We start from the raw sequence: 128,917 nt of genomic DNA, 5'->3' as shown, positions 1-128,917 counted from the left end.
GGCTATGGGTAACCCTAGGTAATTTCTCAGGTAGGGACATGTTTGGCACAGCTTTGTGGGCCGAAGGGCCTGCATTGTGCTGTAGGTTTTCCATGTTTCTATGAATTTTTAAGTACATGATTTTTAAAAGGTCATGATGTAGGTATAGGAAACGTCTAGAAAAGCTAAAAGAATGTTACTGCTTTTAGCAAAGAACTAATTACCAAAATAGGAAAATAAGACCTCAGTTACATGGGACGTTGGTGAGACTAAACCAGGACCACACTGTACAGTATTGTTCTCCTAACTAGGAAGAATTTTCATTCATTGGAAAAAGTTAAAGTAAGTTTACTTAACAAAACAACACACACAAGATGCTGGAGGAACTCAGCAGACCAGGAAATAACTATGGAAAAGAGTAAGCAGTTGATGCTTTGAGAGAGGGTCTTGGCCTGAAATGTCGACTGTTGATTCTTTTCTATAGATGCTGCTTGGGCCTGCTGAGTTCCTCCAGCATTTTGTGTGTGATACTTGATTTTCTGGCGTCTGCAGATTTTCTCTTGTTTACTTAACTAAAGTCTGGGATGGGTGGGTCGCTGTATATTGAGAAGTCAGACAGGCTAGGCTGAAGTTTATAACTGTGAGAAGGACATGACTGAAATATAGATGATCCAGTGAGGTCTTGGAAGGATAGGTGTAAAGAGGATGTTTCCTGTTATTGTAGTGAGCTCTTCAGGCAAATAAACCCAGATGTGGAGTAAATGAGAGACTCAAAGATTGACAAGGATTAATTTGAAGAACTAAACAGAGGAATAACAAATGACTCAGAGCATACTTACTTGAGAGAGCTAGAGTACACAGAATATTTGTTCTCTCAGGTCATAAATTTAGATTTCAGTGATGAAAACTAATTGTGACGAGCCTCAATCGTGTATATAGTATGGAAAGTTTATTTACATTATAAATACCCACCTTTCTTCTTGTGATCTATAGTAATTTTTTTCTGTCATAAGGTACTCTTTCTTTTATATTATATATGTAAAATGGGATAGATGTTCAGGATATTTGCTGTCCTATTGCTCTAATTCCATGTTTAAAGATCATACAGTATCTCACAGGATCTGTTTATATATCTCACAGACTCTAGTTTCATAATTGATAATGTTAGTTACCATAATGATATTGTAAATGGGGAAAAATAAATGGCAGAGTTCCTGTTTTAATTGCATTTGAGTCTCTGATGATGATTTCAAAACTGGGTGAATTGTGTTCACATGCTACAACACGCAAGCTCTGCGGAAAATCTGAGAGCAAGCATTTTGACTTCCTGCTCTGTCAAAGTATCCTACATTAATATAATATTCAGAGCCAAAGTCTTTCAGTTCTGCCAAGATCTTGGGATGTGAGAATGCATGTTTCAGGAAGTCAGTTTTATTTTAAATTATGGAAGTCCAATTTTAAGTTGCATTAAATAAGAAGTCTTCAGCAGCAAAGCAGCTAAGTATTTCCACATCCCCTGAGCACTTGGTGTGCCGTAATAAGAATAACCTCAACAGGAAATGGTTAGTATAAGGACATGACTTGAAGGATATTCCATGCGTCAGACACTTGATGGTACATGTAAATCTATCTGTGCACCAGGGCAGCTTCCAACTCAAGGCTTATTCACAAATTTCCCAGGAAATTTATTAGCGAACAGATGTGGAGATTGTTTCCCATTGTCTTCTAGCTTTTTGATGAGCTAAAAAGTGTCTTCAACCCTGCACAGTGCACAATCATTGATCCCATTATTGTGCCTTCTGGGCACAAATTTGGAATTCAAGGTCAGCTGTTTATTTCTGTTTACTAAGGCAGGCAGAGGTGGGATCCTAATCTAATCCTGCTCAGAGAACAAAATTCTACCATTGAGCTGCTGTTCCCTTACACATGTGTCATGCCCTACCAACATTCAGAGAACATATTGTATACTCACTTGTAGTTTGAGATTAAGGTTTAGTAGAATTTAGATTTGGAAGTAGTTGAGTCAGATATAGGGAATGTATTTATTTACATTCGATTTGATTTTGAGTTCAGGAAGATAAAAGTAATGTTGATGTGCACCTCTGGGATTGTGATTTCATTAATGTGGCATCTCCTCCATTTGGCCTTTCCTCCATCTCCGTCACTTCAGGATTTGATCACAAAGTGTGCTGCAATACTTGTACCTTTTCCAAATAAAACTGATTGCCATGTTCTTTAAGGCGCTGTTTTGTAAATCAAAATGACCCAACCATGAGAGGCAGGCAGTTGGTTTAAACATGCTTACACATGTCACTCTTACAGTAAGGATCCAGTCTGAAGTTATTGCTACCTCTTGACACAAGGTGATACAAATTCAAATTGACAAGAGTAACTCCATTTTCTGTAAGTCCTACTTCATTCTCAACTCTGACTAATTAATTAATAATTGATACAGCAACAGAAACTCAGCAGTTTAAAGTATACTGAGAGTTTCCTAATGGCTCTACACTAATATTCACCTTATTACCCCATTGCGTTTTGTAGAGTTTCCAATTGGCATATCTGCCGAAACATTCTTCTTAGCAATGTTGTTTGGTTGATTTCATACATAGAGCTAAGGACAATTTTCTGCAGCGTAGGTGAGCAAAGGTCAAAGAGATATAACAGCACAATGAGGTCCTCCGTTGGTCAGGGTTGACCATGGTTGTTGTGCCCTAGCTGTCCACGTGCTACACAAGCCGGGGCAGTATAATATGTAGAGCAAGCTCTTGCCCATGTAGCAGGCAGACCCTCTCCATGTAGCTGATGAATGAGGCCAATACAGTTTGGCACCAGTGGTGTTGCAGGAGTCGCCAGTCAGCGTTGAACGCAACGTAGAACTGCCTTAGGGACTCCAGCACCAGATTCTTCCTTAGGGTTTACTCCCAAAGCCCTCCCCGTGAGTAGAAAGTAGCCACAAGGCAGCAGAGGTTTGAGATCAGAGTTTTCCTTCTCCTAAATGAGCTGCCAACCACAGATGATGAGCCCCCTCTCCCCAACATTACTGGATTTAAGGCGCCAGTAACCCAATTTTGCCCTTTCTCCTGTCAGTAGAAACAGTTCTGCCGGCCTTAGTATCTAAGCCATATGTGATGGCCAGTAGCTGGATTTGGTTGTCAGAGGCTATTTGAGATGCACGCCACTGGGAGCATTTAATAGGTAGTGGGAGCTTAACCTCACTGCTCCCCCCCTCCAGCTTTGACAACCCTAAGGAACCATAGTTGTATAAACTTTTCATGTGTGGTCTTGAACTCTTGTGTAACACACCTATAATTCTGGAGGAACTCAGCAGGCCAGGCAGCGTCTATGAAAAAGAGTACAGTCGACATTTCAGGCCGAGATCCCTTTGGCAGGACTGGAGAAAAAAAGCTGAGGAGTGAATTTAAAAGGTGGGGAGGGATGAAATAAAGAGCTGAGAAATTGATTGGTGAAGTTGATACAGGGCTGGAGAAGGGGAAGTCTGACAGAAGATGGCAGAGGGACATGGGAAAAAGAGAAGGGGGAGGAGCACCAGAGGGTGCCATGGGTGGGCAAGGAGATAAGGTGAGAGAGGGAAAAGGGGATGGGAAATGGTGGAGGACTGATGAGGGGGAGACATTAATGAAGTACAAATCGATGTTCATGCCATCAGGTTGGAGGCTACCCAGACGGAATATAAGGTGTTGTTCTTCCAACCTGAGTATGGCCTCATCACGACAGTAGAGGGACATAATGTAATGGGAATGGGATGTGGAATTAAAATGTGTGGCCACTGGAAGATCCTGCTTTTTCTGGCAGATGAAACGTAGGTGCACGCGAATCGGTCTCCCAATCTACGTCAGGTCTTACTGATATACAGGAGGCCACACTGGGAGCACCGGACACAGTGTATGACCCCAACAGGCTCACCTGGAAGGACTGTTTGGGGCCATGAATGGTAGTGGGGGTGGAGGTGTAGGGGCAGGTGTAGCACTTGTTCCGCTTGCCAAGGAGAAGTGCCAGGAGGGAGATCAGCGGGGAGGGACAAATGAACAAGGAAGTTGCATAGGGAGCGATCTCTGTGGAAAGCAGAAGGTGGGGGGTGGGGGAGGTTAGGGAAAGATTTGCTTGGTGATGGGTTCCTGTTGGAGGTAGCAGAAGTTGTGGAGAATTCTGTGTGTGTGTTTGGAGGTTATAGGTTGCCAATGGTGACTTGTGGTGGGGTTGGGATGGGAGGGGTTGGATCATGTGGAAACTCATGTGAGTGTCTCTGGTGAGTGTTTTTCTGGATAAGTGTTCATAGAAGGGGGAACGTTTTAAGTTGTCAGCCACTTACCTTGTCACCTTGAATTGTGATTTTTTTTGCAATACTGCTCCAATAAGGATAAATGCCCCTCCTGGAGAAGACAAGACAAGCCAGCTCCTGCCAACCTTTTCCCAAATGGCTCCAGAGGTCTCATTCCCCATCTGGTGCACAAGACCTTCCACTTGGCTCTTAGTGTGCATCTCCCACTTTGCCCTGGAATGTGTGTCACTGTTCCTGGTTGGCATGGGTGGTGTGCCTTCTAGGGTTGACGCCAGTGTCTGTAGCTACATTGAATGTAGAGCGAAAGTTGCTGGAGAAACTTAGCCAGTCAAGCAGCAACTGTGGAAGGAAAGGAATTGTCAATGTTTCCAGTCAAAACCCCACTTCAGTCCAGATTCCAGCAAATGGAGTTTGTTGTGTCTGTATTGAATTTAGGCTGCTTGAATTGAGAGGATGATAGACTATGTTTGGGCACTTCAGTTATGTCTGGAAATTTAGACCTTAAGAAATAGGCCGCTAAGCCCATCAAGACTCCTTCCCCATTCTGTAATGGCTGGTTTATTATTACTCTCAATCCCATTCTCCTAGCTACACCCAATAACCTTTGACATCCTGACTAACCAAGCACCTATTAACCTCTGTTTTAAATATGCTCAATTACTTGGTCTCCACAGCTGTCCATGGCAATGAATTCCATAGACTCACCACCCTCTGGCTAAGGAAATTCCTTCTTATCTCTGTTCTAAAGGGATGTTCCTTTATTCTGAGGCCGTTCCCTCTAGTGCTAGGCACATCCTCTATAAGAAATATCCTCTCCACATCCACTCTGTCTAGGCCTTTAGATATTAAATAGGTTTCAATGAGATCCCCCTCTCAAACTGCTGGGTGAATTCTATCATATTATGATCACTGTCTCCTGCGTGTTCCTTTACCTTAAACTCATAATCAAATCTGGTTCATTAAACAACACCCAATCCAGAAATGCCCTTCCTCTATTGGACTCAACCAAAAGCTACTCTAAAAAGCCATCTCATAGCAATTCTATACATTTCCTCTCTTGGGACCCAGCATCAATCTGATTTTCACAATCCCCCTAGATTCTTGTAACATTGCTCTTATTACATGCCTTTTCTATTTCCTGTTAACATTTATATCCCACATCAAGCATCTGTTCGGGGTCCTGTATATAATTCCCATCAGGGCAATTTCTTAATTCTACCCAGAAGAATTCTACATCTTTGAATCCCATGTCGCCTCTTTCTAAGGATTTATTTCTTTTTTTTACCAATAGAGCCACTCCACCCCATCAACCTACCTACCTGTGCTTTTGATAGAAGGTCTATCTTTAGATTTTAAGCTCCCAACTATGACACTGTTGTACATTTGTTAATCAGTTTCTAAACGGGCTAAACCTGCATGCAACTAGATCTTAACATGCTGAAAATAGGTTCAATCCAATTTCCAGCCTTACCAAGTTTAGAGCGAGGTAACTAAGCTGAAAAAAACCCAACAACATTAATACCAAAATGGTAAGCGGCACACACAATGCATTTCTGGCATTTACTCATCTGCGAATCCCTCACAGTGCCCTTTCTATGTGGATCTTCAGTTCCTACAAGAGTTTGACAATAATGTAGTAATTATGGAAGGTAGTTGCAGAATATTATGTGAAGGCTATTTTTGGCAATCTTTTTGGTAAATATTATTATGAACAATGGCAATTTATCTAGCACATGTAGCAAACCAAAAGTTTCTCCAGATCCATAACATGGCCACTATCAAACAAAAACAGATCAACATTAAGCCATGGAAGAAGATAACTAAAGGTGTTTATTTAAAGAGTTGTACTTAAAGGAAGGGAGTATACAGGGATTGACAGATGGAGAATTTAGGAAATTCCAGAGTTTAGGATTTAGGTCTCTGAAGCCAGGGCCACTAATCATGGAGCAAATTGGGCTGGAAAAGATCGCAGAGATGAGGAGGGATGTGACTGTTCAGAAATTTTGAAGTGAGTTTGATATATTTAAATTTTAGCCTGGGAGCTTTTATAAATCAGCAAGCACCAGTGTGATCAGTGAAGAAGAACACAGCCAGGAGTGTTTTGGATGACTTCAAAGTTTAAGCTGAAAAGGAACAGTCATGTTTGGAGATGACAGATGACTTGACCATACTCTTCAACAGCAGATAATCAGATTTAAGGCAGGAGTCAGACAAGGTTATGGAAGTGAAATAAGCAGTCCTAGAGATTGCAAGGATTTTAAATCCCAAAACTCAGTTCTGTGTTAAATATATCACCAAGGTTTCAAAAATACTGATTTAATTTTAGATAATTGACAGGAAAAAGGATGGAGTCTGTGTCTAGGGAATGGTGTATGTGACCCAATATTTACCACCAGTGATGTATTTGGAATATCATTGTTTTTGTACATGTACTTCGGTCCTGCAGATATAGTAATGATTCTGACTGTCACTTCCTCTTCCTTTCTGTTCACCACTGTATTCCACTGGAGCACCAACAACGGAAGTCGTCCTTGCACCTGTTCGGTCATCATAAAGTGGGCGTTCTGTCACTCCACCCTTGTGTAATGATCTATTTCCTCCCTCAATATTTATTCTTCCAGCCCAGGAAGTCCTTGAAAAGGCTGAGAATTTTTCCTTAATCTGCCCATGGTAAACTTTAATTACAGCCTTATTGGACGGATTCCAACCTCTACAACCATCACCTGCATCAAATTCTCACTGCCTGTTCTAAAAAGGATTAGGTCAAAATTAAATTGCTAACTATGGATCTGCTTTTCCTTTGTTACCAAAAGGCAGGAGTGTGTTTTTAAGGCTAATATTAAGCAGCTGAGCAATAAGTGGCATTATATGTTTCACCCTACATAAGAAGCATTAAGCTTCCCATTGGAAATTATTTTAAGCATGACTACCACCAGAAAGGCTGAAAGTCTTCTGTTATTTTTAATGATAAAATAGTCTCAGTGCATTTGAAACTACTGTAAAAGCACATTTTCATCTCCCTGAGTAACAAATATGTTTTGTAATGTTCTAGTGATTTTTTTCTCCTTATGTTAGGAGGTTAAAAGTTCCCTTGAGAACAACAAAATGAGTTAGGAAATATTACTCTAAATATTCACAGGAAGTGACAACCCAAGTTAGGTGAGGTAAATTCTAAAATATTGTATGCATAGATTTCCAAATGTTATCTGGTGTAATAAAATACAAAAGATTGGTAGTTAAACTCTAAGTATGGATATGAACTTAATTTCCTAATGACAAATAAATAGATTCTCTGAAGAGGAGATAATATTCAGATGAGGTAAACTAATGAATCACGTGCTCAGTGTGACCAGAACATCTTTTACATTGTTCAGATAATTTTGATCCAAGATTTAAGTACTTAGTCTGTTTTCAGTTGATATTATGATTCCAGATTGCTTCCTTAAGTTAACCCGCTTAGCACAACACTATGTGTCAGAGTTCAGAGTTCAATTCCGACATAGGAGTTGGGACATTGTGTTGCAGTTGTACAGGTCACTGGTGAAGCCATGCTTGGAGTACTGTGTACATTTATGATCATCCTTTTATAGGAAAACTGTGGTTACACTGGAAAGAGTGCAGAAAAAATTTACAAGGATGTCAGGATTAGAGAGCCTGAGTTACAGGGAGAGGTTGGTCAGACTGTCTTTATTCCTTGGACCATTGAGGAATTAGAGTTGTAGCACAGAAACAGCTCTTTGAACCATTTAGTCCATGCAGAATTATTATTCCGCCTAATTCCATCATCTTGCATCAGGACCACAGCCCTCCACATCCTTCCCATCCATGTACCTATCCAAATATCTCTTAAATGTTGAAATTGAACCCACATCCAACGCTTCCGCTGGCAACTCATTCCACACTCCCACCACCCTCAGAGTGAAGAGGTTCCCCCTCATATTCCTCATATTTCAACTTTCACCCTTCACCTATGAACACGTAATCTCACTCAACCTCAGTGGAAAAAGCTTGCTAGCACTTACCTTATCTATACCCCTCATAAGTTTGTTTACCTCTATCAAATCCCTGCTCATTCTCCTACACTCCAGGGAATAAAGTCTTAACCTATTCAACCTTTCCCTATAACCCAGGTCCTGGTAACATCCTCATAAATGATATATGTTTTAAAAATTATGAGAGGCATAGATAAGGTGGACAGCAATAGCCTTTTCTCTAGGAGAGATTTAGAACAGGGCCGAGGGGTAGCTTTTCCACACAGAAGGTGTTATGTGGAACTTGATATATGGAGCAATGTGCCAGAGGAAGTGGTTGAGACAGGTAAAACAGTATTATATCAGAAGGACTTGGATAGGCACAAGGAGGAGAGAGGCCTGGAAAAGATATGGGCAAAACACAGAAAATAAGGAACATGGCCAGCATGAACTTGTTAGGCTGAATGGCCTGTACTGCTCTTGTGTTGGCATCCTTCTGTCTCGCAAGACAGTGGGTAGCACCTGGGAGAAGTCAGCTTGTGGTGGTGCATTTCCAAGAGTGGCTGAAGAGCCCCACTCTGGAGTGACAGTCTCTTCCACACTGGCTGCAGGTGAAGGAAGTCGGGCATCCAGTTGGAGTGGCCCTCTCCTTCTACCGAGCCCCCTTAGCAGCCAGCTTGCTGCTGCGACTGTTTCCAGCTCTTTGCACGGCTTTTCGAGCTGCCAGACTCCAGACAGCCCGGTCATCTGCTATGTCTTCCCAGATGTTCACATCAGTGTTGGCTAGCTTCAGATCCTTTTTGCAGGCGTCCTTGAAGCAAAGCTGTGGATGACCAGCTGGGCGTGTGATGCACCATCAATAACTCACACTGAGACGTAAGGCGAGATATCGGCTTTTATTGACTGGAAGAAGGAACCAGGAGTGAGTGTCCATCATACTATGTCCTGGAGACTGAGGCCGAGCGTCAGGCCTCAGATCGCCTTTATACAGGGGCCTGTGGGAGGAGCCACAGGAGCAGTCAGCAGGGGGCGTGTCCAGACAGGCACATAGTTCACCACAGCGTGCACCCTCTGCCCATACAACAGGTCTTTCAGGATTCAACTAGAGCCATGATACCATATAACCATATAACTATTACAGCATGGAAACAGGCCATCTCAGCCCTTCTAGTCCGTGCCGAAGGACAGACTAGAACCATCTGAACCATCTGAGCTGTCTCTGATGGAGCAGGGCAAACATGCTGGGGATAGCTGCATGTTTTAGTGGCTCTGTCTTGCCAAGTTACGTACAGGATCTGTTTGAGGAAGTGCCGGTGAAAGCTGTTCATTTTCGTCTCTTGGCTAGCATAGATTGTCCAGGTTTCACTGCAGTAGAGGAGAGTGCCAAGAATACAAGCCTGTTATACGTGCCACTTGGCATCCACAGGCAGATGGCTTTTGCTACACACTCTTCTGGACAGCTGCAGCCTTGGCTTCTGTTGCTCAGCATCAAGAGATAGAGCGTTTGTGATGGTTGATCCAGGATAGGTGAAGGACTGAACCACTTCTAGATTGTGATGGATAGGAGGGAGTCAGAGTCCTGGACCATGACATTTGTCTTCTTCAAGCCAATGGCCAGCCTGAAATTCTTGCAGGCATGTGACAGATGGTTGATGAGATGCTGCAGGTGGGCTTCTGAATGGGAAGTCGGTGCAGCATGGTCAGAAAACAACAACCTGCGAAGAAGAACTCTTGGATCTTGATGTTGGAGTGAAGGTGAGCAATGTGAAGAGTTTGCTCTGCTCTGGTATGTAGGTAGGCATCCTCGGCACATTCTCCAAAAGCAGAATGGAGAAGAAAATGCCAAAGAGTTTGGTACTAGAATGCAGCCTTGCTGTACTCTGCTTCTCATTGGGAAGTCTTCCAAAGTTGCACTGTTAAAGCAGATGGTACTGTGCATGTCTTCATGGAAGGAAGTGATCATGCCCAGCAGTTTTGGAGGACAGCGTATCTTCTGCAGCAATCTAAAGAGCCCACTTCTGCTGACCAGTTTGAACGGCTTTGTCAAGACAATGAATATGATGAAGAGTATTTTTTGCAGCTCTTGTCATTTCTCCTGCAGCTGACATAGTGAGAAGGTCATATCCACAATGGATCTGCCCACTCTAAAACCATACTGCGAATTTGGTTAGATACATTGGGCAAGGTGCTGCAACTGTGCCAAAATCCCTTGGGCAAATGCCTTTCCCACGATGCCGAAGAGGGAGATGCTGCAGTAGTTGTTACAGTCACTGCAATCACCCTTGATCTTGTACAAGGTGATAATGTTGGTGTCTAGCACATCTTGAGGTATGTAGCCTTTCTCTCGGCAGAGGCAGAAGCTCGAGTAGATGGTGCAACAATGCTAGTTTGCCATTCTTCAAAACCTCCGGAGGGATACAGGGGGCTTTCTGTAAGCAAGATATTCAATGGCTTTGCTGAGTTCTTCTCATGCTGGCAGTGCATCTAGCTCCTCCATGACTAGGATAGCCTCAAGTGCAGTGCTTGTGACTACATTCTGGGCTGAATACAACTCTACGTAGTGCTCGAACCAGTGTCGAAGCTGCTTGCCATGATCAGATATGACTTCTCCAGCCTTAGACTTAAGAGGGGAGTCTTGGTGATAGAAGGACTTATGGCCCTCTTGATGCCTTCATACCTGCCTTGTGTACCCCCTGTGTCCACAACAGTCTGGATACTACTGCACAAGTTCAGCCAGTAGCTGTTGGCACAGTGACAAGCAATTTTCTGCGGGCTTAAGAACATCTCGGGTGCTGGGGCTGGGTTCATTCTTGTAGGCAAGGATGGCTGTTCTTTTGGCTTCAGTCCCTTGTGGCTAAGCTGTAGATGGCATCACGGAGACAGAACCACTTGCTCTTGATTGAGTTGATGCCACTGGTGGAGGCTGTCACAGCATCTTCAAAGCAGTCAATGAACACCTGCGCTTGTACAGCAGTGAATGCTCTAAAACCGCAATGTGACCCTGTGCAGCCTAACCTGCAGCAAACTGAGGAGCCCACTTCATGTTCTCATTGCTTATTTATTTATTATTATTTCTCCCCTTTTTGTATTTCCACAGTTTATGTCTTTTGCACACTGGTTGAATGGCAAGTTGGTGTCGTCTTTCATTTATTCTGTTATTTATTATTCTATAGATTTAGTGAGTATGCCCACAAGAAAATTAATCCCAGTGATGTCCAAAGTTGGCTGGACGGATAGCCTTAGCAGAAAACACAGTGGAACAGCAATGGCAGGTATTCTTGGGAATAATGCACAAGGTGCAAAATCAGTTCATCCCCCAGAGAAGGAAGGATTCAAAGGGGGGAAAGGGGCCACAGTGGTTGACAAAGGAAGTCAGAGATTGCGTAGCATTAAAAAAAAGGAAATACAATAGAGCTAAGGTGAGTGGGAGGACAGCTGATTGGGAAGTTTTTAAGGAACAACAGAACTTAACTAAAAAGACAATACGGGGAGAAAAAATGAGGTACGAATGCAAGCTAGCCAGGAATATAAAGGAAGATAGCAAAAGCATTTTTTAGGTATGTGAAGAGAAAGAAGATAGTTAAGAACAATGTTGGGCCCTTGAAGAATGAATTGGGTGAAATTATTATGGGAAACAGAGAAATGGCAGAAGAATTTAATGAACTTTAGATCTGTTTTCATTAAGGAAGACACAAGCAATCTCCCAGATGTATGGATGGGCCAAGGACATAGGGTAGCAGAGGAAATGAAACAGATTGACATTTGGAAGGAAACGGTGATGAGAAGACTGATGGGACTGAAGGCTGACAAATCCCCAGGTCCAGATGGTCTGCACCCTAGGGTACTAAAGGAGGTGGCCCTGGAAATTGCGGATGCATTGGTAATCATTTTCCAATGTTCCTTAGATTCAGGATCAGTTCCTGAGGATTGGAGAATGGCTAATGTTATCCCACTTTTTAAAAAAGGAGGGAGGGAGAAAACAGAGAACTATTGACCTGTCAGCCTGACATCGGTGGTGGGAAAGATGCTAGAGTCCATTATTAAGGATGAAATAGTGGCATATTTAGATAGCAGTGATAGGATTGGGCCGAGCCAGCATGGATTTACCAAGGATAAATCATGCTTGACTAATCTGTTGGAGTTTTTCGAGGATGTAACCAGGAAGTTAGACGGGATCCAGTGGATGTAGTGTACCTCGATTTTCAGAAGGCATTTGATAAGGTTCCACATAGAAGATTGATGGGTAAAATCAAAGCTCAGGGCATCAGGGGGAAGGCATTAACATGGATAGAAAACTGGTTGGCAGATAGAAAGCAAAAGGTAGTGGTGAATGGGTGTTTCTCGGATTGGCAGATGGTGACTAGTGGGGTGGAACAGGGCTCGGTATTGGGATCATAGCTGTTTACCATTTACGTTAACAATTTGGATGAAGGCATAAAAATAACATCAGCAAGTTGCTGATGATACTAAGCTGGGTGGTAGTGTGACATGTGATGAGGATGTTAGGAGAATTCAGGGTGACTTGGATAGGCTGGGTGAGTGGGCAGATACTTGGCAGATGGCATTTAATGTGAATAAGTGTGAGCTTATCCACTTTGGGAGTAAGAACAGGAAGGCAGATTATTATCTGAATGGTGTAGAGTTGGGTAAGAGAGAAATACAAAGAGATCTCGGAGTCCTTGATCATCAGTCACTGAAGGTGAATGAGCAAGTGCAGCAGGCAGTGAAGAAGGCTAACGGAATGTTGGCCTTTATTACAAAGGGAATTGAGTACAAGAGCAAGGAAATCCTCTTGCATTTGAACAGAGCCCTGGTGAGACCACACCTAGAGTATTGTGTACAGTTTTGGTCTCCAGGGTTAAGGAAGGACATCCTGGCTAAAGAGGAAGTGCAGCGTAGATTCACGAGGTTAATTCCTGGGATGTCTAGACTGTCTTATGCAGAGAGGTTAGAGAGACTGGGCTTGTACATGCTGGAATTAAGGAGATTGAGAGGGGATCTGATTGAAACATATAAGATTATTAAGGGATTGGACAAGATAGAGACAGGAAATATGTTCCAGATGCTGGGAGAGTCCAGTACCTGAGGGCATGGTTTGAGAATAAGGGGTAGGTCATTTAGGACAGAGTTAAGGAAAAACTTCTTCTCCCAGAGAGTTGTGGGGGTCTGGAATGCACTGCCTCGGAAGGTATTGGAGGCCAATTCTCTGGATGCTTTCAAGAAGGAGCTAGATAGGTATCTTATGGATAGGGGAATCAAGGGATATGGGGACAAGGCAGGAACCGGGTATTGATAATAATTGATCAGCCATGATCTCAAAATGGCTGTTCAGGCTCGAGGGGCTGAATGGTCTACTTCTGCACCTATTGTCTATTGATGTATATGGTGATATGTATGTACTTAGATCAGGGGTCAGCAACCTTTACCACTGAAAGAGCCACTTGGACCCGTTTCCCACAGAAAAGAAAACACTGGGAGCCGCAAAACCCGTTTGACATTTAAAATGAAGTAACACTGCATACAACGTTTTGTTTTGCCTTTATGCTATGTATAAACAAACTATAATGTGTTGCATTTATGAAATTGATGAACTCCTGCAGAGAAAACGAAATTACATTTCTGCATGCAACAAAAACATTTTGACCTCCGAAAAAAAGACGTTGGGTTGAAGGTTACTTTTAAGTAAAATACTCGACGTCTATTTGAGTCCTTCTTGTATTTATGAAAAACGCCAAACTTAAATTTGCCGCCAGCAGCAAACCAAAAATAACGTCAGCCAGCTGTCAACCTGAAAAATAAAAGGACTATTTCACTGAACAATGAAAACATATGAATATACGTTAATAGGCAATTAAAATATTTATCATCCTTGTTCAGGTTGACTCACACCTGACAATGCAGTCGTATTCAGTAGGGATGGATCGATGCTTAGGGAAGGATAATGAACTCTCTGAACTCACAGAAGCGTTTCCCAAACGATGTTTGCATTGCGATGATTGCAGAATGTAAATACTCCGAATTTATCATGTTGTGACCTTGTTTGAACTCTCTCAAATTGGGGAAGTGAGACAATGTGCCTTTCTGTAAATCTCTGGCAAGCACTGTCAACTTGCGCTCGAATGCCAAAACATCCTCCAACATGTGCAGGGCTGTACGTCCTTACCCCGTTGAAGAGCTGTGTTCAGCGTGTTCAGGTGCGCTGTCATGTCTACCATGAAGTGTAGCTTTTCCAGCCACTCTGGCTGTTCCAGCTCAGGAAAGGTGAGCCCTTTGCTGCCCAGGAATGTTTTCACTTCTTCCAGACACGCGACAAAGCGTTTCAGCACCTCTGCTCTGGACAGCCAGCGATAAAAACACGTTGTAGCGGTGTGCTACAAGCAGTCAGTAAACTGCAGTCAAAGATAGCTTTATTTGAACTAAACAGCCTTGCTTTTAAGCCTCCCTCAACCCGCCCCCCATGGGCGCGGATGCTGCAAAAGACACGTACTCACAAACCCCCGTAGGCTATCTCCCTTAGCCTGAACGCTGGCTAATTGTGAGCCGGTTCGGATGTGTCAGGAAATGGGTCGCCCGCCACAACGTCTTATTTAGATTGTACAAGATCACAATAATCTTCAAATTTAGATTTACATTTCAAAAACTAACAAACTAACATAAAATACATTTTAATTAAATACTGACCATGTAGCGGTGTGCTACACGCAGCGCTAAAATTACGACACGGAGTCGGTAACTGCAGTCGAAGGAAAAAACTTTATTCGAAATCTTCAGCCTCACTTTTAAGCCTCCCTCAACCTGCCTCCCATGGCGCAGAGGCTCCAAAGCTCTGTGCTCGCAAACCCCCGTAGGCTATCTAATTGTGAGTCGGTTCGGATGTGCCAGGAAAAGGGTCGCCACAACCAATTATTTCCCAAAGCAACAGGGAGCCACAGCACAGACGTAAAAGAGCCACATGTGGCTCCGGAGCCGCGGGTTGCCGACCCCCGACTTAGATAATAAATTAACTTTGGACTTCATTATCGGCAAGGGTATTGCTGGGCTAGAATCTGTTTTGATGCATTTTCAACTCTATAGCCTTTCCATTCGTTCCCCATGCCCCTTAATGTCTTCATAGTTTGCATGTCAGACCGTGTGGATAAATTGTAAAGAACACGATCTGGGCAGCGAGTGAATGGGACAGACAGGGGTTCTTCCAACTCTTCCCACATGGATTCCAACTGAAATTCCAATTTTCACAATGCAGACCCATCCAGGATCACAGGTTTGTGTTAACTACCAAGATAACAAAACCTTAGACAGCATCTCATCCTCTTCCAGCATCCCTGCTCTCACACCCCTCAGTTTTGGTCCATAACCATGATAGAGTTCTCTGGTCCTCAACTTCCACCCCACCAGCCATCACATTCAACAAATCATTCTCTGCACTTTCTGCCACCTTCAAATAGATTCCACCAACAGTCACGTCTTTTACCCACCCTTCCCCTTTCAGCAATTTGTAGCGACAATTCTCTTCAAGATTTCCTGGTCCTCGCTTCTGTCCTTCCATTCCATCCAACCACCTGATTGCTTATGATAATTACCCTTCCAACCGCAGGAGATGTAATACTTGCTCCCTTTCCACATCCATAGACCAAGCTGTCCTTCAATGTGAAGCAGAGATGCACTTGCACTTCTTCCACTCTAGAGCTCTGTACTCAGAGTTTACACTTCGGAATCTTCTACACTGGAGAAAGATTAAGTGCCTACTTTGCTGGAAATTATTAGACTGTCACGGCAGATTCAAGATACAAATAGAACTAGAACAGTACAATACTGCTGTAATTGAACATACAGTAGAACCAAAGAACAGTGCAGACCATTTGGCCTTTTAACCTACTTTCAGATCAATCTAACCCTTCCCTCCCACAGAGCCCTCCATTTTTCTATCATCCATGTGCCTATCTGAAATGTCTCTAATGTACCTGCCTCTACCAGCACTACCTGGCAGGTGTTCCACACATCTACTACCCCCTGTGTAAAAAAAACCTAACTCTGACATCCACCCCCCCCCATACTTTCCTCCACTCACCTTAAAATTATGCCCCCTTGGGTTAGCAAGATAGCGTCATTTTCTAGGTGGGTAAACTGCAGGTGAGGTTCACCAAGAACACACATCTGCGTAACCAATGTGCTTTCCATTTCCTGGGCAGTATTTGTGCACTTACTGTGTATCAGTTGTTGCTTGCTCAATGCTTTCTGCCCTCAAGAAAAGCCTCATGGCTCTCGTTACACAATAACCAATTTCCACGCACAGCATGGAAATTTCCTGGCTAACATGGAATACATTCTTGGCATTTTATCATTTGTTCTAAATTCACAATGTTCCAAGTAATTGGTTCGAACAAAGGCTGTTGGATATAGGCATTGCCAGGTATCATCTGGCAGATCTCAGTTTTATTTCTTATTCTGCCTGAAGTACTTGTTCAGAAACATGGAATACAAGAAGACCAACAGACTTTCACAAGCCTCGCAAAAGCTCGGGCATTTTAATAGATGACAAAGCTGGGAAGTGCATTTGCCCTATGTCTCAGCAACACCAGAGCAGGTGGTCTTGGCACCTATTAAGTGTTTTTTAGAAGTAAATATGGCCTTTTATGTCTGACCCAGGTCAGAGTGGGGCAATGGTGAATCCAGGCAGTGAAAAATCCAGGCTAATCAGTTCTTATACCTGAAAGAGAATTGGAAAAGAATGATACAGTTGAATGAAAAAAAGATCTCCAGCCTCTCCCAAATTCATTTTTTCTACATCTGGCATTTTTCACCCACACGCACAACAATGAGTCAGCAGTCCCATCACGCAAGGCATGTACTTATAAAGAACTGTGCTTTTCCTCTTGGCCTTTTAGACTTCCACTCATTTAAAACACATGTTTGAGATTCACTTTTTGGATGCGTTAATGTAATAGTGTACAGAAAAATGCCATCAATGTAACTTGTTTGCATTCACATATGGTATTTTTCCTCTGTAGAGAGTCTCTGCAATTTGCATTCATAAAACATGATTCACTTTTAAAGCAAACACGAGGAAATCTCCAGATGCTGGAAATTCAAGCAACGCACACAAAATGCTGGTGTAACACAGCAGGCCAGGCAGCATCTATAAGGAGAAGCGCTGTTGACGAAGGGTCTCGGTCCGAAACATCGACGGTTCTTCTCCTTATAGATGCTGCCTGGCCTGCTGTGTTCCACCAGCATTTTGTGTGTTCACTTTTAAAGGTTACTTTATATGCACAGAATATAAACTCCAAAGATAATGCCTGTACATCGATTTCTCCAACTTCTGGTAATTTTTCCCCCTCTTCTTCCATTCCTCACTCTGACTTTCCTCTTACCCTCTTTTCTTCACCTCACCTGCCCATCACCTCCCCCAGTGCCCCTACTCCTTCCCTCTCTCCCATTGTCCACTCTCCTCTCCTATCAGATCCCTTCTTCTCCAGCCTGTTACCTTTTCCACCCATCACCTTCTTACTTCATCCCTTCCCCATCCACCCAGTTCCACTTGTCATCTTTGAGCTTGCTCTCCTACCCACCCCACCCCCCCATCTTATTCTGACTTCTCCCCTTTCCTTTCTGGTCCGATTGAAAGGTCTTGACCTGGGACGTTGATTGTTCATTCATTTCCATAGATGCTTCTGCAGCTTTTTGTAAGTTTAATATTTTTCTACATTCAATGCCCCCCATCTTACCAGCGATTGAGTTCCATCAGACTGGCCAGATGAGATTAACTACAAGATCCAGCGACCAAGGAAGTGGTGCTACAACACTTCACGGAGAGTAAAGGGTATGACAAGGCACAGAAGGTGTCATAGCCATCCACTGTGGCCGATTTTTCACACCCTTTGGCCAAGATTATTGAGGCCAAGAGAGTGGAACTGCCCCAGTGCAACAGCCTTTTCACTATAAAACTCCTCCCGCGCAGGTTACATCATTGTTTGAAATGACGGACAGCCAACACGTTAAATGCACACAGTTGTTTTTCTTCCTCATGCATTTTCTCCTGTATGGGATTACAGCTTGTTTCGACATACCATATCTCATTCCTACCAAAATGTTCATATTTATTAATCACTTTATTGAATTCAATGGAAATTAGAAACTGAAGTGGGTCATTTGACTCAAATGTTAGTGTTTCAGTTTTAACCCAACCTAAGCCAGTATTTAAATCTTTCATCCCTGTATAGTAGTAAACTCAACATTTAACAGTGCACTCTTACACACAGCATTTTGTTCACAAGCTCCAAACATTGTTGGAGTACATTACCATCCCTCCGCAGACTGCATTTTCTTTTTTTAAATTTCAGATGTCTAACATCTGCAGTATTTGATTTGTACATGATGTAATTGCTGTACAATTAAGTATGGTATAAGAAACATTCCCAATCCTTAAAATAATCAGGTGGTCTGTGCATTCATTTCCATTCACTGACTTCTGGAGTCTTGTTTATTCCGCAAGTTCACATGCATTACTGTTGTCAGTGAAATGTAATGAGACATATTTCAATATTTCATTGTACTTTCCATTAAACACTTATTTTTTGTTATTTAATCTTCAGTTCCTCTGCCTCTCCTGAACTTTGTTTCCACATGTAGCATTTCTTTTTCCATGGAAAGTCCAAGTTAATAGTGCACCATCTTAAATGTGACAGTGGAGGCAGCCTGTTGGATCAGCGCTCTGGTGTATGTGCTGCCACATTCTCGGGTATGGCCTTTCATTTTTGGGGTGTACATTGATATTTTCCATTTCCACTCCACACTAGTTGACAAAAACAATACAATTACCAAATACAGTGGATTCTTGTTAACTGGGCCATTGATTAATCAGGGCAGCTACTTGCTTAGGCCAACTCTTAATGAACAAAAAATAATTGAAAAGGATTCCCTTTGTTTATTTGGGAGACCATGCTGCTTAATTGGGGCAGGAGACTCTTACCAAAGTTTTCACCAAGCATCAGCCACAGGCACTTGTGTGGCCAGTAAACACATACACCATGCTTAGAGTGAACAATTTTAAGATAGTGTTGTTTCATTTATTTGTCTTCAAAAAGCAGTGATTTTTGTCACTAACAGTTGGCGAGAATTAAGTAGTAAAGTAATTCGGAACTATTTTGGTCACTGCCGTTTCAAGCATTCAGGCTTGGAGATGCCACAAAGGGCCTGAAGTGAAAATGAACAATTTCGCTACAAGAAGATGGGGATGATGAAGAATTTGAAGGTATTGGCAATCATCTTGAATGTTACAATGAAAATGAAGATTTGGAGGATGCAATCATCGGAAGCATTGTAATGAAGGCAGTCCATTATCTGCACTAGGTGTCTGCTCTGACTTTTTCACAGTCAATCAAAATAACATGAAAGTGTACACTGGGTGAATTCCTCCATCAATAACTATTAGGAGTAACAGTTTTACAGTACTGTAATCGTGTTGGTAGCATTCTACTTTGTTCTGTAGTTTATTTGAATATCTAATTTGTTACTCAGTTAAATGGTAGTAGTCTTTTTTTTATACTTTTTGACTATTTCCATGAAGCTTTGGATAATAGGGACAGCTATTTAATCGGGCCAAAATATACTGGTCCCAATCCACTGTATAGAGACTGTGACCCCAAAATTACAAGTTGTCATCTCACCTTTTATACTTACTCGTACATAATCCATAAATAAACATAATGATCCAACATGAGTGGTTTTAACCAGCATGCAGTGAACTGTGAGGTTTTTTTTCTCATTTAAAAGGTTGAAGAATGATGTGATGGTCAACCTCCTGGAAGCTGTATTCTACAATTACAATTCTTTTTTGTACATTGGCGTATTAATCTGCACTAAAGATTCTCTCAAAGATGCTCCCTAATACTGCCCCCCCCCACCTTGGCTTTGTTAGAGCAATCAGAAAATAGACAATAGACAGTAGGTGCAGGAGCAGGCCATTCGGCCCTTCTAGCCAGCACCACCATTCACTGTGATCATGGCTGATCATACACAATCAGTACCCCGTTCCTGCTGTCTCCCCATATCCCTTGACCCCGCTATCTATAAGAGCTCTATCTAACTCTCTCTTGAATGCATCCAGAGACTTGGCCTCCACTGCCTTCTGGGACAGAGCATTCCACATATCCACCACTTTCTGGGTGAAAAAGTATTTCCGCATCTCTGTTCTAAATGGCCTACCCCTTATTCTTAAACTGTGGCCTCTAGTTCTGGACTCACCCATCAGCAGGAACATGCTTCCTGCCTCCAGTGTGTCCAATCCCTTAATAATTTTATATGTTTCAATCAGATCCCCTCTCATCCTCCTAAACACGTAGATTGCCCTGGGTTCCTCTGGTACATATTCACAGAATTATGGAGAATATTGGATGCAGAGTTAGGTGAGTGACAATGCTTGAAGGGGAAGAAAAATATTTCATCAGGTTAGGGGATCATTGATCTACACAATATTTTGCATTCTACTGCTGATAATTGTGTCAGTTTGATCATGCCAGTTATATCAAACTACGTTAAATTTAAATCTGTACAAATTGACATAAACAGACCATGATATTGTTTACAGAAAAGCTTCCCATTTTCACTGACTGAAGTTGCTCCCTGAGCCACTGCCGTAGAACAAAACACTCATTCCATCCCTATTATTCCATGATCTGTCCATAACCCTATAACCCAACCCCTGCAAGTAAGTGCTTCTTAAATTATATTATTGTTCCTGCTTCAACCATTTCCTCTGGGAGCTCATTGCCCTCTGCATCAAACAATTCCCCTCTCACCCTAAATCCATTCCCTTTGGACTTGGGCATCCCTGCTCTGGGGAAAAGACTGCTATAATCTACCTTATCTATGCCCATCATGATCTTATCAGCCTCTATAAGGTCACCACTTATTCTCCTACACCCCAAAGAATAAAGATCTGTCTGGCCAGCCTCTTCCTTTAACTCAAGCCCTCTAATCCAGTTTAATGCACTCTTTCCAGTTTAACTTGGTCCTTCCTATAACAGAGTGACCAAAACTGATGTTGCCGGTTCCATCACCCTGTCAAACTGTGACACTGCTTCCAATAAAATGTGTACTTGTACAAACATATTATGTTATTTAGGGGATTAGCTTTTCTGGGAGTTTGCTGAACACGATTTGCCTCTTGTATTTGCCTGTACAAAAATGACTACTACATATTTGAAATAATTCATCATGTTTTAAGTAAATCTGAGGCTATCATATGAAAAGTAGATGCAGTAGTTTGACCTCAACTTCCTCTTACTCAGCTGTTTAGTAATGTCATAGCTGATCTCATCATGACCTTGACTTCACTTTCCTGCTAGATCCCCACAACCTTTGATTGTAGTCCAACAGTCTATCGACCTGAGATAACTGAAGATAAAAAAAAACTGCAGATGCTGAAAATCTATAATCACAAAATGCTGGAAACATTCAAGAGGTAGGCAGCTTCTGTTGGAAAGTGTGCTAACAAGTCAGTGGTAGATTGAAGAGAGTATGGAGAAGGACGGTTAGGAAAAATGGCGAAACCAGAGTTGCCCAGGTGATTTCAATATTTACTGAATTATCTTGTTCTAGATTAATCATTGTAGATAGAAGATAGAGATGGCAAATGAACAAAGGAGCAATGTTAAAGTTGTGTAACGTAGATGTCAGATGTTACTGAAGCCCAAAACCAAATGGAGAATACCCACGGGGGAGTGGGGGGGAGAGGGAGAGGGAGAGAAAATAAATTAACATTAATTTTTGGATTATTTGTGGATAATTTTTCCACAGACTGACCAGTTCTGATACAGAACAGGAAATGTGAGTTATATGGAATTGATGAATTCGATATTGAGTCTAAAAGGTGACAACATGTCAGAGGAGGTGCTGTTGATCAAGTCTGTGTTGATGGCACAGGGAACAGAGTTGGACTGGGATGGGAAAATAAGAAAATGGAAGCTCACCTTTGCTCTTGCAGACTGAGTGAAGGTGTCACCCAATCTACAGAGGAGGACAGATCGGTAGAATCCATTAAGTTGACTATTTCACCTGGAATGACTGTTTCAGTGCCCAGTTGGGACAAAGGGACAAGATAAAGGAGGTGTCTCATCCTGTGTGGTTGAATGGGAAGGTGCCTTGATTGTTGAAGAGTCGATCAGTGAGTCACAAAGGGTCTTTTGGAAATTGCTGAAAGGTCCTGACCAAGGGTCTCAGCCCATAACATTGACTGCTCATTTCCACAGATGCTGCCTGACCTGCTGAGTTCCTCCAGCTTGTTTGTACGTGTTGATTTGATCACAGCATCTGCAGAGTATTTTGTGTTTACTGAAAGGGGATGATGTGCATGTCTAATGGATCATTTTTGTGATTTACTTTGTTGCAGAGAAAGAAATGACGAAGAATCAGGCTGGTTGGGTGGAAGGTGAGGACGAGGGAACCTCACTCCTTTTTGTTGGGAGGAGTGGGGATGAAAGCAAAGGTGCAGGAAACAGATGAGACTCAGTCAAGGGCTGTTCCCACTGTGGCAGAGGGAAGTCAGAGCTAAGAATAAAGGCACATTTACAGAAAATCTCATCATTTGAACAGACACAGCATAGTGAGAGGGACTGTGATAATGAATGAAGTCTTTACAGGAAATAGGATAGGAAAAGAGTCAAAGAGTGGGAATAAAGGGGCCCCTGTCTGGTTGGCTTCTGGTGACTGGTAGTACCGGAACTGTAGGATCGTTGTAGGAACTGCTTCTTTTCATGTTGTATGTCAATGATTTGGATGATGGAATTGATGGATTTGTGGCCACGTTTGTGAATGATTCAAAGATAAGTCAAGGGGCAGGTAGTGTTGAGGAAGCAGAGAGTCTGCATAAGGACTTAAACAGATTAAGAGAATGGGCAAAAAAGTGGCAGATGGAATATGGTGTCGGGAAGCAAATGGTCATGCAATTTGGTAGAAGGAATAATGTTGTAGACTACTTCCTAAATGGGGAGAAAATTCAAAAATCAGAGGTGCAAAAGGACTTGTGAGACCTTGTGCAGGACTCCCTAAAGGTTGGCTTACAGGTTCTGCTGGTAGTAAGGAAGGCGAATGCAACGTTACCATTCATTTTAAGAGGACTAGAATATAAAAGCACAGACTGATTGCTGAGATTTTATAAGACGCTGGTCAGACCACACTTGGCGTATTGTGAGCAGTTTTAGGTTCTTATCTAAGAAAAGATGTGGTGACATTGGAGAAGGTCCAGAGGAGGTTCATGAGAATGATTCCGGGAATGAAAGGGTAACATCTGAGGAGCACTTGATGGCTTTGGGCCTGTCTTTGCTTGAGTTTAGAAGAAGGAGGGGGATCACATTGAAACGTACTGAATATTGAAATGCCTGGATAAAGTGGATGTGGTGATGTTGTTTCATATAGTGGGCACTCTAGGACTAGAGGCACAGTCTCAGAATAGAGGAACATGTATTTGGAACAGAGATGAGCATTTTGTTTAGCCAATGAAATTCATTGCTACAGACAGTTGTGGAGGCCAAAGCACTGGGTATATTTAGAGTGGAGGTTGATAGGTTCTTGATTAGTCAGGGTGTCAAAGGTTGCATGGTGAAGGCAGAAAAATGGAGTTGAGGGACATAATAAATCAGAATGATGGAATGGCAGAACAGACTTGAGGGGCCGAATGGCTAATTCTTCTCCCATGTCTTATGATTGTAATATAAGTCAGTTGCTAATCTGTCCCCAAGATGGAGGCAGAAAAATTCATACAACGTAGAGAGATGGATTTCGTAAAACTGCGAGCAGGGAGGGAAGTAACTGCAATGTAATGAAACTTTCAAGTTCTGTTTGCCACAAATAGGAAGCTATCTATTTCAGCCATGAATGCTCCTCATGACTCAGCATCCATATCGCTCCAAGATAAGGGATTACATCATGTGTTGCTCTGAAACCAGTAATGAAAACATAATTTTAACTGTGTAAAAATAATGAAATATTAGATGCATGCTGACTAAGTTAATCTGAAGAGACATTTGTTAACATTTCGGCAACAACTTTCATAATTTTTTTGTAGTTTCTTGCAGAACAGTTTTAATGCGTGCTTGCATTGGTCCATTATGTTTTAGTTATTTACAATCATCACAGATGACTGGAATAAAAAAACTGCAATCCTTTGTAAATGGAAATGCTTACAATTGCATATATTTAACTGCACAGAATAAAACAGAATATCATACTTATTGATCCCTATGCCAGCTCTTTCACATTGAACATATCTTTACAAGGTTATCAGTTTAAAATAGAGTATTTTACACAAACAAACCATGAGCCAAAAGTAGAATTTTAGTACACGTGACACAATTAGAAACACTTAAAACACTGCATGTAACAGTTGTACATTTAAAAATCCACTGCTCCAGTTCTGTCAACTTCATGCATGCACTTTTAATTTTCATCCATACTAGAGGCAAGCTGCTTTTCTGAAAAATACTCTCAGTGGCCATGCTGTGCATGGGCTTTTGCTGCTGGACCCCATTCAGTTCAAGGTTCAACGTGTTGTACTCTTCTACACACCACTGTTGTAATGCATGGTTATTTGAGTTACTGTCACCTTCCCCAGTCTGGCCATTCTCCTCTCAACTCTCTTGTTAACAAGGCATTTTTGTCCACAGAATTCCTGCTCACCAGACTTTTTGATTTGGGTTTTTCATCCCATTCTTTGCAAACTCTAGAGAATGTTGTACATGAAAATTCCAGGTGATTGGCAACTTCTGAGATATTCAAACCATCCCATCTGGCACCAACAACCATTGTCACTTAAATCACATTTCTTCCCCATTCTGATATTTGGTCTGAACAACCTCTTGACCATGTCTGTGTGCTTTTATGCTTTAAGTTGTTGCCACATGATTGGCTGATTCGATATTTGCATCAACATGCTAGAGTACAGATGTATCTGCCAAAGTAGCCACGAGCGCAGGGATAAAATTTAATTAACCTTAAATGAGAAGTGAAATGCGATTACACAGTATATCATAGTGGCTGAGGTAAAGCAGGTGACCTCGTCACAACTGATCAATCCTTTGCCACTCAGTGTGAGACCATACCTGGAACAGTGGTGTGTTGTGGTGAAATACTGAGAAGGGAATGGAGCGAAGTGTCAGCACTGAAAGAATTAGAGAAAGCTCAAGTAGAGTATAATTAGAATTTGAACAAGATTACTTGGAGATGTTATGGCACAACACTATTTTTAGCACAATGCGATCCTAAATTGCAATAACATGGGGATAAATCGAGTGAGCAGTTAGTAAAATAATGTCAATTATTAAAGTGGAATAAACATTTCTAGTCACAGTCCTCATTACAGCTTCCAATATTTTCCCAGTGTAGATATACACTTCATGACATTAATCACCATGCAACCTCTTCCAACATATGAGGGGTGATTGATAAGTTTGTGGCCTAAGGTAGAAGGAGTCAATTTTAGAAAACTTAGCACATCTATTTTTCAACATAGTCCCCTCCTACATTTACACACTTAGTCCAGCAGTCGTGGAGCATACGGATCTTGGACCTCCAGAAAGTGTCCACAGCAGGGGGATTGATAACTTCGTGGCAACTCTTTGAGTGACTATGCTGAAAGTTTGAAGTTAATACCTCATCTCCTTCTACCTTAGGCCACAAATTTATCAATCACCCCATTATGAGTCATTAACTTCAAACTTTCTGCATTTTCACTCAAAGAGTGGAACTGCATGTGCATGTAACGAGAGCTGTATAACTCATCTCCTTCTACTTTAGGCCACAAACTTATCAATCACCCCTGCTGTGGACCACCTGGAGGTCTAAGACGCACTAAGTTAGGCTAAGGTAGGAGATGAGTTATACAGCTCTCGTTACATGCACCTGCAGTTCAACTCTTTGAGTGATTATACAGAAAGTTTGAAGTTAATAACTCATCTCCGTCTACCTTAGGCCATGAACTTATCAATCACACCGGTATATGAGAACTGACACCAGAAAGGTGTGCAATCAAATGTGGTGGAAATAGGGTGAACCAAGGCTTTTAAAGGAGGAATGGATTCATACCCCACAGAAATGGGACTGAATGGATTAAATGGCATTGTGCCATGTTCCTCTAAAAGTATTGGTAAGAACAGGTTTGAACAGGAACAAAATTTAGGATGTATATGTGTCATGTGAAGAGTTCATATGTTTAAGTATTTCTGTTTGAGTTGTGCATACTGAAATTCTGCTTTCGGCCTTTGGTCTTGACCAGAGAAGGGTGGCCTCGTGCTTCCATGGACATGTGTAGCTTGGGTACCTATGAAAGGAAATTGCAAGAAACATCATGACTGAGTAGGCAGATTTCCATCATTTTGCTGATGATTGGAAGTAAATTGACTGAGCCATACTTTGCCGGATTTGGGTTGACCTGTTTGTCGTGAGCAGGATGTACCTGGCCAGTTTATCACATTGTCAGGTGGATGCCAGTAACAATGCTAAAGCAGCTTGATCAGAGATGCAACTGGTTCTGCAGCACAGGACTCCAGTACCCCAGGCAGGGTATTCTCCAGTCTAGTAGACACTGCTTTGTCCAGTGCTATTAGCTGTTTCTTGACATTAGCTGAAGAAATCATATTGGTTGAGGACTAGCTTTTGTGATATTAGAAACTTCAAGGCAAGTTAACATATGCCACCACCTCTTGCAGGCCAATATTCCTAGATACACTGAGATAAAACCAAGTTTTTCCACATGTCTGGCCCAGGCACTCAAAAAAAAGTCATTATTTCTGACATCTATCATGGCAAGAAATGACAAGACACACATGTCAAATTAGTCAAAGCTGCTTCTAAAGTCTGAATGAAAATATGTGGTGTCTCCACCAACTTGTGAGAATTCCTGGACATGACCTCTCAAATGATTTCCCATTTGGAAAACTCAAGTCTACACTGGGAACTCACAGAAGCTTAGTGGAAATGTAGAAGCAAAGCTTCAACTCTCAGACTACCTAGCCACTTACACAGCAAACACCTCCTGATGCACCAAGTTCACCAAAGAATAAAACAAACTCAATCTCATGTAGTTTGTGTAATGCCTATAAAAAACAAGTGTATGCAGCCCAGTACATCATGGGCAAAGCCCACCCACCATTCAGCCCATCTATAAGGAGCATTGTTGCAAAAAAAAAGCACAGCATCCATCATCAAGGAACCACCATCCATGCCATGCTTTCTTCCCACTGCTGTCATCAGTAAGGTCATCATCAGGAACCTCAGGACCCAAAGCCCCATTTTCAGGAATAGTTATTACCCCTCAACCATCAGGCTCCCGAACCAGGTATCTTCACTCAGCCCAACACTGAACTGTTTCCATAACCTATGGACTCACTTTAAAGGGCTCATGTTCTCAATATTTATTTATAATTATTTAGCTTGTTTTTCTTTATTTTGTATTTGTACAGTTTGCTGTCTTTTGTCCATCTAGTTCTGTGCAGCTTTTCATTGTCTCTATTGTGTTTCTATAAATCTACCACGATTGCCTGCAAGAACATAAATCTCCGGATGGTAAATGGTGAAATATAGGTACTCTGATAATAAATTTACTTTGAACTTTGCAAGGCTCAATTTGCTGTTGTTGTAAAGTAAGCCAATTAAAAATATAAAGTAAAATGTTTGCAATGTATTAAATGCAAACCTGCCCTATTGAATTATAGTGCATTAACTCAATAAAGTAATTAGGGACAATGGATATTGCAACACTTTATTACTATTACTACTACATTATTTGGTGAACATTACAATTTTGTGCAACTTCATTCAACAATTAAAAAACCTTGACCGCCACTCTGAGCAGCTTGCTTGCTGAGAGGGGACATCGCCTGAGTTGACTAATCGCTATTTTTATAATATGTTTAGGATATATTCAGAACAAGATACATGCTGGATAAAAATTTTTAATAAGTAAATGCTATATTATAAAACTTTTAAAAATAACTTTAAATATCCATACTAAAGAAAGGTTTTTTTTCAATGTGGTAATGCTAATCTTGATTAGTTCAGCAATGCGCTCTATTATGTAACACACCCATTCTGGCTCCAGTACAGTAACTAAAGCTGGTGACAGACACAGAGTTAAACTCATTGGAATTTTGTTTTGCTCTTCTCCCCCAAACAAAACATGAAATGCACAATATTATTATTATTACTCCAATTCACGTATACCAATTTCACGCTCTTCATTCTTCAAATCGTGCTGTTTATAATCTCTATCTTCACTCACGATATTAATCGTGTTTTTCAGTCTCACAACTTCTTCGTCTTTTCACTCTGGCTTCCTCGGCATGAATAAATCTACCAAAACCAAAACAAATCCTTAATTTCTATTAGGGTATAAGAGAATGTGTTATGAATAAGCTGTAGCACATGCACAGTGGACAGCTTTGAAACGAGCTGGGCTTTTGCTCACGCTAATTATTAGTGGTCACAATTGTTATCCTTATTAAGTATTAACACCAGAACTCAAGTTAATTAAAATGTGAAAAATCATTACTGGTGAAATTTTCCTCAGTCGTATTTTTCACATATTAGCTACCAAATTCTGCAGTACAGTTTTGTTAAATATCAAATAGAAGTTTGACACCAACATACCAATCAATAAAAAAAGTTAGCAGAATTTTAAACTTACATTATTTGTGTTGTTATTAATTATTGCACAGTTCCCAATTACACAACAAATATTGATGCAGTTTATGGACTGGAAGTACAAATGCCAACTTCCATATCAGGATACAAATTCCATATCAGGAACCTTGGTGTTGAATGCCCAAGGATTCCTGAAGGCAGCAGCATAGGTAGATGAGGTGGTTAAGAAGGTATACTGCCCATGTGCCTTCATTAACCTTCCTAGCTCACAGAAAACCTTTTCATGATTTGTGTATTTATAGAAAAAGCACAAAGAATGGCTGTGAAGACAAACATACAAGTGCAATTGGTCTCTTAATGAAGTTGGCTGGCATTCTCACTCCACGTCCATTGTGTAATATCTTGCTATGGAATTAATCTACATATTATGTTTATTTTGTAATGCTTTAAAAGAAATCAACAATCACAACAAAATCCACAATTAAGTATGAATAGTTTTCCAATGATGAGAGTAAAATACATGCTGTATAAAATAAATTGATTTTTTAACAAAATATCTAAAATCAACTCTTTGCACTTTTCCTAATGTGCTAAGCTTACATTACGGAAGTACTCCTGCACTTGGATGTAAATACCGTGGGTAAAACAGAGACCGGGTAAAGCAAGTTGCTAATTTTTCAGTTTCAATTCCCCAAAGATTTTCCATGATTAATAAGGCTCAAATCATGAGTATGACAGAACCTTCTCCAACTGATTGGACAGACTGGCCACTGAAAATTGCCTCTGAACTGTAGAAAGATAGAATCTGAAGGGACAATGGAAATGTAGGGACGATAAAGCAGGTTAATGTAATTAAGGATAGTGTGGACTCTATTGGTTGAAAGGCCTGTTTTCACGCTGTAAGACTAAAACTGTAGTAACTCTCAAGAAACTAAGAACCATCCAGATAAAGTATCTTGCTGGACTGGTTCCCACCTTAAGCATTCATTCCCCTCCAAAACTGCACAAGTTGGCTGCAATTTACAAACTTACAAAATGCACTTCAGCAACTTACAAAGGTTTCCAAACATGTGACTTCTAACAACAAGGATTGGTGCACGGGATCACTATCGCTTGCAAATTCCCCTTCAAGTTATTCACTATCTAGAATGGAAATCAATCACTATCTCGTGCTTGATTTAAATCCAGTTCAGTCTGCTCCATAAAGAACATTCACTACAAATAGATATTAAATGATTCTGATCATCTGTATGGTGCCATAGTACAAATAACAAAGAGGATTGTGTTCAAAGGGATCCCAGTTGAATCAATATTTGCATGCAGCTGGATAAAGTTGAAATGATTCAGTGTTAATTTAAGGGTAGAAATAAATTAACAGGCTGAAACAGGAAGTAGTGTATTTCATCCCATTGACTCCAAATTTAAGCAGAGTCTGATACTCAAAAAATGTCAGATACTCAAAATCACTATTGGATCATCTATTGGACCACACATTCTGTGCATCAAACTATGATTAGATCTCCATATTGCATCACACAAGCCTTCCAGAAGAGAGTGGCCAATATTCAACAACAAAGCTAAACAAGGCTGAACTGTCCTCAGGGATTTAGACTGAAATAAAGAAAAAACTTCTTTAAGGAACATTCACAAGGCAACCTTACAGTTGGCAGAAAAAAAACAGCTGAAAAACTTTTCAAATCTGTCGTTACCTTGGGGCCACAGAGTACGATAGGAACATCCTTACCCCGAAACCTGGCAGGTTGCCAGCCACAGCAACCAAGAGACTGCAAATCTGACCTTGTCAGCTGCTGACTCTGTTCTACAATTGTGGGCATCAACACAGACTGCTTTCACAAAGCTATCAAAAAATGCTGATTATTTAGCTATAAATCAATGGCATAGGCAGAATAGCCAGTACAGGAAGATCATTAAACATTTTAAAAAAAGTTTTAGCTTATTTCCTTACTACATCTCTATAAATCAGTTTGTTCTGTGTTTTTGAACTAATGGTCAACAAGCAGTTGAACCACAAAGTATGCGATATGGATAAAAACTCAAAATGACGTCAAAAATTGGCATAGAAAAAAAATGAAAAATGCAGCATAAGGTTGAATTGCTTGAATGAGGAAATAGACACTAGAGAGTCCAGCATTAAGTGATCACTCAGATATTTACCACTTCTTATTGCTACAGATAAATGGCAAAACATTATTATTGGTACTGGAAAGTGCTTCTATCAATACAAAATGGTGGTGGCCTGAAAGAACTACAATCTTCTTTTCTCACCTGCCTGCCACCTTGCCTGGTGCCCCTCCTCCTTCCCTGTCTCCCACAGTCCACTCTCCTCTCCTAACAGATTCCTTCCTCTGCAGCCCTTTACCTTTCCCACCAGAGTTCACCTATATCTTCTAGCTATCCTCTTTCCCCTTGTTGGCCAGAAAGGACTACATTCAGTGGCCATTTGTGGGACTGTCCTTGCAGTTGCCATTTTGTGAACTGTTTGATGAACTGATTGTAAACACAAAGTATACTGCAGATGCTGTGGTCAAATCAAGACATACAAAAAAGCTGGATGAACTCAGCAGGTCGGGCAGCATCCGTTGAAAGAAGCAGTCAACATTTTGGGTCGAGACCCTTCGTCAGGACTCAGATGAACTGATTCTTGCTCTTAATCAGAGCAACTGAATGTGGATACAAAGAGTTTCTGCTAATGGTCTGCTAAACCTGAGAGCATTCTCAGACAAGAAGCTATTTATTGTTAAAATGGCAGGTAATGTTGCCATCTGGGCCCAGTGTCAGTTTGACTGGTTTGAACCAGTCAGAGTTAAATAGAACAAAAGAAGTCAACTAAACATGAAGTTGAAGGCAAAGGCCATAAAACAGTAACGTTTGTAGCCCTGGGCTATGTCCAATGGGAATCTGATGCAGGTCAGCAGGTGACCTGGAGCCAATGAATCTGAAAACCAATGAGGAAAAGTATAAAAATAGAGGATTTTGGGATCTCAGGCAGTGACAGCTGATGTGGAGGACTCTACATTGGACACATGGAGATCACATCAGGACCACGAGGGATACTTGGCCAGCATAAACATTTCCGGGGTATTACCTTTTTCTATTCTTTGACTCTCTATGGAGCATCAGGGAAGCTTAGTAGGTGTGTATACAGGTATTTGGTTGTATAAATTCATGTGCTTGTGAACCAAGCCAAACAATAAAAGTTTTCTCTGTGTTCAACTGATTATTATTACCAAGAGGCAATCCTTGTAACAAGACCCAGTAAGAGTATGGAAATTCTCTTGTAGAGGTATTTAATAAATTTTCAACGTTGAAGCCCCATCTTTAAATGTGGGGCCCATGTCCTTTATCTAATTTCTGAAATCAGAATCAAATTCAGGGAGGAAAACCATGCCAATTATTTTTGAGCCCAAGTTTAAAATAACCTAAACTACATGGTTAATCTGGGACTGGGACTTTTGTCAGTACTGCAACTTTTACATTTCTGATATTAGTCATATCATACCTCTGTTGAAGGTAATGTGTAAGAGAGCCCAAAGGGGATAATCATCAGTTTCAGGAGATGATCACGGAAAGGCATCAGCAGGCACTTCTACTGACATGCCTAGAAACTGTTTGGCATCTATAAAGGCCTATCAACCAAGTGGGTTGTAAGTGAGTCTTTTTAATATAATAGCTGTACCTTATTGTAATTATGCACATAACAATAAAGTTGACTTCTTTGTGATGATCAATAAACCATCTGTTCAAGAGCCATTTGCTGGGAAATTTCAGCTGTGGTAAGGCGCAGAAAAGTGAATGCTCCTGAATGGTCTCAAGTTTTTCCGATGGCTCACTTCACCTTAAAAGTTATAAAGTAAGGTAAGAGGGTTGGCTGCTGTGGGTTGGTTTGATTAGAAGTCAGAACATAATGACTAGAGGGTAATATTGGTGATGGTTGGCTGGGGAGAACTGATAACGGAGGTATCAGTGAGTGGCTAGGGGGCTAGTAAGAAGGACAGGTATCTGGTTGAGGATTCAGGGTATGAGTTCTTAGTCCCCCCTTTTCAATTACATCTCTACTACTAATGTCTTAGCCTGTTTCCTATAAACTAGCATGATTACATTGATAACCTTTGATTGTCAAACTTATTTAGTTATATAACCAAGTTTAAGCCCTAAATACTAAAAAGCAAGCTTTCTTCCTTGGTTTAAATCTCTAGTAATTACTGAAAGAGCTACCTGAATACCAGGAGATGGGATGAACAGTTACGCACAAAGTTTCACTATCTGAAATATGCTTTTCCTTCTAATATTGAAAATAGTTGTCTTGTTAACATTTTGAGCAGGGGTTCCCAACCTGTGGTCCACGGGCCCCTCAGTTAACGATAAGAGATTCATGGCATTAAAAAAGGTTGGGAACCCCTGCTTTAGAGAAAGTTTATTTTTTTTCCCTCTTCTCTTAGTAGATACGTTGGGTATATTGCCATTGTGAGATGAGGTATAGTGCTGGTGGTGACTATGGCTGATTTTCCCTCACTCACAGTATTCTGCTGTACATGAATGCTGCAAACTGATATCCAATCACAAGAGTTCCAAGGTATCCATGGAAAGAGCAATAACTCCTACAGTTTTTGCTAATCTGTTCACATCCTCCATTTTCTGGAAACATACTGAAATCCAAAGACTAACACTACTCTCAATGCTGAGATTACATCCCTGATTGCGAGATGCATCAGTAGTTTACAGGCAAAAAGTTTTTTTTGTTATTCCACGCTATTATTATTCCTCACACTAAAAAGATATTAATGAGAAAAGTGCATCAATTTAAGCAGGATATTATATGAAACTCGGGTCCCATGTCGCAGAAATTTTGCATTCCTTAATGGCTTAGTTTCTCTGATGGATCAAGGTGTGTTTGTTACTGGAGTACTGTCTTCGCAGTTTCAGATTAACACTTGCCCTGGTGTTGGCTCAGGCTTTAGTTATTCGGTATGCTCACAGGAGGGAACTCAGTCTCATCGTCCAGATGCAATGGTCCAGCAGCAAACTCGTGCTCGGGGATGATCTCACCACGCATAGCACCACCTTCTTCAGAGTATCCTAGAGAAGATTAAATATTGGTGTGGTCAGATGACATGTATATTCATTTACAGCAAAGCCTGACAAAACACGGTCCAACTCCCTATACTGTAACACTGAAGAAATTCTGAAAACTAGCACAGAGATTTTCTCGTTGTTAAGACAACATACGTTTCTTTTCTCCTATTTTCTGAGACAATATGCACTCATGTCCTATTGTTTTATGTGACAACAGCTGATTTCTTTAGTAATGAAATTAGCTCACCGTTATGAGAGTTTCATTCCTGAGGTTGTCATAGCTGGGGGGGTGGTAGTGGGGATAAGCTCCCACTACCTATAAAGTGCTCCAAATGGCGTGTGACTCTAACAGCCTCTGACAACCAAGTCCAACCCTTGGTCTTCACATGTGGCTTAGCTGTTTCTACTGACAAGAGAAGAGGCAGAGGCGGACCACTGGCGCCTCAAAACCAGTTGCTTCGGGCAGGTGGGGCTCGTCAGCCTTGGACGGCAGCCCGACTAGGCAGAGGGAAACTCTGATTTTAAACCTCTGCTGCCTTGCAGCCATACCTGCCCACGGGAAAGGCTTCGGGAGTAAACCCCGAGGAAGAAATCCAGAGCCAGGGTCCTTAAGGCAGTTCGATGTTGCTTACAACTTCACTCTGGCAACCTCTGCGACAACACTGGTGCCAAGCTGTATCAGCACTTGCCCTTCCCTGGGACTACATCAGTGACGTGGAGAGGGGGAGCCTTCTGCATGAGCAACAGCCGGTTCTTCAAATCTTCCTGCCCAGGCCCAGGAGAGGACACAGTCTACCAGAGGTGCAAACTCATGATCCCCTGGGATCAACGGCTGCCTGCTATGAGAGTTTATTTATTAATAAAAGCAATAAATGCTGGAAATACTTAACAGATCAGGCAGCCTCCAAAGAAAGTCAAAAAGAGGTAATGTTCAAGTCAGTGAACAGTCATCAGTAAGGGAACACTTAAAAATTAAACATGCTTTAAATAGCTGAGAAAGGACGCAGAACAAGAGACTCTCTATGACTTCAGTGGTTCATGATGTTATCTCCAGGGTGATGAACTACAGCCTGTCTGTCTGGTGAGGTGTAAACAGAAAATGAATGAGAACTGAGAAGAGAGTAAAACAAAACCTCTTCCAGAACTGTGAGAGACAAGACAGTTAAACGTAATGACAAGTTCTGGTACAAATGCAAAGGACTGATTAACTGAAATCATTGAATTCAACGTTGAGTCCTACGTGCTGATTCAGACAATCCAGATCTCTGAGATTAAACTTTGCTTCCTTGCAACAGAATAAGGGGTCAAAAGCACAAAATCTGAATCAGGCTTATATCACTGATGTATGAAATTTGTTTTGTGTCAGTAGTATAGTGCAAAGCATAAACCTTATTATAAACTACAATAATAAAAAAAAATAAAATTGGATAGGTGGATGGATGCAGCAGAAGGGGAATAGCAGGGCAGTGTTCATAAACCATTGAGACACCCAATGGTGAAGCTGGTCGTAAAACATTGAGTGTGGATCTTCAGGCTTTTGCATCTCCTCTCTTACAGTAGTAATGACAAGAAGGCATATCCTCTGTGGTGAAGATCTTTCATGATGGATGTTATCTTCCTGAGGCATTGCCTTTTGAAGATGTCAAAGTGGACAAAGTGGGTGTAGAGTGGAGATTTTGAATGACAGGGTCAAACAATGGAGGTGATCTGCAGCGATCACCCGATTTGTGTTTAGTTTGGAGGAAACCACAGGGCGCACTGCAAATGCAGTCACTGTACGGGAAGGCTGCATCTGCACGGAGTTAATGAGTTCCTGGGTGGTGGGAAGGGATGTGATGAAAAGGCCACGGGCTGCATCTCGCATTGTTCCATGCAAAGGTGATATCAGCAGGGGAATGAGTGGAGAGAAGCGTATACAAAGCTGCATAGACCCTTTGCAACAAGGAAATGAGAAGTGAGGATATGTCTGTGGTGTCATGAAGTTGAAGATGGCAGAAGTTATAGGAGATAATCTGTGACACATAAAGGCTGGTGGGGCAGAAGTGACTGGAGGGTCCTGTCCCTTCAGCTGGGTGGTCAAACAGGGGGAACGGCACAAGTGGAGGTAGCAGATGGTGTTGGAGAGCTTTGTCAGTTAAGGTACTTTAATTCTCCTTCGTCCTCCCACTCTGACCTCTCCCCCTCTGAGCTCATACACTGTTCCAGTTTTGACTTGCACAAGCTTAAGGAACAGCACCCCACCTTCAAGACACTTGACAGCCCTCAGAACTCAACACGAGTTTAAAGTTCAAAATTCAAAGTAAATTTATTATCCAAGTACATAGATGTTACCGTTTACCACTTTGAGAATTATTTCTTGCAGGTACTTACAGGAAAAATACAAATACAATTTTTCAGAAAATATATACATAAACAAAGACGGACAAGCAATCAATGTGTAAAAGAAGACCAAATGTGCAAATAAAAATACCAAAAAAAAATCACTGAACTGATTCTTCAACCTGCAGAATCACCTTCAGTTGAAGTTACCCATGCTAGGTCAGGAGTCCGATAACTGTTTCTGAACCTGGAGGTGTGGGACCTAGATGTTCTGTACCTCCTGCCAAATGGTAGCAAGGAAAAGGACGGCGGGCATCTGTGACGATCGATGCTGCTTTCTTGTGGCCGTGCTCCACATCAATGTACTTTATGGTGGGGAGGGCTTTGCTTGTGATGGACAGGACCGTATCCACCACTTTCTATAGCCTTTTCTGTTCCTGGGCATTGGCATTTCAATACCAGGATGTGATACAACCTGTCTGTTCAACTCTAGATACCCAATCTTTAGAATTTCAAACTGAAATAGCTAGTTCTGATGAAAGATCACTAACCTGTAACATTAAGCCTAGCTTTCTCCCTTCACAAATGTTGACTGAGCTACGGAACTTCTTAACATTCTCTTTTATTTCAGATTTTCAACAACTGCAGCATTTTATATTTTACAATTCCTGCACTTTTCTGTCTCTCTGCCATAATTTTCCTCCATTTACACTTCCTCTACATAGCTAAACTGGGATTAATAGGCCAACAGGACCTTCTCACAGCTAAAACCACCATTTTGTGGCCAATTACTAGCTATCTTCCCATTCTCTACAACTTAAAACTTGTTTGACTTCTCCAATTCAGATAGAAATCACTGGCCTGAAATATTAACTGAGCATTTCCAATTCATTCTGTTTACACTTCAGATGCCCAGCATCTGCAGGGTTAGTTTTTTCCTTTAGCTTGTCTATGTTATTCACCTCATAGTGTTCGGAATTCTCTTGTGTGATGTAAAGTCTTGAGAATTCTCTGCATTGCACAGCTGTACAGATTTCTGTGTACCAGCTCCCCTTATATGGAACTCCCTATGTATATTTCTATTTAGCACAATAATCTGGTCATTCAGTGAGAGGCAACACAAATGGGCAAAATTAATTCGATACCTGATGCCGTTGATGCTGAAGGCAATGGGCTGGTTTTGGCAACGGTCGCTGCATACGTTGGAGAGATGGAGGGTGCCGAGTCAGATTTATCAGTGTTACAGCTGTCATGTTCATTGTGTAGCCTAGACCAGTACAAATAAAATAAGAGCTGCATTGAGCATCCTCACAGTAGATGCTATTATTTTATAGTGCTGCATAGGAAACAGATCTTGAACAGACCCTTCATTGGTATGAAACATCAACATTATTACCCTCCACGGACACAGCTTAACCTGCAAGGTTCCTCCAACATTTTCTGTACGTTGCTGAAAACTTCCAGCATTTGCAGAATCTCTTATGTTTATCTAGAACATTAGAAATTATTAGAAATTTAGAAAATATTTTCATAATTTACTGGGTAGTTTTCACTGATGTGGTGTGAAGAGTTAAGCAAAAGAGCATACCATGCCGCATTTTACACCGTGAACTTTGTTCCATTTAATTCAGATCATCCCGTTCATTCTGGCTCCCATCACACCCAGTCCCTTACTTCCCCCAGCACTCTACAACATTCTCTCTCACTAAGCCCATCAACTCCCCTTTGGCCACTTATCCACACAAAGTGGTAGTCAATTAACCTATGGGGTATGGGAGGAAAAGAGAGCACTCTGTGGGAAGTAATTCCATGATAGGGAGAACGTGCAAAACAGCACAGCAACCAGGGTCAGAATCGAACTTGGATCCCTGGAGATGTGAGGCAGTGGTACCAACCGTTGTACTGCGCCTCAGAGTCGGTAAGCCAACTCAGCCTCACCACAAATAGCTCAAATTTTGCTCTAAGTACTGATTTTTAAAGGTAAAGATCAACTCTACTTGTCACAAATGCATCGAAATATACACTGAATTGCATCATTTGTAATGTGCTGGGGGCAGTCCGCAGATGTTGCAATGCACCATAGCATGCTCACTTCTTACTAATCCAACCTGTTTGCCTTTGGAAACCAGAGTATCTGGAGGAAACCCACACAGTCACGGGGAGAACTTGCAACTCCTTACAGACAGTGGTGGGAATTGAGAGGTGATATTCCAATCACTGGCATTGTAATAGTGTTACACTAACCACTACACTACATTTGCTCCTTCATTTTGGTTTCCATGATAATAATCAACAGTACTGGCTTCTTTACAGCATTTCAGTCCTAAGGAAGGAAGGTTAGGTCCTAGAACTGTTCCAGAAGGCCAAGATTAGATGCATCATGCACTGGCTTGGAAGACAAGCTGAAGATAAGCAAGGCGCAAGAAACAACAAGGTAATGGTGAGATGGCAAATGGGCACTTCAGATTTGCTCGCAGCCTTCCTAGAAAGAATAACTCCAAGATACATTTTTGAATTAGGATATGATTCAGGGTAGAACATAACAGAGAGATCTGCAATCTACTCTATTTAAAATACTGATTACAGATTGCCTGAGAGAGTCATTTTGTGCATTAAGCTCTACTGCAGGGTAAAGTTAAGATATTATGTTCTCATTTATGTTGTTGTTGATTATAACTATGTGCACTGTTCTAACAATATCTCAAAAAAAAAACATGTCTGTCCTTAGAGCCTGTCATTAGCTTAGGGAAATTAGAATGCATGCTAGCAGATGCCTCCCTTTACAATGTTTACAATTAAGTACAATTAGAACACAATCCCCTTTAAGTTGATTAACAGTATAAGTGTGTACAAATGTCAGGCTCTTTTGCTTGGTTCTCCATTAAAAAAAAATCAGTGAATTATGAAAACTTAAGTTTCCAGTAAATATTTGCTACATTTTATAATTGTTCTTCCTCCATTTGAGTGATATGGCAATATTTCTTTCCTTGACAGAGGAATTTCTGATGGCTCTCAGAACAAGCTCATCAATCCTATTCCCCCATTTATTTCTCTGTAGCCTACTCTCTCTCACATGTCCATGAACTCTAACTTTATTGGTTTAGTACCCATCTACACCAGGGGTAATTTACAGTAGCAAATTAATCTGCAAACCACAACCTATCTTTAAAGAGAATTCTTCTTGTACAATCCCTACTTTCCACACCCAACTGGAACTGGGTCTGTACATGGTGAGCAGGGGAGGGGCAAGGTCCTGTGCAGGGTATCCCCTTCATGACTTAAATGTTACTGTGATGTCAAGAATGAGGGATTTCTTTTTAATGCAGGATACAAGAAGCTACGTAGAGCCCAATTCTTCCTTCAAGCACCAGTAATTCACAACCAACAAAATAATGACTATAAATTAACTGGGCCAAATTGTGGGAAAAGAGCAGGATGTACAAAGACAGATTATATTTTTTGTGCAATTTGCAATGTCTGCTCATAAATGGAAGTAGCACTTCCTGGATAATGATTGATTACATTAGCTGGTCCAAAAGACCAAATTTTGTTCCCTTTACCACTAGTGCTCACTTGAACAACTTCTCTGCAGGTTCTAGGTATTACCTAACAGGAAGAAGACAAGATGAAAGGGAGTTGAGAGTACTAAGGAAACGTTGAAAAGACTGGAACAGAAAGCCGCGTATCTTATCATCTAACTTTGTTGGGCTGGTCAAAAGCGTGTAGAATTCTGAGCTTATTATAGGCAGAGTGTTCTAAAAAATAAGCAAGGAAGGGACACAAAATACATCCTTAGACATCAGGGACTGTGCCCCTACGTTACAAGAACTTATAGCCTATACTAACAGTGCAGAGGAGACTTACTGGAATGGCACCAGCAATGTAGCAGAATTAGAAAAGCTGGTCTCACGTAAAATTTGCCTGGTCAGGGAAAATGAGGAGGTGATAGAGAGGAGCAATAGGCAAGTATATACACTGGGGCCTCGGGAGACAGATAAGTGGGTAACAGTCAGGAGAGGGAAAGGCAAGAGTCAGATACTAGAGGGTACCCCTGTGACTGTCCCCCTTAACAATAAGTACTCCTGTTTGATTACTGTTGGGGAGGGGACGATCTACCTGGGGGAAGCAACAGTGGCCGTGCCTCTGGCACAGAGTCTAGCCCTGTGGCTCAGAAGGATATAGAAAGAAAGAGGATGGCAGCAGTGATAGGGGACTCTATAATTAGGGGGACAGACAGGCAATTATGTGGAAAGAAGCATGGATGGTAGTTTGCCTCTCAGGTGCCGGGGTCCGGGATATTTCTAATCGCGTCCAGGATATCCTGAAGTGGGAAGGTGAATAGCCAGAGGTCGTGGTACACATTGGTACCAACAACATAGGTAAGAAAAGGGAAGAGGTCCTGATAATATACTACAGGGAGTTAGGAAAGAAGCTGAGAAGCAGGACCTCAAAGGCAGTAATCTCGGGATTACTGCCTGCGCCATGCAACAGTGAGTATAGGAATAGAGTGAGGTGGACGATAAATGCTTGGCTGAAGGATTGGAGCGGGGGCAGGGATTCAGATTTCTGGATCATTGGGACCTCTTTTGGGGCAGGCGTGACCTGAACAAAAAGGACGGGTTGCACTTGAATCCAAGGGGCACCAATATCCTGACACTGGTTTGCTAAGAGTTTAAACTACTTTGGGGCACCAATATCTTTGGGGAATCCAAGGGGCACCAATATCCGGAGGTTTGCTAAGAGTTTAAACTACTTTGTAGAATTGCTAGAGGGTGGGAACTGAACTGAAGAGGTGGAGGAAAGGGCAGTTGGCTCACAAATGGAGAAACCTTGTAGGTAGTGTGTGAGGGAGAAAAGGCAGGTGATAGAGAAGGGATGCATTCAGACTGATGGTTTGAGATGTGACTATTTTAATGCAAGAAGCATCATGAACAAAGTGGATGAGCTTAGAGCGTGGATCTGTACTTGGACCTATGATGTTGTGGCCATTACAGAGACTTGGATGGCTCAGGGGCAGGAATGGCTACTTGTGCCAGGCTTTAGATGTTTCAGAAAGGACAAGGAGGGAGGCAAAAGAGGTGGGGGCGTGGCATCGTTGATCAGAGATAGTGCCACAGCTGCAGAAAAGGAGGAAGTCATGGAGGGATTGCCTACGGAGTCTCTGTGGGTGGAAGTTAGGAACAGGAAGGGGTCAATAACTCTACTGTGTGTTTTTTATAGGCCATTCAATAGTAACAGGGACATCGAGGAGCAGATAGGGAGACAGATTCTGTAAAAATGTAATAATACCTGGGCTGTTGTAGAGGGAAATTTTAATTTCCTAAATATTGATTGGCATCTTCCTAGAGCAAGGGGTTTAGATGGTAATAGGTATCTAATAGGTAGATAAGCCTACAAGAGGAGAGGCTGTACTTGATCTGGTATTGGGAAATGAACCTGGTCAGGTGTCAGGTCCCTTACTGGAAGAGCTTTTGGAGATGGTGATCATAATTCTATCTCTGTTGCCATAGCACTGGAGAGGGACAGGAACAGACAAGTTAGGAAAGTGTTTAATTGGAGTAAGGGGAAATATGAAGCTATCAGGCAGGAACTTGGAAGTATAAATTGGGAACAGATGTTCTCAGGGACATGCACGGAAGATGTTCAGGGGATATTTGTGTGACGTTCTGCATAGGTATGTTCCAATGAGACGGGGGAAGGATGGTAGGATACAGGAACAGTGGTGTACAAAGGCTGTTGAAAAGCTTATGAAAGGTTCAAAAAACTAGGTAATGATAGAGATCTAGAAAATGATAAGGCTAGCTGGAAGGAGCTTAAGAATGAAATTATGAGAGTCAGAAGGGGCCATGAGAAGGCATTGGCAGACAAGATTAAGGAAAACCCCAAGGCTTTCTAGAAGTATGTGAACAGCAAGAGGGTAAGACGTGAGTGAATAGGACCAATCAAGTGTGATAGTGGAAAAGTGTGTATGGAACCAGAGGAGATAGTGGAGGTACTTAATGAATACCTTGCTTCAGTATTCAGTAAGGAAAAGGACCTTGATGACTGTAGTGATGACTTACAGCAAACTGAAAAGTTTGAGCATATAGACATTAAGAAAGAGGATGTGCTGGAGTTTTTGGAAAGCATCAAGTTGGATAAGTCACCGGGACTGGATGAAATATACCCTAGGCTTCTATGGGAGGCGAGGGTGGAGATTGCTGAGCCTCTGGCTATGATCTTTGCATCAACACTGGGGACATGAGAGGTTCCAGAAGATTGGAAGGTTGCAGATGTTGTTCCCTTATTCAAGAAAGGGAGTAGAGATAGCCCAGGAAATTATAGACTAGTGAGTCTTATTTCAGTGGTTAATAAGTTGATGGAGAAAATTCTGAGAGGCAGGAGTTATGAACATTTGTAAAGGCATAATATGATTCCAAATAGTCAGCATGGCTCTGTCAAAGTTGTGCCTCGTGAGCCTGACTGAATTTTCTGAGGATGTGCCTAAACACATTAATGAAGGTAGAGCAGTAGATGTAGTGTATATGGATTTCAGCAAGGCATTTGATAAGGTACCCCATGCCAGGCTTATTGAGAAAGTAAGGAGGCTTGGGATCCAAGGGGACCTTGCTTTGTGGATCTAGAATTGGCTTGTCCACAAAGGCAAAGAGTGGTTGTAGATGGGGAATATTCTGCATGGAGGCTGGTGACCAGTGGTGTGCCTCAGTGATCTATTCTGGGGCCCCTTTGCAATTTTTATAAATGACTTGGATGAGGAAGTGGAGGGATGGGTTAGTAATTTACTGATGACACAAAAGTTGGGGATGTTGTGGATAGTGTGGAGGTCTGTCAGAGGTTACAGCAGGACATTGATAGGATGCAAAACTGGGCTGAGAAGTGGCAGATGGAGTTCAACCCAGGTAAGCGTGAAGTGGTTCATTTTGGTAGGTCAAGTATGATTACAGAATATAGTATTAATAGTAAGACTCTTGGCAGTGTGGAGGATCAGAGGGATCTTAGGGTCAGAGACACTCAAAGCTGCTGCATAGGTTGACTGTATGGTTAAGAAGGCGTATGGTACATTGGCCTTCATGGCCTAAGGTAGAAGGAGTCAATTTTAGAAAACCTAGCACATTTATTTTTCCTACATTTACACACCTAGTCCAGTGAGCGTGGAGCATACGGATCCCTTCTTTGTAGAAGTCGCCGTCTTGGACCTACAGAAGTGGTCCACAGCATGGGGCGATTGATAAGTTCGTGGCCTAAGGTAGAAGGAGATGAGTTATTAACTTCACACTTTCTGCATTTTCACTCAAAGAGTTGAACTGCATGTGCATGTAATGAGAGCTGTATAACTCATCTCTTTCTATCTTAGGCCACAAATTTATCAATCACCCCTGCTGTGGACCACCTGGAGGTCCAAGACACTCTTGTTACATGCACGTGCAGCTCAACTCTTTGAGTGATTATGCAGAAAGTTTGAAGTTAATAACTCAAACTTAGGCCATGAGTTCTACCTTAGGCCACGAACTCATCAATCACCCCTGCAGTGGACCACTTCTACAAAGAAGGGATCTGTATGTTCCATAACTGTTGGACTAATTGTGCACACGTAGGAGGGGACTATGTTGAAAAATCTGCTAGGTTTTTAAAAATTTACTCCTTCTACCTTAGGCCATGAACTTATCAATCAGCCCTTGTACACGTTTGGCACAGCATCATGGGCCGAAGGGCCTGTATTGTGCTGTAGGATTTCTATGTTTTAATGGGAGATATAATAAAACATATACAAACTAATGGAACAAATTTTCTTAAAAAGTAAATAAACCGTTTCCATTCATGGGACAGGTGGTAACCCAAGAAATCATTTGAGGAAGTTTTATTAAGCAGTAACTTCTGATAAGAAATGAAATGCCGAAATGATGAGGGGAAACAGTAAATAGTAACTTTCAAAAAGGTACTGGATATAAGCTTGACAAGAAAATCTTTGAGAAATAAATGGGATGAGTCATCACATACATTATGAGATGAATGATCTTATTTTGTCATTGAGTATAAATTAGACTATGGTGGATCTGTAGCCTTTGTTTCCTACAGCCACCACCCACACACCCAAAGTGGGTCGATACATTAATGAGGAAGAAGACAAATGGGCCTGGAAATTCAACCATGCTATGCCAATGTTGCCAGGCGGGGTGGTTGGGAGTATTTTGCTGTTAGTTTCTTCAGATATTCAACAGCCTGCCTACAGAATTATGTTCAATCAGCAAATGTGGAAGAAACGTCACCTGTGTTTCTTTACGAGAACACACTCTCCACCATCATGAGGGTCCAGGTTATAAATGTAGAGGAAACCATCTGATGCAGCAACAAGCAGTCGAGGCAACTTCTGAATTCTGTTGAGAAAAGCATCATATTCGTAAATCATCCAGCAATAAACATCAATAGAAACATAGAAAACCTACAGCACAATACAGGCCCTTCAGCCCACAAAGCTGTGCCGGACATGTCCTTGCCTAAGAACTACCTAGGCTTTACCCATAGCCCTCTATTTTACCAAGCTCCAAGTATCCATCTAGAAGTCTCTTAAAAGACCTTATTGTTTCTGCCTCCACTACCATTGCCAGCAGCCCATTCCACGCACTCACCACTCTGCGTACAAAAACGTACCCCTAATCTCCTCTTTACCCACTTCTAAGCACCTTAAAAGTATGTCCTCTCAAGCTAGCCATTTCAGCCCTGGAAAAAGCCTCTGACTACCCACATAATCAATGCCCCTCATTATCTTGTACACCTCTATCAGGTCACCTGATCCTCCGTCACTCCAAGGAGAAAAGGCTGAGTTCACATGCTCCCCAATCCAAGCTACATCCTTGTAAATCTCCTTTACATCCTTTCTATCCAGGCTACATCCTTGTAAATCTCCTTTACACCCTTTCTATGGTTTCCATGTCCTTCCTGTAGTGAGGCAACCAGAATTGAACACAGTACTCCAAATGGGGTCTGACCAGGGTCCAATATAACTGCAACATTACCTCTTGGCTCTTAAACTCAATCCCACAAGTGATGAAGGCACGACCTGCCTTTGACAAAGCCATGCTGACTATTCCTAATCATATTATGCCTCTCCAAATGTTCATAAATCCTGCCTCTCAGGATCTTCTCCATCAATTTACCAACCACTGAAGTAAGACTCACTGGTCTATAATTTCCTGGGCTATCCCTCCTCACTTTCTTGAATAAGGGAACAACATCCACAACCCTTCAATCTTCTGGAACCTCTTCTGTCCTCATTGATGATGCAAAGATCATCGCCAAAGGCTCAGCAATCTTCTCCCTTGCTTCCCACAGTAGCCTGGGGTACATCCCATCCAGTCCCGGTGACTTATCCAACTTGATGCTTTCCAAAAGCTCCAGCACATCCTCTTTCTTAATATCTACATGCTCAAGCTTTTCAGTCCGCTTTAAGTCATCCCTACAATCACGAAGATCCTTTTCCATGGTGAATACTGAAGTAAAGTATTCATTAAGTACCTCTGCTATCTCCTCTGGTTGATTGGTCCTATTCTCTCAAGTCTGATCCTCTTGCTCTTCACATACTTGTAGAGTGCCTTGGGGTTTTCCTTAATCCTGTCCACCAAGGCCTTCTCATGCCCACTTCTGGCTCTCCTAATTTCATTCTAAAGCTCCTTCCTGCTAGCCTTATAATCTTCAAGATCTCTATCATTAACTAGTTTTTTTGAACCTTTCATAAGCTCTTCTTTTCTTCTTGACTAGATTTACAACAGCCTTTGTACACCATGGTTCCTGTACCCTACCATACTTTCTGTCTCATTGGAACGTATCTACGCAGAACACAGCACAAATATCCCCCGAATATTTGCCACATTTCTTCCGTACTTTTCCCTGAAAACATCTGTTTCCAATTTATGCTTCCAAGTTCCTGCCTGATAGCTTCATATTTCCTCTTACTCCAATTAAATGTTTCCCTAACTTGTCTATTCCTATCCTTCTCCAATGCTAATGGTAAAGGAGATAGAATTGTGATCACTATCTTCAAAATGCTCTCCCACTGAGAGACCTGACAACTTACCAGGTTCATTTCTCAATACCAAATCAAGTACAGACTCTCCTCTTGTAAGCTTATCTACATATTGTGTCAAAAAACCTTTCTGAACACACCTAACAAACTCCACCCCTTCTAAAACCATCACTCTAGAGAAATGCCAACTGATATTTGGGAAATTAAAATCTCCCACTACAACAGCCCTGTTATTATTACACCTTTCCAGAACCTCTCTCCCTATCTGCTCCTCGATGTCCCTGTTACTATTGGGTGCTCTATAAAAAAATCACCCAGTAGAGTTATTGACCCCTTCCTGTTTTCAACTTCCACCCACAGAAACTCAGTAGACAACCCCTTCATGACGTCCTCCTTTTCTGCAGCCGTGACACTATCTCTGATCAACAGTGCCACCCCCCCACCTCTTTTGCCTCCCTCCCTGTCCCTTCTGAAACATCTGGCACTTGAAGTAGCCATTCCTGCCCCTTCACCATCCAAGTCTCTGTTTAAAGTAACAACCATGGTCTTAAAAACAACATAAGGAGGTTTGCTGCACACTCTACTTCTAAGCACCTTCTGGAGAACATGCTCACAAAGCAATGAAGAAAAATCCATATGTGGAAAAAAAATGAAACATTAAATTATTTAGTATGCTCCATGCTTTGGGAATGTTCCAGTTTGGCTAATGTGGCACTTATTTTCATGAAGTTTTATTAAGTAAATTAAATAAATATTCTAATCACAAAGCTACTGTATGTTTGACTATGAAGAGAAAATAAAAACATATACTTACTATATATTATAAGGCCAGAATGAATTGAATTGAATGGTCTTTATTGTCATTATACATAGGTACAATGAAACTCTGTTTGGCTTCCTTTCAGGCAATCAAACAAAGCATGGCTGGAAATCTCTTCAGGGAACTTCTGTTGCCTTTATTTGGCCAGAGGTGTTGGAAAAATTAACTGAAGTGCAAAAGCTATAAAAGATTAACTTGGGTGTGGGAGGTTTTTTCTTAGCAGGTAGATCAATTGATGGTAGGATTAGATGGAAATTTAACAAATATATTTCACCCAAAGAATGACAGGGAAACAAACATCTATATTTCTGATGTGGGAGAACATGAAGTGAAATGAGTCTGTTAAACACTTGCCCCTAGGATTGATGAAACTACTTGTAGTAAATACCTCCGACATAAAAAGCTAATAGGTTGCAACCTGTTTAGCTGGTCACAATCTAATGACTATATTTATGCAGCAACCCTGCCTACTTACATAGTAAGCATACAGATGCACTTTTGTCCAGAGAAGTTGAGACGCACAGTGGCAAATGCTCGATCCTGGTTCATGATGTCTGATACCTGGGCAGGGAGGTAGTTGGAAGCTGCCATAAACATCTTCCCCATATATCCACTCCATGTTGGAGACTCTTTCTGGGGCCTGGAAGGATTAAAATGCATTTTAGAGATTAGACATTTAACAATAAATGATATGTGCCCCAGAGATTTAGCTTTCAACTGAATGCAAAAGAATACATTTTGTATACAAAATAATGAGAGGGTATAAGTAAGAAAGTGTCTCTTTGCCTTACTGAGGGTGTCTAAAAAAAGGCAGCAAAGACACAAGGAGGTGGGAAATTCAGAGGGGATCTGAGAAGAAGGTTTTTCTACACAAGAGATTAAGTAGAATTTAGAAATTACTGCCTGAGTGGGTGATAGCAGTAGGTATTCACACAACATTTAAGTAGCATCTAGACAAACACTTGAACCACCAAGGTTACAGACCAAATATGGACAAAGAGGAGTAGTAAGGGCTTTTCTCTTTGGAGAGAAGGAGGATGAGGGGAGACATGATAGAGATGTACAAGATATCAAGAGGAACAGACAGAGTGGACAGCCAGCAACTCTTCCCCAGGGCACCAATGCTCAGTACAAGAGGACATGGCTTTAAGGTAAAGGGAGGAAAGTTCAAGGGGAATATTAGAGGAAGGTTTTTTACTCAGAGAGTGGTTGGTGCATGGAGTGCACTGCCTGAGTCAGTGGTGGAAGCAGATACACTAGTGAAATTTAAAAGGCTACTAGACAGGTATTTGGAGGAATTTAGGGTGGGGGGGGGGTTATATGGGAGGCAGGGTTTAAAGTCAGCACAACATTGTGGGCCGAAGGGCCTGTACTGTACTATTCTATGTATAAATAAGTGCAAGGGTTAGTATGGATGGAGTGGATTGAATGGCCTATTTCTGTGCTGTATAACTATGATAAGATCAAGCCTTTTTCAGGGATTGTGACAGGACACCTCTATTAGCAAAGCACCAATGAATTAATACTATTTGACAATGAAATTGTAAAGTAAGGGTATATCATAACTCCAATATGAGTCAAGGTCATTACTAAGCAATGGGATTAAATGCTCACTTTCTTGTGTCTGCTTTTCCTTTTGCCAGTCCAAAAATTCTGCAGTGTTTAGTCAGAATTGTATCATCAGAATTTAAAGAGCAGCTTGGAACAGAGGAAGGTGGTTAAATGCAGGCCAGTGTAGCTAAAAGACTAGACAGTGAACCTATTCAGTGACTGTCTGATCTCGGTTCATTTGAAGCTGAGATTTCAAACTTTGATTATATCGTGTCACCAGTCCAACAGTGTAGCTAGAATGCTGCCAGGCAACCATCTGATAAACAGATGTTCATATTTCCTTTGAGATTAGAGTTTACCTGTGTTGCCTCAATTTTCCTGATTTCTTTTTTCTTAGCCCTAAAAGCCAAATGTCAATCGATCTGTTCATCTCAACATTTACAGCAAAGAGAATTTTATGCTAAAGACTCAGCACTGTTGAAGGATGTGTTATCACATCTTGTTGTTATTGGCCCATGTTTTACATGTGTAGCACTCTTGATGAAGTAGAAGGTTATGTGGTGTCTCTAAGTGGTGGAAAAATGCACTGCAGCAAAAAAATGGTCCAAGACTTTGTTCAGGGAAACTCCAACTCATATCGTAAACACTGCTATTTTCAGATAAAATTTTACTTGGAACCTCACAAGATAGAAACTGTACTCAGCCAACACCAAATATTCCTGCTGTTACTTGGTAGATTACATCATTGGATTATTCTTATGCATTTATACAATTTTTTAACAGTTTTATATCCTTCAGTTCTGATAGGCATTGGTGGGTGTGAGCTGGCAGAGGAGAGAATCTCCCTCATGTCCCCAAATCCCCCTTCTCCAAAGTGGATGGGATTTTAAAATAATGGGAGCTTCGAACCTGAATTCAATTTGCCTCAAAATCCAAATACTTCTGGTTTTAATCAAGGCAGGGCAAGACTGGTGGCAGCCGATTTGTTCCCTGAAAGCAAACCTCTCATTTATTTATGGTACTGAGGTCCTGAGCTTTGTATTTAGATGAAATCCTGGTCACGATCTCAGAAAACCCAGTAGTTACAAAGAACTACTTGACGCAGCAGAAGTGTTTGTCTCTGACTGTTGAATTCTCAGGCTAACTTGTTGCCCACCACATCTGTAATCAGTCCTTTCATATCCCCTACCTCCAGCTCTGTGGTCCTGGCTGTTTGCCCCAGCATTCCATCTTTACACGTAACCCAGCCTTTCCGATCAGGTTTAACAACTAATTATAAAAAGATCGGGCTATATTCTTAACATAAAAAAGCAGATCAGGCAAGAAAAACTAGTTTGGCAGAATTTTCAAAAAGGCAGAAATAGCCTAGGTTCAAACATAAGGAAATCTGCAGATGCTGGAAATTCAAACAACACACACAAAATGCTGGTGAAACACAGCAGGCCAGGCAGCATCTATGTGTCCTGACGAAGGGTCTCGGCCTGAAACATCGACAGTCCTTCTCCTTATAGATGCTGCCTGGCCTGCTGTGTTTCACCAGCATTCTGTGTGTGTTGTTTGAATAGCCTAGGTTTCTTCCTCTGTAACAAGATACATTTACTCCTTTACCCTGAAGATAGGGTAGTGTGTTGACTAGTTTTCTGCTGTCATGCTCGAGTCATTCAGAAGCCCAGAAAATGAGGGTTAATTGCCTTTATTATTATTGATCTTATATGAACATACCATTTCCATTCAATGATCACATCTCTTATCAGTGCAAGGTGTACAATCATTAGGAGTATGCCAATAATGTAATAATTTGGTGCTTTGTCACTTTGTGCTGGATAAGTATCTCCAATCACTTACAGAGACATCATTGGATCAATAATCAATTGATCACTGGATCAATAATTAAGATGGTAGCGTGATATTAATACGCAGCAGCCTCTCCGGACTCTGGATTTGGGGACTGGCAAACATTATGTGGATTTTCTGGTGTAGTCTGTTTTGTCATATGCTTTTGTAATATCATTCTGGAGGAACGTTGTCTCATTTTTTAACTGCATTGCATTTGTGGTTTCTAAATGACAATAAACTGAAATTCAATTCAATAATCATGTAAAAAGAACAACTTGTGATAAAGGTGGTCAGCTTTAGATGGCTGGCTGGCTAACATTGAACAGATCTACCTGAGCTAGGTTGTTACAGTTGGGAAATTTATTCAACATAAACTTTCAATACTTAACCATTTTCACACTTACATGCTCAAAGTCAGAATAAATCAGACTGAGATGATGTTACCAAAAATTTGAGTTTGCTTAATCTTCCTAATAAATTAATGCCATATTAATTCTCTGAAAAATTACTGCAGCGTTTTCTTGGTTAAAATTGGTCAGATACTCAGACAGAGTATTTATATAGTCTGATAAAATTAAGCTTAAACTAAAATTATGAGATAGGAAAAGTTACTCAAACATCCAGTCATAGTATAAACAAGATGACAAAGAAATGAGTAAGTCATATGGAAAATATCTGACCTCGTGTGGTGTAGCTTTTGCTGAAAGAATAACAACTTTAGCACTTTGTACTTAGCCCTCCCTGTCTGGGGAAAAAAAACCGGGAACGACTGAATGTCTGTTACACCTCTAGTGGGCAATGTTCTGCGGAACTACTGTACCTTTGGCTGGACTGTTCAAGTTTGAAGACATGAATAGTTTCAGTGTTACTGGAAGCTGACAGGAACTGGGAGTCCTTGCTGAATGCCAGTGAGCCGATATTTACATACCTATTGCAGAAAAAGAAATGACATGCATCTGAAGCAGGGCAACAAAGATAAAGAGCATGGGATTGGGCAAGTGTGAAATTAACTGCCCTTATCCCTAACACAATTACCAGCCTCCAGTCATTATGCCTTAAAAAATGCATCAAAATAACCTGCTTCCAAAATTCTAGAACTAGAAGAAGAAATAAAATAAGACACATATCTTTCTTATGAACATCCATCTGATTAGGGCACAATTGTCACTGCTTAACCTGCTTCCTCCGTGGGACGAGGGTTGAGTCTGCATAGATTGCTGTACTCCCGTGGGAAATCTGACCCACCTTACTCTGAGAATGCCTCAGCAGAACCACCAGCAGGTGGAAGCTGGTCCAGGAGCGCCAATGATTAAGATGATAAAAGCTCAAGACACTTTAGAAGTGCCCCAATTTGCTCTTATTGCTGTTAATGGCTTTCTGTGCCATGCCTCAATGGTCCACTATTACCCAGTCCAACATCTGCCAGATGTTACAACTGCAACTTAACTGAAGATGGAAGGTTAGAGGAGTAGGGATGCAGTGCATCACCAGTCTGGTCAGAGCTGCACCAGGGTGTAGCAATTGGTGTCAACTGCCTCAAAGCTGTGGGATTATACAAGATCCACTTTCCTCTCACATGCTAAAGTTGCAATGGCTAGTATAACTTATCACTTCATTGCAAAAAAAAATTGAAGGGAAGTTGATGGGTTTGCTTGAGCAAGAATAACTTTCAGGACAGGGTAACAAGGATGGGATAGCATGGATCTGATGGACTGAGTCATAAGTATAAACTATTAAAAAAGCCAAGAGCCCTGATGAATTTACTAGCACTGGGGTTGCTGTATATGTATATGTCACTCCCTGGCTGTCACCTTAACATAGTTTTGGTTAATTTACATAAACAGAGGATCTAATCCTCTGTTTTACTGGTCCATATGGCACAGTCCCTGAACAGATAAATATTCTGAGCCACTGAAGGAGCCAGGCCCAACTTACTGCAGGCACAAGAGGCACCAATAAGGATGACTAGCTTATTTCAGGCAACTTCAATCTTCTTGCCCAGAATTGGACATGGGCTTAAACAGCATTCAGATTTACTAATTTCTTCAGCATTCAATACTGTACACACGTCAAAAAATGCAGAAGAATGCACTGCAGCTTGTTCAGAGCAAGCAAGTCACCTGCCTGGGGCAGCTGTGCGTCTGCACTGCAGCTGAACAAGTGATGCATGCTGCACAGAGATAACCCAGAAACAGGACTTGTGAACAGGACAAAAACCACAGGAGTGAAGTAAATTCAGATATGGAGATAGGTTACACACATTTACCTTTTCATTCCTCTCCTGAATTCATAAAGCTTCTGTCCCTCAGGGGTAGAAAAGACACGAATAACTGTACCCTGCAGATGGTTCAGAGGAAACAAATGAAGCTTTCCAAAAGAGCACAGATTAATTATCTCATTCAGGCGCACTGCAGTCAATGAACCTAAATCTGATGTAATTACGCTCTGCCCCTGCCACTCAGTCAGCCCCAGAGGTCAGGAATTAACCTATATCACTGTAGCTGTGAGACTGCAAACACTGTGCCTTGAACACATCTCCAAACCCAGTGACCTCTATCACCATGGGGACATGGGTGCACGCGAGAGTGTGGAACAAGCTGCCAGTGCAAGTGGTGCATGCCAACTCAATTTCAATGTTCAGGAAAAGATCGGGTAGGTACATGAATGGTCGGGGTAGGGAGGCTATGGTTCTGGTGCAGGTTGATGGGAGTAGGCAGTTTAAGTGGTTTGTTATGGTCTAGATGGGCAAAGGGCCTCTTTCTGTGCTGTTCTTTTCCACGATGTTAGAATCTGTAGCTTTTCTTCAAGAAACGCACCATCCTTCTTCATTGTGGCTAGACCAAATCCACCCTTGACAATGCTCTGGGACCACGTACATCACAAGGACTGTGCTAGTTCGAGAAAGCAGCTCCCCACCACCTCTACCAAGTGCGGCCCTTACCATCAATGCCCAAATCCTGAAAGATAAGTAAATAAACAGCACACACAAAAGGATGGAGGAACTCAGCAGTCAGGCAGCACCAGTGGAGGGAGATAAACAGTTAATATTTCAGACCGAGACCACATCATTAGGCTTGGAAGGGAAGGGATCAGAAGCTAGAATAAGGAAAGGTGGGGGGGGGGGCCCCGGAGGAAGAAGAGGAGGAGTACAAGCTGGCAAGTGATTGGTGAGACCAGGTGAGAGGGAGGAGCGAGGATGATTTGAGAAGCGATAGTAGAGGAGGTAAAGGGCTGAAAGGGAATCTTATAGGCGAGGACAAGGGAATAAAGGAGTGGTGAGAAACCAAGGGTGTGATGGGCAGCTCATGAGGACGGGTAAGAAGAAAAGAACCGAGAGGGCCGCCAAAATGGGGAGGAAGAGACAAATACCGTGAAGGGGGTTGGAAACAGAGGGTGTGGTGCCTGTGAGTAAGAGAAATTGATGTTCATGCCGTCGGGTTGGGGACTACTAAGATGAAATACGAGGTGTTCCTCCTCTAACGTGAGTGCGGCCTCATCGTGGCAGTAGAAGAGATCGTGGACTGACATGTCAGAATGGAAATGGGAAATGGAATTGGAATGTGTGGCCACTAGGAGATGCTGCCTTTTGTGGCGGACAGAGCGAAGGTACTCGACAAAACGTTTCCTCAATCTGCGTCAGGTCTCACCGACGTAGAGGAGGCTTCACCAGGAGCACCAGATATATGACTCCGAAGAACTCTCAAGTGAAACGACGCCTCATGTGGAAGGACTGTTTAGATTCCTGAAATGTAGTGATGGGGAGGAGTAGCAGGGTCCTCGAACCCTCTTATTCTGGCTTCTGTCCTTCTTTTTCAGATGAACGCTCTTGGACTGAAAAGTCGACAGTTCACTTCCTTCCATAGATGCTGCCTGACCTGCTGAGTTCCTCCAGCATTTTGTGTGGGTTGCTCAAGATTTACATCATCTGCAGAATCTCGCGTCTAAATTAAATAAAAAAGCACCTTTCATAAATCTTCGAGAGCATTTTCTCTGTGAATCCTTCCCACAATCTCCAACACAATTTTGCTGAAGGAAAAATTCTCTCACTGGGAGAACAAATCCCATTTACCCATTGGGTTGGTTTCTGAGGGTTTCGAAGCTTCACCCACTTAAGACATTAAAAGGTGAAATGAATCTTGGAAGGAAAGATGGAAATCATATTTCTTAAAACTTCTTCAGGGCCATGAAGATTTTTTCTTAAACAAAAAGTGGATGTGAGATAGAGAAATTTATTTTTAATCAATTAGGAAAAGAATACGAGGGAAAAATAGAATCTGACTTAAAGATCAGATAATTTCAAAAGGAAATGGCAAAATACTAGGAATACCTTTTCCGAAGCACTTGCCAGCTTGGAACCTGTGGAGTTGAATGTTAATGCAGCAAGTGGACCGTCATGTGCAGGGATTACGGAAACACTGTCCTAATAAGAGAAAAGATTCAAAAGATGCCATATAAAACAATGTCAATAAACCTTGACCGACAATTGTTTATTAAAATAAAAACATTAGTATTGCATGCACCTTTAACAACAAACTTAGTAAAGTTACTGATTCAGATTAGTTTTATTTGGAACAGCAAAAAGCAGCGCCCAGAAACTCAAGATGCAGGAAATACATTGAGGCAGCTTTTTTGATGTACTTATCCTACTTCCAGAATATATTACTATGATTCCATCACTACTGATAACCCTGCACACAGAATTTATATGATGATACGAGAATATCGTTTTGAGGTACTTGGAGGCCCTAGTCAGCGTGGTTTCCTCAAGGAAAAATCTTGCTTGACAAATCTGTTGGAATTCTTTGAAGAAGTAGCAAGCAGGATAGACAAAGGAGAATTGGTGCAAGTAGCGTACTTGGATTTTGACAAAGTGCCACACAAGGCTGCTTAACAGGTTAAAAGCCTATGGTAGTACAGGAAAGATACCAGCATGGATAAAGCAGTGGCTGATTGGCAAGAGGCAAAGAGTGAGAATAAAGGGATCCTTTTCTGGTTGGCTGCCAGTGATGTTCCACGGGGGTCTGTGTTGGGATCACTTCTTTTTACGTTATATATCAATGATGTAGAAAATGGTATTGACGGCTTTGTTGCAAAGTTTGCTGACAATACAAAGATAGGAGGAGGAGTAGGTAGTTTTGAAGAAATAGAGAGACTACAGAAGGACTTAGACAGATTAGGAGAAAGGGCAAAGAAGTGGCAATTGGAATATACTCAGGAAGTGTTTGGTCATGAACTTTGGTAGAAGAAATAAAAGGGTAGACTATTTTCTAAATGGAGAGAAAATTCAAAACACTGAGGTGCAAAGGGATTTGGGATCCCCTAAGATTAATTTGTAGGTCGAGTTAGTGGTGAGGAAGGCAAATGCAATGAAAGCATTCATTTAAAAAGGACTAGAGCAAGGATGTAATGTTGAGGCTTTTATAAAGCATTGGTGAGGTCTCAGTTGGAGTATTGTGAGCAGTTTTGGGCCCCTTATCTGAGAAAGAATGCGCTGAATCTGGAGAGGTTTCAAAGGAGGTTCAGAAAAATGATTCCAGGATTGGACGGCTTGTCATATGAAGGGAGCTTGATGGCTTTGGGCCTGAGTTCACTAGAATTCAGAAGAATGAGAGGTGATCTAATTGAAACCTATCAAATTTTGAAAGCCTTGATAGAGTGGATGTGCAGAGGATGTTTCCTATGGTGGGACAGTGTAGGACCAGAGGACACAGCCTCAGAATAGAGGGGCATCCTTTTAGAGTGGAGATGAGGAGGAATTTTTTTTAGCTAGAGAGTGGTGTATCTGTGGAATCTGTGGAGGCCAGGTCTTTACATATATTTAAATCAGAGGTTGGTAAATTCTTGATTGGTCACAGTATGAAGGGATACAGGGAGAAGGCAGGTAATTGAGGCTGAGAGGGAAAATAGATCAGTCGAGATAAAATGACCGAATAGACTCAATGGGCCGAATGTCCTAAATCTGCTCCTGTATCTTATGGTCTTATGTTACTATAGCAAAATGCCCTGATTCAATTAAATAAAATTTGACACTGAGACACAAACTAGGATAGACCAGGTGTTCCCAACCTTTATTTAAATGTCATGGACCCTTACCATTATCTGAGGAGTGGAGGATCATCAGTTATATAAGCCCCAGGGAAGAACTCAGTGGGTCATGTATTATCATGTGGGGAAAGGAACCGTCAACAGTTTGGCTCAAAATCCTACGTCAGGACTAGTTTAGTAGATTGGGGAAGATCGTTCCCTAAATTACAGAACTTTTATCCAGACCTTGTGTCTGCCCTTATCTATGCTGGCCTAAGCCTTCATTAGAATCATCCACTGCGCTGCAGAGGCTCCTGGCTGCTTCTGGGCTATACGGGCGGACTCCTCATGGTGTTCAACAGGGAGGCACAGGTTTCCAAGTTCTCCATAAGACGATAGACATAGGAGCAGAATTAGGCCATTCAGTCTATCAAGCCCGCTCTGCCATTCCATCATGGCTGATCCCGGATCCCACTCAACCCCATACACCTGCCTTCTCACCATAACCTTTGATGCCCTGACCGATCAGGAAACTATTAACTTCTGCCTTAAATATACCCATGGACTTGGCCTCCACTGTAGTCTGTGCAAAGCATTCCACAAATTCACTACTTTCTGACTAAAAAATTCCTCCTTACCTCTGTTCTAGAAGGTTGCCCCTCAATTTTGAGGCTGTGCCCTCTGGTTCTGGATTTGTCAGGAAAGTTTCCCATACAGAAACCATGCTGACTTATTTTATCATTCGTCTCCATGTACCCTGAAACCTCATCCTTAATAATAGACTCCAAAACTTTCCCAACCACTGAGATTAGGCTAGCTGGCCCATAACTTCCTTTCTTTTGCCTTCCTCCCTTCTTAAAGAGTGGAATGACATTTGCAACCTTCCAGTTCTCTGGGACCATGCCAGAATCAAGTGATTCTTGATAGATCATGACCAATGCAGCTGTTATCTCTTCAGCAACCTCTCCCAGTACTCTGAGATGTAATCCGTCTGGTCCAGGTAACTTATCCACCTTAAGACCTTTGAGTTTGCCTAGCACTTTTCCCTTTGTAATAGCAATGGCACTCACTCCTGCTCCCTGACACTCACAGACCTCTGGCACACTGCTAGTGTTTTCCACAATGAAGACAGAGACAAAATATCCATTAAGTTCATCTGCCATTTCTTTGTCCTCCATTACTACCTCACCAGCATCACTTTCCAGTGGTCCAATATCAACTCTCACCTTCCTTTTACACTTTATATAACTGAAAAACTTTTGGTACCCTGCTTTATATTATTGGCCAGCTTTCCCTTATATTTCATCTTTTCCCTTCTTATAGCTTTCTCAGTTGCCTTTTGTAGGATTTTGAAAGCTTCCCAATCATCCAATTTCCCACTCAGTTTTGCTGAGTATATGCCCTTTCCTTGGCTTTTATGTGGTCTTCAACTTCCCTTGTCAGCTACGGTTGCCTACCTCTACCATTTGAGAACTACTTCTTCTGTGGGGCACATCTATCCTGTGCCTTGTGAACTATTCCCAGAAACTTCAGCCACCTCTACTCTGCCATCATTCCTGCCAGTATCCTCCTTCAATCCACTTCTCTCTCACACCTCTAATTCCCTTTATCCATTGTGATACTGGTACATATACCCTGTGCTTCTCTCGCTCTCTCTCCAATTGCAGTATGAATTCAATCATATTATGATCACTGCCTTCTAAGGGTTCCTTTACATTAAGCTCCCTAATAAGATCAGGATTATTACACTACACCCAATCTAAGATAGTCTTTCCCAGAATAGGCTCAAGCACAAGCTGTCTAAAAAGCCATCTCATAGACGCTCAACAAATTCCCTCTCTTGCGATCTGATACCAACCTGATTTTTCCAATCCCCTTGCATACTGAAGTCCCCCATTATAATTGTATCTTTACTCTTATTACAAGCCTTTTCCACCTCCCTTTGCAATCTCAACCCCACATCTTGGCTACTATTTGGAGGCTGACATATGATTCCCATAATGTTTCTTTTACCCTTGTAGTTTCTTAACTCCACCCACAAAGATTCAACATTCTCTGACCCTAGGACTAAAGATCTAATTCCATCTCTTACCAGCAGAACCACACCACCGCCTATGCCTTCGTGCCTGTCCTTTCGATACAGAGTATATCCTTTGATGCTAAGCTCCCTACTGATGGTCTTCTTTCAGCCACGAGTCAGTGATGCCAACAACATCATACCGACCAATCTCTAATTGTGACATGAGTCCTCAGCCTGGGAAATCTTCCCAAAGAGCCTCTACCAGGTTAGACCTTCTACAAGTACAAGTGGGAAATAATGCTGAGAGAAAAAATAGTAGACCTTTTGTTTTATTCAATTCCATTAGTTTAATTGTTCTAAGTGTGTGCATGAGAAGACGACTCCATCCGGACCCAAAGATGGAGGCTAGTGATGCCAGGGTCAGTGGAAAATTTATCTAATTGAACTCTCATTCAAAAGTCCTGGATTTAAAACTTTAGTTCAAATGTTTCTTATTGACCTACATCCAATGTGCAAAACTCAGATATTCCTTGCCATTGCTAAACCATCACAGTGGTCATGTTACAGTATCAGTCGTAACTCGGTATCAAAATCACTTCCATCATCAAGGACCCCCACTGTACAGGCCATGATCTCTTCTCTCTCCTGCCATCCGGAAGGACATACAGCAGCCTTAGATTTCAAATACCAGATTCATGAATAGTTATTGCCCTACAGGCATATGACTGCTAAAGCAGCACGGGTAACTTCGCTCTCCTCAACGCTGAACTGATTCCACAACCTATAAACTCTTTTACAAGGACTCTACAACTCATTTGCTCAGTATTATTTATTTATTATTATTTGTTGCATTTTATGTCTGCACAATTTGTCTTCTTTTACACATTGGTTATTTGTCAGTCTTTGTGTGTAGTTTTCCACTGACTCGATTGTATTTCTTTGTTCTACTGTAAATGCCTGCAAGAAAGTGAATTTCAGGGTAGTATATGGTGACATATATGTCCTTTGATAAGAAATTTACTTTGAATTTTGAAATTAATTCATGATGAAAGTTGGTTGCAATGGTGGTAGAAGAATTTTCTCTCTCTCTGACTTTCTTCCATATTCAAAATAGTCCAATTAAATTGCAATGCCAGTGTAAACTGCAAACTACTGCTGTATTCTACTTCAGTAAAAACTCACCAGGTTATTTGCATCATAAATCACTATCTCCCCTATTGTGGCATTGCCAGGATATGCCAAGTATGAGTTGGAATGATTGATGGAAAGTGCACAGAGACCTGAATAAAGCAGATAAAACTAGATGTTAGAATGTTAGACCAGGACAATGGTACACTCACAGTGAAATGAAAAACAAAAGCAAAGAGAACTACACCAGACCACATCGGCCTCACCTAAAATGGTATAAAAGTAACCACTAAATTGCATTGATCGGGAAGGATAGACATCACAATTGTGAAAATATAATTTCGCAACACTAATGCAATACAGGTAAGCTTATAATAACAAAGCCGATTTGGGATGTGGCATGATTAATCATATTGTGAGAATGAGATGTATCTGAGCAAAGGAGAACCTGCGAGAATTACAGTCCACCCTCCTTATCCACGAGGGATTGTTTCCGGGACCCCTCGCAGATACCAAAAAACATGGATGCTCAAGTCTCTTATTCAACCTGTCTCAATATGGTGGACCTTAGGACCCAGCAGAACCCCAGACCTTATTTAACCAGTGTGGTGGACATTAGGACCCAGCAGTTGCGCTCTGAATCCGCAGTATTTCTGTTCACAAAAATAATCACGATCGTGATTGAAAATAAAGTGGAAATAATAAAGTGATCGGAAAGAGGTGAAACGCCATCAGTCATTGGAAAAGCGTTAGACTACAGTTGGTCAACGATCGGAACAATTTTAAAGGATAAAGTGAGAAAGTCCCTGCCCCGATGAAAGCTAGAATTATTACTAAGCAACACAGCGGTTTAATTGTTGGGTTTTGGGTTTTTGATCCTCCACATCAACCAGGCACAGAAGGAGAGCGCGTTCGGAAGTGGTTTGTCACTGGATTGAACTTGGGAACTTACCCAGCATGGCGTTGAAACATACGTTCTTAAGTGTTTTATATGCATAGAAAGGTAAAATATATACTATATACAAAGACAAATGTTGAACTGACACTAAATAATACCAGATGTACCTATTCCGACTTACATAGTAAGAGACCTTCCGATTTTTTTCCGATCCTGACCTACGGTAACCTATGCGCATCCTTCTGTATACTTTAAATCATCTCTAGATTACTTACAATAGCTAATACAATGTAAATGCTATGTAAACTAGTTGTCATACTGCATTGTTTAAGGAATAATGACAAGAAAAAAAAGAGCACTTCCAGGTTTCCGCGATTTGCGGTTGGTTGAATTCATGCATGCTGAACTCGCGGATAAGACGGGCAGACTGTATAGCAATGTCAATATAATGGGGATTTGAACAAAATACTTCAAGCCAAAAATTACTTCTGCAAGAATCAGTCATTGATTGTAGGTGACACGCCTTCTTTTTCAGCACAAGCAAAGAAATAACATTGTCATGATAACAATACTTTAGTAATCTATTGTATCTTGGCATGTTTGTGGTTAGTGCAGCCCTGGACATCAATGGTGATCCACATCCAAATAATGCAAAGGATATTTTACACACCCGTCTAAATAGACTAATTGGGCCCTTGCTTAATCCAGTGAAGTGTCAGCCTCTAGCATGTCTGAGAATTCAGCCAGAGCTGTGAGTGAAGTGCTTTGAGAGGTTGTTGATGCCTGAGCAAGGACCTGGATAGACTGCAATTTACTTATCACCACAACTGGTCTACAGTGAACACCATCTCACCAGCTCTCCACTCAACTTTGGAGCACCTAGATAACAGTATTACATACATCAAGCAGCTTTATCAACGGCAGCTTGGCATTCAATGCAACCATCCCCTAACTTCTAATTAGGAAACTTCAAAGCCTGAGCCTCTGACCCTCCCCTACACAACTGGATCCTTGACTTTCTCATTGGGAGACCACAGTTGGTGCAGATTGGTAATAATATCTCCTCCTTTCTAACAAACAACAAAGGAGCACCTCAAGGATGCATGCATAGCCTGCTGCTCTACTCTCTGTAAACTCACGACAGTGTGGCTAAGCACAGCTCAAATGACATCTATAAATTTACCAAAGACACAGCTGTTTTTGGCAGAATCTCAGATGGTGACGAGGAGGCGTACAGGAGTGAGATAGATCACTTGGTTGAGTGGTGTCTCAACAACAACCTTGCACTCGACGTCAGTAAGACCAAGGAATTGATTGTCTATTTCAGGAAGGGGAAGTTGGGAGAACACACCCCAATCCTCTTTAAGGGAAAGGGTGATACCCAAGAACTTGAGCAGTTTCAAGTTCCTGGGCATCAACATCTCAGAGGATCTACTCCGGGCCCAATACATTAATGCAATCATGAACAAAGTATGCTACAAGTTATACTTCATTAGGAGTTTAGGAGGATTAGTCTGTCACCAGAGACTTGCAGATTTCTGTGGATGTAACAGTGGAGAGCATTCTGACTGGTGCATCACAGCCTGGTACAGAGGCTGTGATGTGCAGGATCGCAAGAGGCTGCAGAGGGTTGTAGATTCAGCCAGCTCTTGTTCTCTGCCCACTTCCTCCCTCCCTCCCTCTCTCTCTCTCTCTCTCTCTCTCTCTCTCTCTCTCTCTCTCTCTCTCTCTCTCTCTCTCTCTCTCTCTCTCTCTCTCTCTCTCTCTCTCTCTCTCTCTCTCTCTCTCTCTCTCTCTCTCTCTCTCTCTCTCTCTCTCTCTCTCTCTCTCTCTCTCTCTCTCTCTCTCTCTCTCTCTCTCTCTCTCTCTCTCTCTCTCTCTCTCCCTCCCTCCCTCCCTCCCTCCCTCCCTCCCTCCCTCCCTCCCTCCCTCCCTACCTCCCTCCCTCCCTCCCCTCCCTCCCTCCCTCCCCCTTCCTCCATCTCCTCATGTCTCTAAGTCAGGATCAGAATCAGGTTTCTTATCAGTGAAACATATGCCATGAAATTTGTTGTTCTGTGGCAGCAGTACAGTGCAATACATGAAAAAGTCTATAGATTGCATTAAATATATATTAATGAAATAAAATTCAGTGCAAAAAGAGAGAGAAGATAGTGAGGTAGCGTTCATGGGTTCATGAACAGTTCAGAAATCTGGTGGTGAAGGAGAGGAAGTTATTCCTATAGCATTGGGTATGTGCCTTTGTGCTCCTGTATCTCCTACCTGATGGTAGTAATGAGAAAACGGTATGTCCTGGGTGGTCGGGGACCTTAATGATGGGTGCTGACTTTTGGAGGAACCACCTACTGAAGACGTCCCCGATGGTGGGGAGACTGGTGCCTACAATGGAGCTGTGTTTGCAACCCTCTGCAGCTTTGTCTGATCCTGTGCAGTGTCCCCTCTATACCAGATAGTGATGTGACCAGTTAGAATGGTTTCCACAGTACTTCCCCATCACACATCTCTTTCCATCATTCAGATTTCTCTTCTTCACAACACCCGCCCCTAAGCCCATCCAATCCTTCTTAGGTTTATTTCTCTTAGCCTCTCAGGAGTCTTTCTTTGTTCTTATTAGGGTTATTTGGCTCAGCTCCCAAGTTCTCCCATGCAGTCACTTTCCCCATGTAAAAAACCTCCTGAAGATGAGAAAGTGGCTGCCCAGCTAATAGACAGAGCAGAAAAAATTAGGTCTGGTCAAAGCAGGTACTAAAGGGTGTGCTTCATTGGCACTCTCTTCCACAAAATCTGAGAGAAAGATGAAAAGCTAACTATCAAAATTACTCTTGCATTTTTAGATTACAGTAATAGTGTGTTATTCTTATTGCAAAAAACCTTCAAATTTATTTTAAATGCAATTAAATTAACACATTGTTCCACTGATATGTGCTGAGATTGACTTGAGTAGAACAGCTGTCGGAACTTAAAGTTATGATTTAAGCATTTTGCATAATTTTTAGTATTGACAGAATACAGGATATTTTCGTGACCATAACACCAAAAGTGAAAGTATTTTACTGACAACATCTCTCCATCTTGTTCAAAACAACAACCACCAGAAGAGCCCCAAACAACTATGTTAAAGGTTCTGAAGGTACTATCTATTACTTCACAAAAACAATCTACAGTAACACAAAGGAACTTCATGGAGTTTTCAGCTCAGACATTAACTTTTAAAAGTTGTCTTTAGACTAATTTTTACCCACCTGTGCGGTTTGGTGGTATATCTTGAATAGTTTTCAGTAACTTTAAATCCTTGATGTTATGAATATAAATGGACTCTTCCAAGCAAACTATCAGCCTCTGTGAAGGGAAAATGAATTGTCATAATCAGAGGGTTCAGATACAGACAGTGCCTTGTAGAGCCCCAACCCTTTGTTCACATAAATGAGTATTACAACCAGGGATTTTGATCAAATTAAGAGAATTTTTATTTGTGAATCACATGCTTCATTTTTCACAGTGGAGCCGCAAAGACATGAAAAAGTAAAAATTCAAACACTGAAATGTCAGCAGTTCAGAAGCATCCCCTCCCCACACCGCTCAGTACTTCATTGAACCAACTCTCGGAGCTATTACAGCAGGTAGAATTTTTGGGTAAGTCTCTATTTACTTTGCACAACATGATGGAACAAGCTTGTCTATTCCTCCTTGCAAATTTGATCGAATTGTGCCAGGTTAGTAGGGAAGCAGCAGTGGACAGCAATCTTGTGGTCTTGCCGGAGATGTTTGATCAGGTTGAGGTCAGAATTTTGACCGGGCCACTCAAGGACATCAGTTTTCTTCATTTGAACCCATTCCATGGTTGCTCTGGCAGTGTGCATTAGTTTATTGTCCTGCTGAAAGATGAACTTCCTTACCAGTTTAAGCTTCCTGGCAGAGGCTAGCAGATTTTTATCCAGGATCTTTCTGTATTTACCAGCACTCATCTTCCCATTAATCCTGATCAGAATTCCATTCCCTGCTGCTGAAAAACATCCCCACAGCATGCATGATGCTACCTCCACCATACTTTACAGTAGGGATGGTATAACCTGGCTGATGTGCAATATTAGATTTACGCCACATGTACTATTAGAAGAATGCAAATCCTTGCCTGTAAAGATTTTGCAAAACACCACTTAGAAAGTACTGTAAGGATGTAGAAGATGGTGTACTCCATCACACTGTGCAAATCTAATTGAGACTTATTCAAAGAGACTACTGGCTGTAATATGTACAGCTGTGAGAGGTGGTTCCACTAAGTACAGAAGAAAGCAGAATAAATGCTTTCCAACTGCTGGTATTTCAGTTTTGAATTTTTAGTTTTTCATGCTTTACAACTTCCCCTGCTTTTTGGGCTTTTCTGTGAATAAATGGTTGGGGGCTGAATACTTTTACAAAGCATTGCAATTAATGGTCTTGATTAGCAGAAAACCTTTAAACACTGAATTGTGGTGTTTACTGGAAGGTGCTTTAGGAATAGCATGGTCAGTCCTCCCTTTGAATCTCCACATGACATTCTGTTGACGTGCAGTTCTTTGAACATTATTTTGAATTCCACCCCAGTTTAAGATTGTGTACAACACTAATGATTAGGCAGAATGACCAGTATCTCTATTGGAATTGCTGGGACTAACATGAAACACATGCTCAAGCACAGCTGTTACCTGGAGCATGCAGACAACTCAATATTTACGAAACACTGAGATCCCTTTGAGAAGATGAAGATGAAGGAATTAAATAAGTGGTTATTACTTCATTTCTCCATGAAGGTCCCAAAGTTCTCCTCAGTCAATGAATTACCTTTAAGGTGCAGATACTATTGATTATAGGGAAATGCCATAGCCACAATGGGCAAGGCAAATGTTGGACAGGATAAGATGAGACTTTGTCTGTTTTTAAAATCAATATGTTGCTACTAGATCCTTTTCTTCAGCTGAGAATGCAGATGGAGCCAAAACTGAACACCTTATCCAAAAAGTGGCACCTTCAACAATACAGCAAACACTCAGTGCCAGAGCTGTGCATCAGCCAAGATATCCTGACAGGTATCAGTCACTTTTGTAAGGTGTAGCAGTGTTTTCAGTCAGTGTCGCATTTCACATTTTATCATTATATTTGTCCATCTTAACATAAGCAAAAACATTTTTCTTTCTTAATATTAAGAAAGATATATTGCCTGAATTGATAAATATCAAAAAACCACCCTCGACAAGCTAGCTAGAAAAAAGCTGTTCTTTTCTCAGCAGAGATGAAATTTGGTGGTGGTGTTAATAACACCCTTGCACGCCTAAGTGTGTGTTTTGCCTTTAAAATGCTGCAGGCAACTTTCAAAATGTTTACACAGAATCCCAAACGTCAGGTATTTGGGGGAAAAATCTTGAGTTATAGAGGGAGTGCTCACAAGCTACAACTACAACAATAACTTAAAGACCCAAGGAGCTTAAAACAATGGCCTGCATTTAAATACAGGCTAATGTAACTCCTGTCCATGGGGTGGTACATGTCAGATACACAAATGGGATCCTCCATGATAAAGGGCATGAAGGATCCCACCCAACCTGCTCACAGACTGTTTGTCCCATTCCCTTCAGGCTATGCAGCACTCACACCAGACTTAAAAATAGTTACTTGTCAGGTCATCAGGCTGATCAACACCTCCATCCATTAATGCATCCCATCACCACTGCTTTATTATTTCCTGTCAGAGTCACCTAGTGTACAGATTTTGTACTCCTTCCTGTACCTTGTGTCACTTTACATACATATAATCAGTCTACATAAACTTATACTTGTTGTGCTTTTTATTAAGTTCTTTATGCCTGTGTTTTTTAAACCCTGTATTGGATCTGGAATAATGATTATTTTGTTCTCCTTTACTTTGTGTACTGAAAAATTGCAGTGAACAATCGTGATCTTGAGTTTTACACACTTACCAAGTGCTCCACCACACCTATTTTTCTTTGAAAAACAAGACTGTAAAAGGTCACACATGTAGATAACATTTAAAAAAAGCTCCATCCATATTGCAGTGAAAGAGCAGAAACAGTCTACTGCACATACTTGTCACATTCTTAGCAGAAGGGACCAGAAGTACGAGCAAATTGGGAAGGGAAGAATTAGGAACAATATAGTGTGAAGAAATTCCATTTGTACTTTCTGGGAATATCTTTTACTCATCTTACAGATCACAAGTTGTTGTTGGAAATCCTGCATCCCACATTATCTATTCCAAATGGCAATTTACCAGGCAGGCAGTCATAATGTCACAATACACTCAGTGGGTACTTTATTGGGTGCTTCCTGTGCCTAATGAAGTGGCCACTGACTGTGTATTCATGGTTTTCTGCTGCTGTAGCCCATCTTCTTCATGATCCAAAGTATTGTGCATTCAGAGCTGCTCCTCTGCACACCACTGTGATAACAGGTGGTTATTTGCCTTCCTGCCAGCTTGAACCAGTCTAGCCATTCTCCTCTGACTTTTCTCATTAATGAGGGATTTTTCCCACAGAACCACTGCTCACTGGAAGTATTTCACTTTGTGCACCCATCTCTGTAAACTCTAGAGACTTACGTGTGAAAATCCCAGGAGATCAGCAGTTTCTGAGATACTCAAACCATCCCATTTGACACCAGGAAGTTATGTTGATCACATTTCTTCCCAATTCTGAATGGAACCTCTAATACATATCTGCAGGTTTATATGCACTGATGTTGGATGTGGCCATTCTAATAAGGCTTGACTCAACTTCATCAGTGCACATTTGAAGTGAATTAAAATCAGGGTAACAAATATCTAAATGATATCAGACCTTTCTTTGAAGAGTTGAGCAGGATCTTCGCAGCCCATGCATTACTAAAAGTTATTATCTGACAATGGTAACAATTTATTTTGTATTAGTTTGCGAATTTAAGATTAAGCAACGTCATCAAGTATCCATAGAATCTTGTCTTTAATGGGCAGCAGAGAGACCTGTTCATACTTTAAAGTTAGGGCTTGTAGAAGTAATTACCTCAAAGAGCTCCTAACTTTGGAATGAATCAATGCTGTACTATGGGTTTCAATCCCACAGAACTGTTATTGCTACAACACATTTGCATGCAAAGGAATGGAATATCTTTAAGGGAAAGAACATTAAAGTTGCATCACTCTGGGTGCGCAGCTGATTTGGAAGGGTCACGAATGGCTCCTCTGGCAGTGAAATCTAGGCCTGGAACAATTCGCTGGTGGCAGGGCCTGGGTCCTACTACGAGGTTTGGACAATTTAAACGCCAACCCAGATAGTTTGGGGGCTTCTCTCTCTGCGATGCCAAGGCTGTGAAACTGACCCCCCCCCCCCCCCCCCGGCTGGCGAGATTCAAGTCTGCGAACTTTGCGGCAATTTGCCCCGCCAACATGATGAACTGAGACCAAGGCTTTGGGCCTACTCTGGGCAGTTGGATCGAAGGACTCAATTTGCTTCAGAATGCTGCTGTTGTTGCTCATTTCTATTGTTAATATGATGTGGTTTGTGTTTTTTCTCTCTCTATTCTCTGTGGGTGTGTTGTGGGGGGGGGAGGAATTGGCCTCATTTTTAAAAATTGGGTTCTTTCAGCTTCCTTGTTTTATGAGCGAACCTGTAAGCAACCAAATCTCAAGGTTGTATAATTTATACATTCTTTGATAATAAATACACTTTGAAACTTTGAGAGTGGACTGGTAGCAACAATAAAAGGATAAACAAGGTGATGATGATGACGTCAACTCAGGCCTGAGAGTCCAGCATCAGACACTTTCATGCCTTAAAAGGTGTGGAATGAAAGACTGTGTGGTGCACCAGTCCTCACACAGACATTTCACAGTATTTTCCTTTATTTTATGAGGTCAAGTTGCGAGTTCAACACACAACCCGGCATGGATGGAAAGCATACTCGGGATCGGCCCAATTGGATTCAAACTCAGGAACCTCCATTCCAGAGTCCATTCCATTCTGATGTCACTACGCCACCAGCTGACCTGTAAACAAGGTGGTTCCAGTGTAATGAAAGAGTCCCGAGTTACAAAAGTGGTGAGCAAGCATGAGACATAGAAATGGGATAGCAGTGAAGATGATCAAGACTGTGGGTGGCTCAAAATAGTACTTCGTATCCACTAGAAATAAGGTGAGAAGAGTCTCATATCAATCAGATTATCAAATAAAGAAATATACTTGAAGTTACTAAAAGGACACATACTGACTGACCCAGTAGAGTGTTAAAATATGTTTGAAGTTCTCCAGAAGGAACTCATGCAAGGTCAGAGACCAGTACACAGCTAAGGAGATCAAAATGTTTACAGAAACCAACATAAGGCATACGAAATAGAAGCATAGAAAACCTATAGCACAATACAGGCCCTTCGGCCCACAAAGTTGTGCCAAATGTGTCCCTACTTTAGAAATTACTAGGGTTACCCATAGTCCGCTATTTTTCTAAGCTCCATTTACCTATCCAAAAGTCTCTTAAAAGACCCAATAGAAACAGGAGAAGGCCATGTTGTCCTGTGTCTGCGTTACCAATGAATAAGGTCAGATCTGATCAAATACTTCTGTGAAACCTTCCTGCACTCACCGCACATCTCCTGCTTTGATTAATAACTTGATATATATTGATCTCTCTCTCTCTCTTGCTTGAATATATTCAGCAATTGAGCTTCTGCAGTCTCTTAGGGCAAGAAATTCCAAAAGACTCCCTGCTCTTCAGCTTAAGAAACTTCTTCTCACAATGCCCCAGAATGGTTAACCCTTAATTCTGAGATTGCAGCCATTGTTTCTAGATGCCTCCTCTGGAGCAAACATCATCCTTGTGTCTATTAAGTCAGGCATACGAGAATTAATATGTAACAATGAAAACACCTCTAGTTCTTCTAAAATTCTCCTCAAACAACAAACCTGCCACCCCAGGAGCCAATCTAGTTACTTGGCACTGTTCTCTCTCCATTACATCTTTTCTTTGACAGAGAGACTGGGAAGAGGAACTATTTATAAGGGAGTACTTGAATGCCTTGGATACCTTACCAGAGCAGCAGGCATTTCTTAACTATTGAAATTAGAGGCGTCAGTCCTTTAGCTAAGATCTGCTTTGGTTTGAGTAACCGGCAACGTTTGTGGGCCTTGAATGCACAAAGGAATGTTGTGCAATTGATATCAGAACAAGCTTTGAATGCCATTGTCACTGATGTTGTGCATCATTTTCAACACAGGATCTGGAACAAATGTATGGGAGCGCAGTACCCACTCGCATACTTCAACTGGGTTTTTGATGACATCCACATGCATTGCATGGAAATGTTTCTAATCCATTATCTTTAATCTCTTACCGACTCAAATTCCTAATTATAGACTCCTTCTATCTACGGCTAACTTAACATTTTGCAAACTTGACTGCACAGAATTGTACTTAGGACCACATATCCACATTGTTATCATTTCGCATTTTCCCCTCCCTCTCCCACATTCAAATCTCTTACTATCTTTCCTTTCAGTTAGTCCTGACCAAGGGTCTCAGCCCAAAACATCGAAAGTACTTCTTCCTATAGATGCTGCCTGGCCTGCTGCGTTCCACCAGCATCTTGTGTGTGCAACCCGAAATTATTGTTCTTTGCAGACGTCCATGAAAACAGAAGACTGCCCCAGAGAATGAGTGAAAGTAAAAGGAATGTTAGAATCCCAAAGCCCCCATTTCTCCCCCACACACAAATAGCATCAACCCTCCCCTCCCCGACTTCCTTCAGCAAAAAGCATCAGCACCCTCCACCTACCTAGCAAGCAAACGCAAAGCCCCCAAGAAACACCGTGATTTTCAGTACAACAAAAACGAGTTGTTCACCCCATAATTCGACATACCATAGTCTCTCTCTCTCCCTCTCCCTAATGAACCATCCTTTGATGCTAATCCTACATTGATCCCATTAACAACAGTTACAACTTGGGATCCCTCCAGTCTTCTGAGAGTCAGAGTGGGAAATGAAAAGCCTCGACTATAATAAGAGATTTTAGAAGTAACACAATAATTTATTTTGGTTGTAAATACTAAAAATGGCAGGTGTTAATGAACACCAAAATCAAGTACCATGAACTATTCCTTACGTACTGCAGATGCAAAGAACTCATCCATTTACTTTTCTATCCTAAAGACCTTTATGGCTATTTGACCTGCCCCTGGCTGAACCATGGCCTCTCTTACCTGTCGATTGAGCCTAACGGTGAGGATGGTATTTGAATAGCTGTAATTGCAAATCTCTGTCCCTTTTTTGAAATGATAGACGTTCATCCTCCGCGGTGTTGAAAGGCTGACGACGACCACCAGGCTGCTGGAAAACAGTCGCTCCACAATATATATATCGGGCGTGTCCGCTGCATGGGTTGAAGGGGGAGGGGGCAGGGTAGGGGAGATCAACAGGTTGTTACACACTTGGAGGAAATTTTCACACAAACGAACACAGAGAAAAATTCACACCACTAGAACAGATGCAAAATATCCATTCATGATCTCTCCCAGCTCTTTTGGCTCCAAAACATTACCATTCTGACCTTCCAGGGGACCATTTTTGTCCCTTGCAATACTTCTGCTCTTAACATACCTGTAGAAACCTGTAGGATTCTCCTTCACCTTATCTGCTAGGGCAACTTCGTGCCATCTTTTAGCCCTCCTGATTTCTTTCTTAAGTGTTCCTTTGCATGTCTTATACTCCACATTTGTTCCTACCTGCCTGTACCTGCTATGTGTCTCCTTTTATTCCTTAAATAGAGACTCAACATTTCTCAAAAACAGGTTCCCTAAACCTGGTATTCTTCTTTATTCTGACATACAAGCTTTGTACTCTCAAAATTTCACTTTCAAAGACCTCCTGCTTACTGTTACGCCTGTGCCCAACTCTGAGGGGCCGAAGGGTCCAAAGTAGCCCCCTCCTTTTTGAGAATCGCAAGATCGCTGTTAATTCAGGTCAGGAGACCCAGGAAATGAGAGAGAGACGTTTGGAATGTGTCCTGGCCTCCGTGATACAAAGCCACGGATAACGACCATTGTCTCTTGGAGACGGAATTGTGTATTGAGCACTGTACTTCATGGAAGCCCTCAGGGAACGATCAGAGGGGGGTTGGTTGAGGGATTGCATCATCCCAACCTGATTGACATCTGAGACCCCGTGAAGCAGGATAAAAGAGGGTCTGGAGAACAACCCCTGTAGACGCACCAGGAGAAACGCTAGAAATCCCGTGACAGCGTTTAATAGCGACAGCCGGTGGAGGGCCCATGTGTGTCCTTTCCCGTTGCCTGGGATTGGGGCCTTACCACAGAAGACAGCTTAGCTAAAAAAGAGATCACCACCGACGACATTTCGAAGGATCGACATCATAAAAAGGAAAACGGGCAAGTTCTAAACAATCGTCTCTCTCTCCAACCAAAAGCTGCAGCCTGAATGAACTTGAGTGACTTTTATATTTCCATCAGACAACACATTATCCCTTAGACAACGATAGAGCTATTTCTTATTATTATTATACCCGTGCTTTTAGATTTAGTATTGACGATGTATATTATCTGTATGTTTGCATTGATATTATTTTTGTGTATTTTTATCAATAAGTACTGTTAAAAATAGTACCATCAGACTTCAACGGACCTCTCTATCTTTGCTGGTAAGTGACCCAGTTACGGGGTTCATAACATTACCAAGTGCATCTTTGCCAGGGAGTAGACCGTCCCAAATCACATTTGTCAAATTCTTCCTGATACCATCAAGATCGGCCTTTCTCCAGTTTAGGATCTCAACCCGAGGACCAGACCTATCCTTTTCCATGATTACCTTGAAACTAATGGCATTATGATTATTAGATGCAAAGTGTTCTCCTGCACAAACTTCTGTCACCTGCACTGTCTCAGTCCCCAGTAGGAGATCAGGTATTGTACTCTCTATCACTGGGACATCTACGTACTCATTGACTTCTCTGAACACATTTGACAAGCTCTATCCCATCTAGTCCTTTACACTATGGGAGTCCCAGTCAATAAGTGGAAAGGTACCATCAAAACCTTGTGTGTCTTGCAAGAGTCTACAATCTTCACAAATTTGTTTCTCTAAATCCCACGGACAGTTGGGTGGTCTATAATACAGCCCCATTAACATGGTCATATCTTCCTTATTCCTCAGTTCCACCCATCAATCCCCGCTAGATGAGTTTTTCAGTCAGTCCTGACTAAGCACTGCTGAACACTTTCCCTGACTAGTAACGCCATACCTTCCATCACATCCATAGGCACCTCAAAACTTGATAAATTGTTGGCAGACAGTAGGTTGCAGCTAAAGTGCTTTTAGGACACGTTGGCAAGCCTGCATCTTGCCACAGTGCCGAGATGTGCTAAATCTGTCATAGTCAGGGAAACAGAGTTCAAATAACTGGCTGTATTCATTTGGCTTTTACCAGGCCTCAGTTAGGAATATAAAATCAAGATCTGTAGGGCTAATAAAATCATTTAAGGTAAATCTTACTTGAAAGGGATCTCACATTTAGAAGAGCTAGCTTAAACAGAGTAGGTTGGAGTGGTGCAACAGGGGAGATAGATTTTAAGAGTTAAAGGTTATTTCTGTTAACACTTTTAATAGGATAGTTCAGTCTGGGGGCCCTTCCAGTGACAATGGTTTGAATAGAATGGGCACCATTTACTGAACTGCTGGACAGTGAGGAGGAAATAGTCAGGGAAGGATCACGTGCACCATTGACTGTAAACAGTCATCCACGTGGGTTTGCCAGAGATCAGTGGAATGTGTCTGTAGACAGCATCCATGAGCCCAAACTGTTTGGGTAAGACCACTGGGCTTTAAAACATATGGTGTGTTCCCAAAATAGATTAAAGTTGTCAATGAAGCCAAAGTTCAGTGCTTTACATTACACCTGAAGCAGATCAAGCACACTGAGCAGCCAGATAAAACATCCAGAGGGCCGCGACCCTGAGTTGGAATTGGTCTGGAGATAAAAATACCCTTGCCCCAATTTTCAGAAATTCAAAGAAACCACTTGACTAAGGAATAAATGTTGACAAGGCCATCAGCAAAGCAGAACCTCCCTTCCAGTAAAGCTATGACACCTTGGCCTACAGTTCTGGAAAAGGGCTGCAACCTTAAATACAACTTTGTTTGTCTTTCAAAAGTTGAAGTCTGACCTGTTGAATATTTATAGCATTTTTCTGTTTATATTGTTTATGCCACTCTGAATCAACCGAAACTTAGCTTAATGCTTCACTGGCATTTTGAAAACTTAACTTGGTGTTTCTGCAGTCAGTCACCTTTGTAACTCTGATACTATTTCTGCTTTGGGGTGGTCCAGAAGCACATCATTCCCCATGCTATGTGCCAAAAAGATCTGGAAGAACTTGGCTTACCCAAAGACCATATGACATAGGAGCAGAATTGGGCCATTTGGCCCATCGACTCTGCTCTACCATTCCATCATGGCTGATTTATTATCCTTCTCAACACCATTCTCCTGCCTTCCCTTTGGCACCCTACTGATCAAGAACCTACAGTCTCTGGTTTAAATGTACCAAATGACTTGGCTTCTACAAAGGTCTGCGGCAATGAATTCCACAGATTCACCATCCTCTGGCGAAAGAAACTCCTCCTCATCTCTGTTCCTAAGGAATATCCTTGTATTCTGAGGCTGTACAACCTTGGCCTTCCTTCATGCACTGAAATGATCCTCTGCACATTAACCCTCCTTGGTCTCTACTCCACTGCAGACATTACAATAGCCCATCACACACTGGTTACAACAGTCTTCTCACATTCCTTGTGTAACTGGATGACTATTGAATGCTATTCAGTATCGTTAAAACTCCACTTAGGCATTCATCCAGGTAATGATAGAATAGGTGACTGTGCCTTTAAGTGGAGATGGTGATGTCATTACACACACGCGGGATAGTGGGGAGACCATTTTGTTTTCTGCTGCTGAAGCTGTTGGGGCGTTGAAATCAAGTTGCCCCAGAGGTACTGGGCATGGTGAGGAAAGGTGAGCATTAATTTACTATATCCATGTGAATTCATTTATGCTTGTTGGTGAATCGAGAATATCGGTAATTTGACATGTTTTACATGTGGATGCTTTAGATTTTCACGAGTAAAGAACTCGACACTGGATAGCGTGGCTTGCAAACTTCCTCACCGGCCAAGTAGGTCGGTCTTCCTGTAATTTAACTACCAGGCAATATCTTGTAAAAGTTGTGCCAAAGTGTACCTTTTGTCTAATTTTATTGTATCATGACTGATTGTGCATGTAACCGCGTAACGGGAATGTTTAGTCTCCGTTCGGGGGTTCAGCATATGTGTACTAAAGAGTAGTAGACATCTTAGATGAGGTGTATTCACTTACATTTTTCACTGCTATGTATAAGGTACAGGGTTGGGGGGATTCTAAGGCTGTTCGTATTGTGTTTCTTCAGAATTGCCACTACCGTATTAGTACTGTATTAGTTTTGTGCGATTTTCTTTGTATTTTTATACTGCATATGCAATTGGTTGATACACAAGTGTGTGGACCGAAGGTTAAACAGAGATTGTAACGGCAGAACCTGATTGTAAAGTTGTTTGGTTTTGTGTTAAGACCCTCTTCTGGCACTTAAACATCTAAAACAGATGCAGGAATTAAAACCCGAAAAACTAGTTGTCGTCCTGAGTGTGTACTTTTCCCTGGTCTACAACACTTGGTTTTGCCCCATCATTTACCCCAAAAAGTACTCATTTGCCCACCCCTCCCAAAATGCCGCTAGTCCCTCACCTAGCAGAGATCCCAAGAACGCTCTTTCGATCTGTTTCCCTGACTCCCCAACCCAAAGACACTAATAGTTTATCCGATTTAAGGCTACATCCACACTACGCCAGATAAATCCGTAATTGAAGCTTTTTCTCTTCGTTTTTACCCTCCATCCAGACTAAAACGGCGTTTTCGTCCCTCAAAACTGGAGCTTTTCAGAAATGCTTTCCAGGGTGGGTATTTTTGAAAACATTGCTCAGGCAGATCAGTGTGGACGGGGTAATCGGAGACTTTTGAAAATGCTCAGATGGCAGTGTGCTATTTCATTGTTTTCTTGAACGCAACCTACCAATTTCAGAACAGACAGCAACAAAACTGACGACAGAAGAGTTAGAAATGTACTCACCAAATACTTTGACCCATAACTTACTGAATAAATAAGTATACTGTACTCACTTTTCCGTTTTCTGTCCTTGCTCGTATGAAGGTGGTTTACCTACTACTTAAGTAAGTACTTCTCTGACAATAGATGTGTAACAGCCTAATGTAACATTGTATGGAAATACAAGATAACACTGATGCAGACATGTTTTATACATTTAACAAGGTGCTTTATTAATGCACCAGAGTTAGTCAGTTTTTCAATGTTCGTCGTCAGCCGGGCCAATCTGTCTGTGAACTCACTGTCAGCTGCCGCCATACGCTCCAGTATTTGTTTTTTTTCTTGGTTTAAGTTCTCCTGCATGAGAGCCAACAGCTGTCTTTCATTTTAAGTTTTTCTAGTCTGTAACTACACAAACGCGCACTTTTATGGCGAGATTCGACACCAAACATGTCGCTTGTTTTCGGTTTATGTGTCCTGCATATGCGCAGGAGGAGGAAATTCACCGAAATCTTCGTTTCAATGTGAACAGAGATATTTTCAAAAACACATAGTGTGGATGCCTATCATTTTTACGCAAAACCGGCGTTTTCAAAATTATCCAGTCTAGTGTGGATGTAGCCTAAAACTGCAGCAGCTGAGGTGTCAAACTTAACCTCAGGGAAGATTCGTTAGCATTTGGACACTGAAAGGTAGCTATAAAAAGGACAGAAACAATATGGTACAAACAGAATTAAAACCAGTATATAATTAGAAGGGGTAATGCAAAGAAGTCCTGGCCAGGCGAGAAGTGTAAATGCATGACCACACTCTTTCAGTTGCTGTACTGAGCTACAAACTACCATGTAACTGTTGCATAATAAAAGATGACCAAAAGGACTGTGAATGTGTTAAGGGGAAAGAAAAGAAGCAATTTCAGGTACAGTCAACCCTCCTTATCCGTGGGGGATTGGCTCCGGGACCCCCTGCGGATACCAAAAAACGCGGATGCTCAAGTCCCTTATTTAATCTGTATCAATGCGGTGGTTTTTAGGACCCAGCGGAACCACGGACCTTATTTAACCTGTCTCAGTGCGGTGGACATTAGGACCCAGCAGTGCAGCGCTGAATCTGCAGTGTAGCTCTGAATCTGCAGTGTTTATGTTTATGAAAATAATGACAATCATGATTGAAAATAAGGTGGAAGTAATAAAGCAATCAGAAAGAGGTGAAACACCATCAGTCATTGGAAAAGCATCAGGTTACTGTCAGTCAACGATTGGAACAATTTTAATGGAGAATGTGAAAGTCCCTGCCCCAATGAAAGCTACAATTATTACTAAACAACACAGTGGTTTAATTATTGAAATACATATGTTTCTTAAGTGATTTATATGCATAGAAAGGTAAAATATATACTGTATATTAAGACAAACGTTTGACTAACTGAGGCTAAATAATACTGGATGTACCCGTTCCGACTTCAAATCTGACTTAAAGACAGACTCAGGAACGGTACTCGTTCATAACCCGGGACTGCTTGTACTTTAAAATCATCCCTAAATTATTTATAATACCCAATACAATGTAAATGCTATGTAAATAGTTGTTATACTGTATTGTTCAGGGAATAATGACAAGAAAAAGTAGTCTGTACATGCTCAAACAACGAGTGCTGGAGAGAGAACTTCCCGGTTTTCCCGAACTGTGGCTGGTTGAATCCGCGCATGTGGAATCCGTGGATAAGGAGGGCCGACTGTACATTGAAAAGAATTTTCTGAACGCTGATTTAGAAAGGAAGAGAGCATTTCTGTTACTGGCCATGAGGTGACCATCACAACCTGAGAGCATCTTGGAAATAATGACCATTCCACCTTAATGTTTAGATCAGATATACAGAGGAACAAGGCACGATCCTGAATGGCATTACTTAACAGAGGAAGGGTTAACAAGTGATTTGAGGAGACATCTGGCTAGGGTAAATTGGAATCTGTCCTTGGCAGGCACACATACTTGATTTTGGACGAAAAATATTCCCAAGATGTTTTAAGGATTGCAAATTTTTCAATAGAAGGAGGTGGATTGATCTTAGGAGGCAATTTAATACAATTGGAGCAGGTTTCATAAACGATACTCTAGTCTAAACTAACAGCAAAATGAACAAGCATGGACTTCTAAAGGAGAGTTGGCTGGACCACCTGCGTTTAGATAAACTCAGTTTTTGAAGGAAGTAAGAGAAGTTGGACGAGGACGTTGCAGTAGATTCTGAGTCACACTGTGACTCACTGCACAGGAATACCTCCACATCCCTTTCGAAAACATCTGTCTGAGGCAGATGTCTGAGGCATCTGTCTGAGGCAGATGTCTGAGGCATCTGTCTGAGGCAGAACACACCTCACAGGTCTCAAAAGAAGGCAAAACTGGGCCTGTAGCAGTCTTCTGGCAAAACTGTCATTAAAGTTGTTGAATAGTCTACACCTTCAAAGATAATTAAAAACAAAATAAAAACAGAATTAATTTAAAATATAAAAGAAAGCAAATTAATTCAAACAAAATGTTCTTTCCCTTTCAGCTCCTTCTCAGTATTTTTTCTCCCCTATACCACCAGGTTTTAATTGGCACAGTGTTTGAGTGTTAAATCCTCAGTGCAGTATTGGGAACTACCATAAGACTGGGCCCTACTGTCAGGTTTTAGTGATAGACAGAACTGACAGATCTAGATTCCCAAATGTATAAACAATTTCTAGATTTGCAGGATATATTTCAGTTTAAAAGGCTGAACATCAATGGTTGTGAGGAGGCAAAATTGGGGCAATTGTTGAATGCCTTGTACCCAAAGTCAGTTGTCTTTAACTTTTTAAACCACTAAAGATCCAGCTGCATGGGATCCTGTGTGAAGGGGGTGGGATGGGGGAGAGAGTGATCAATTTCAAGTTCCTGTGTGTCAATATCTCTGAGGACCTAACCAGGCCACAACATATTGATGCAGCTGTAAAGAAGGCTACATTCCATTAAGAGTTTGAAGAGATTTGGTTTGTCAACTAAAACACTCGAAAACTTCTACAATGTACTGTGGCGAGCATTCTGACTGTCTGGTACTTGGGCGGGGGTGTGGGGATCCACTGTACAAGATTGAAATAAGCTGCAGAAACTTGTGAAGTTAGTCAGCTTCATCATGGGTACTAGCCTCCATGGTATCCAAGACATCTTCAAGGAGCAGTGCTTCAGAAAGGCAGCATCCATTATTAAGGATCCCCACCATCAAGGATATGCTTGCTCATCATTGTTGACGTCAAGAAGGAGGTACAGAAGCTTGAAGGCACACCCTCAGTGATTCAAAAGTAGCTTCTTCCCTTCTACCATCAGATTCCTAAATGAACATTGAACCTATGAATACTACCTCAATACTTCTTTTATTTCAGTTTTTTTGCACTACTTATTTTAACGTAACTTTTGGACTTCTTATATACACACATTTAATGTAACTCAGATTTTTTCCTCTATATTTATTTATCATGTATTTCATTGTATGGCTGCCGTAAAGTTAACAAATTTCACGACATGTGCAAATTGTACAGAGGATGTGGAGAGTCAGCAGAGGGGTATAGATAGGTTAAGTGAGTGGGCCAAGGTCTGGCAGATGGAATACAACATGGTAAATGGGAAATCATCCACTTTGGAAGGAATAATAGAAGAGCAGATTATTATTTAAATGGTGAAAGATTGCAGCTTGCTGTTGTGCAGAGGGGCTTGGGAGTGCTTGTGCATGAATCACAAAAAGTTGGCTTGCAGGTACAACAGGTTATTAAGAAGGCAAACAGAATGTTGGCCTTCATTGCTAGAGAGATTGAATTCAAGAGCAGGGAGGTCATGCTGCAACTATACCGGGTACTGGTGAGGCCGCACCTGGAGTACTGTGTGCAGTTCTGGTCTCCATACTTGAGGAAGGACATACTGGCTTTGGAGGCAGTGCAGAGAAGGTTCACCAGGTTGATTCCAGGGATGAAGGGGTTAGCCTATGAGGAGAGATTGAGTTGCCTGGGACTATACTCTCTGGAGTTCAGAAGAACGAGAGGGGATCTTATAGAAACATACAACATTTTGAAAGGGATGGATGGGTAGGGCAGGCTCGATGGGCCAGATGGCCTACTCCTGCTCCTATTTCTTATGTTCTTATTATGTCTGCCAATGATAATAAATCTGATTCTGATATTAAATGTAAACTCATAGTCTCGCTGTCCATTCATTTGTAACTTTGCCAGAGCAGGTTTAGACTGGTATTTTAGCAGTGTAAGTAGCAGCACAAACCCAGATCCAATGGGGAGTCTGGCATTAGTTGATTGGCATGCAATACTCCCCATTATGCTAGGACCCTCCAAAGTCACCATGTTCTTAAACTTATACCAAGTTATTTCAAATATGATGGCATCCGCTAGTCTCGTGAGACCATGGATCTGCACGTGGAAAGTCTTGTCCTCTCCAGGGTGCAGGCCTGGGCAAGGTTGTATGGAAGACCGACAGTTGCCCAAGCAGCAAGTCTCTCCTCTCCATGCCACCAATGTTGTCCAAGGGAAGGGCAAGGGCCGATACAGCTTGGCACCAGTGACGTCACAGGAGTTGCCAGAATGAGGTTGAAGGCAACATCGGACTGCCTCAGGGACTCCAGCTCCGGATTTGTCCTCAGGGTTTACTCCCGAAGCCTTTCCCATGAGTGGGTATGGCCGCAAGGCAGCGGAGGTTTGAAATCAGAGTTTTCCCTCTCTTAGATGGACTGCCCTCCCAGGCTGACGAGCTCCATCTACCCAAAGCACTGGTTTTAAGGTGCCAGCACCCTCATTCACCCCCTTCTCCTGTCAGTACAAACAGTTCCGCTGGGCTTAGAGGCTAAGTCACATGAGAAGGCCAGGAGTTGGACTTGGCTGTCAGAGGCTATTTGAGGTTCATGCCATGAGGAGCACTTTTAGATAGTGGGAGCTTGTCCCCACTACCACTCCTCGGCTTGACAACCTTGGAACCATATACCATATATTAATCTATGAAATATACAGTAATAAATTAACATATTCTCCCTGCAAAGACATCTATTGCCTCTGACCATTAAATTCAAATTCAAAGAGGATTTATTATCAAAGAATGTATAAATTATACAACCTTTGAGATTTGTCTGCTTACCAGCAGCTGCAAAGCAAGAAACCTGAAAGAACCATACAGCAATGAGGGCTGTCTGGTATTGGAGGCATTTGACAATGATCTTCACAGTGCTGCCCTACTTATCCAAATAGGAGTAGGCTCTGCTCAGCAAGAGGATGACAGCAATGTGCTCCTGCAGCGGATCGAGGGCTGACCTGACCAGCCTCTCCTGTTTACTATCTATGCCTAGTTCTTTAGATACAAAACCAAATCACATCATCTGCAGAAATTCTCTGATGACTCGGCAGTAGTTGGGTGTACTAAAGGGAGTATGGGTGGATGAATATAGGGCCTGGTGGAGGACTTTGTCTTACTAATACTGAGTTGCAGATGATTCAGGTTGCACCATTTGACAAAGAAGATGGTGATGACCTTGAAAAAGAGTAAGCCTGCAATGCTCCCTGTTACTATTGATGATATGGTGAGGACCTACAAGTACCTGGAGGTGCATCTGAATGACAGACTTGAGTGGAACATCAACACAGAGGCTGTGTACAAGAAGAGCCAAGGTCTCCTCTACTTCCTAAGGAGCCTAAGGTCCTCGGGGTATACTGGCCTCTCCGTCACATGTCCTACCAGACTGTTGTCACCAGTACAATCTTCTATGTGGTGGTGTGCTAGGGGAATGGTATCAACACAGGTGATGCTAACAGGCAAAATAAACTGATAGAAAGACTGGCTCTGTTATAGGAGTCAAATTACACATTGGAGGTTGTGGTAGAACAATGCACTCTACTGTAAATCCTGGCAATTCTAGGCACAGTTTCTCACCCTCTGCATGCTATCTTGGCTGAACAGGAGCACTTTTAGTAAGAGACTAAGACAAAGAGCGCTATATGAGGTCATTCTTACCCTCGGCCATTAGGCTTTATAATGAGTCAGTCTATAGCTGGAGGAGTGATGACTCTCTCCTGTTAGACTATTTGTGGTAAGTTTTTTAAATTCTTTCTAATATTTATTTCTGTGTACTTATAATGCTACTGTAACGCAGTAATTTCCTTTGGGACCAATAAAGTATCTATCTAAAAAAAGACCAACCACCAATGCTTGGAGAAAGATGGAGGAAAAATCACAAATTGTGAAAACAATAGAACTGAGTCAGGGCATTCTGAACCAAATTGTATCCTAGGTCCAAATCTCCAGAGCAGCCTGCAGTAGACCCAAAACAGGCAGTATGAATGTCCACAAATGTCTACACATATTCCAGAACAGGCTGAGGAACAAATAACATCCTAGAATGAGTTGCAGTTGGACTGGTACATTGAGTGGAAAGCTTCAGAAGGTTAAGGGCCAAAATGTTTGGATGGGGAATCTTGGTCAGCATGGACTAGATGGACCTAAGGGCCTGTTTCCATGCTGCATGACTCAACGGCAGCCAAGTTCTCCAGTTTCCCCTTCGTACGTGTTGACATTTAGTGAGCACAATAGTCTGGGTCTGCTTTAGATAAATTCCCGCATTTTACAGTAAATTTTGTTGCTAAGCCACTTGCATGGAATTTCATCAAATGCTTTGTAAGAGATCCATTAAGAGTCCCAAGTCTATCATTAAGGATTAGGTCAGTATGATTTTTCTCTTGAAAATCTCTTTGATCAGCTCATATTTATGCAAACTGTTAGTAACTCTTGCGTAGTTTCCAGTAGCTATTCGCAGCATCTGCTGCTTTTGTTTCCTCCTCTTCAGGAGTGGAGTCTGCAATTTTGTAATCTAAAAGGAATACTTCCCGAATCTAAAGCAGTCTGGAAAATTGTGCATAATGCAGTTGTAATTTCTGCATTTATTTTAATACTTTTGGAAAGAAACCATTATATCCAGGAAGTCTGTCCATCCTAAGAACAAGCACACTGATACACAAGCACAAGATACACTGCCTGTCTGTGACCTTTGCTGTCTCGTCTGAATTAGTATTCTGCTCCAGCACTGTTCTACAATGTTACTGCTTAGAAATTAGGTTTCGTCATTTTTGGTGCTTTAAGAAATTGGCATAGCTTAGGGCCAAATTGGGTTCTCCTCACACATGAAAAAAATGGTGAAAGACGAGCATGCAACAGTGCTGGAGTATTTCCCATCCAGAATGAAATGCTAAAAAAACAGCTTGTGGGGTTTCCAAAGGCAAATGCCCAAATTCAAACCAGCTGACAACATACTTTATTGGGCAAAATTCAGAGAAAGCTATCAGACATTAAAGCCACATGCTCTGAGATACCCAGTCAGCAGAAACATTCACTGTGTGTCACACCTCTCTATTAGGTGTGTGTGAGCATGCCCGACGAGGGTCACCAGTAGGGAGAAAAAAACAGAAGGTAAGCCACAACAGCACGTTAGTGCAAAGGGTTTTATTTAGTGCCAGGAGGGAAAAAGTGCAAAAGCTGCCCAAAAGTTGTGAAGAAAAAAAAGTTTACAAGCAGACAAATGAAAAATAAACATGTACAAAAATTTACAAATATACACAGGCTTTCTCCACGACACACTTTGTCTTTAACTTTCCAATATAACAATTCACTAACTGTCAAATCCAACTTCCACACCTCCTTGGAGACTGGAGGCACAATGAACCTTGGAGTTCCTGGTGCAGTGGGTGCTCCCGGATCAACACTTGTCTCTGGTGATGGAGCTCCGCTCAGGCTGATTGGTAGCTCTTGGACCTTCTGTAGAAGTATTTCATCCCAGGCCTGCTGCATGGAGATGAACAGGTCAAGAAGAGTTGCCAGCTCCAACATCCCCACAGACTTCCCTGGCTCCTCACAAGGACCCCGATGTTTTTTGGGCCATGCACTTCGGGCCATGTATTCTTCCTCAGTCTCCATTGTACCCCACCATTCATCCTTGTGGTATTCCAACCCTTGAGCATCTGGCTTAACTCTGTTCTTCCATGAGTGCAGCCCAGCTCTTTTTGACACTGTGGTTGTCGTGAAGGAGACAAAGTCATAGGGCAAGGATAGGGACCTATCAGATATATTACTAGGTAACAATGAAATGTTATTCTACCTGAGACACATACAAGGATAAATACAGCTGCTCTTTCATATTGACCCTCACCCAGAGAAGTTCTTCATCTCTTGCTTCATCAATCTTCATCTCTCAGATAGGTTTGGCCCAACCCAAAACAGATCATGCCACTATATGTAGGATGGCATTAATACTGAAACCACCAGATATTAAGGGAAGGTCACCAGCGATGGGGAACAGGTCAATTATACACCCTCTTCAGGAAAGAGGAAAGGACACACTTCCTCATGCATGGAGGGGCAAATGAGGTGTGTTCAATACCAATGATTGTTGTTAATTAATGCTTTCCCTTCAGAGTACACATATTTAATATGAAAAATGTGTACTACTGCATCAGTATAAGATAGTTTTGGTGCAGATGTCTGTACAACTCTTATTTATGCAGAGTATGACAACCACCGCCCCCCCCCCCCCCGAAATCCTTTATCACCCACCACAACACTAGAACCCAGAGACAGAAGCAAAGGAGGAGAGTTTTTTTTTGTGCTGCATCGGATTTGGAGTAAAAATGATTTCTTTCTCCTTTACACTTGTGTACAGGAAATGAAATTAAGCAACCTGGAATGATGAAGGAGATGGTGCTGATGCACCTAAACAGCAAAATGTATTGAGCTGAGAAACACAATCACAATACTTTCGGGAGGCTGTTGTGAATACACACTGGGATGGTACGCACACTGCAGAGTGCAGATGACAAGGTGATGAATATTGTGGGAAGCAGGGCAACTATTCCCATTTTGGAGGTGATTTGTATTTCTTCAAGGATTTAGTGTTAATCCCATCTGACAGCACTTTCTGGTTAAGTTGATAGCAGTCCTGGAAACCATCCGGTCTCTACCTCAGTGCCTTTTTCACTCACCAAAGTCCATGGGGGGAAATGTCACTCAAGAACACGTCACTCTTCTGATTAAGCAGTGAAGTCTCGAGCACTTTGCTGCTCTCAAAAGAGGCGTCACTCTGATTAGCACACAATCATCTGGGGGCCAAGGAATGCTGCATTTCAGCAGCAAACTGCCCTCTTTGAACAGAGTTACTAGATGTGAGCAGATCTCTCCCATACTGAAGCAGTGATGTGAGCAGATCTCCCCTCCACTTCAGCAGCGATATAACACACATGAACTCATCCCACTTTTGCAGATGCAGTTATTTGCACCAACCACACTCCCCCGGCTCACGTTTCACCTCACTGTGAGTGGAATGTTACTCAGAATATCCAAGAAGCCGACTCTAACTTGGAAAGGAGCCAGAGCTGACAGTCAGCATTTGCTATTACAGCACTGTTGATTTCAGTGGGTTTAACTCCCACTGTTGCTTGTAAGGAGTCTTTTTTTGTAATTTATTTTTTTATTGAAGTTCATCAAACAAACATTTCCATAAAATGTATTCCAGACATTGTACATATATATCATATAATCATATATATCACAAATCTCCACAAAGTATTTATCTGGGGTATACACTTATAGAAAAGAGTGGAAAGAAAAAACAAGCAAAAGGAAAGAACTATGTACAAGTAGGGAGTGATTTTTTTAAAAAAACAGATTCATTGGTTTGTGAGAATAAAATCAGGCCTATGAAGCATTATGTAGTTAAACCATTTTTCCCAGTATGAATCAAATTGATCCAGCTTGTGATTAACAGCTGCTGTTATCTTCTCCATTTTGTAAATGTCCATTGTAATTTCCATCCATGTATTTAAAGTTGAGCTCTCCTGTGATAACCATTTCCCAGTAAGAGTCTTTTTACCAGCCATCAACAGTATATTCATTAAATATTTATCTATTTTCAACCATTCTTGAGGTATTTATCCAAAATATATGGTCTTATTCTCCAAGGGTATTTCACATTTAAAGATGTCTTGTAGGGCATTGTGTATCCCCCTCCAATAGTTTTTGATAACAGGGCAATCTGTAAGGAGTTTTTATGTTCTCCCAGTGACCAGACTGTTTCCCTCACATTCTGAAGACATACAGTTAGGGCTAGTGAGTTGTGGGAAAGCTATGTTGGCGACTGTTGTGGGCTGCCCAGTACAGTCCTCGCTGATTTGATTCAAGTCAGACGATACAGTTCATTGGGTGTTTTGATGTTGCCCTCTACACGTGACAAATAAAGCACACCTGAAGATCTATACCTTTAAACAATCTAATGGAGGAACTCAGTAGCATCAGAGGGAGGAAAGAAATTGTTGATGCTTTGGGTTGAAATCCTGAATCAGACCTGAGCTCAGCTCCACAGACTAGAGTGGTGATTACTTGCTAATGTGATTCCTCAGACCAATTTCTGACCACTATTAAAGCTAACAGAATCAATCCCTATCATGGAAAATGAACTGTGTGCAGAATGCTCCGAAGAGCATGCCAGCCATTGTGAAAAAGTAATCTGATATGGTAAGACATTTAAGTAATATAACCATGGATGAACTCCTCGATGTGTCATTAGCACAGTTCATGATTGAAGATCATGCCTCTTCTAAGGCCATTTAGCTATTTACTGGTAAGTTGGTTGACTTTGGAATATGGGGCTTAGTGTGGGTTGAGTCAATGATACTGTTGTGCAAATTGACAATCTTTCTCCAAGGGAATTTTTGACAGCAAGTCTTCCCCTTGGGCCATACAAACACACAAAGAATGCTGGAGGAAGTTCTGCAGGTCAGGAAGCATCTACGGAGAGAAATGAACAGTCAATGTTTTAGACCGAGACCTTTCATCACGATCCAACAGATGCTCCTGAACGGCTGAATTCTTCCAGCATTTTTGGTGCAATGCTCAAGACATCTGGTATCTGCAAAATCTTTTATCTTAGTCCACAGTTCCTGCCTGGTTGTTTATAACATTTTCTGCTTTCCTTGTGCAGTAAGCATGATGGCCAAGCTTGTGTAGTTGGGACGCAGCATTGCTCTGTAGGTCACTGTTGCTTTACTGCCCCTACTAACCTTCATTTTGGGTTTGGTCCTTCTCAGACACTATTTGTCTGGTCAGGTTATGGGACATGCTACCAGGTCTCCACATCAATTGGATGTGTACTGCACTGGATCCCCAGTGGATCTGCAAGCTTAGCAGGCCAGTAGCGTTTTCAACTACTGTTTTGGTCATGGTATGCCTGATGCTTAATTGGGCTGCTGGCTACTGAGGTATCACTACCAACAGAATGTAACATGCTGTAGGGTTTCACTGATAATGTAATGGTTTCTTTGTAGCAGCAATGTTTGGGTTATGACTAGAGATAATGGGGCTTGGAATGCTGTTGTTCTTTCTTGTGAGACTGGAAGAGAGATTTTCGCGGTCTTTTGCTAGGGAGAGATGAGGAGAGAAGACGTGAATGGAGAGAGTTGGTAGACCGCTGGACGGGGTGGACTTGGAGCGAGGGTCCGAAGGGCAGCGTCGATCTGAGGAGGTTCATGGTGGACGATCGGCTTATCAGTGAACTCCAACATCGCGCGACAGACTGTTTAATAAGATTGGGCCCTTTTTTCATTTCTTCACTAACCATATAGTCAAAGTAGGAATTATAAAGCTTAATCATTTAATTGCATATTGTGTACTGTTTTGTTATCTCAGGGTACTGATTTGTAACTGGTGACACATCGCACAGCATCCACCCAAACGAGATTTCTTAAATTTGACCGGGTCTGGGGCTCTCACCCCCTATATTTAGCCGCTAACTGAAGGTAAAGTTACAGAATTAATGAGAAGCACTCGTGTCCATTAAAGATGTCAGACAAAGATCATCTCCCCAAGGAAGGAAGGAATGATGCAAGTTCCCAATAAACATGCCACTGACCATGAGAAAACTGCTGTGGTCAACAACTACCTGCATATTGCGGGAGAAAAAAAAAACTTTCCTACTGATGACCATAAAAGCACAAGAAGATAAGAGCATGAGTAGGTCCTCAGCTCCTCAGATCCTGTCCTCTATTCCCAGGCTTCATGTCCATTTCTGGGCCAGTACCCCACAGACCTCAATTCAACAATTCTTCAAAATTTTATCTATTTCCTCCTTAAATAATCCCAACCATCAAAATTCCAGTGATACCTCACTCGTTGTGGGAAGAAGTTCCAATGACTTCCGTTAAGATGATGGTGAGGCTGTTGAGAGGAGCTTTTGTGGGCATGTGTAGCTGATGGTAGTCTGAAACTTGGGGAAGCCAGCAATGTTGGTAAGTCCCATTGAACCCAATACCATCTCCTTCTCACAGAAATCCAAGTTGGTCTAAGGTAACATCTCTCATATTGCAGTTATTAATACACTGACAGAGAGCAGTTAGCAGTGGCAGCTGCCTGGAATAATTCAGAAGCCAAGAAGCTGACAGTTACTTTGCCTTTGCCTTCTCAATGAGAGGATTTCAGGCTACAGGTTGACCTGAAGGATACTACATATCTAAGTGATGAAGGATTTTGAAAATATGTGTGTAAATATTACTCCTTAGAGGCACTAATTAGGACCTTGTACCTCTGTGGTTAAGGTCTTTGCAACTGTGCAGTTCTGAACATAGTCCTGAGAGCCCCAACAGTGCCCAAGTGAGCTATGTGACTAGCCCAAAGGGTCCATTTAGGAACTAATACCAGACGCAAAACAAATGAGACACCAGCAAATAATTTGACCAATAAGTAAACATTGCAACAAGCATTGCATGATCACCCTCCAAGAACTTTGGGAGGTGTTGAGTCAACTTCAGCCAGTTCTGGACTTGCATTATGAAATATCTGCCTTGTGGACCTTTAAATTGTAGCTAAAGGAAGACAACATCTGTAAGTGCTGCTTGTTGATATCACACTATCATTTTCTGGAGAATAGAGCTCCAACATTTATTAGCAAGGGTTGAAACGTGTTTCATGATGATTAAGGTCATTTAGTGGGCATCTAGCGCTAATAGAAAGTTGGAATTGCTAAAAGGAGACCACAAACAGAAGCTTAATTTCCAGATAGCCTCTATTTCATCACAAAATGATTGCTAATGTAGTGTCCTTTCATTTAAATCTACTTTGAATTATGTTGCATTGATAAAACAGTCCAACTTCCACTCGTAATTTTTAACCTAGGTGAGATTTGAATTCTTGTACTAAAGTGATTTGTTGGTGACTCAGCTGCATTTGTTCACTGTAGGCTAACACAAATCTCCAGGTCAAGGCTAAATGTTATTGCTGAATAATAGCTTTTAACATGACTGTAATGTAGAAGGAACTTGCTGAACTCTGTCCCATATATTCCAGATGATGCAGGTATTTTTAAACCCAACCACATTAAAAATACATTAATTTGATCAGTAGTTCTATTCAGTAAGATGAATGCTTTGAACTGTATAATTAGGTGCAGGAACCTTTCCTGAACCAGTTAGTCAATACTCCAAACTTGTTTTAGAATATACCCTTTAACTTGGTATTTAAAATTCTCCATATAGTATCACGAATCTAAAAGCCATGAACTTCTGCATTTGAATCAAAAAACAAATAAAAATACATTTCTGGCAGTCTCCCTTATCTGTTAACAAAACTGCGGAGATGAAAACGTTTTTTGGTTTACAAACTTGTCCGAACTGAATGTTCTACCACTGTGCAAAGTAATTTGAATTGATGGCTTGTTCTTCTGTATAGAAGGGATCAAGTCTGCGAGCTGTTCAGATCACAACACAAATGAACTACAAACTTCTAAAGTTTTAGTCACATTTTATCATTGTTCTCATAATTCCAATTATAAATTTTATTGAGAGTGTAGTAAGCTTAACTGAAGGTGCAAGCAGCTACAAGATTTACTATTTCATATTATTCACTAGTACAGCTGTATGCAACAAATCTAGACCAAATGCAGACTTCATCTTAAGTGAAGGAAGAGCAGACGAAGCTAAGCAGCATACACATTAAATTTTTAGATGCAATTTTAAAGACATAGATTCTTTTCCTACATTTACAGTACTGTGCAAAAGTCTTAGGCACATATGTATAGCTAGAGTGGCTAAGACTTTTGCACAGCACTGTATTTGTCAATGTGGAATGAAGAATGAGTTTGTAAATCTGGGGGAGCAAAGAATGTTGGGAACGGCGAGGATGGGGCACTACAGGAGGTGGCAGAGAAGTAGTACCAGGGGATGATACGGGTGTAGAAACTCCCAGCCCTGAAACAGCATGCAAAATCATTTGATTCTGGTTTATTGATCATTACAGAATGTCCCTCTGGTGCTTTCCGCTCCCTCCCCTCTCCTTTCCCCTTTTCCCAACCATAATTCCATTCTCTCTGCTCCCTTCCCACTCAGTCCACAATACAGACCCACATCAGAATCACGTTTATCATTATTCACATGTCATGAAATATGTTTTTTTTTGCAACAGCAGTACACTGCAATACATAAAATTACTACAGTACTGTGCAAAATTCATAGGCACTCTAGTTATGCATATGCCTAAGACTTTTGCACAGTACTGAAAAACCATAACATATATAAACCCTTAAAGCTGCAATTAAATGTTCATTCAATGGTGGCACACAATATTCTATAGGCTACCACAGCATTTGCTATGGTTATAGGACTTGTTTGCTAAATGTACATAGATACCAGAATTTATTGAGGCCCCTGTAACTTCCCACTAATTTTTGCTCTATTACATGCACCCTGTCTTTTACGTTGGCTTTGACTTCTCTTGTTTGCCACAGTTGTGTCATCTCGCCTTTAGAATACTTCTTCAGCTTTGAGATGTACATATCCTTTGCCTTCAAACCGTTTCCATAAATTCCAACTATTGCTGCTCTGCTGTCATCCCTGCCTATGTCCTTTTCCAATCAATTCAGGCCATCTCCTTTCTCCTGCCTCTGTAATTCCCTTTACTCCACTGTAATACTGATACATCTGACTTTAGCTTCTCCTCCTCAAATTTCAGGGTGAATTCTATCATACTATGATCCCTTTCTCCTGAGGGTTCTTTTACCTTAAGGTCTCTTAATTAATTCTAGTTCATCGCACAACACCCAATCCAGAATAGCTTATCCCCTAGTGGGCTCAACCACGAGCTGCTCTAAAAAGTCATCCCATAGGCACTCTAGAAATTCCCCCTCCTGGAATCCAGCATCAACCTGATTTTCCCAATCTAACTGCATATGGAAGTCCCCCATCACAATTGTATCATTGCCCTCTTGGCATGCATTTTCTAGCTCCCGTTGTAAGTTGTAGACCACATCCTTACTACTGTTTGGGAGGGTCTGTATACAATTTCCATCAGTGTCTTTTTATCCTTGCAGTTCCTTAGCTCTATCCACAGCACATTCCGAGCCTCTTTCGGGTGATTTTGATGATTAATTTAATTGGTTTGGCACAACATTGTGGGCTGAAAGGCCTGTTCCTGTGCTGTAGTGTTCTATAAACAGGCCTGCAAACTGTAATACTGCCTAGTCCCAATGAATTGCACCCAGACCTCAGCCCTGCATACCCTTCCCATGCATGTATTTATCCAAACTTCTCTTAAATTATGCAATCAAAACCGTATTCATGACTTCCACTACATTATAACTGGATTCATCATGCTTGGTCGAATAAGTGGGAGAGGGAATTTTGCCTTTCACCAAAATTTACATCCTACAGAGTGGTCATTTTCACAAGGCAAATTTAAGAAGATGTACACGAGGGATATATACATGAGGTAAAGAGAAGCAAGCTGAAACACTGGAGCACAGTTAAAAATTATATATTACAGCTACATTCTGAAACACAATTAAACATATTAAGACTTCTCAAATCTACACAGTTCTGCCAATTGAAGTATAGTAATGCCACTGGAATCAATAGGACCAGTGTTCAAAGTTCTGTATGATGTCCAGCCAGTACTATAATGGCTATTTGTCATACATGACTGAGGATGAACTCCCACCCCAGACACAGTGATGAGGTCAGCAGAAGATAATAATGTTACTCTGGTAAATAAACCGTGGAAACAAACGGCCAACTGTTCGTGTTAAGTAAAGTAATTATCCCCTTGCCTTATTTTTAGTTAACTATCACTTCATTTATGTTTGTTTTCCCATTGACTGATTTTATGGAATTAATTGCCATCGGAGTGAAGTTCCAGAATCACCTCTTGGGTAGGCAGGAGTTGTGAATCTGTAGAATTCATTGGCACAGACATGGAGGCTAAGTCATCAGGTATATTGAAAGCAGAAGTCGATAGGTTCCTGGTTAGTTAAGGTATCAAAGGTTATAGGATGAAAACAGGAGAATGTGGTTGAGAGGGATAATAAATCAACCATGATAGAATAGTGGAGCCTACTCAATGGGCTGAATGGCCTAATTCTGTTCCTATGTCTTACAGTCTTATGGTATTTCTTATTCATCAACATGGTGCCGAAACAGAAGAGACTTCAGATGCTGGAATCTGGAGCAACAAACAATCCACTGGAGGATCTCGCAGTAGGTCAAGCAGCATCTGTAGGGGCAAAGGAATTGGACTGGCGCAGAAGCCTCAACATTATTTTCATACCCACGGATGCTACTCGACTCACTGAGTTCTTTCAGGTTTCTACAGGTCTGCAAAAAGTCCCAGGTTTTAATGATGTAATTCACATTATTTCATCATAAATCATTATAATTCCTTCACAAACCATCCATTGTATGCAAACCCCATCTCTGGCCCATGGTTAAAATATAAATGCTCTACATTTTAAAGCATTTAAAACAGGAAAGAAAGAATACTTACAAGCAGAAGACAAGTCCAGCGTGACGTTTCGTGATTATTTTCTAATTCCCACCAAGGAAGTGCTGGGTCTTCACAAAATGCATCTTCCATCTCTAATTTAGCACATCCCAGTATCAGTCCTGCCCATTGGAGCTACTACTACCCAACATATTGTTCGTTCTTTTTATCTCAACCACTAACAAGTAAAGACGGTGTTAGTGATCATCCTAAAGATCTGCTCTCTACTCGTATTTATCAAAACTGTTCAGTGAAGCCATTTCTTGATGGCTATAGGTGGCCCATCACTGTTATTGAACACATCCCTTTACTCAGAATTGTGACAATATTCTGAAATTAATAGGATTACTCTCATGCCTCTTTTTTTTCCCCTATCATTCCTGAATGTTAGGTATACAGGAATATTAAGATCGCATCATGAAGACATAAAATGGTGTAAAGAGTTAGACAGAAGCTGGACTAAGAAACAACTCATGATTCTATCCAGATAAAGTTCTGATGAAGGGTCTGTCTCGGCCCGAAATGCCAAAATTACTCTCTTTCATAGCCGCTGAGTTCCTCCAGCATTTTGTGTGTGTGTGTTGCTTTGGATTTCCAGCATCTGCAGATCTTCTCTTGTTAATGATTCAGTTTGAGGGTGCGTGCTCTGAACCGATTCTGATGAAAGTTCAATGTCAGGGAAAGTCAACCGTTTCTCTCCCCATGAATCCAAACATTTATGGAGTTAATGTTTTTCCTTCGGTATTTTAGCTTTTAGATTAAGAACCTACTCCTGGCTTTGCCTGAGCCAGTGATCTGTTAATACGTCATCTTTGTACCCTCATGTGACAATTAGTGCCTGCAGCTCAATAGTTTCATTAGTTACATTATAAACATTGACATGTACAGAATTCAGTGCACAGTCCTGCTTGATCTAACCCTCGACAGATTTACTATACAGCTGGAAAAAAATTGACACAGTTCAATCTGACTAACCACATAAATAAACCCCTCTCTAAAGCAAACCAGCCATTCTGTTGTTTCAAAACATGGAAGATACCATGTTTCTACCATTTTAATAAAACAAAATTGTGGAAGTTTACGGCCCTATTAACGACAGCTGTGAGAAATGCAATTCCATTAATGACTTGAAAGATAAAAAAGCAAAGAATCAAGCACTTGTAATGGAATCACGCGATTCTGAAGCAGGTGATGAACCAAGTCGACATCTTTGAAAAGCAAGCCCTAATACTGTGCAAAAGTCTTTGGTACATTTTAGGGTGCTCAGTACTGTACTAATTTTACCTATTGCGCTGTACTGCTGCTGCAAAGAGAAAGTTTCACGACATATGATTTAACTGATTCTGATACGGGACTCTGTTGTGGACTGAGAGGGGGAAGGGGGCTGGGAGAGCGGAATCATGGTAGGGAAAGGGGGAAGGGAGAGGGGAGAGTGGGAAGCACGGTTTGTACTGTATATGTAAGCAAATCGTTGTAAAAATTAAGCAACACTTTTAAGAAAACTTAATAGTTACAAGGCCCTGGAAACATTTATTCAAGGTACTTTTCCTCCTCCCTTGATCAAAAAATGCTCCAGTAACATTCTTCCTATAAAGTCTTCTTGCATCCTGTTTGAACTTAACTTCTCCCAGCTTGGATTCGACCCCTTTCTTTGCTGTTTTCTTCAATACACAGAGGTGCCTGATTTTTTTTACCCGAGTGTCCCTGATATGGGCATGACTTCCGCTATTTCATTATCTTCAGCTTTACATTTCCACGGTTCTTCACACACACCCTTCAACACTGTGACTCGCTGTTCAGAGATCAGTCACTCCATCTGGTTGCAGATCGCCATTCTAATTTTGAGAGGGATAACCTCCAGACAACAGAAGCAAGCTCTAGTCACTGTTGTGCAGTCTTCTTCCACAGTTTTTCACCCAGCCACGATCTCTGTAGATTCTCATAATCAATCGCACAACACAGCTATGATTTTTTTTTAACACCAATGGTTGCACACTTTTATGCATGGTGTAGTTTCACTTATCAAAATCGGGAAGACAGGGAGCCAAAATCAATTTGGAGAGAAAAAAAATCTGCACGTACATGCATGCGCACACAACTGGCCGCACAAGGCTGAACAATCATGGTAGTCTTTCTCGGGGTAAACACACTTATAGAATGGGCGTCTTTTTTCATAAAAGCAAAGATCCTCTTTGGTTAGCGAAAACAGGTATTAATGCAGGTCTTTCATAAGAACGAGCTGTCATAAAGCGAACGTTCGAAAAATGAGGGCTACCTGTACATTAATGTTGTTGTGCCACATAAACAGTAGCCACTACTTCAGTGTTGGGACCACATGAAACATGTCATGTTGCCACCATCACTTGAACAGGGCCTTTTACACCTGCTCCCAGTCCTATCTCCCCAATTGTAATCAGAGAATCTCTTATCCCTTGAAGAGGCACTATGATGCCATGTTAGAATAGCTGGACAACAAATTGCATCTAACCACAAATGATAAACTTCTCAACTCATTGGGGGTTATCATGAGGTGAAGACAAACTTATGAATTGCTCACATAGAGGGATAAGAAATGATGCAGTTAATAACTACTTATCTGGATGTGACTTTCTTCCAACTACCTTTTGTTTCTGAACTGTAAAACCAAAGGTACAATCAAATTTCACACAGCAAAACAAATTCTAAATTAAAATAGTGTTGCGGAGAACCCAACTTGAGTCCAGTAGCAATTGGGAAAATTAATTTAAATGAGCTAAGTCAAGGAAAAAGCAAAGGAGAGAAAAAGAGCTGAAAAGCGTGGGAAACAGATATGAACTCTGACCACGTAACCGTGACTGTACATTATAAAGTAATTCAAGAAAAGTGGTTTGGAACGCTTCTGGAGACTTGAGGCACATGTATGGAATACAAGATACTCTTCAACTTAGTGAGAATGAAGGAAAGACGGAGGAGTATACGGGGCTGGAATATAGGCAGCTCAAGAAGTTCTGACAGAAGTTTCTACCCTAGCTCTGTGACTTTCATATTGATGTAAATACAAAATACAAGCATATGCTGAGCTGGATAAATTAGGATAGAATAGATCCTGGTGTCTCTTACTACTTGGCATTGGAGTAGACAGTTAGTGTTGCCTGTAAGGATACTGATCAACTCTGACTCAGTCTTTTAAATAATGAACAAAGTAATCGACTGTAATCAAGCCTTTTCTAAATGACTTACAAAGCAAAATGCACTGAGATTCATTGAATATATCAGTAATAAATCTTTGCAATGTTTCCTATGCCAAAGGCAGCTTTTGCATTTGTAAGATGCTGTAGTGGAAACATATAATATCACAAAATCATGATTACAGTGTTTCAGCCCTGCTTGTGTTCATTAATATTCTACATTTTTTTGCAGCTTTTAGAATCTTTACCCCCATGGAACATTGCAGATACCAATCATCATGCTGATTTTAAAAACTGGTTGCTGCTCTGACTGAACACAGAATGCTCAGTTGCAGTAAACAAACTAGTACTGTGCCTTACAACAATTTGAAGAGAGAGTCTTTCAAGCCCCTTTTCTTCTCTGATGTTCAATTAAATATGAGGAAATGTTAAAATGGGAGCTAGATAAGCAGGACAAAGTTGGCTGGATGGAAAACTATTCCTATGGACTGGGAACATGAGTGAATCTGCAGATGCTGGAAATAAATAAAAACACAAAATGCTGGCAGAACTCAGCAGGCCAGATGGCATCTATGGGAGGAGGCAGTGACGACGTTTCAGGCCGAAACACTTCATCGGAGTGAAGTAACATGAAATGGTCGAGGGGGGATAAGAAGTGGGGGGAGGGATGAAGTGGAGAGCTGGGAAGTGATAGGCTGGAGGGAAATGGGCTAGGGGAAGGTGGAGAATTATGGGAAATAAAAGAGAAAGAAAGGTAGGGCTGGGGGGAGATTATAGTGGGGGGGTGGGGAAGAGAGAGAGCGAGAAAGAGAACCAGACTAAAATTATAGCTAGGGATGGGTTAAGGACTGGGATGTGGCTTTCCCTACACTCACAGGTGTATTATTACATATAGCTGCCTAAACAACGCACCTGCCCCAGTAAGCGCCTTCAGAAATAATTCCAGTAATTAGACCCGCAGCACAGATTAGTCAACAAAGTAGGCTGTGATGCTGTTGGTATATTTAGGACTGATAAGTCTGCAGCCTGAAGTTGGGTAGGACTGCCCCCACCTGGTTCTACTCCTATGTGTCGAGATGTAGCTAGAGAATTTCCTGAAATAGCTAGCTACTCTTCACATTTAATGCATGTTACCCATGTTGCAGATCAATAAACCTGAAGTTGCACTGCTTGTGGGTATTCACGTTGGCGAATGCTGCGACCGATGACAGCTTTGCATACCAATGAATAATTCTCAAACACACACAGCAGCCTTTTATGCATACAAACTACAGTTTCTAAAAGTACATGAATACGCACATCTTAACACAATCAGGCATTCGTTTAAATTCCACTGTATGATGCATAAAGACATTGGGTAATCCAAAGGACTTTCCAGGATTTAGAGCGATAATACTTTGAAATTAATTGCCAATTATTAAGGCTAAATTTGGCACAAGTGCATATTACTTTGCTCCCAATGTGAAATTAAATATTGAAGCACTTCAGGATGTTCAACCCCAATATATTTAGTGACTGACCAGAGGTGAAAGTTATGGTACAGAAATGAGTCATTTTAGCCCTCATTCCCATGCCAGCCAATTAAAAAAAAATAGCCTGGTTCTATTACAAACAAGAGAAAATCTGCAGATGCTGATTCTATTATTCAGTCATTGCAGACGTATGCTATTGGATTTAAAGTGCTCATCCAAGTACTTATTTTGTGAAGAGGAATTCTGTCTCAGTCATTTTTTGAAACACTGAGTTTCAGATCCCACTATCCTCTGCGTGGAACAAAGGTTCTTCTCAACTCTCCTTTAAGCCCTCTATTAATTCTATGCTTTCTGTAATTAAGATCATGAGACAAAAGCTTTGGGCACCTCCTGTTTCTCAACATTTATATTTGTTGAGATGCACACATGGAATCTGCTGACATGCACTGATACTCCTGTCTCTATTCAGCCACCCCACTACCTGTGTTGTCAAAACAGCTAGTTTTCAATAAGCAGACTTTCTCTCCATCTGAACATCATCTTTCATTCAAAAGAACTTGCACTCCGCTTTTCCCATCAGTGTGCCATATATTTTCAGTGGTCACTCTCTCAGGTCGTTTATGCAAATATCTAATCTGTCAATCATGTGGCAGCAACTCAATGCACAAAAGCATGCAGACACGGTCAAGAGGTTCAGTTGTTGTTCAGACTAACATCAGAACGGGGAAGGAAGTGACCTTGACTGTGGAACGATTGATGGTAGTTTGAGTATCTCGGAAAGAAACAGCTGATCTCCCTGGATTTTCACACACAAGTGTCTAGAGTTCACTGAGAACGGTGTGAAAAACAAAAAAAAAACATCCATGTGGGCAAAAAACACCTTGTTAATGAAAGAGATCAGAGAAGAATGCCCAGGCTGATTCAAGCTGACAGGAAGGCAACAGCAACTCAAATAATCATGCGTTATGACAGTGGTGTGGAGAAGAGATCTCTGAATACAAAATACATTGAACCTTGAAGTAGATGGGCTACAGCAGCAGTCAATTATGAACAAACACTCAGTGGCCACTTTATTAGGTACAGAAGGTAACCTCATTAACGAGGTGTTTTTGCCAACAGAACTACAGACAGACATACTTTATTGATCCCGAGGGAAAATGGGTTTCGTTATAGTCACACCAACCAAGAATAATGTAGAAATATAGCAATATAAAACCATAAATAATTAAATAATAATATGTAAATTATTCCAAGTGGAAATAAGTCCAGGACCAGCCTATTGGCTCAGGGTATCTGACACTCTGAGGGAGGAGTTGTAAAGTTTGATGGCCACAGGCAGGAATGACTTCCTATGACACTCAGTGTTGCATCTCAGTGGAATGAGTCTCTGGCTGAATGTACTCCTGTGCCTAACCAGTACATTATGCAGTGGATGGGAGATATTGTCCAAGATGGCATGCAAATTGGACAGCATCCTCTTTTCAGCCACCACTGTCAGAGAGTCCAGTTCCACCCCCACAACATCACTGGCCTTACAAATAAGTTTGTTGATTCTGTTGGTGTCTGCTACCCTCAGCCTGCTGCCCCAGCACACAACAGCAAACATGATAGCACTGGCCACCACAGACTCGTAGAGCATCCTCAGCATCGTCCGGCAGATGTTAAAGGACCTCAGTCTCCTCAGGAAATAGAGACGGCTCTGACCCTTCTTGTAGACAGCCTCAGTATTCTTTGACCAGTTCAGTTTATTGTCAATTCGTATCCCCAGGTATTTGTAATCCTCCACCATGTCCACACTGACCCAGTGAATGGAAACAGGGGTCACCAGTGCCCTACCCCTCCTCAGGTCCACCACCAGCTCCTTAGTCTTTTTCACATTAAGCCACAGATGATTCTGCTCACACCATGTGACAAAGTTTCCCACCGTAGCCCTGTACTCCGCCTCATCTCCCTTGCTGATGCATCCAACTATGGCAGAGTCATCAGAAGACTTCTGAAGATGGCAAGACTCTGTGTTGTAGTTGAAGTCCAAGATGTAGATGGTGAAGAGAAAAGGAGACAGGACAGTCCCCTGTGGAGCCCCAGTGCTGCTGACCACTCTGTCTGACACACAGTGTTGCAAGCACACGTACTGTGGTCTGTCAGTCAGGTAATCAATAATCCGTGACACCAGGGAAGCATCCACCTGCATCACTGTCAGTTTCTCACCCAGCAGAGCAGGGCGGATGGTGTTCAACTCACTGGAGAAGTCAAAAATCATGACCCTCACAGTGCTCGCCGGCTTGTCCAGGTGGGCGTAGATACGATTCAGCAGGTAGACGATGGCATCCTCAACTCCTAGTAGGGGCTGGTAAGCGAACTGGAGGGGGTCTAAGTGTGGTCTAACCATAGGCCAGAGCTGCTCCAGAACAAGTCTCTCCAGGGTCTTCATGATGTGAGAGGTCAATGTCACCGGTCAGTGGTCCTTGGAGCCACTGGGGTCTTTGGTACAGTGATGAGGCAGGATGTCTTCCACAGCACAGGAACCCTCTGGAGACTCAGGCTCAGGTTGAAGACATGGTGAAGTACTCCACATAGCTGGGAGGCACAGGCTTTGAGCACCCTGGGGGGAACTACCATCAGCCTATGTGATTTTTTTTTTTCACACCATTCTCTTTAAACTCAGGGTTTAAACACAGGGTTGCTCAGCCGGAGCTCTGTGGAATCCTAGGTTCCGTGAGAGGTCACTAGGGGTTCAGCGAGAGATTGTGATAAAAAAAAACTTAGTTTTTTGAACTTCGTGCAAGGTGCAACGCTTGCGCTCATGGTGGTGGGCAGTAACCAAGCAGCCCTGTTAACAATCTTGTTTGAGGTCTTTCAGCCCAGTATGGCAGCCCACCGTTGGACTGTGTTTATTTACTTGAGTCTATTCTCGCAGTCTAAACACAAGATAGGGGAGACAGCTGATAATTGGTGAGCGCTGTATTGCACGGAGGGAGGACGGTAGGCTGATGGTGGATGCTGTATTGCATGGGGGGAGGATAATAGGCTGATGGTGAAAGCTATATTACACAGAGGGAGGACAATAGATGTGGTGAATGCTGTATTGCACGGAGAGGAGGACAGTAGATGTGGTGGATGCTGTATTGCATGGGGGGGAGACGGTAGGCTGATAGTGGATGCTGTATTGCATGGGGGGGGGGGAGACGGTAGGCTGATGGTGAGCATTGTATTGCACAGAGAGGAGGACAATAAACTGATGAGGAGTGTGGTGCATTTTCCAAGCATTGAATGGACTCGCCCAACGTGGGCTGCAACGTCAGCCTCTCCCTCCTGAATTACCTCCCCCAACTTCCCCTTACACACTGCCAAGTGAATTATGGGAGCGAACAAACTCTACCGGTGTAGTAGAAAATTGGAGGGAAATTTTCCTTCTAAAGTCGGTCCAGCATGGTGACTTTTGAAGAGGGGTATTCTAGGCTAGACCTACGGACAATTCTGATAAGGTTAATGATGAACAATTACAATCTTCTGAGTCATTTCACTACACTGGTGCAAAAAACAGACACAAAAAAGTCTGTATTTTTTAAAACTATAAAAGTTTATTTACACACAAATTACAAAATACCAACATTAAGTATCTATAAGACTGACTAAATTCAAATTAAAATATAATTACTACTGTTTATAAACTATCAATTCTCTGGGTGGCCCCACCACTGCCAGAAAGCACCCACAGTACCCATTGTGACCTCATGCTCTCCCTCCCCAAGGTCAGTTGGGCATGAACGTATCCTTGGCAGAGGGGCAGGCTGAAGCAGAGTCCTCAACTTTCTGCTGTCTAGACCTGTGAATGGCCACCTTGGCCAGGCCCAGGAGACCCCCCGGTGACTCGCCCCCTTCCGTACTGGGTGCCCGTATATGAGGAGTGTGGGGCTGAAGTGCAACCAGACCCTGAGCAGCAGCCCCTTCTGATACTCAAACAGGGGGCTGCAGCCTCTCACACTCCATAAATACATGGTACACTGACTCCTCCCAGCCACAGAATGGACAGGGTGTCAGTGAACCTGCTTAAAGACCTGTTGCACAGTACTGCCCTATGAAACACCTTCCATCCCAGGTCCCCAATGTACAAGGGAAGGACTCCTGCATGAAGAGATTTCCACTGGCGACCTCCTCCGCTGCCAGATGGTAAAGCAGAATCCCAAGGCGAGTCCGATTGGCAGACGAAGGCAAAGAATTGAAAGGTGTTCAAGAGCAGCCCGTACAAGAAACGCCTTGGAGAGTCATGGAGAGGTACAACAGGCATTCCTGTGAGACGGCTCAAGTCACGCAGGACCCTCTCCCGTGAGGTGTCCGGAGGTCTGCTATCGATGAACAATTCCAGCCCATCAGGTAGTGGAGCAGCCGGAAGCTCTCCACTTTCCGGAGTCCCCTTGACACCCACCATGATGGGTCGGGGACTTGCCCACCGTGACAGAATGCAGACAAGTCCCCCTTGCAGATAGGGCACTGTCCTCCAAAGGCACAGGAGCACCCTGTCTGGACGAGACTAGACCCCACACCCCTCAACAGCTCCCTCACAGTGGCACAGCTGATGCTGTCCACTGGAAGCTACGTGTCCTCCTGCAGGCAGCGTCCCCTGTGGAGAAAGCACATTGCTAGCGCATGCCATCTTGAAGGGTGGTCGCTATGCAGGTGTTGTAAGTAAGGAAGCAGATTCGATAGGTTTCAAGGACAAGGATTCTGGACACGCAGCCTTGGTAGTAAAAGATCTTATTTACAGAAGGCAAACGTGGGAAAACGGCAACAGAAGCAACAGGCACACGCACACAATTTACAGTAGTTGGATCTGCAATAAAACACACGTGAACAATTACTAACAAACATGGGAAAATCATGTGGGAACAAAGTACGCGAGCGCACACACACGCACACAGGAAAAGTCAATACGACATCTGCCCCCCCTCCTTGACTTTGTGCAGGCACGGCTCTTATGCTACTATGGACAATTAACAACATTCCCAACCCTATTCAATGCACAACTCACCAACAGTTTCTCCACTGCCGCTCCAGTTCTTGGCCTGGAAGGAAATAGGGTGGTCCCTCAGGGATTGCAAAAAAGAGAGCTGATCCAGCACATGTGGCATCCTTTATAGTGCAGCAGGGCTGTTGGATCCCACTCAGGTAATTCATAGGAAGGGCAATAGCTCGGTCCCAGCAGAGTTAAGCTGATTACAAAGGCCAATTGCCTGAGGCCAAGTACAAGGCTAATTAAAGGGCCCAATTGTTGGGTGTGCATTGACGGGCAAGAAGGGGTCAAACCTTGACTGGCAGGTGGTGTGTCTTTCGACCAGGTAACGGGCAGTGGCGTCACGTGACAGTCACGACCCCTCCAATACAGCAGGTATCTCTGCAGGGCCCTGAGGTGGACAGTCACCAGCTGGGTGCACACACATACACACCAATGACTGACCACCCTCTGCAACTGGAAGACTCAGGACTACAGCAGTCCTCCTGTTGCTCCAGAAGAAATCCACCAGCCTCTTCTGGGTCCTGGAGACAAAAGCAGTGGACGGATCTGAAGTAATCAGCCATATCTTTACAATGAAAGCTGCTTATCAATGGGTTTTACATGGACTGGGGATCCAAGCTGTCCTGTTCCATTGCGTCTAGTCTATGGGAAACAACTTACAAATGTAGCAATGGCTCCAGCAAAATTGAAAAGACAGTTAACTACAAATCACAGCCGTATGACACATTATTTTATAAGACTATTGGAATTTCAAAACAGATCAAAGCTTTTGAAAATAAAGTCACAGTCAGTAAAAGATTCAGGAAGCAAGTTACTTAGTACCTTGAGACCAGTTCACTCGAGATGACAGGCATTGATCGTGTGGACAGTCAGAGACTTTTTCCCAGGGCTGAAATAGTTGCCACAAAAGGACACATGTTTAAGGTGCTAGGGAATAGGTACACAGGAGATGTGGGGTTAAGTTTTTTACTCAGAGAGTGGTGAGTGCATGGAATGGGCTGCCAGCAACAGTGGTGGAGGCAGATACAGTCTTTTAAGAGGCTTTTAAATAGGTACATGGAGCTTAGTAAAATAGAGGGCTATAGGTAAGCTTAGTAATTTCTAAGGTAGGGACATGTTCGGCACAACTTTGTGGGCTGAAGGGCCTGTATTGTGCTGTAGGTTTTCTATATTTCTAATGTTTAAAAAAACTGTGGAAAAACTGGACAAAGAGCACACCAAACTCCTGCTACATACAGAAATCTGGTGGCTTAGCAGAGGAAGAGTTTGCAATGGGGTGTTTGAGCTGAAAGGTACTTCCAAGAAAATAGTAGGCCAGATTTTGCTAAGTGATTTGAAGATGAAGAATGGCTGCAGAAATTAGCCGACTTAGCAAACAATTTCCATCAGATGAACCAGATGAACAAGTCTCTGCAAGGCCCTGGAGAAAATGTTTGACTTCAAGTGACAAAATTCTTGGATTTAAAAGGAAACCGAATCTTTGGAATGATCATGGTGCAAAAGGAATCTTGAAACGTTTCCACTTCTGCTTGGGCTTGAGATTGAGGAGGGATATCAGAAAGTCTCGAGTCTTATTGAAAACCACCTGGAAGAACTGCAGAACAACTTGAACAGTATTTTTTCCTCCCTTTCAACACAAGTGTACAACTGGGTGAGGGACCCTTTCTCTGAATCTTCTGCTCAGTTTGAGAACTTGACTTTGAGAGTTTAAATTTTGAACTTGAGTTTGAATTTAAAAGTCTAATGGCTTATAGAAAAAAGCTGTAGCCTGTTGGTCCTGGCTTTAATGCTGTGGTAGAGTTTGCCACACGGAAGCAGCTGAAACAGTTTACGGTTTGGGTGACTGATGTCCCCAATGATCTTCGAGGCCTTCTTTCTGCACCTGCCGCTATAAAAGTCCCAAATGTTCACAGATGTGCTGGGCTGTCCGTACCACTCACTGCAGTGCCCAGCGATCAAGGTTGGTGCAGTTTCCGTACCAGGCAGTGATACAGACTGTCTGTATGCTCTCAATGGTGCCACTGTAGAAGGTCTTGAGGACGTGGGGGCCCATGCCGAACGTCCTCAGTCGTCTGAGGTGGAAGAAGCGCAGTGTGCTTTTTTTGTCACAAAGCTGGTATTCAGAAATTTATAATTTTTGCTTTATAAGATATCAAAATTTATGAAAGAGAAAGAAAGAATAATTTCAGGAAAGTTAAACCAAGCTCAATTATCTGATTTTTTTTTCCAAGAAAGGTTGGCCAAAAATTCATTCTCTACTCAAAAGGGCATTGACAATTATTTTTGGATTATTATATCTACAACTTCCTGATCATGTTAATGTACCGTGAGCTCTAGATATAATAATTTTCATGCAGGTGCTCCCTGAGACCTGAAAATTATTTCAAGGGTTCCTCCAGGGCTAAAAGGTTGAGAAAGTTTACTCTAGAGACTCGTGCGTGAAAATCCCGGGAGATCAACCGTTTCTTTTGGAGATACTCAAACCACCATCATTCATCCCATGGTCAAGGTCACTTAGATCACACTTCTTCCCCATTCTGATGTTGATCTAAGCAACAACTGAACCTCTTATCCTGTCTAAATACAAGCGGAGTGTCCAACCTCTTCACCATCACAAAAACTTCCATTTCTTCAAAACTGTTCCAGTCTCTACTTTATTCGTTGCTGGTACCTGTACTAGACATAAATATTCCAACACTTTCCTCCCAACTCCCTATTCTCCATATTCCACTTTCTATAACCTATGCATCATTCTGCTTGTGACGTCCTAACTGAAACAAACCACATTCACCCTTTACATCTCCATTCACTAATACATAACTGGCTCCCAGTCCAACATTTATTTTCAAAGATACAGATTGGTATCAGGCCATCCCAGCCCAACAAGCCTGTGCTGCCCCATTACACCCATGTAATCAATTAACCTCCTACCCCGTATGTGTTTAGAATGTGAGAGGAAACTAGAGCATTGAGGATAAAACCACGTGGTCACTGGGAAGCATACAAACTCCTTACAGAGAGCTGCGGATCGCTGGTGCTGTGAGAACATTACACTAACTGCTACACTACCGTGCCACCCCCATTTTGAATGGTTTCAAGCAGATGTTCACATCTTTCCATAGTGTTGCCACTCCTTCAGCCCTAAGAATCACTGATGTTCCTCCACTCTGGCATTAAGAATTTGCCTCAATCTTCACAATAACAAGAAAATGTACTACAGGTAACTCCGCTATAACATGATAGTTACATTCCGAGGCAACCTTTTGTTATAAAAACTCACATTACAGCAGAATCCTTCAAAGCACAGATTTAAACAGGTTTACCTGCCCATGATTGCACTATAGTTAATGCTGCCCACATAATGAAAATGTTTTCTTATCCATCAATTGTATTTTATCCAACAATTTGTATTACATAAATAAGTTACAGTACAATTAATTGTACCTAATGCAATCCAAGCTATTGAATAAACAGGAAAAGGGAAACATTTGGAAATATGCAATTTCATGAATAAGCTTTCCCATTCAGTAGCTTCTTCCAAAACACAAAAACCACTGGTTCTGAGTAATTTAGTTATTTTTTAAGCAGTGACACAAGAGACTGCAAATGTTGGAATATGGAGCAAAAACTAAACAGCCGGAGAAACTCAGTGACTCAAGCAACAACCGTGAAGACAAAGGGATGATCAATGTTTCTGGTCAAGACCCTGCATGAGTCCTGATACAGATCTTAACCCTTCAAAATTGTTTAATGTCATTTCCAGTACACTAGTGTAAAGGAGAATTAAATAATTGTTACTCTGGATCCAATGCAGCATAAAAAAGCATAATAAGATAAAGAATAAAAAAAATTTTTAAAAACACAATCAATATACAGAAACATTGATTTTATGTCCATAAAGTGATGCTATGCACAGGAGAGTCTGTACATAAGGAGTCTCTGACTTGAAATGGTGTCAAGAGTAATGGTGGAGCTGAGAAATGGTCGCTGAATTAACGGTGGTGGGGGTGTGGAAGGGTGGTCTAGTGAGTGGAGGTGCCTTCACTAATACTGCTTGATCCGCTGAGTTCCTCCAACAGTCTGTTGTTTTTCTTAATTTTAAACCGGTTTTGTAAGCGAAGCAACTCACAATGATTTATCTTGTTTCGGTCATTTGACTTTTGTTTTTCCTAATGCACCTGATTAATGGTTTGTGAGCTAAGAAACAAATAATTAGCTAAACCATTTCAGAAGAATGTTTCCAGTGGAAATCAAAAGCACAGGGTGGCCAATTTTTGTTCCCATGTGTTTCTCATTGCCGAACAAGCCTTCCTGTCCCAGTAGAATAATAATCTGCTGAGGGATAGATCAGTGGCAATCCAGGAAAGTACAAGTCCAGATATGATTTCAGGAAAGCCCTCTCATATGCAAAGTGGTAAATCAGGACTAAGCTGAGTCATAGAGGGATGCTTGGCAACTCTGGCAGGGTTGAATGCCATCACCTCTTACAAAGCAAAACCCAGCAATGTCAGTAGTAATGAGCTTTTACTCCCAGGTGAGTTCAACGCTTTTCATCCCTATTTTTGATGACAGAACATAAACACCCACAACTCCGATGACCCTTTATCGCGAGGCCAATGCAAGTGCACCTTTCAGGAGGGCCAATCCATGGAAAGCATCTGGTCCAAGCAGCAAACCTGATTGAGAACTCAAAGCTGTGCTAATCTGCCACTGTATACCTCAGACTTCAGACACAACATTGAGTCCTGTGTTCAACTCTGGTCGCCTCACTACAGGAAGGACATGGAAGCCGTAGAAAGGGCACTGAGGAGATTTACAAGGATGTTGCCTGGATTGGGGAGCATACCTTATGAGAATAGGTTGAGTGAACTCAACCGTTACTCCTTGGAGCAACGGAGGATGCGAGGTGACCTGATAGAGGTGTTGAAGATAATGAGAGGCATTGATTATGCGGATGGTCAGAGGCTTTTCCCCAGGGCTGAAATGGCTAGCATGAGAGGGCATACTTTTAAGGTGCTTAGAAGTAGGTACAGAGGAGATGTCAGGGGTAAATTTTTTTTTAAAAACACAGAGTGGTGAGTGCATGGAATGGGCTGCCAACGGTGGTGGTGGAGGCAGAAACGAAAGGGTCTTTTAAGAGACTCCTGGATGGCTACATGGAGCTTAGAAAAATAGAGGGAAATGGGTAGAGCCTAGGTAGTTTTAAGGTAGGGACATGTCCAGCACAGCTTTGTGGGCTGAAGCGTCTGTATTGTGCTGTAGGTTTTCTATGTTTCTATTTATGTTTCTAGCAGTTCAGGCCTGGATGTTAACCATAAGACTGTAAAACACAGAAGCAGAATGAGGCCAATCAGCCCATTAAGTCTACTAAACCATTCCATCATGGGTGATTTATCTCAACCTCGTTTTCCTGCAAGCTTTGACATCCTTACTAATCAAAAACCTACCAACCTCTGCTTTTAATCTACCCAATGGTTTGGTTCTCCACAGCTGTCTGTAACAATGAATTTCACGGATTCACCACCCACTGGCTAAAGAAATTCCTCCTCATTTCTGTTCTGAAGGGACATCCTTGTATCCTGATGCTATGCCCTCTGGTCCAAGACTCCCCTACTATAGGAAACCTCTTCTCAATGTCCGCTCTACCTAGGTCTTTCAATGTTCGATGGGTTTTTAATGTACACAATAACTCAGTGATACATTTGGAAAGGATAGAGAATCTGAAAGGAATTTCCGTGTATTTGCCTCTGGCATTTTAAAGCAAGCAGTTCAGTCATGCTTTTTTATATGAGATTGGGATGAACTGCACAGTGATTGGCACTAACTGGGATTCACATGTCAGTAGAAAGTAAACTGTCAGGAAAAGAGCTATAAATAAAATTTTATTCCACTTGTACACACATAAAAACTTGTGAGTACTATGTCTTTATTACAGTATTTTCTGAAATTATAATCAACCCCTTCATTGCCATTGCACTCCTGAGGTACAAAGTACATTTGCTATCAAAGTATGTATACTTTACACAACCTGGAGGTTTGTCTCCTTACAAAAGAAGCCCAATAGAACCCATTAAAAAAGACTGCCAGACATCCAATGTGCAGAAAAAAGTAAACTGGGGAAACAATAAAAGTAAGCAAATAGCATCAGAACTGAAGATCATGAAAGTCAGTCATAGCTGATCCATGAGCCTGTTAGTTGTAGGCCACAGCCTCAGCCTCAGTGACTTGCTTTCACTGGGAGAGTTTCAGGATACTCAGGCAAACCCTGAAATTCTGAAGTACTATGTTGAAACATTGTTCCAGGTGACTTTTTATATCCATGGCATTACATGGACTGTGCCCAAACAGGCTGATAAACTCAATTTACATACAAAGGGCCGTTGCCCACACCCTGAAATTCAAGCCCTCATATATTCACCAAACCACACTTTAAAATATTGCCTAAAGACTCAAGTGTAAATGGTACACATTAGCATCATATTAAGAGAGTATGGGACTGTGTAACTTAATCCATCTTGAGTATTTAAATTGAGTCATCACTGTTAGAAACAGGTAAACAGGGTGCTTCAAACTCTGTTTCTCTGATTAAGAGGCTATTGATAGCTACTTGCCTCTAATTCCATCCTCCTCAGTGAAGTATGACTGCCATTTATATTTGTTGTCTCTCCTAGGATTTAAGTAGGCAAATATTTTCTCCATGTCATTCCTCACACCCCTTGGAAGCAGTCTCATTTGACCCCAATGTTCTAAAACACATTGCTATTCCACTCCCTGCTTTAACACACATAGTCAGAATAAAGCAGACATCCCACCTCTCCCGGAAGTTCCGTAAGTCTCCCGCATATTGACAGCGGCTTCCTGATGCCCGCAAATTATATACAATATACTGGAAATCGATTATTGGGGAGACAGGGAGGGGGGGGAAGAGAGAGGGGGAGAGCGCACGCGTATATTCCAAAGAAAGAGAATTACAAACGTTCTTCACCACAGACTACATTAACGTGTACCCCTGCCTAATAGGGGTCAAAAATAATGACAGTGTTGCTCGCTGCACTCTTTACAACAGTGACTTTTCTATTGCCCATGGTGGGTTAAAATGTAAAGGGCAAGATACCGCTCCTGGAAGTTCTGGGAGTCTCCCGCAAATTGATGGTGCTACCTCCCTGAAGTGAGTTTTTTCAGGGTGGGATGTCTGATAAAGTATCTTATGAATGGTGCAGGTTAGATACATCCCAAAGAAGAAGTATTCTAAAGACAGGATGACACAACTGTGGCTGACAAGGGAAGTCAAATCCAACATAAAAGCAAAAGAGAGGACATATATCAGAGCAAATATCATGGCAAGTTGAAGGATTGGGGAGCTTTTAAAAACCAACAGAGGGCAACTAAAAAATCATAAAGAGGGAAAGGATGGAATACGAAGGTAAGCTAGCCAATAATATGAAAGAGAGTACCAAAAGTTTCTTCAGATATATGAAGAGTAAAAGTGAGGTGAGAATAGATATCGGACCACTGGAAAATGATGCTGGAGCAGTAACATTGGGGGTCAAGGACACGACGAATGAACTGAATAAGTATTGTGCATCAGTCCTCACTGCAGAAGACACTAGCTATATTCCAGAAGTTCAAGAGTGTCAGGGGGCAGAAGTGAATGCAGTTGCCATTTCTAAGGAGAAGGTTCTTGGAAACTGAAAGGTCTGAAGGTAAGATAAATCAGCTAGACAAGATGGTCTGCATATCAGGGTTCAGAAAAAGGTGGATGAAGAGATTGTAGAGGCATTAGTAAAAATCTTTCAAAAACGAATAGATTCTGGCATGATTTGGGGGCACCGGAAAATTACAAATATTTCTCCACTCTTCAAGAAGGGAGAGAGGGAGAAGGAAGGAAATTATAGGCCAGTTAGTCTGACCTCAGTGGTTATAGTCAATTGTTAAGGATGTGGTTTCAGGGTATTTGGAGGCATGTGACGAAATAGGACAAAGTCAGCATGGTTTCCTTAAGGGAAAAACTTGCTTGACAACTCTGTTGGAATCCTTCAAAAAATTAACAAGCAAATTAGACAAAGGAGAATTGGTGGATGTTGTGTACTTGGATTTTCAGGAAGGCTTTAAACAAGGTGTCGCACATGAGGTTGAGAAAGAAAAATAAGAGCCCGTGGTATTATAGGAAACACAGTAGCACTGATAGAGCATTGTCTGACTGGCACGAGGCAAAAAGTGGGAATAAAAGGATCGTTTTGGATTGGCTGTCAGTACTAGTGACGTTTGACAGGGGTCTGTGTTGGAACTGCATCTGTTTACATTGTATGTCAACAGTTTGGATGATGAAATTGATGGCTTTGTGGCCAAGTTTGCAGATGATACGAAGGTGGAGGGGCAGATAGTGTTCAGGAAGAAGAGGGGCTTCAGAAGGACAGAGACAGAATCAAAGAATGGGCTAAGAAAAGGCAGATGGAATACAGTGTTGGGAAGTGTATGGTCATGCTGTTTGGTAGATGAAATAAAGGTGTAGACTATTCTTTAACATGGAGAGAAAATACAAAAATCTGACACGTAAAGGGACTTAGCTGTCCTTGTACAGGATTCCCTAAAGGTTAACTTGCACATTGAGTCGAAGGTGAGGAAGGCAAATGCAATGTTAGCGTTAATTTTGAGAGTACTAAAACATCAAGGCAAGGATGTAACATTGAGGCTTTATAAGACACTGGTGAACCCTCACTTGGAAGCATTGTGAGCAGTTCTGGGCCCTTTATCTAAGAAGGAATATGCTGACACTGGAGAGGATTCAAAAGAGGTTCACAATTAAGAAGATTGTGGTCCAGCGTTGGAAACCTCCTCATGATATTTCAAGTACTCACTGGCTTTGGAGCTTTTTGGACATTTCTTACCTGGAACTATCATCAGCAAGAATAAATGACGCACAACCAAATACAATCTTAATACGGACAAATCTAACTTAAAAGATCTTTTGTTAAAATAGAAATGCTCTGTCTGTGTGTGCACTACTATTCAGTTGGTTGGTGGAAGGGAGGGGGGTGGGGATGAGGAAGAGGATGAGGGGTGGAGGGGTGGATGGCGATGAGGGGTGGGGGGTGGCTGGGTTAAACAGTCAAAATGTAATCCGCAACTGGTTGTATTAAGAATAATTTGTTGTTGTTGCAATAAGAATTAGTGATTTAAAAAAAGAGGTTCACAAAAATGATTCCAGTATTGAAAGGCTTATCATTCATGGAGCATTTGATGGCTCTGGGACTGTAGTTACTAGAATTTAGAAGAATGGGGGGGGGGGGAGGGAATCTCATTGAAACCTATTGAATGTTGAAAGGCCTTGATACAGTGGTTGTGGAGAGGATGTTTCCTATGGTGGAGATGTCTAGGACCAAAGGGGACCGCCTCAGAATAGAGGGCATCCATTTAGAATGGAGGTGAGGAGGAGTTTCTTTAGCCAGAGGGTGGTGAATCTGTGGAATTCATTGCCACAGGTGCCTCTGGAGACCAAGTAATTGTGTATAGTTAAGGCAGAGGTTGATAGATTCTTGATCAGTCAGGGCATGAAGGGATGTGGGGAGAAGGGAGGAGATTGGGATTGAGGGGGAACGGGATCAGCCAGGATGAAAGGTTGGAGAAACTCAAATAGACCAGATGGCCGAATTCTGCTCCTGTATCAATGGTCTTCTGGAAATTAAAAGTTCATGTTGAAGGGCATGTGTGGGATGCACTTAAATACTTCTTGTTATTTATCAATGAAAACAAAAACAAAACATCACATTTCTGTAGAGATACGATTTCCTCCCCAATTTCTATTTCTAAACTATTTGACGTTATGTTAGAAATAAATCTAGCATCATTTCCATGCCAATATTTATGCAGCATTAGAGATGTATATGAAAAATCTTTCAAAGGCATTAACAATTAACCATGATGTGCAGTTCTTTGATGTTACAAAATAGAATTAAAAGGGCTGAGACTCACTGCATCTGTAGATTTCTTCTAGTCTGTCCACTGAAGCCAGAGAGAAAAGCTTATAACCAGAGCTTGTACCGACTGCCAAAGATCTACAGAAAAAAAAAACAAGAATCCTTATTACCTAGAACTCTACTCTCTCATACTGATGACTGTATGGCTAAGTACAGCTCCAACGTGATATACAGTCGACCCTCCTTATCCGCGAGTTCCGCATGCACAAATTCAACCAACCGCGAATCAAGAAAACCCAGAAGTGCTCTTCCAGCACTTGTTGTTCAAACATGTACAGATTTTTTTCCCTGTCATTATTTCCTAAACAATGCAGTATAACAACTATTTACATAGCATTTACATTGTATTAAGTATTATAAGTAATCTAGAGATGATTTAAAGTATATGGGAGGATGTGCGTGGGTTATTGTGGATTGGGATAAGAAAAAAAAAATCGGAAGTTCTCTTACTAAGTAAGTCGGAACAGGTACATCTGGTATTACTTACTGTCAGTTGGTTAAACCTTTGTCTTAGTATACATTTTACCTTTCTATGCATATAAAATGCTTAAGAATGTATGTTTCAGTGCTGGGCTCGGGAACGGAAGTTCCTGTGTTTGATCCAGTGACAAACTGCTCCCGAGTGCGCTCTCCACCGTGCTGGGTTGATGTGGAGTATTAACAACCCAAAACCACAAAACCCAATAATTAAACCACTGTGTTGCTTAGTAATAATTGTAACTTTCATCGGGGCAGGGCCTTTCTCACTTAATCCTTTAAATTTGTTCTGATCGTTGACCGACATAGCCTAACGCTTTTCCAATGACCGATGGCGTTTCAGCTCTTTCCGATTGTTTTATTATTTCCACTTTATTTTCCAATCGTGATCGTGATTATTTTTGTGAACAGAAACACTGCGGATTCAGAGTTGCGCCGGGTCCTAATATCCACCGCATGGAGACAGGTTAAATAAGGTCTGGGGTTCCGCTGGGTCCTAAGGTCCACCATATTGAGACAGGTTGAATAAGGGACTTGAGCATCCACGTTTTTTGGAATCCGCGAGGGGTCCTGGAACCAATCCGTCGCGGGTAAGGAGGGCCAACTGTACATGTTTGCAGGTAACACTACTGTTGGCTAAATCAAAGGTGGTGATAAATTGGCATATAGGAGGGAGACCAAAAATCTAGTTGAACAGCAACAACATCTCACTCAATGTCAGCAAAACCAATGAACTGATTATTGAGTCCACGAGCCAGTCCCTCATTAAAAGGTGAAGGTTCAAAGTAAATTTATTATCAAAGTACATACGTGTCACCGTATACAACATGGATATTCATTTTCTTGTTGGCATACTCAATAAGACTATAGAATAATAACCATAACAGAATCAATAAAAGACCACCCAACTAGGGCGTTCAACCAGAGTACAAAGACAAACTGTGCAAATACAAAAAGAAGAAATAATAATAATAATAAATAAATAAGCAACGATAAATATCGAGAACATGAGATCAAGAGACCTTGAAAGTGAGCCATTGGTTTTGGGAACATTTCAGCGAAGGAGGCAAGTGAAGTTATCCCTACAAACATGAAGAAATCTGCAGATGCTGGAAATTCAAGCAGCACACACAAAATGCTGGTGGAACACAGCAGGCCAGGCAGCAACTATAGGAAGAAGTACAGCCGATGTTTCGGGCCGAGACCCTTCATTAGTCCTGATGAAGGGTCTCGGGCCAGAACGTCAACTGTACTTCTTCCTACAGATGCTGCCTGGCCTGCTGTGTTCCACCAGCATTTTGTGTGTGCTGCTTGAAGTTATCCCCACTGGTTCAAGAGCCTGATAGTTGAGGGGTAATTGCTGTTTTCGAACCTGGTGTTGAGAGTCCCAAGGCTCCTGTCCCTTCTTCCTGATGGCAGAAACAAGAAGAGAGCATGTCCTGGGTGGTGGGGGTCCCAGGTGATGAATGCTGCTTTCCTGCGACCTCATTTCATGTAGGTATGCTCAATTGGGAGATCAGAGGTGGAGACGGTCAGTAACTTTAAAATCCTTGGCATTATCATATCAGAGGACCAGCATGGAAATGACATTATAAAGAAGGCACAGCAGCTCCTCTTCTTTCATAGAAGTTTCTGCATATTTGGTACATCATCTAAAACTTTGACAAACTTCTACAGAAGCACTGTAGAGAGTTCTACCAACAGGCTCCTGAACCAGTATGGATAACTTCAAAACTGTATAATTTCACATGCTTCTGTGTTGAACTCCATGTGCCACTTCTCAGCCCTGCTCTGCATCCTGTCTATACCCTATTGTAACCTACGGTAACCTCCAATTTTCAAAAGGTGAATAAATGAAAGTCAACTCTAATGGGGGTATTCACTGCCTTAACAGAGTGATGAATCTGTGGAATTATTTCCCACAGGCCGCTGTAGAGGCCAAATCTTTATGTATCTTTACGGCAGAGGTTGATAGATTCTTGATATATCAGGGCATGAAAGGTTATTGGGGCGGTGGGGGGGGAGGCCGGGGAATGGGGCTGAGAGGAAAAATGGATCAGCTATGAAATGGCAGAAGAGACTCAATGGGCTGAATGGCCTAATTCTACTCCTATATTTTATGGTCTTAAGTCTGTTTCCCTTTCCAAAGCTGCTGCTTCTCACTTATATTGCACTCCTCACTCTCTCCAGTCTTCCTACATTTTCTTGTCCTACTTCCCCATTCCCCATCCTTCATTGACCCAGCCCCTCGATATTCAATCCTTCTCCCCAACCTACCCCATGTACTCATCGATTCCTTCCTCATCTCCCATTCCCTTGCCCATTCTCCACATTGCCTCACCTTCTCTCATCTCCTCACTCTTCCACTCCCTTTTAGCATCCTCAATTGCCAACCTCTCCTCCCCATTCTCCAGAACATTGCCTTCCTCTTTCCACATTCTCCTGCACCTTCCCCTCTCCTCTCTCCATTCCCTCCCATCTTCCTTCTCACCCACTGCCCTCATCTCCCATCCCTCCCTCCCCCCCCCCACAGAATAACCATTCCCTCCAGAATCCCGTCCTGATTTTTGCACTCGGAAATTAACTTTCCTGACCCTCCTCCCCACCTATGTCCATGATTCCACTTGTCTTCATCTCCCACTTCCCCTTCCCCCTACATCTCCCCTACCCTCCAGCGATTCCCCATTCCTTTCTTGCCCTTAGATCTTACATAGAATTGGCAAGGGACCTTCATGCATTTATGGTTTAAAAACCTTTTTATTAAGAATTGTTAGCCCAGCACTTTTCACCATAACCTGAATGAGTAGGACAGAAAATTAAAAAGCATTGCTTAAAAATACTCTTTACGCTCCACATCAATGCCTTATTTGTCTATTCCTTTCATATGTCTTCTTAAAAACATTACACAACTTGAACTTTAGTATTGCTTCAAAATAAAATCCTCTTATAGATATTGCTGTTCTCATTAAAATTTCTTCTACACAAATTTTGTGAATGCCTCCACTAGTTCTTTGCAACAAAGTAGAATGGGAGGAGACTTGATAGAGGTATACAAGATGATAAGAGTGGATAGCCAGAGACTTGTTTTCCCATGGATGGAAATGGTTTATATGGGAGAGCACATTTTTAAGTTGATTGGAGAGAAGTATGGGGGGAGGGGAGAGAGGAGGAATTTTTTTTATATGCATAGAGTGGTGGGTGCATGGAACACCCTGCTGAGGTGGTGGGAGAGACAGATACATCAGGGAGATTCAAGAATCTCTTAGATAGGCACATAGATGATAGAATATTAGAGGGCTATGTAGGAGGGAGGGGTTAGATTGATCTTAGAGTACAGTAAAAGGTTGGAACAATACTGTGGGCCGAAGAGCCTGTATTGTGCTTCTGTCCTATGTTCTAGTGTTGCTTCTTCACATTTCTGGAAGATGCATCAAAATTATGTCACAAGATCTACGTTGCTATACTTAATCTTGGAAAAGCAGGAAAGCGAAATGAGCACTGTGTCCATCCTGAATGGCAGGAAAACAAAATTATATAAAAATTCCTTTTAAGGAAAAGGGTTACTCTTGTGAAAAAGGATACTGACTTTGGAAGATATCAACTTCATTCAGGAGATCCAAATGAATTGATTTGTAGTTACAGATATGTGCTCAGGATCAAAAATAAATAAAAGTTCAAGTGTGAAAAATTATTTAAGGTTCCATCCAGTCTAATAAAATATGCAACAAGGCAGCTGAAAATCTTGTGATAAATCGAATCATACAGTTGATTGTGTGGTCTACAGGAAAGATCAAAATCTCTGGCTCGGTGGCCAGAATAAGCTACTTGACACTTTCAAACAGATTTCCAATAAAAACCAGATCTGTTAGTTAAATTAAACATTAAAACTCCAGGAAGTGTCCCCATGAGTTTGGGGAACATTTGGACGCATTAAGCCTTGTATATAAATACATGACATATTGCTGGGAAGATTGTTGGCTTTTCACATAAAAGTCCTGATGCATCAAAACTGTAAATATTTGCCATTGGTCGGTCTCTGTAGCAACACTGGGCATATCTATGCCTGAGGTGTTCACATTACACAAGGCGATGGAAAGTAATAGCACTCAATGTAAATGAGTTTCATTCCACCAGGATAATTCTGGGTTATCAATGTTCAAATCTCTGTTTAATTGCTGGGCTTCTCCTGATCACACATTGATAAATCCACCATTCCGAGTAGACTTGAGCAATAAAGACACGCTACAGTGATATAGACCACTGGTCAAACATGTAGAGTTTGGTTTATATGTAGAGTTCTGATTCTTACCAAAGGAAGGGCATTGAGGGCATGCAACAGTGGAAAAGGTGGAACTGGCCTATGTTCCTCTGGAAATGAGAACAATGTGAAAAATGATTGAATGGTGGACCAGGCTCAATGAACCAAATGGCCTGATTCTGCTCCTATATTGTATGGTCTTATGTATAATGTCATTACATATTATGTATAAAATTCTTATAGATGCTGAAGAGGTTGTGTCCCATGACAATCTCTCTCACTAATAAACTCTTCTCGGGCTTCCAGCCAGGTACAGGTATTAATTATAACTGACGTTTCAATTACAAACTCCGCCATCTTCATCAGGGATTCATGCTGATGAAGATAGCGGAGTTTGTCCTCGAAACATCAATTATATTTGATACCTATATCCGGCTGGAAGCCCAAGAAGAGTTTATTCGTCATACACGTCGGGAAAGCACAAGATCATTTTTCAATCTCTCTCACTGTTAATAAAGACAGCCACTTGAGCCTACAATCAGAAATTTCTGAATTCACAGAGCTTCAAATCCTGAAATATTCTACTCAAGAGAATGCTCAGTTTTTGTGCATTAAAGATTGAAATCAATAGGACCATTTATCCAAGAATATGTGCTGTGACTGAAAAGTATTGCAGTAGATTAGCAGTGAACTTTTTTTGAACGGAGGCCTTTGGTGCCTGTTCCTTCCTCGGGTTTCTCACATCTACAGGGGAATAAGATTTACTCTAGTTTGCAGTCAGGTGAAGAATGGGGGGTGGGGGGGGGAGGGATTGGTGAGTGTTATGTTTTGAAACTCTAAAACTAATCAAAAGAAAAACATGGGGAGACTGGGACAAACGTGTAGGCTTTATTTGACATAGTGGGGTGATGATGTATGGCATTCCCGTACTTTTACATATAACCCATAAGGTTCTGTAAACAAAATATTGCCATTATTCCAATATTAGTGAAATATTAAATACACAACACTCCACCCGGCTTTTTTAAGTCCAAGAAGAGTTTATTAGTGAGAGAAATTGTCATGGAACACATCCTTTCAGTATCTATTAGATAGATTATAGATCTATAGATTGACAGAGATAATATATAATACAGCCTCTATATAGACATCCACAGCATAGTAAATTTTAAATTCAGGCCTAAAGATTTAATAATCGCTGTGGAGGATTTCTTACTCTTATGGATAACATCTTTCCTGACCGGGTCGGTGGTGGTGGGGGGGTGGGTGGTGGTGGAGAAGAGTCACGAGTCCTTCTGCCTGGGCAATGCAGGCCATTCCCAGGGATGGGGAAGCACTGCTCTTGGCATCTTCTAGACGTGCTGGCATCCCAAACAGAGCACGGCAAGCTGCTCGATCTGCTGGTCTATCACAGGCCACCAGACAAAACTTCAAGCCAATGCTTTCATTTTGTCCACACCTAGAAGACTGGCACGTAGCACCTCCAACACTTTAGCTCTCAGCTTGGATGGAATGACAACTCTCAACCCCAGTACCGGTAAAAATGGGGAAGCAGGAATTTCTGCTGTACATTCCAGCCATTTTGAGTAGCCTGAGACAGTGTGGGATCTTTTATAGTTTTCTTTTAGATCATCTCTGCCGTAATAGAGAATTTCGATTTGCATTAGGGAGAGTATGTCAAGAGGAGTGTCCCCTTCTGTAAATTTTTCAGGCATTTCCAAGGGTAAACAGGACAATTCATCAGCACTTCCATGATTAGCTGTCCCCTAGAATTTGATCTTGCAATTGTGTCCACCAAGGCACAGAGTCCACTCTACATTCATGCTGCCACTGTTAGAGGAACACGCTTCTGTGGATTGAAAATGGACACTAGTGGTTGATGATCAGTAATGAGGGTAAACTCTCTCCCATACAACTACTGGTTGAAACATTACACACCCCAAATCATACTCAAAGATTCAAAGTACATTTATTAACAAATTACATATACAGTATGCAACCCTGAGAATCATCTTCCTTTCATCTTTCAGCCAAGAAACACCATGGAACCTGTTCAAAGAAAACACTGAGCACCCAATGTGCAAAAAGGAATAAAGCGTGCAAACAGCAAAAACAAATAACACACAGAATATTAGATGTCAAACCGCAGAGTCCTTGCCACAGTCTAACAATGTTCAGTTTAGTTCAATTCAGTTCAATAATGGTGGGGAGGGGGCAGAGCTAAGATGTCACCAAATGGTGATTTCTTTCAGCTCATCCGCAGAAACAGTTCAAATTCATCTCCTTAATGCCTCTTTTTTTCCTTTTCATGGTGGCTGGGTTTCTGTCGAAGTTCATGATCTGCAGCTGCACTCAAACTGTAGTTTTCCACAGTGAATGAGTTCCCGATTGCGGAGCTCACCAACCAATCATTTTTCTCCTCTGGGATGCAGCCCTGCTGATGACCAATTCCATGCCAGTGTTGCTGTCTGAGGCGTCGTGGGAGGAGGAACATCAGAATTTCACCATGGCGGATATGGCTATCAGAGGTCTCTGTACTTGATGGCGGCAAGAGTCCGTTGCTGATTCTCAAGTTGGAGAGTCTTGGAATAAAAAGCAATGTGGCAGACTGCAACATCATAACATTAACTGTTTGTTGGTCTTCTCTTTCACTGTGAAATGAAAAACGCCACTGTCTCCTTGTTAGTGAGGTAAAGAGCCTGTGGCATGTTGAACTGTTGGGTAAACAATAGTTTTTGTTGGCGACAGATCATGGTCTCTCTTTGGGGGCCTTGCTATTGTTTGGTGTGTGGCAGGCACTGATGCTTTCTGCTGAAATGGGTGGGGAAGGAGGGTGCTTGTGTGTAGGAATGGGGAGTAAGGGATTTGGGGTTCTAACCTTTTTATGTCATTCATTCTTTGGGGTTCTCTTCTGTATTTGTGGATGCTTGTGAAGAGCAAGAATTTCAGGTTGTATACTGTATACATTCTCTATTAAAATGGAACTATTTGAATTTGGCGTTGTGTCATTTGCTGATTGCAGAGCAGGTCCACCCCGATCAAAATCACACAAAATAGCAATAACAAAAAAAGAGTAACCAGAAACACATACAAGATGAACTGCAGATACCGCTAGAAAAAAAAGTCCATTCTACAAACTGCACTGATCAAACTTGCCCAAGACCCAAGACTCCTGCACCTTCCTTTGGCAGCAACAAGTGAGAGGGAGAGGGAGAGGGATATCAGTCAAATACAGGCAGATAGCTCTGAACACACTGGCCTGGCTTCTGCTCTTGTCCTCGTTAATCAGTGAGTTGGTTCAGAATTGGAGTCAATCATGGGTCTACACTCTGCCATTAGGCACACTCCGTTCTCAAGCTCGCTCTCAACCATGCCAAATTCTCTCGGTGACAGCAAAAGAGCCAGATCACTCAATTATCCCCAAAACACATCAAAATGTAAATTACAGGCTCTAATTGTATACAGATTAGTAGCATAAGTGTATTTAAAAGAAGAGGAGGGGAAGTAGTAGTTTTGTGAACTGTCTGCAGGACGTTGCCGTTAGTTACGTTAGTCAAGAATCATGCAATCTTGTCAAGATAATAGGTGATTTTAACTTTCCACATATTGACTGGAACTCCCATTATGTAAAAGAACTAGATGGAATAGAGTTTGTTAAATGTGTTCAGGTAAGTTTCTTTGATCAGTAAGTAGAAGACCCAATGCGAGAGTGTACGATACTTGATCTCTTTTTACTGGGCGTCTCTGGAAATGTGTCTCGTTAGCTCCTCGCTAACAGCCACTGGGCTCCGCACTGAGAACCCACCTTTCACAGGCTTCGTGTGTCTAGAGTGTATACGACTTTGATCCTGCCAAATCCGTGATGTTGGACTGCTTCGCCTACCCAAACCCTGGTTTGTGTGAATGCTGTGTGACTTACTGCCCCAGCAATCACCTGTTGGCAAGAAATAACAGATTGTACACTGCATACAATTATAAACAAGTATACTTAAGAATGTTAATTTAAATAAACATTTATTAAAAGAAAGAAAGAAAAAAAAACTAAAAAGGGCCTGTTATACTTCAACAGTCACACGTGCACGACGGAGCTCAAATTTGCACCAACTCCTATTCACTGCTCCCTGGTAAAAACTCCCCCCACCTCCCCAGGCTCCACTGGATCACACATTCCTGCCAATGGCCAGTTCTCTCCAGCTCCTTCCCTCTCCATCTCCCACTGAACAAAGACTTTGATCCACTTCAATGTTCGACACAAAAACTCTTCCCCCAGCATTCACCAGACCTTCTCCCAGTTCCACTCTGACTGGATAACACACATTTCTAAGCAACCCTCATCTTTAACCCAAACACTGCCAGCAGAAAACACTGCTTTAACGGAAAGACCGTTACATGAAATACCCTACAATATGAGCAGAGAAACCTTTACCAGGGCGTTACATTTGGGTACAGAGTGCTATGGTCCGGGGTGCAGGTCGATGGGACTAGATAGTTTAAATGGTCTGGTTGGTCTAGATTAGCTGAAGGGCCTGTTTCTGTGCTGTACTTTACTATGACTCTGAAATGTGACTTGACTGCATCTATGCCATAAGGCGAAGCATCACTGGCAAGCTTCACTGAATGACGTAGATTATATTGTGTGAATACAGTACCTGATGTCACCATTTCCTTTACCTTTTTGAAAACCAGCTTACACTGGTTTGTCCATTGCCATTTCTTCCCTGTCTGTAGTAATGAGTTCAAGGGTTGGAGCATGGTAGCCAGGTTTGGCAGGAACCTGTTATAATAATTGACAAACCCTAAAGAAGACAACATCTGTGACATGTCCTTTGGCCTTGGGGCATCCAGCACCGCTTGAATTTTCTCAGCACACTTGGGTAATCCTTGTTTATTTATAGTGTGAGCACAGTAAATGGTGCTTGGTTTGAAGAAACGATACTTGTTGCATCGTGCTCTGAGCCCATAATCTTCTAACCTTTTTAACGCAGACTTGAGATTTTGGACATGCCTCGTCATCCTTACCAATAACATTGATGTCATCCAAGTAACACTGAGTGCCTGGGCAGCCTTGCAGTACTCGTTCCTGAGCTTTCTGCCAGAGTGCAGGTGCAATGCTACTCCAAAAGTAAACCTGTTGTTGCGATAAAGCCTTTTGTGAAGGTTTATGGCGAGAAACACTTTGGACTTTTCTTCCGTCTCCATCTGTAGGTAGGCCTCAGCTACGTCCATTTTGCATAAGTGTTTTGCTCCAAGAAGGTTTGCAAAGATATTCTCTATCCTGGATAGAGGGTGTTTAACGTTCAGTACAGGGTTGACGGTGATCGTAAAATCACCACATTCTTCTTGGCTACTGAGATCACTGGCATTGCCCATGGGCTCCAGTCAACCTTGGAAATAATTCCTTCAGGCCCCCGTGTGATCTACTTTATCATGAATGGTATAAGGAACCAGATGGGCTTTGTGAACGTGAGTGTGGCATTTTCATTTAACATTATTTTGCCCTTTGTATGTTTGAGTTTTCTAATGCCATCCTTGAACGGTACCGTGGCATCACCCAGTACCTTTCCTAATTCGTTTTTGGTTGATTCTACTGAAGGGGATGTGGCAGGCAAACGGTGGATGGATCTCCTATCAAGTTGTAGTTGGCTCAGCCAATCAAGACCTCACAATGCTGGCCCTCCTGTATTTACCAAATACACGCCCAATGTGACTTGGTTGTTGTACAGGTTTCCCCTGCTATCCAAAGGTAGAGCGTTCCTATGAAACCCTTCGTAAGCCGAAATGTCATAAAGCAAAGAAGCAATTGCCATTAATTTATATGGGAAAAATTTTTGAGCGTTCCCAGACCCAAAAAATAACCTACCAAATCATACCAAATAACACATAAAACCTAAAATAACACTAACATATAGTAAAAGCAAGAATGATATAATAAATATACAGCCTATATAAAGTAGAAATATTGTATGTACGGTGTAGTTTCACTTATCGAAATTGGGAAGACAGCGAGATGAAATTGATTTGGAAAGAAAAAAAAAATCGGCATGTACATGCATATGTACGTACATGCATACACACATACACGCATGCACACTCAACTGCCTTTTTCTCAACCTTTTCTCCGGTATAATTCTTAGTTGGATATCTGCAGGCTCAGTATCTTTGAAATGCCATTCAAACTCATTTTGTGGAATGACTGAAACAGCTGAGCTTGTGTCCAATTCCACTTCCATTAATTTGTTGTTCACTTCTTGTGTACGCCAAATCACTTCTCTGTTGTTAGCTTTCACATTATAAATCTCTAAGCTACTCAGTCCTGTGCCGTTCTCATCATTAACAGATTGTTCATCAGCAGCATGCAGATTAGCACTCTTCTTGAAACTGCAACTTGACGTTTTAGGTTTTGCTCTTCCCTGTGCAATCCATTTACTTTTGTCTGCCCGACATGCTTTTTATACGCGTCCTCCTTTGCTGCGTTTTCTGCAGGTTTCGCCTTTAAATCTGCATTAGTCTGGTCTATGTGATCACAATAGTAACACAATTTCTGCAGCCAGGCTGGTTTCAACTGCTCTTTTAAATGTGACTTGTGCTTCAGTTAGGAGCCATTTTTGAATGCTTTCTTGTAAGATTCCACTAACTAAATGATCTCTCAGTGTATCATTAAGCCCATTATCGAACTGGCAACACTCATACAACTTCAATTCATCCCCGTAAGTTGAAATGGGCTCTCTCATTATTCCTGCATTACTTACACAATATTAGCAAAGCTCATTTCGTCTGGTTGGAATAGCTAAACTTCTACGCGAACTGCATGCCTGTCCACACAAAGCATTCAGCCAAACTGGCACTCGCTTTCATTTGCTTCGAAATACTGCTCAATTTGCTCAGTATACTATATACAGTCATTTCTTATGCAATTGAACGCATCATTTATGATTATCATCACTGTTATGTTATGTAACTCCAAAGTAATCAAAAAGAAAAACATGGGGAGACCAGGATAAACGCGTACGCTTCATTTAAATTTACTTTTGCAAGGTGCGTACATGTGGTGTGGTAGCGTGATTATGCACTGTCTGCCATTCATATACTTTAACATATAACCCGTAAAGAATTATGTTAGCAAAGAAAGCTTAATCAGACAACATATCTACATTCTCAAATACTACTGAAATATTAAAAAACACAACTGAGAGTTAGTGGTGAAAGACAGAAGTCATCCTCCATTCCATTCCTAAGCACCATGACCGCTATTGAAAATCACTGAATAGCTAAACACCTGTGAGAAGTAAAAACCTGACATTAAAAAAAAATCAGAAGAAGGGTCATTGACCTGAAGCATCAGCACTGTTTGTGTCTCCACAACTGTCTTGCTGAATTACTCTGGCATTTTCTGATTTTACTTTCAATTGGCTTTGGAAAACAAAACAATTTTTTTAAGTAACTGCTTCTTCCACTCCATCATCAGTTTTCTTAATGGTCCATGAACACTGCATTTCTTTTTTTTGCACTAATTATTTAAGTTTGTAGGTTGTAGTAATGTTGTGTTTTGCATGGTAGTGCTGCACCAAACACATTTTACAACATACAAGTGAATGGTGATGAATCGGAATCTGATCACATAACTTTAGGACCAACAGTGCACCATAACTTTAGGACCAAGATCTGCAATGGAAGAAAGAGGGCCTACTCCACTTTCAATACAAAGATGTTGGTGTGATGACTTTGATTTAAACAGGATTGTTCCTCTGAGGTAAAGTAGTGAGGTAACATCTAAGATGAATAAGAACATCTGCTGAGATCTTCTTTAACAAGGTTATATTTTCACTTTTACACACGTATTTTGAGCATTTATTATAGGACTTGTGTCAACTGTAAACTTCTGAGATTACACAGACTGAAATTTTGACTTTATGGAGTTACCCAAAGCAAATTTAAGTTGTAAACGTCACTTAAATGATATTTTACACAACAGAAATCCATATATTAATTAAAGCAAACTGATTTCCAAACTGGGTTACTATAAGGAAAGTGTGCCATGACCTGGACATTTCTGAAAACTGACCCTTACTTCCAATGGTAAATTACATAGCAAGATCCAAAACCAGGCCTGTTGACAGTCCGGCTCTCAGCCACTCCCCGCCCCTTCCTGTCCGAGAGATGGTAACAGTCCCGATGAGCTGGGAGAAACTATTTGTACACATTAACGACTGGAAAAAGCCCAGTAAGAGAGGCAGCCAATTTCTTACGTGCAATCCTGATTGAAGGAGGCGCAGAGAGGGGCAATAGAAGCTCCCTCTCCGCCAGCATCACTTTGGCTCATCCTCAGCGCTCCACATCCAACTCCTCTCCCGCTGGCTCAGCGCCCGTTTCAAGTGGCGACCTGCAGCTCCCGATCACTCGCCATGGAACAGCTGTCAAGGGATGACGTCACATTCCATTCCCATTGGATGATGACAATTCTGACGTCGAAAACATGACGGAGATCGTCCCGCCCCCTCCAGCAGGGCCGAACCTGATTGGCTATTTTCCCACAACCAGTTCCCAACGTTGCTCCAAGAACAATTTGGTCTATGGACCGGCTGCACGTCTATCAAAACTTAATTCAGATCTAAAAGTAAAACATGCTGAAATTTGAATGGTCCCGTGTCGCAGGCACTATCTGTGGATGCAAGTTTAAAGTCCAAGACCTTTCAAAGTTTAGAGGATTTTAAAATACAGATTAAGTGAAGTAGGAAAATCTAAAGAGTAGGTATATAATAGAGAAGGCATAGGAGATTAAATAGCAAACTGTTTTTGCTCTATTTATATTTAATATTATAAATACAAAACTGAAAATCGTTTACATTCTGCGTTCTGTTTTCTTTGTACTACTTTCAATGTATTTATGTATGGCATGATCTGTCTGCAAGGGCACATTAAGCAAAAGCTTTTCACTTTGCTTCGTTACATTGACCTGTACCGGTAACTGCTGGTCAAGTAGCATCAGCGAAGAGAGAAACAGCGTCAGCTTTCCTGGGGAAGGACACTTCTTTTAGAGCGAGAAATGTGAGAAAATTTGCGTGTTAATTTGCAGAGAGGTGAAGGAGAGCAGAGGAGACAAATGAGGGAATAAGGTGTGGACCAAAGTTAACAAATTAAGAGACAGAATGGGAAGAGGAACCATATTGAAACATGGAAGCCTGTGGGGAGGGATATGGTGAACGAGTAATTAGTGGAACCGTTAAATTCAGTATACAGTCCTAACGGAAGATGATGTGCTGCCCTTGATTTTACACCGAAAAACAATCTAGAAGTCCAAAGAAAAAGGAGATGGTGGGTGGAGAAAAAGCGACTGTGGGCTGGAAGCTCAGGATCACACATACAAAATGCAGCAGATCAGGCAGCATCAAGGGAGGGGAATAAATAGTCGCTGTTTTGGCCCAAGATGCTTCACCAGGACTGATGAGGGCCCTCCATCAGGTTCAGAGTCATGTCAGTGGATCAAACAGAGATGCTCTGCAAAACAGTCACTCAATCTGCATTTGGTTTTTCCATTGTAGAGGGAACCATTTTGTGAGCACTTCATGTATTGGAGTATAAAAGTTGCATTGTTTGCTGTGTTATGAAGGATGAACAACTCTAATGGGCAGAAGGGTGCAGAGTCCCTTTTGGAGGATCGCAAATCGCTACTATTTCGATGCTGTTATCAAGGAAGTAAAAGAGACAAAGGAAATCTGCCAGGGCAGTTGTTATTGATAACAGCTCATGAAAGTTAATGAGAGACACAGCTAACAGTTACCCAGGGTGGATCTTCTCCTAGTGACAAAAGGGGAGATTTACTGCTATTGTCTTTTGGAGAAGGATTGTTTACTTGGTACTGTTCTATTCATTGAAACCCCTCAGGGGACAACCAGAGTGGGTTGGTTTGATGGGTTACATCATCCCAACCTGATTGACACCTGAGACCCCATGAGTGGGGATAAAAGTGAGGTCTGGGGTATCACCCCTCAGACGCACCAGGAGAAACACTAGTGAGCAACAGAAACCCATGAGACAGTGTGGGACATCGGAGACCGAATGAAGGGTCAGTAAATTTTAACTCACAGTGTTTATAGCGAGACCGGTGGGGGCTTGTGTGTGTGTCCACCCCTGCCTGGGTGACGAGTCCACCACGGAAGAACGGTCTAGCTAAAGGACGGATGGGTCATACGTGAATGGCCACAACAACAACGCATCAATGGATCAAAATCATAAAAGGTTGGCAAGATAATAGCTGTTACTGTTCACACGTTTTCTCTCTCTCTCCAACAATTGCAACACATTGACCGACAACTACCGCAGCCTGCATGAACTGAACTGAACTTTATATTGTTATGATCCCAGCCCCCTCCTTTTTGAGAATCGTCAGATCGCTATTAATTCGGATCTTGGACCCAGGAAATGAGAGAGAATCCTCAGCAGGACAAAGCAATGGATTTGGCCATTGTTTCTTGGAGACACCTTTGTGAATTACGATCCTATACTACGTGCCAGCTCTCAGGTCAACGTGGGCTGGGCTACGTGCACACCCTCAGGCAATGTGGGCTGGGGGATTGCATCACCCCACCCGATTGACATCTACAACCCTGCAAGTCCAGATAAAAGGTAGGCTGCGGGGGCAGTCTAGCAGTGACGCAACAGACGGAGACACCATCGCTCATCGCTCCCGTGATAACGGGAAGCTATTCGGAAGCCACGTGTGGTCCGTTTCCCCTGGCCTAGGAAACGAGTGGCTGACAACACCGAAAAGGACTTCGAACTGACAACGGGGAACCCACGTTCCCGATTCAACGGTTTGCGTCCAAAAAGACTGGCAAGTTTCTTTTCTCACCAGAAATCTCTCTCTCCCTCCAACACGTGAAACCCAGCGGTTCCCAAAAGGCAAAAAGCCTGCAGACTTCTGAGTGACTTTTATATTTCCATCGGACTCAGTATTATCCCCTAGACAAACGATAGAACTATTTCTTATTGATGATTATTACTATACCCGCGCTTTAGATTGAGTATTGACGACGTATATTATCTGTATGTTTGCATTAACCTTACTTTTGTGTCCCTTTATAAATAAAGACTTTTAAAAATAGTACAATCAGGTTTCAGCAGACCTCCCTATCTCTGCTGGTAAGTGATCCAGTTACGGGATACGCAACAACTTGGGGTTCTCGTCTTGGGTTTTGACACCAAATTGGGAGGCCAGTGAATCAGGCTTGTAGGTCCAAACTTGAATCTGGTTACACAGGTAGCCAGGCAGAAAACCAGCAAAGATGGATGTGGGTGAATTTATGAAAAACCCGACTGTGGGGGCGGCCACCAAATCAGACTTGTTAAATTTGGTGAAGGGGTTGAATCTCGCAGAGGTGAAGTCGTCCATGAAAAAGCGGGAGGTGCGAAGGGCCATAACTCAGTATTACATTGGGAAGAATGTGTTTGAAGCTGAGGTATTGGAAGATATCCCTGAAAAGGTACCAACAAGTGGGACGGATCAGCTAGAGTTGGAGAAATTAAGGTTGGAGCATGAAATTAAAGTAAAGCAGCTGGAAGCAGCTGAAAAAGAGAGAGAAAGGGCTGAGAGAGAGAAAGAAAGGGAGCAGGAGCTCCAATTAAAGGAGTTAGAGGTAAAAAAAAGAGCAGGACTGAGCTGAGAAGCAAAGAGAGCATGAAATTCAGTTAAAACAGCTGGAAGCAGCTGAAAAAGAGAGGGAGAGAGAGTATGAGGAGGCAGAGAAACAGAGGAAACATGACTTGGAGATGGAGAAGCTAAGGCAAGAGCGAAGAGATCAAGGGTCAGACCGAGAGGAGCGGTTTAATGTTAGTCAGGAGTTGAGGTTAGTACCTCCGTTCGAGGAGACGGATGTTGATAGTTATTTCTTGCTTTTTGAAAAGGTGGCAGTGAATCAGAAGTGGCCCAAAGAGCAGTGGG

General features: G+C 41.9%; 1 protein-coding gene across 3 annotated transcripts; it reads right to left on the bottom strand.

Moving 5' to 3' along the window:
- Positions 1-27,992: 27,992 nt before the first annotated feature.
- Positions 27,993-125,404, bottom strand: wipi1 (WD repeat domain, phosphoinositide interacting 1). Of its 3 annotated transcripts, none has more exons than XM_059948480.1 (13): positions 125,226-125,404; positions 112,240-112,322; positions 70,820-70,989; positions 63,841-63,937; positions 59,755-59,852; positions 54,856-54,948; positions 52,795-52,865; positions 51,349-51,456; positions 47,617-47,781; positions 44,568-44,675; positions 37,446-37,567; positions 33,844-33,984; positions 27,993-28,596 (listed from the first exon to the last, which is right to left on the bottom strand). In XM_059948480.1, the coding sequence occupies exons 1-12, from the start codon at positions 125,297-125,299 to the stop codon at positions 33,863-33,865; spliced, it is 1,311 nt and encodes a 436-aa protein (XP_059804463.1). In that variant the 5' UTR covers positions 125,300-125,404; the 3' UTR covers positions 27,993-28,596; positions 33,844-33,862. The 3 variants fall into 3 exon arrangements, with proteins under 3 accessions (XP_059804463.1, XP_059804462.1, XP_059804465.1); XM_059948479.1 differs by having other exon boundaries at positions 33,884-33,984; XM_059948482.1 differs by lacking the exons at positions 112,240-112,322; positions 125,226-125,404 and adding an exon at positions 92,618-93,221 and having other exon boundaries at positions 33,884-33,984.
- Between the last annotated feature and the right edge of the window lie 3,513 nt (positions 125,405-128,917).

The sequence above is a fragment of the Hypanus sabinus genome, chromosome 23, assembly GCF_030144855.1.
Source record: "Hypanus sabinus isolate sHypSab1 chromosome 23, sHypSab1.hap1, whole genome shotgun sequence".
In the NCBI taxonomy this organism is placed as follows: Eukaryota; Metazoa; Chordata; class Chondrichthyes; order Myliobatiformes; family Dasyatidae; genus Hypanus; species Hypanus sabinus.
Note: the sequence above shows the minus strand (reverse complement) of the source record. Positions and strands in the feature narration are given on the sequence as shown.

Excerpts from the sequence above, each read along its gene's own strand:
- wipi1 (XM_059948479.1), bottom strand. The coding sequence starts at position 125,299 with ATGAGCCAAAGTGATGCTGGCGGAGAGGGAGCTTCTATTGCCCCTCTC. Across the intron at positions 112,323-125,225 it reads TCCTTCAATCAGGATTGCAC|ATCTTTGGCAGTCGGTACAA; the intron begins GTAAGAAATTGG and ends TTTTTTCTGTAG. Across the intron at positions 63,938-70,819 it reads CCGTTAGGCTCAATCGACAG|AGGCTGATAGTTTGCTTGGA; the intron begins GTAAGAGAGGCC and ends TTCCCTTCACAG.